Genomic DNA, 121,896 nt, shown 5'->3' with positions numbered 1-121,896 from the left:
CTTATTGCGTGCATGTTCTATCTCAATTTATGCAGCAACCGCAAGAAAGACATTGGGAGGCTGCATTGCGAGTGGTGCGCTACTTGAAAGGAAATTCTGGTCAAGGAATTCTCTTGCGGTCAGATTGTGACTTGCAATTATATGCATGGTGTGATTCAGACTGGGCGAGCTGTCCTTTGTCCCGACGTTCTCTGTCTGGATGGTTTATTCTCCTTGGAAAATCGCCGATCTCTTGGAAAACTAAGAAACAACACACTATGGCTCGTTCTTCAGCGGAAGCTGAGTATCGTTCTATGGCCACGGCCACGTGTGTTAAAATGGCTAAAGGGATTGTTATTGGCTCTTGGAGTTACACATTCAAACTCAATGCGATTATATTGTGATAGTCAGGCAGCCTTGCATATTGCGGCAAACCCAGTGTTTCATGAGCGTATGAAACAAATTGAAGTTGATTGCCATTTTGTGCGTGATGAGATTCAAAATGGTTGCATTCGTCATGCTTACGTGTCGACTACCATTCAGCTGGCTGACATTTTTACAAAGGCATTGGGTCACAGAGAATTTGAATACTTTCTCCGCAAGTTGGGCATTCACAATCTACATACTCCAACGTGAGGGGGGTGTTGGGATTAGGAGTCTGTTCATGTATATATCCTCTTTGTGTATATCTTCTTTCCTTCTTTCCTTATCATGAATTGTTAAAATAGAATAGAAAAGATTGAGTCCCTGTAAACTTAGTAGTTCTAGTTATTTGATTTTTCAATGAATAATAGACAAAAAAAAACAAACTAGAAAAGCTATGGTTTTACAAGGACATTGCAAAGAGGTGGCCGAGGTGGCTCCAGCTCCAGGAACTGGTTGATAGGTGTATAAATTGAAGATGGTTCCAGAAGGATTAGCAGCCGTCACCACCCTCCAAGTACTGGATATCTATCAACTGCCAAAATCATTCATGGATAAGTGCCGAGGAGAGGATCACCACCACAGAATCCAACACATACCCTCTTATCATTTTGGGTATCTATCCTGATGAAGATGTTTACGCTCATAGCTCGCGTAGACATGCTATTCATTCCAAAATCCAAACATGACAGGTATGTACGTTTCTTCCTCGATACAAGTGCATGCTTCAACAACTCCAAACGTCCGTTCCCAATAAAACAAGTCTGGAGGACACAAAACTGAAATTTTTATTCAAGGACTACAAGTTTCTTAGAGTGCTAGATATATCTTTTCGGTGTTGGTGCTTTCAAAACTCTACCTTCAGAAATAGTAAAGCTAATTCACTTGAAGTATTTGGGATTAGTTCGCACTGAAATAAAATAAAAGAGCTTCCATCATCATCTATAGGGAAAGCTAAAATACCCGACGTGCTATGGATGATGGAAAACCTAAGACATTTATTATTCATCGCTTCTGGCAACCACTTACGACTCCAAACCTTGAAGTATATATATCATGGCTGATAGTTGGTTGAAACAAGATTCAACCAACTTATTAACTAATCTGCGAAAGTTATCCAGGGATCACAAGTGGATGCAGTAATCCAATCCATCTGCAAATTCAACTGTCTTCGGTGCTTGAGTTTGAATTTATTGCCTAAGGGAGGCATGTTTCCGAGTCTTGCAATACAACGGCTTTCTCATTGTGATGCCAACACTTGGGAGTTTACATATTCAAGGTTTTTATAAATTGAGGATGGTTCCAGAAGGATTAACAATACTGAATATTGATGATATGCCAAAATCATTCATAGACAGGTGCCGAGGAGAGGATGATCGCCACAAAATCCAACACATAATAATTTGGGTTTTACGTGTACGTCAGAAGAAATAGAAGAACATAACAGGTAAGTCTAGCTGGCATTGGCTTAAAAACTTCCCCATACATCGTTGACATCTTTAACACTATCAAAATCTTAATGATAAATACATTTTGTAAAATGTGAAAATAGAGATTCTAAAACATGAACAAATGAAAAATGGAGTAGAATATATAATATTTTTAATGTAATTGATTGAAATCTTGATTTAATGTGTCCAATATTCATTAGTGCAATGTTGTTGGACCTGTTTTAAATTTGTGAATTCGAATTGAACTCAGCTATGCATAGGTCCAAAGTTTATGGACTCCAACCCAAAACCAATTAAGGCTGACCCAATCCTGACCAGATAGGGTCAGATCAAGATAAGGTTATTACTTAACCTGACCCACTGATCTCCTCATTTTTTTTCCCTTTTATTTAGCCCGCCATATCATTTGGCTCTTGCAATGTAGATTCCATGAAACCAGAAGTATACTCTTACAATGTCCAATATCACTCCATTAAACTATAATCATCTTTTCTTGCGTTAAAGAAATAAGGCTTATTCGGTTCTGTTATTAGATTTTCAGAAAGATGGCTTCTCCTCTTTATGTTATAGTCAGATTTTGACCTTCATTTGCGAGTACAATTTTAATTACATGCTCAGATGGCTTCTCCCCTTTTCTTGCAAATGTTGGAGGGTAACATTCTGCTCTGAGATTTTACATTTTAGAAGACATTTCCCACTAATCTATCTCTATCTTTGACACTTTGCAGGTGTAAACTGTCTCTCTTTCTTCAAGAGAAGGTAAGTTGAACTTCTTTCTTCTCTAAAGTCTATTCTGTTTTCAGGGGGAATTATCAAAACAACGTTGAAAACAGAGTACTCTTGACCAAGAACTCATATCTTGGGTATTTGTTGCTTTGAATTTGTGAAAATCTTTGTGGAGAATTCTGTTGCGTGTATATATACAATAGGAGATTCAGTTGTAGTTGTAGTGGGAAATTACCGCTGGCCAGACCAAATAAATTTAGAGACCTCCTAATTACGGCAAGAGAACTCCTAAATACATTCCTAAAACCACGCTTCCCAATACTCCCCCTCAAATCGGAGCATGAAGATTTCGAATGCCCAATTTGCTAAGGAAATATGCGAGTAACAATGTTCCCATGCCGTATCTCATCCCAAGAAAAATGACAGTCGACTTCAATATACTTCATTCTCTTGTGAAACACTGGATTTGCGGCTATATGTAGAGTTGCCTGATTATCACAATACAATTGTGCAGGTTCGTTATGCGCCACTCCCAAGGACAATAGTAGTTTCTTCATCCACTTCAACGCACAGCTTGTCGTAGCCATCGAACGATATTTTTCTTCTGTAGAGGAGCGTGACAGTGTGTTGTTTTTTCGATTTCCGAGAAACCGGTGACTGTCCCAGCAGGACAAAATACCCAATCAACAAACGTCGCGCTAACAGGCAACTTGCCCAATCAAAGTCGCAATAAGCATACAAACGTAGATCGCTATCAGAACGCAACAATATACCTTTTTCTAGGATATCCTTTCATATATCGCACTACACGCAGAGCTGTCTCCCAATGTTCTTGCCGTGGACTCTGTATGAACTGGGCCAGGATATGAACACAATAACACAGCTCAGGTCGTGTGATGGTTAAGTATATCAACCGTCCTACTAGTCTTCGATACTGATTCGGATTGTCCATTAGAGCGCCCTTGACCAGCGCAAAATGATGATTTTGTTCAATGGACACAGACGTTGGTTTGGCTCCCAATAGTCCACATTCCGAGATAATGTCCAAGGTATACTTCCGTTGAGATAAAAATATTCCCTCAGGACCACGAACTACTTCAATACGTAGAAAATATTTGGGTGGACCCAGATCTTTCATATGGAAGCATCGACTGAGATACTCTTTGAATTTCATAATGGCTATAGTATCATTTCCCCCAACAATCAAATCATCAACATTTATCAGCATGTGCAGACGAACATTGTGTTTGCAATAAGTGAACAAAGAGTAGTCAGGATATGATTGAACAAACCCAAGCTATATTAAGGCCGATGTTAATTTCGAGAACCAACATCTGGGAGCTTAACGTAATCCATAGAGAGATTTCTTCAATTTGCACACTTTTGTTCGATCCTTAGATGCGAAACTTGGCGACAACTGCATGTATACCTCCTCATCCAAATCCCCATGTAAGAATGTATTATGTACAACCATCTGATGCAACTCCCAATTCTTAGCGGTTGCCACGGCCAAGAAAGTGTGGATTGTCGTCATTTTGGCCACAGGAGCGAAAGTCTCATTGTAATCAAACCCCTCAACCTGTCTATTCCCGAGAATAACTAAGCGTGCCTTATGCCGTTCAATCGTCTCATCTGGATTATATTTGATCTTATAAACCCATTTACTCCCTATTGCCTTTTTCCCAGGAGGTAAAGTTTCCAATGTCCAAATACCATTGTCCTCCAGAGATTGGATTTCCTTCCTCATAGCTTCTCTCCATTTCTCACTTTTCATAGCTTCAGAAAAGCTGATGGGTTCGGCTCTTGCATACATCTCAAATATCAGAAGTTTGTTTGATTATCGAGCTATGTTCAAACACGAATTTGTGAATGTTGCCTGGTATTCAATCAAAGAAACTGCCTTCAAGTTAATTAAAACAATCAATTAAAAGGATAAAGCATTGAAGATATGAATCTATTTAATTACACCTTCAAATAACAATCTCAATGAAACAAGTCTTTCTTACCATCTGGAACATGGTTTTAAAAACCAGACCAGGAACGGTGGCCATCGGTTCCTGCGTCAAACAGTTCGACCATCCGATCTAAAAAACAGTCAGATGGTTTTGGGGTCCAAAATCGGACCTGTATCCATGATAGGTTCCCAGGTAAACCAATCTGATCGTCCACTCCAGTCCGTTTCTCAAAACCATGATCTGAAATATATGGACTTTGGCTCCTTATTATTTAATCACTAATATAGGAAGCTTGTTTATTTATTGTCTATGAGATTGTAGCAATAGAGAAGAAAATTACGAGATGATGGGGAATTTGGGAATCAATTCTATGATCACCCAAACCCTATCTTTGCACCTTACGTGGCTGATGTATATTTTGCATGGCTATATATGCTAATGTAATTCCAATTCTTTCAGTTTGATCAACACTTTCCAGTATTTATCAGAATTTTCTGGAATTGATCGAACCCATCTTCTTGTTTGGCAGTGCTTCAAATTAAGAAAAAGTTGTGAATTCCATGAATCGTTGAGAGCATGCATATTATGAAGAATAAATTAATAGACCTATTTGAAAAACAATGTTGGTTTTTCGGGTTCAAGATTGAAGTGTATACATGGTCTATCTCGCGATGGACATTTAAAGGGATTGATATTGTTATGTCATACATCCTTAAATTAATCCTTTCATCTATTTCATTCGCTGTTGTTCTTATCTAAATAAACTTCTGATATATTGGTTAAAATTCATTTTTCAGATATATAGGCTCAGTTTAGAAAGAGTACAAATACATATAAAAATAATACAAAATTCAAGGTTTTACACTATATATTTGCATTTGTACTCCTTTCAAACTGAGCAGTAGTTTCATTTTATACTTTTTTTTTCTGCTAATGGATTTACACAACTCGTCCAAACCCCTATGCTCCCCCAACTCGGTGGGGTGGGATTCAATCCCAGGTGACCTTACCTGTAGAAGTTGGTTATAGTTTACATTTGAAAATTGTAAGACAACAAGGCCTCATTCATTTTTGGAGTTTTTACTGTTTAGTCCATGTGCCCTTAGAAATCTTAGTTCCACCGTATAGGTGAGATGAATCCTGATCATGAATTGATGTCAAATCTATAAATGCAGTTTATAAAGAGCTACTAGTAGACTAGGAGAGAACTATAATTACAGATGTCTGAGGGGAAGTTTACATTCGAAAATTATAGGACAATAAGGCCTCATTCTTTTTTTTTTTTTTTTCTTTTTATTGATACCGGCCCGGATAAAGCGCTTACCTTACCTAGGCAAATGATTCCGGAGGCAAGACTTACCTAGGCAAATTAGGGTGCCAATGCTCGGTCGCGCCAATTCTTAGTAAAAACTTCGGAATGAGATTTTAATCTTTGCAGCAGGTGATAACATTACAGGGAAGTATCCTGTAGGCCTGTACTTTGGGGGTAGTAACATAAGAGCCTGAACTAACTTGTGACAGACAAATAGGTACCCTGTATATACTTCCACAAATCTACACGCAAACTCGGCCATTAGAATGTTATCAATCATTCAAACACATGATATCATATGCACCTTGAAACATATGAAAATCTCAAAATTACTTTTTGCATGTTTTATATCACTGTTCTCCTTTATTAAGTCTCTAAAACCCTAGTTCTTATCTTTCTCATTTTCTTTCTCACAATTAAATGAATACAGGGTTGAAACAACACAACAGTATGCACATTAATTATGTCCACTTGTATCGTTAATCAAATGATGAATGGTAAGAGTCTTCACAGGTCAAGTTGGGTCAGTTTGAGTCATTTTTTTTCAACCAACCCAACCTAGTTGGTTTACTTATTAACTAAACCGAAACCGACTGACACTGAAGCAAAACCAACCTAAACATAAAAGGTCGGTTTGGATCAGTTTATCGATTTAGCCGGTTTTTATATATTTTAAATTACAATATCTAAACCTAAATATCTATTTATATTTAAGTTTATTTCTTTTTAGTTTTTATGCAAAACCAAAATATATATTTAAATCGATTAATTTTTATGCAAAACTGATTTTTTGTCAATATATATTTAAATTTATACAAAACTAAATTAAATATTGTACCATTGTATTATATTTGTATTGGTTTTACATTTTTAATTTTTACCATAAATAACCAATTTTTTTAAAGTTCAAACAAAACACAAATAAAATATATCAACATTTAATAGATAGGGTAGGGACTAATTAATAATTACTTAAAAATATAGGATCAGTTCGATTTGGTTTCAATTTTCATAAACCAAACCGAGTTGTCGGTTTATTTTTTCATACAAACCGAAACTAACCTGTGATTTTCAAAAACTGACCAACTCGGGTTGGATCGAGCCAATTTGGTCAGTTTGACATTTAACGTGAACACCCCTAGTGAATGAACATTTTAATAAATTTATCGCTCACCAGAAAGTCAGTTAAGGGACTTGGATTTGAGTCTTGAATTGTAAAAATCCATTGAGGCCCTCAAGTGTCAAAACCAGTGCTTTAAGACTTGGCCCAAATCATAGTCAGACCGTGGAAATCGGGAACCGATGGCCTTTCTAGGTCCCAATTAAATGATGGTTTTGGCAAGTTGAACAAACAAACCACCCAGTTAGCTAGTAAAAGCAGGACTCATAGAGCATTCCAATTTTTACCCTCGTCGATGTCTTAAAACAATGGTCAAAACCCACTAAAATATTCTAAGTGCATTTGCCCATGTTCTTTTATTTCCCAGGTAAATATTTTAATGACCATTTTAGCCATAAAAATCCATTATTAAAAGGGGCATTTTTGTCCCATTCAGGTGTTTACAACTTTACCCCCAAGTGAAAAAGTTATTCGTCCACCTAAGAGATGAGAATCAAGAAAATAAAGTCTCCCCGACCCCCAATAAAGTCCACCTAAGAGATGAGAATCAATGGGACCAACTTTCCCCCTCTCAAAATCCAAAGAAAAACACCCACTAAAGATCATTTTATTGCTTTAATAGGTTACTAGGTTACTAGCTTTTGATGAAGGCCTCTGCCAACCATAGGGGGCCTCAATCAAAGGAAATCAATGAATTAATCATGAGATAAAAGAAAGAATGTTGGGCAACTTTCAAACGTGCTAAGTAGCATATATGACAAAAAGGCCAACATTCAAGCTCTTTCTAATCCCAACTGTTTGGTAAATGTTTTTTAGTGTCCCCATAATACATAGACGGGCAAAAAAGTAATTGCAGAAAAGGAAAAATAATCAAGCAAAAAGAAAATTTACTCTTATTCAAAATGAATTTAGCGTAAGCAAGAACTAATAACCTAAACAGCGGCCGACTATTATTAACTCTCCTCACCTGTTGCTACAAGATATCTACCTTTGCTGATCACAAGGGCAGAAAGAAAAATACCCGCATCAATTATGTATGACAGCATGAATGAAACGCATCAATCTCGTTTTCCAAAATCTAGGACTAAAATATAAACTCTTCCTCCTCGTCCCTAATTGGCAAATCCCTCTCATCCACCTCTCTCAGAGCAGCAGCTGTTGAGTCACTTATTCCAAGAAGATACTGCAAACGAGAGAGCTTCTCAGGTGCTGGTTCACTGTTCAGGTAGATGGTAAAAAGATCAGCAAGCTCCTCTGGCACCTCCCATGATAATGGCTCAGAAGGCACAGCTTTATCACATGCTAACATGTCATTTAGAGAGGAAACCTGCAACAAAAAATGCAATTAAACCTAGACTGAAATAAGAGAATTTAGTGCACTAGTCAAACTAGGGTAACCAAGTTTTCAAGGTTTATAGTTTATACCACTCCTGCACGATTCCTCTGCCTTAGCAGTGCCACAGCCTGAATCAATGAGTTGGACAGCCTAGTCCTGGCAAGCTCATGAACAACTCCCTTTGCCTTGTCAGCATTTATGTTGAGGTCCAAAGGGATCTTCGCATAGACTTCCTCCTCGTCAAACTCTCCAGTGCCTGATGAGAAAATCTCATCTACAGTTTTCTTGAAAAGATTCTCCCTTAAGCTTTCAGAGATCATGCTATCCAAATCTACACTTGCTTCTTTCAGTTCTCGGATCTGCTTTATACTGAGCCTTCCTTGACTGACAGCAGTTTCAATTGCAGCTGCCATCTTTGTTGTCGTTATGCTTTTGATAACTTTCTGTGCATACTCTGCTGGCAAACCTACCTGTTTCTGCACTTCATTAAGCTGCTCAATCCTAGCCTTGGTCAGCTGCCCATCTGCTAGAATCACCTCAGCTTGTTGCCTGAAAGCCTGCTCAGCCAAGCTCCTATGGACTTCCACAATTTCTTTACCAGTCAACCCTAGGATCCCACCAAGCTGGTTTAGCAACAAATATTCTGAGTTGTCCTTCTTTGTGGTGATTTGAGCCCCAAAAGGAATTTTAGTGACTTCCCCAGTAATGCAGTAAAGCAAGTATGTCCTGTAAAGGTCAGTCCTATCCCTTTCTGGAAGGTCATCCTTGAGAGTTATCTCTATCTGACCCGGCTTCTCTAGCTTTTCTACAAGCTCCTTGCTAGATCTTGTTTTCCGAAGTGTTTGAAGGGACTCCCACTCATCTTCCTCGGTTTGTTTTTCTTCCTCCTTAACAGGCTCCTGCATTGTAGTGTTGGAGGATTCCCCCTTGATGTCTGCAACTAACTCAGTGACGACCAATGTGTTAAATGCTATCATCTTCTTTAGCTCTCTTGCAGCCTCAGTACGGTTGCCAGCTGATCGTGATCGCTTTATGTAGTTCATAAACATCTTGCGCACCTGGATAGAAGTCATTTACAGCAGAAGAAAGTGTGTCAAATTGGTATGCGTTGTAAATTTTTATGCAAGGACAAGTATGTGCTTCCAGCACATAATATGTTATTACTATTATTTTTTTATCAATATACCACCTCTTGCATGGGCTATCAGCTAAAAATCATAAAGCTGACCAGATGATCCAAGTAATGAGAAACAATCCAAATCCAGAAGAATAAGTTATCTACTGTAAGTTGAAGGAGCAAGAAGGCAAGGGGTAGACCAAAAAGGCATTGGTCGAAGTAGTAAGAAATGATTTAACTGATTATAATTTAACAATGGATATGGCATTAAACAGAACAGGGTTCATGGTGATGATAATGATGATTATCACCCTTTTTGGATAGATAGACTACATGCAATTTTATGAAGACACCCCACATCTAGAGGGAAGTCATAAGTCAATACTCACTTGCATCCAACTCGCCAAATATATGTCTGATTCAATTACCATACAAATCAGGGAGATGTATTAAAAAATGCCTACTGCATCTAATCAACAAAATTACAAATCCTCATTCTAAGTTCCTCTATGCAAGATTGTCCATGTGAATGTGCTTGTTTTTCTATCTTCTATTCTTTAGCTGCATGAATTAACTTATAAGCTATGATTATTGATACATGTATACCTATACAAGGGTACCATATCAATGTCAGATACTTCAATTTTTTGTGTAAATTTCGTATCCAATACCATGTTCTTGCTGCCATATCCAGGTGACAGCTTAAAAGACATTTTTCCTTTTAAAACTCATCACCATGGGGCCCAGACAGTAGAACTCATCCTACTTTTTGTTCATGAATTCTTATGTTTTAACTTGTAACCTATGATTATTTTTTTTTTACCAATAACCACAGAATTCATTAATTAATGGAGAAAAGTTACAGGGAAGAGGAGCTAAAAACTCATTACTCCCCAGAATAGAGATACATCTGATTTAAACACTTAGAACCCTACAATTGAGCCCAAAACCCAGAATTTCTAAAAACTCCTTGCCTAGCCAATCCATCAGCAAAGGAATTAGCACTTCTTTTAACCCAAGTACATAGGACTTCCATATCCTTAATCAACCACTTGAATTTTCTTCTCATTGCTGTAGCTCCACATCTTGGAAGTGTCTTCTTTCAGCCAATCCACAACAACCGCAGAATCTCCTTCTATAATCAGTTTCTTAACTTAACTTCTTTGGCCCTTTGCACCCCTTCCAACACTGCTAACACCTCAGTCCTCAAGGAGTCTCCCACTCCAATTGGACTAGAGAAAACAAAGCTAATTACATTACCTCTCTCATCCCTTAGGATTCCCCCACTACCCAAAGGCCCTAGATTCCCCATGCTACTGCCATCAAAATTTAGTTTGAAAAAACCAAGAGGTGGAGAGTTCCACGTGAGAATCAAAGTCTTCTTCCTTATAACTGAGCTAGCAACTTCTTTCCACTTTTTCAGCAAATCATTTGTTGAAAATTCTGTAAACTCCTTCATAGTCTTCAGCCAGTGTATTACTCTTATAGGAATCAAATCTACCATATTTTCCAAGTCTCCCTCCTTTTCCGAGAACCTTTCATTTCTTTCCTCCCATAATGTCCAACAAACAGCAGCTCTCACGCATCTCCACATAATTCTTGATCTTTTCGTTGAGCATTCAAAAGGTGAAGAGGAAAACAAGCTTTGATGACTAGTTGGAGGTATCCACCTGCACCCAAATAAAGAAGCAAACCAATCCCAAATATTTTTTGCCAAAACACAAAATATTAGTAAGTGGTACCCAGACTCACCAACAGCTTTGCATAAAACACACCAGTGTGGAGATAAACATCTATTGGGTCTTTTTCTTTGAAGTAGGTCACCTGTGTTGATCCTTTCAAGGAAAACTCCCCAACAAAAGCTCCCAACCATTGGAGGTATAGGTTTACACCACACTTCCTTGACAGGGAATGATAATCCAATAGGAATTTCTGGTTGTATCAGGGCTTTAAAGAAGGATGCACAAGTAAAGGATCCAGAGGGAGACAAAGACCAGATCCTACTATCTGTCTTTGTGGGCTCCAAGAAAATCCCATCAAGAATGGATAAAAGAGATGAAACATTATCCAGTTCTGTGCCCCTGAGTGCTCTTCTCAAACCTAAGTTCCAAGCAAACCCGGAATTTGAGTTTGAGAAAACAAGGAAATTGGTAATTGGTTCATTTTTTAAGGTGGAGATTGCAAATAGAGCCAGAATTTGTTCTTTCAAAGGGGTCTCCCCAACCCAAACATATTCCCAGAACTTTATGAGATTACCCGAGTGTAAATCATACCTGATCCAAGGAGAGAAGAGAGGCAAAATATCTTGGATGGATTTCCATGGTGATGCTCTTGTAGCCATAACCAGAATCCCAGAGTCCCAACAATTCTCTGCAAGCCCGTGAATACTACAAATTATCTTTATCCATAGTTTCTCCCTCTCCAAAGAAAACCTCCACAGCCATTTCCCTAGCAAAGCCAAATTCCTCTTCCTAATATTCCCAAGGCCTAGCCCTCCATCCTACTTATTCCTACACACCATCTCCCATCTAACCCTATGATCCTTTTTTTCCTCCCTCGGCTCCCACAAGAAGTCCCTCATTAATTTTCCAACTTGCTAGCCACCCCTGCAGGTACCTTAAAGACTGAAAGGTAATAGATGGGCAGATTAGCTAGGGTAGACCTGATTAAGGTAATTCTTCCCCCAAGAGATAGGTAGTGATTCTTCCAAGAAGCAAGTCTCTTTTCAAACCTCTCCACTACAGGAGTCCAAAAACTTCCTTTTTGAGGATTATCTCCTAGAGAAAGACCAAGGTGAATCAAAGGCCAATTCGATACTCCACACCCCAAAATATTTGCACACTCAAGGATCTCACTTCCCCCCATATTCACACCTACAACACAACTTTTATCAAAATTAACTTTCAGATTGGACATTTGCTCAAATAGTTGTACTATAAGTTTCAAACTCCTAATCCAATTCATGTCCCCCCTTCACAAAACAAAATCGTATCATCTGCAAACTACAAGTATGTTAGTGGTATACTCTCCCTGCCAACTCTCCATCCCTTAATTACCCCTCTAAAATCTGCCTTAGAGATTAAACTCCCTAAAACTTCAGCAATCAAGGTGAACAAAAAAGGAGAAAGGGGGTCTCCTTGTCTTATTACCCTCAATGTTGGGAAGAAGTCTAGCACCGTTCCGTTCACCAAAATAGAGTAGTGGCAAGACCTAACATGCCCCAACACCCATCTGCACCATCTATCTCTGAACCCAAAATTAGGCATCACCTCCAACAAAAAATGACCAATCTACTAAGTCATAAGCTTGTTCCAAATCTAGCTTACAGACCACCCCCTTCTTAGATCTCTTGAAGTCCTCCACACTCTCATTTGCTATAAGAATTTGATCAGTGATTTGCCTGCCCCTCACAAAAGCTCCTTGATTATTTGAAATGATGGTATTGAGCACCTGTCAAATCCTAATGGACAACACCTTCGCAATGATCTTATATAGACTGTTCACTAGGCTAATAGGTCTAAAATCCCTTGGATGTGTTGCCTCTTTCTTCTTGGGAACCAAAGCAATAAAAGTGGAATTCAACCCCGGGTTAATCACTCCTCTTCTGTGGAACTCTTCAAAGACCATCATTAGCTCTTCCCTCAAAACCTCCTAACAATCCTGGTATAATGCCACCGTAAAACCATCTGGGCCCGGAGCCTTTGATCTATCCATGGAGAATACTGCCTCCTCAACCTCCTCCACCTCAAATTTTCTCTCTAACCACTCCCTATCTTCTGATCTCAACCTTGGCCATTCCGTCCCCTCAATCCATACCCTATTACTTAAGGGTTTCCTGTATATAGACAAAAAGTGGTTAGCAAACTCCATAGCAATCTCCCCCTGATCAGATAAGGTTATCCCCTCTATTTCCAAGTTTGAAATAAAATTCTTCCTTCTTCTCCCACTTGCCAAATAGTGAAAAAATTTTGTATTCCTATCTCCCTCCTTCAACCACCTACACCTTGACTTCTATTTCCATGTGATTTCCTCCTTAAACAATTCATCCTCCAGTTGTTTCCGCAAATTCCACCTCTGTTCTTTGTCCTCCTGTGTTAAATCCCTCCTCCCCTCCTTCCCGTCCAACTCTTCCAATTGATCAATTACCATTTGCTTTCTTTCTTCCAACCTCCCAAATTCTAATTGTTCCATTCCTTGGTTTTACCCTTCAATAGTTGTAATTTCTTATTGAACCTCATTCCTTTCCATTCTACTACCGAGTCACTCTCTAACCACCACTCCTTGATTTTATTAATAAAAACCAGGTGAAGTAGACACATATTCTCAAATCTGAACGGGGCAAGCCCTGTGCTTCCCATCTCTTCCACACCAATCATGATGGGCCAATGGTCTAAAGTTACTCTTGGAAGTGCTCTAGAGGCCAACCTACCCCAATGTTCCTCCCAATCCACCGAAAAAAGAAACGTATCTAACTTAGAGCAAATGGGATTCACTTGTAAGTTGGACCAAGTGTAACTACTACGGGCCAATGAAATCTCTTTAAGTTCAAAGCTTTCCACAAATTGATTAAACTTCCTCATGCTCGTGGTCACCCTCTGTCTAGGCTTATTTGTTTCTTCCGAAAACCTAATTACATTGAAATCGCCTACTAAGCACCATGGTCCATCCCATAATCCCCTTACATCCCCCAATTCTTCCCATAGATTCCTCCTCTCTCTATAATAATTAGGTCCAAAGACATTTGTTAACACCCATTCAAAGCCATCCTCCACCTGCTTAAATTTCAACGAAACTGAGAATTAACCTATTAATCCCTCCATTGCTATACACACCTCACTCTTCCATTAAGTTATTATTCCCCCAACAGATCCCCATGAAGGTGCAGTAGCCCAGCTAACCCCCCTAGCTCTCCAAATACTACTTGCCCACCTAGCATCGAATTCTACTCTCTTGGACTTCTGAATCATAATTATATCCGGGTTGGCCTTTTTTATTGCCTCTATAATTACTGCCCTCTTCCTAGCACTACCCAACCCTCTAACATTCCAGCTGACAATTTTCATTTTACTGACTTATTCTTTTCCCTTCAAACCCATAGCCCCATTACTTTATCCCCTTCCTTCTATACCCCTTGATACCAGCATTCTTATCCCCTCCAAAATCTCTCATCAATCTTTCAACCTCATTCAGTTTTCTCTTGAAGGTGCAGTAGCCCAGCTAACCCCCCTAGCTCTCCAAATACTCCTTGCCCACCTAGCATCAAATTCTACTCTCTTGGACTCCTGAATCATAATTATATCCAGGTTAGCCTTTTTTATTGCCTCTATAATTACTGCCCTCTTCCTAGCACTACCCACCACTCTAACATTCCAGCTGACAATTTTCATTTTACTAACTTATTCTTTTCCCTTCAAACCCATAGCCCCATTACTTTAACCCCATCCTTCTATACCCCTTGATACCAGCATTCTTATCCCCTCCAAAATCTCTCATCAATCTTTCAACCTCATTCAGTTTTCTCTTCCTTACCTTACCCCCCTCCTTTTGCAAAAAAAAAAAATTTGAGATCATTTGGGTCTTTTAATTTGCACCCCAATTTCCCCACAAAGGCTGCCACTGTTCACCTCCAAAAACTCTTGCTCTTCAGAGCCCCCATCCTCATTTATTTCTTCACTTCCTCCTACCCCCGTAATCTTAATTCTTATACTTAAATCTTCTGCCCTCTCCTTTTGTGTGTTATTTTCCCCAAACTCATCCACTAACCTCCTAAAAATTTCCCAGAGTCTTGCATCTCTATCTCTACCTCTACCTTCCTGTGCCACTTCACCTTTACCCCTACCCTCACCACTTCTATTCCTCTCCCTTGTTTCCTCTTCTCCACCACGGGCTTCATCCTCTGGAATGGGAATGGGATCTAGCACAGCAGACAAGCGACAATCATTAGTAATACAAAACGAATGGACACAGATACCTGACTTTTGCTGAAGCCGAGGAGGGTTACAGGGTCTGAGATTGGAATCCGACACTCCCTGTATTGGTTTGTAAGTGTGTCCTAAATCCTCGAGTTGGAACTGAACTGGTAAATTTCCTTTCGGTTGTAAATCACAGGGACTACTCTTTGTACCCAACTGTTTATTCCTTGCTGAAGCATTCCTGTTTTGCCACTGAGAAGCCTCAAGTCCTTCCTTACAAACCTTCTGCCTAGCAAACTAGTTTGGCAAAGGAGCTTCTATCTTTGAGAGCAGATTTCCTTCCCCTAGCATTTGTTTGCACTATACTAAATTGACCTCCTCTTCTCCAATGGTTCGGGACTTCTCACCAAAAAGGACTTCATTTCCAGCTTCCTCCGAAAATAGGCGCCCTAGGTTTAGCATGTCTTCCATTTCTTCTAGCTACCAGATCTCTCCCCTTGCATTGTCTAGACTGGTAGACCCATCCAAATCATCTACTTCATCAACCCCCTCCATGCTGCAAGCCACCCAATCAATTTCCGCTTCCTTCCCAACAATCGCACTAGATTGAGCACTCCTTAAAGCTCGCCAGCCTGAAACGGAATGCTCCGCACCTTGCAAGTCTTCCTCTGAGCGCACAGCCCACTACAACTGGTGTCTGGGGCCAAACTTCGATGCCTGGTCGAAACCAGCCCTAATAGGCTTCGACGGAGAAGAAACTAGACCATTCTTTCGGTCTAGTGTCAAACGAAACAAGCCCCTATCCATGTGATCACTTAAACAGTCATGTAGGTCAACTAATTCCTCCAACATTGAACCGTATCTCACCTGGTTTGGCTCGGAATCCCCCTTGCACCCCTTATAACTGACCGGCCCACCCCTTTTTTGGCCACGTCAGCATAGGAAGCCTGGCCCACCTTCTCACCAGTTAATTTGAAATTTTTTGGAAACTTTTCCTTGATAAGATAGTAGTCGATCAAGACTACAATCAGTCTTGAATTCAAAGAAAAGAAAGAAGAAATTTCAAAAGAGAAGAAGAGAGGGAGAAAAGAGAAGAAGCACACAAAGAGATTTTGAAAAGAGAGAGAGGGTTGATCAATAGATCTGCCGACCCACTCTTAATAGCATTCTGATTATATCACAATACAACATTAAGGGCTTCTCATAAGCAATACCCAACTCCTCAAATAATGACTTCAGCCATAGGATTTCAGCCACACCATTAGCCATAGATCTATATTCAGCTTCAACACTAGAACGAGAAAAAACACTTTGTTTCTTACTCCTCCAGGAGACAAGGTTACCTCCTACAAAGGCACAATATCTAGAGGTAGACCTTCTATCATCAACACTCCCAGCCCAATCAGCATTTGTATAAACCTCTATCTTCATGTGATCATTATTCTTGAATAATATACCTCTACCTGGACATCTCTTCAAGTATGCTAATATCCTCTCAACTGCAAGGAGTTGAGTAGTTCTAGGAGAGTGCATATATTGACTGACAACGCTAACTGCAAAACTGATGTCCGGTCGTGTGAGACAAAGATAGAGGAGTTTCCCAACTAACCATTGGAACATAGCTTTTGTCTTCAAGTGGCTCTGCACCCTCTGCACTGATCTTGTGATTCCGTTCAATAGGTGTATCTACAGGCTTAACACCCAACTTTACAGTTTCTTCCAATAGATCTAGAACATACTTCCGTTGAGAAATAAAAATCTCATGTTTAAATCTAGCAACCTCAATACCCAAGAAGTATCGTAGCTCTCCCAGATCTTTCACCTCAAACTCTTGATGGAGTTGTTAGAGACTCAATCTCACTGTTATCATTCCCTGTCACTACAATATCATCCACATATACAGCAAGCAAAGTCAATGATGAGTCCACTCTTTTAATGAACAATGTATGGTTTGACTAGGCCTGTACATAGCCGAATTTTTCAAGGGCTTGTCTGAATCTATCAAACCAAGCTCTGGGGGACTGCTTTAGTCCATACAAGGCTTTTTTCAACTGGCAAACCTTCTTTCCTATCTCTGCATCATAAAATCCAGGAGGTAACTGCATGTAGACTTCTTCCTGTAAGTCTCCATTGAGGAAGGCATTTTTAGCATCCATCTGGAACAAGGGCCAAGAGTAACTGGCTACAAGGGATAACAAAATTCTAATAGTGGTCATCTTTGCTACTAGAACAAAAGTCTCCAAGTAGTCTATACCATAAGTCTGAGTAAATCCCTTTGCAACTAACTGGGCCTTATACCTTTCAATGGAACCATCAGCATTATGTTTCACAGTAAATACCCATCTACATCCAACCGGTTTCTTTCCTTTAGGCTGGTCAACTAGCTCCCAAGTATTATTCCTCAGAAGAGCATCCATTTCAACCTTCATTGCATCTTTCCACTCAGGAACTGACAAGGCTTCCTGCACTGTTCTGGGAATAAGAATATCAGCAATGGATGTGAGAAAGGACATGTAAGAGGGGGACAAGCGATCATAGGACAGGAACTGGGAAATGCAGTGAGTTGTGGATGTGGTGCAACGCCGTTTGCCTTTACGGACTGCAATGGGGAGGTCAAGGTCATCCAAAGGAGGTAAAGTAGCAACAGTGGATGGTATTTCAGTGGGACCTGGATCTGATAAAGGGACTGTGGTACCTGGATCTGGATCCGCAGAAGGAACTGGGGCTAGCCTGGACTACTGATGACCGAAATCAACCTGCCTCCACCGCCTGTGATAGACTCGCAAATCCTGACACCTCTAACAACCCTCCCCATTACATCCCTCATCACTCAATGGAACAGGTAAAGGAACTTCTGATGAGTTAACCCCACTCTCACTACTCTCCCCCTGAGGAAAAACCCTAGGGTAATAGGGTACCTCCTCAAAGAAAGTAACATCCATCGAGACAAAACCCCTCCCAAAAGTAGGGTCATAGCAACAATAACCCTTTTGAGTTTGTGCATAACCGAGAAAAATACATGTGGAGGCCTTAGGATCAAATTTGGAACGATGAAGTCCAAGAATCTAAACAAAGCAAGTGCAACCAAAGATTTTAAGGGGAATAGTAGGCAATTCTTTATCGGGGTATAGAAGGGTAAATGGAGGCTTTATGTCAAGAACCCGTGAAGGAACTCGATTAATGAGATACACTGCTGTAAGAATAGCATCTCCCCAAAAACAAATAGGCACATTGGAGTTAAACATAATGCTTCTAGCCACCTCCAATATGTGCCTATTCTTCCTCTCAGCAACCCCATTTTGTTGCGGTGTATAAGGACAAGTACTCTAGTGAATAATTCCATGATCAAGCAAATAAGAGGCTAATGGGTTGGTAAAGTATTCTTTCGTATTATCGGATCTGAAGATTTTGATTTTGACCCCAAACTGGGTTAAAATCATCTGATGAAAGATCTGAGTCAAAGCAGGAACCTCATCTCGAGAACGCATAAGGTAAACCCAAGAAAAACAGGTATAGTCATCAACAAACAACAAGAAATATCTGCATCCCCCCAATAGAAGTGATGTGATACGGGCCCCAAACATCGGTATGCACAATGTCAAAAGAATTACTACTTTTATTACTCAAGGAATAAGATGTTCTACAATGCTTTGCAAGCTCACAACTCTCACATCTCAAATTTGACATCTGAACAGACTCAAACAAATTTGGAAACAAACTCTTCAAAGACCGAAAGGATAAATGACCCAACCGATTATGCCAAAGCATAACCTGACTAACAGACTGAGAAACAAAAGACTTCCTATCTTCACGATCTTCCCAATGAAAACTCTCTCCAAGCAGATAGGTCCCATTCGTCTCACGGCCAGTCCCAATCACCTTCCTTGTCTCCAAGTCCTGAAAAACACATCGGTCAGGGAAAAAAGTTACTGAACAATTCTGATGTTTTGTAATACTACTGATTGAAAACAAGTTAGTATCAAGCTTAGGAACATGCAGAACTGAAGATAAGGAAATGGTATTAGACAACTTGATGTCTCCCTTGCCAGAAATGGGAACAAGGAAACCATTAGCAATTGACACTTTATCTCTACCAGAAGATAAGTGATATGTAGTGAATAGTGATGGCAAGTTAGTCATATGGTCAGATGCACCTGAGTCTATTACCCAACAATGTTCAATGTTACCTGGAGCTGAAGCATGGTAAGCTGAGGCCCGAGTACCTGAATGAGCAAAGGCTGATGTGGGAGGAGCTGATGGTGGCTAAGATGATTGAGTTGAATTCCCAACTTCCTTTTCCAACTAAGTTAGAGCAGCCCGGACAGCAGCTAGGGTGTCTAGAGGCATGCCTTTTGTGCCCCGATGAGGATGCAGAATCAGTATTAACAGCCATATGAGCATTACCCCTTTTGTTCCTCAGTTTTGCTGGAACTAGATGAGGGTGCAGCTTCCAACATGTGTCTTTAGTATGCTTAGGTTTCTTGCAATGTTCACACACTAGATCCCACTTATCTTCTTTCTTTATATCCCTCTCTGTATCACCCCCAGACTTAGGTTTAATTGCTGCTAAGGATGGTGGGAAGGGCTGATGCTACATCATAACCTTTCTCCTAGTCTCTTCACTATGCACTAAGGAGTAGGCTTGAGACAAAGTCACATTGTCCCTTGTTAGTATTTGTCGTCTCACAGTATCATAGTCAGGATTTAGACCAGTTAGGAATTCAAAAACCCTATTAGTTTCAACTTGCTTTCTATGAGTCAGTGCATCCTTCTGACTTTCCCACTCAAGTGTTTCTAGGTGGTCAATTTCATGCCACAAAGATTTCAAGGTAGAGAAGTAAACCAAGACTGGTTTCTCTCCTTGCTTAAGGTTGTCAACCTCACACTTCAATTCATAAGCTCTAGCAACATTAAGGGATTGGGAGTAAGTCTCTTTCATGACATCCCAGATTTCCTTGGCTATTTTTGCCCACAAATAGTTCCGGCTGATATGTGGCTACATAAAGTTGCACAGCCATGTCATAACCAAATAGTTCTCCTGAACCCATTTGGTATAAGTTTGGTCCTCCTTAGTTGGTTCTTTCACATCTCCCAACAAGTAGCTAAGTTTTCCTCTACCCCCAATGGCCATCATGGCCGATTGAGCCCATTATAAGTAGTTTGATCCATCAAACTTCACAATTATAATCTGAAAGGCATTCTCAGACATGTTACCAGAATTGCTAGTCCCAAAAACACCTTCCCCCTGATTCTTGAACTCCATTCTTGGTCAAGAATTAATAATAAAAAACCTTTTAAACTACTGTAATAGAAAAACAGCACGCAAACAACTGATAACAGCCAGCCTAGGTCTTCCAAAGAACAAAGAAAACACTGTATGAAACCAGTTCAAAATCTGATCTGAAACCAACAACAGTTCTGAATTTTAGGATTTTCTCTCAAAACCCTAAAGGAAAAAAAAAAAAAAAAAAAAAAACAGATTTTCCAACCGAACCTCTCAGAATAGACCAAGATGATTTTTTCCAAGGTTATTCTCAAGAAAAAACTTACTTTATGAATGAAAATCTCTAGCCACCACCTTCTGTCTGATGCAAAACCCTAATCTTGAGGATTCGAAGCCTTTTCTGATTCTTCTTGACTACTGGAACTCTCCCAGCCTTCTACAATCTTCTTAGTAGCAGCCGCACACTACCAGTAACCTCCAAGAATCAGCCAATCCTCCTTTGTTGAAACACTTCTAAACCTAGGAAATTCTCATGTAGTCAATCTATATAGACTAACATAAGAGCTCCTAGGTCGGCTCTGATACCAAGTAGTCGATCAAGACTATAATCAGTCTTGAATTCAAAGAAAAGAAATAAGAAATTTCAGAAGAGAAGAAGAGAGGGAGAAAAGAGAAGAAGCACACGAAGAGATTTTGAAAAGAGAGAGAGGGTTGATCAGTAGATCTGCCGACCCACTCTTAATACTTATATATGTTCACTAATTGTAAAAGGGCTGAGTTGCCCTTATTGGTTACATGGCAAATAAACTAATAATAAAGCTGAAATAACAAGCTGTAATAACAAACTGAAATAACTACCAACTAACACTGACATAACTAATAAAAATAAACTAACAAAAAATATGCTGCCATACGAACACAGTGAGGACCACAGCAGTGGGGTCCACATCAGTGTTCTCTACAAAGATTACTTGAACCTTGGTTTTCCTTAGATAACTTTTAAGCTTCCCCAGGGGGACTTCTCTACGTGCCCCTGTTGTTCACCACCAAGTGTGCACCACGTGTATACCAGCCCGCGACATCAGCATCTTCAACCTTGGAACCTCTTCCCCAAAGAGACGCTTCCACTTCCAAGACTAGCCACACACAATACCAGTATCCTTCTGAAAACACTTCAACAAATCTGGGTATCATTTCTGGTTTCACTCCTGCAACCTTGACCTCGGCAGTGACAAGATCTTGAAGGTTAAACTCCACCACAGTTCCTCCCAGCATCGTAACCAGTTTCTCCAAGTTCAGCTCGCTCCACAAGTGAAACGGAAGGCCAAATATCTTAAGTGAAAAACTTCCTGAGTGCTGTTCCAGTTCGTTACAGAGCAGTTTCCACTTCTGGAGCTGAAGCAAACCCAGTTCAGATTCAAAGGTGGTGAAGTCCCATTCTTCTTCACCAACATCGATTAAAGCTTCCCTATCAGAGAATGGTTTCAAAGCTATATTAGCCGAAGTGCCTAAGTTACAGGCCACTGTGTCCAGCAATTTCCTCCAGTTTTTCACCTCTTTAGTAGCTGTTATTACCATTCTCCTCTCCCAAATAGTTTTCTCCGCCTCAATTAAGAATCTCCATCGAACTGCCAAATATCTCACCACCAGAGGATGATCTCTGTTTTGGAACTTCTTGCACTTCCTCACTTCTGTCCACTGCTATCTGGGTCATGGGTTTATGCTCACTGGACACCTCCATGTTTGCATCCTGCACCTTTATCAGTCCACCAGCAGTATGTAATAGATATTTGTTTTTTTGATAAATCAGTATGTAATAGATATTCCTGTAACTTATTTGCAACCTCCAACCAGCCCTGTCCCTCCTTCCCTTCCGGAAAGCACACCAACTGCCTCCTATTATCAAATAGTTCAGTGACACTTATGAACCATCCTTTTCCATTCCTTCTCAGTTCTACTTCAAATCTCTTCCTATGGATTTCCAAAGAGTTCCTCCAACCTTCTTTCCTTACGGAAAATGTAACTCCATTGAGAAAACCTTTCAACCACAGTACTGCTGCATCAGTTAAAATTACTGTCACCCTTCTACCTTCTCTAATTTTCAGCTGGTTTCTACCTCCAGCCCTTCCAAGATCAAACAAGAATCACTTAGTCTCTACCTTCAACTCAGTTTTCCACCTGTTCACCTTCTGAAACATTCCTACACTTCGGCCTCTCTCCATCTTCACCAGTTCTCTGTGAAACGACTAATTGGTTTCCCTACCAAAGCACGCTTTTGACATAAGGATTCTGCCATGTCAATGTACTCGTTTCCTCCATAGTTCTTTCTAACCTATGGTTATTGATACCTGGATACCTATAAAAGGGTACCGTGTCATGTCAGGTACTTCAATTTTTGGTGTAAATTTCATATCCAATACCATGTTCTTGCTGCCATATCCAGGTGGCATAGCTTAAAAGACATTTTTCCTTTTAAAACTCATCACCATGGGACCCAGACAGTAGAACTCATCCAACCTTTTATTCATGAATTCTCATGTTTCATGTCCAAATGCTATTTAAATTTAAGTACTAGCACTTAGTTTTTTGTCTTCTTTGTAGAGGGTTTCCAACAAAGGAAGAAAAGGCAACTGTGACTTGCCTCCATTTTACATGATAACAATAAATTAATAAAAATTTTCCCAGAGGCAATCATGATGGTATACAATAATATTCTGATCAGTTTCATGTTTTGGGGACCAAGCATTTAGTTGTCCATTAAACAATCCAATAGAGGACTAATATTTTCATTTCCCTGGATTAGACCTAACTTATAACCCATTATTTATTGGATCATTTCCAATTGATGTCAGATGTTAATTAGGAAACTAATGAAAAACAACTAGTGTGTCCATGTGGCAAATAGGTAAAGGCTGTGGGTAGAACTTGTCAATTGTAAATTGTAATTTAACCATTTAAGATGTTATTGTTTGTATAATTTTATGGATTTTAAGAATAATATTAAAATCTGATAAAATTTGGTATACAATAAAATATTATTTATGTGAGAGTGAGACATGTCCATGAATCCCCCATTATTAGGCTTACTGAGTTTGGACTCCCAAATACATGTTAGATTCCAATTACGGTGTCCAAGTCCATGCAACATTACCTCCTATGAGATGACTGATAAGAAAATCCAGTAACACGAACACAATTTTTTTCATCAGCAGTAATACAAACACAATTTGAAACAATTAATAGCAAAAAAAGAAAGTTGGACCCCTTGGAAGACTGAGAATACCTATCAACCTAAATCCCATTCAACAGATAGAGAAGTTATGGTAGCAGATACTTACTGCCATGCTAGCAATATCCATTGCAGCCTCCCTTGTTAAGCGCAAGCCATGTGCAGCCTTCCTCACAGAAGCTCTGACATCAGCATCATATCCAACAACACCTGATGCAATTGCATCTTTCACAGCCTGCAGAATGATCATCACATGTATCAGTTCCAAATTTAGACACACACACACATGGAACTAAGGCATGCAGCACATCTGGTGAAGTAATATGAGACTCCATGTTACATATCAAAAACAAGATGAAATTGCAAGTGTTACTGCATAGTTAAAGATGACATAAAGCAAACTATCTTAATGTGCAGTAATCCTGTATTCCAATTTTTCTCAACAGAGTTTGTATTTTTTTTTTTTTATCAATAACATCAGCTTCATTAAATTAAAAGAAAAGAGGGAATATGGATACAAGAGGGGAGATAAAATATCTTAGCTCTCCAATAACAGAATACAAAGAGAAAAAAATAAAAATAGCCCAAAATACAGACCCCCTATTCACTCCTTGCTTGGCCAACCCATCCGCAAATGAGTTGGCACTCCTCTTCACCCAGCTGTACTGAATCTCAATGTCCCTACACAGCCATAAGAACTGTTTCTTTTCATTGTTAAAGTTCCACAAACCACTGTCCTCTTTCTTCAATCAGCTAACCACCACCTTCAAATCACCTTCCAGGATCAAACTCAATAGAGTATGTATCACTGTCCAAGAATGCAAAATAGCCTTTCTCTTCAGCAGAAAAGGCTACAACTCAACTTAGCCTTAATCCCAACTATTTGGGGTCTGCTAAACAAAGACTAATAAAATATATAATAGCAAATTAAGACAAATATTCTATGGACATCATTTTACAAGAAAACTCCATTTTCTGAACTTTCACCATATCCAAAACATGCTTGAGAGAACCATGGCTTTATGCAGAAATAACTTAAGCCAAATGACATCATGGCTTTATGCAGAAATAACTTAAGCCAAATGACATCATGGCTTTAGAAGAAGAGGTGCAGGTAGAGATTGTCCATTAGAAGGAGTGGACTCCTGAGTGCTAAACTAGTAAGATGATGTATAGAGTCTGGCACCTACACAGCACTGGACAATCATAACAAAAAGTGCTATAATCTTTCGATGGAAACCCATTTAGAGACGGAAGGAATGATGTCCTAAATACAATGCCTAGAAATGGATACTGAGTTACGGATACAAGCAAATACAGGAAACATGATATGACTCCATTTCCTAGACTCCCATATAAATATTATGTGCATGGTATCCCATGTAATATGCTCATATCATGTGTTTATATCTGGTTTTTGAAGTTAAAATGTCATTTTTCAAAGAGGAGATACAAACTGGAGTCTTTGAAGTGTGTGATGTGTGGCTGGAGGAATGATGTCCTAAACACAATTGTTTGTTTCCTATATAATTACTTTGCAAGCTCCTCCATCTCGGTGTCAGACACAGATTTCATTTTAATGGAGATATATAACAAGTTCAAGGGAAAGAAAAGGTGTGAAGGTAATCAAGAAAGGAGTTTTCAACCTCTCCACATGTGGGCCTAAGCAAAGCTACTGTGACAACCAGGACTCTTATTTAACAAATAAAAAGTTACATAGGATTCGGAGAGACTCACCTTTTCAAACAAGCCGCCACAAATATGTGCATGGGCTGCTTCAACAGTTGACTGAGGAATGCAAAGCATAACTCGGAGCCGCAGCAAAGCAACAACATCCTCCTCACTTAGTTCTCCATTAGCTACAGATTGCTGAAGCTTTTGCCTATAAATTTCTGATATGAAAATAGGTTTGTTATAGATCTGATATGGAACAAGACAATATCATGAACAGAAACTGAACCAGGTTATATGCTATTTTCATTTCTGTGATTACTCATCTATCAAATAAGAGTAAAACTTAAAATTTTCATTATAGTTAAAAGGTATATTGGACTGCTTCAAAAACATGGCTGATGCGAGGGCGAAAATATCTCTTCATGAAAAAAAAAACATAAAAAAGGAAAATAGTAAGAAAGCATTGCAATGCATATTTTCAAATGATTGATATAGGGTAGTATTAGGATTTGTTCAGTTGGTAACTCTTAGCAGAGTATTACACCACATCATACCTTCATGAATCTCACTGGCCTTCTCTGGATGAAAGTGCAACTGATCACATAGATTTTGTAGGTAGGCTGCTTTGCTATCTGCAGCTTCTAGTTCACCACTAGAAACAGCATGTGCAAGCTGTCTTCGGTATACCCTTGAGGTAACATCCACCATGATGGCTTCTGCCTCACGTTTTCCCAGACCAAATATGTTCCTCAAATGATTCAAAGACACCAACTACATGAAGAGAAAGAAAGTGGAACTTAATGGAGACATCAAAGAAGAATGTAGGTTTGCAATTAGTTCCTGGAAAAAAAATATATATGCATATCTTTGTAGCAGGCCTGCTTCTTATAAAGATAGGTGTATATGTTTCCTAGCATTAGCATGCAAATGGAAGATGCCAGGATAAAGTCCTAGATCATAGTTACCTAAGTGGGTTGGTCGTTCCAATCAACCTACTCTGCAATTAAAATATATTCTGAGGAAACTATGGGGCAAAATGTAGTATTGCTTGATCACTTAATTGTTAATTACTTTGTGTCAGGACACTGGTAATTTATTAGACCTTACAATTGGTATCTCCACCTTAGGAATCTGTTGGGTCAAAAATCAACCTCAATAAAACAAAAAATAATAATCTTTTTTTCAATACATGGAAATAGGAAAGGTTAAGAAGCACTGTTTACAAACGTTTCTTCTCTCTCTTTTTCTGATCGGTAACAAGATAAATAAAGTTATTAACAAAAAACCAAGAAGAAAAACAGTACAAGAAGAGAATTACAAGAAAGCCCACAACCAATCAAACAAACAATACAAGAAACACCATATGAGAGAACAACCACAAGGAGTCATACTAAGCCTCCCCTTGCCTTAAATGCTCCCTAATATGGCGAAGAACATACCCAATACAGCTGAGCCCTAGTATCCCCAACTCAAACCAATGAATGAGCTATGTCATTACAAAATCTCCTAATTCCCTGTATAATGATGGGCCCAAGGACCCTTGCTTCCTCTGTAATCCAAACAACCACCAACCACTAACCAACATTTTTCTTTTTTTTTTTCTTTTTGATGAATGACCACTAACCGACATTCCCCCTCAACCTCCACCCTAATACATCTAAGAGCAAAAGGGAGATGGCATTGCAAAATATGGTTATTTTCCCCAGCGGTTGGCGCTCTCAATCAGCTAATACATCATACAGGGTAAACTTTTGAAAGGGAATGATGAAGGTTTTAAATGATTTTGAGCCTTTGACCGACTTCGAAGCAGGTGATGGTGCAAGGATTGGAATTAGGGAGTAATGGAGTGATTTTGGAAAATTCTGTGAGCTTTTTCAATTATTCTATCAATTTTATACTCAGGTGGATCAAACGATGAGAGATTCATATGCTGTTAGTGGTGTTTCTGTGCTAAGCAAGGGGTTACTACCGATCATTTTGTTCTGGGCTCAATTGTAATCAGTTTTTTTGTTAAGTGAAAGTTTGCACCTCACAGATCATCCTTTTTTTTTGGTAACACTTCTGACTTGTGTTGGGATAATATAAAACTTCTGGTTTACTTTTAACAAAATTTATTTTTATCTATCAAAGAAAAGGTATTTCTGTGATGTGATTTCAATTCAGGTGAGACATGCCAATGTGATAAATTAACAATCAAAAAAGTTGGAGGACATAACAACTGCTATTTAGTCTCATCTTTAGGAAGAACGGAACACTAAACCTTCTAAGACTTTAAAAGAAAATGAAAAAAATCAAAGAAAAGGTATTTCTGTGATGTGAATTTCAATTCAGGTGAGACATACCAATGTGATAAATTAACAATCAAAAAAGCTGGAGGACATAACAACTGCTATTAGTCTCATCTTTAGGAAGAACGGAACACTAAACCTTCTAAGACTTTAAAAAAATGAAAAAAAAAATGAGACAAAAGTAATTACAGCCTGATTACTATTACAGTAGCATATAGGATGCTAACAACAAAAAGAGAGAAGAGTTCCATGTTGTGTCAATGGATGAAATCTTTTTTCTTGTGATTAATAACACTGTAGCAGTAAGAACTTTATTGATTATTATGATGGAAAAACTTGAGTGTATATAAAGAGAGCTTCAAGCCAATCAGAGAATAGGCTAGCATTGCTAAATATCCCACAGTCCCACTTTGAATATAATGTTTACAAATGCCCCCAAAATAACTGTTCCCTTGTCACCCCTTCTTTTGCCAACAAATCAGCTAAAACATTAGCTGATCTTCCCCATGTAGAAGTAAATTATCCTTTTTTTATTATATTAATTTTTTTTGTATCTAGGCTTGTGATGTAATCAGCATATATTTTTCAGATGTTTGGCCCCTGACAGTATCTTATTGAACAGGGCTTTGAACATGTTTTTGTTCAGCTATATATAATAATACATTACCTTTTTCTCAAATATAATGCTTTTTCCATCTTCCATTTTTCCCTCATCATATTTCTGTAATGCCATGCACATTCATTTGATTTTTTTTTCAATCACGCCATTTTAGAATCTCCTTCCACTATTAAATTTCTGAAGTGGAATGGTTTACATAACCTGAGTGCCCAAAGAACAGCTGGCATTGTACAGAAAACAAATATGAGGAGACAAACACCGAATAGTCTCCTCTTTTGGAAAGTTTCACGAGTATTAATCTTTAAATGAACAACATCCAAACAGAAGGCCCTAATTTTAGAAGGAACCAGGACACACCAGATTTCTTTGACAGGAAAAAGGCTGCAAAGAGATTCTGTAAGAGATAACCTTGAAGAAGAAAGAGAAAGAAAAAGTACCTGAGATGGCAAGAGTCCAAATTCTGCTATCAGGAATGAAAGGGTCCAAGAAGACCCCTTCAAGAAGGTTAAGAAGGTCAAGAACAGAAGTTTGGACTTCGGAAGTTTCAAAATCGCTTAGGCCTCTTCAAAACCCAAAATCCCAGGCAAGCCTGTTGATGGAGAACAAAGCAAAATAGGAGATAGTTCTTGCTTTATGGGCAGACAAGGAAAAGAGGGTTTGGACTTTGGAAGTGGTCTTTAAAAGCAAGACCACCATAGTAAATATCTTCTCAAAATCTGATTTTATTGCTAGAGAAAACATCATAATTGATAAAATATAGGACAGATGGAAGAATACTATGGATCGATTTCCATGTCAAAGGTGAGCTCTACTTGATACACTTGCATCCATCCATGTGGCGGATTCCCATGTATGCTACTCACCACATTTTTTTATCAGTGTATGCTACTCACCACATTGTGCCACAATTTATTCAAGTCCAATAGAAATCATCACAATTATATCCCAAGGAGAGCTGTATTTCTATTCACCATGTTCCCCAAACATAGACCCCATCCAACCTTGGTTTGCACACTACTTTCCATTTGAATAGATGCTCCTTTTGGTGTTCCCTAGCTCCCATAAGAAAATTCTCATAATCATCTCTATTCTCTTTGCCACCGATCAAGGGATTCAAAAAGCAAGAGGAAATATGCTAGGAGTATAACAAAGGCAGCCTATCTTTGTCTGAACATCCTATCTGAACAGAATTCTATCAAGAAATGACCTGTCTAGAAGAGGCATGCCCTTAACAGACACAAGCTATGTTTTCTCATGAAGGTTCATTAGTATCAACAGATCATCTTCTTCTCCATTGTACTTTTTTTTACTTCAATCAGAAACAGAGTTTTTGCTTAATTCAGGATTTTAGATGGCTCATACCAGGAAGGTTTGGCTCGAAAAGGCAAAGGTACTTGGAGTATAATACAGGCAGCCTTGTGTTTTTTTTTTCTTTGAAGGGTAAAAAGAAAATCCATTAAAAATAAAAAAGAAGTACAGCAGAAGGTGATAAGAAATCACCAAACAGCCTGAAAACCCACTCAAGAGGCCCAATAAGACCCAATACAAACACAACTTACATAAATGAAACACGACCAAACACCAAAAGAAAAACGAAAACGCAGACCCAAACAACCCCAAAAACAAGAGTCACAAGCCCGACATTAATCATAATAAATCTCCATTTCCTGAACCCTACATTAATCTTCATCTGTGAGCATATCTTCTTGGGTTGAAAAATCCTCGTCCCATGCCCCTTTTCTTTGCAAGATAGCTTTGTTTTTCTCTTTCTCTTCCTTTCTTCTTCTTTCAAATTCCTCGAAAGCTTTCCTAGCAAATTCCTAAACAGGCCCAAGCCTTTCCCAATCGTGACTTCTCTATCAACTATATTCTGTAATGTCACGCCTCTGGAATCTTCTTCAAATACATCAGAATTCTGCTGCCGCCAGACCACAGTAGAATCAGAACTGTCGATCCTCCTCTTGTCTTCCTGATTTTCCTTCGACATAGTGGAAGCTGGAGGCTGGGCAGGCATAGTCACCCCCCTATTATCAGGGACAGTCAACTTGTTACCTCTCCATCTTTTTCTTCTGTACAACCATTTGAAAATTTTTGTAGGTCCTGCACCTTCCATGCCAAGCTTTATCCTTGAAAATATGTTTGTCACATGAACAATATTGTGATTTGTGAGATCTTGAGTTGTTCATTTTCTTGTTAATTATCCCATCAGTCTGACCCTCCTCCTCTTCAATGTTACTTCTTCAACCCAAAGCAACACCCAACCTTCTAACCTCAACCTCCTCACCTTCTTCAACCTGCCCTCCACTGTCATCATCACAGGGGATTTCTTTACCCTCCACCTCATCCCCAATCCCAACCCAGCCCCACTACCAATGCTCCTTTCCCTCCTTCCCCTTCCAGCCTCACAGACTCAACTGGGGCCACAACCTCTCGAAGCAGCAAAGCTGGGCTTTCAGAGGGGCAGCTTGCTCCTACAAACTCCGGGTAGGGTTGTCCATGAGGTATTTTTGAAAAACCGAAGGACCAGTTTGGTTTTCGGTTAACCTACAAAAAAACGGCGGTAACCGAACCGACCGGTATATATATTTATATGTATATTTTATATATATTTTTAATATATGTCAAATATTTTCTATATATTATATACAAATATACATTCATTATAATATATACATATATACATATATTATATTTATAATAATCTATTTATAAATATATTATATATTTTTATAATATTTATAATATATTATATATCATTTATTATTTATAATATAATATTATACATATATTTATATAATATATATTACAAATATAAAAAACTGAAAAACGAAGAACCAAACCGGTCAAAAACCGAAACTGACAGACCGGTTAACCGGTGGTACCAGTTCGGTTTCGGTTTGGAGAAGTGGAAAAACTGGTGGTACCGGTTCGGTTTACAAAAATTGCCCATGGTTCGGTTAACCGAACCGTGGATAGATACATGTTTTCCATCAAACTCCTTATTGACCAGAGAGAGGAGGCCAGCAATGTCAATAACAAAAGGTAGAACATTGTCGAGAAGCTTACTAGGACCATTTATGATCCTCTTCTTACCACTTTTGTCAAATCTGGCTATTAGCCAAACCCACCACTTTTCCTTTTCTTCCCTAGCCTCTACCACAAATCTCTTTGTTGCTCCGTTTCTCTTCAGCAAAGGTTTTAAAGGCCCTAAGAGTCTCCTCTTGCCGTCCTTGAAACGATTTTCCTTCCTGCCCCACACCAAGGCCGTATTAACAGCTTGGTCACCTCTTGACCTACCTAAAGACATAGAAGAACCTTTTGGATAGGATCCCTGTTTTGCTTCCGACCGAGGGTTATCAGATTCGATATAAGACTCTTGAGTATCCCTTCTAGAGGCTAACTCGTCGGGACGATCTGACAAGTTGCTAAAGTCCCTCAGCATTCCATCAGGTTCGGAGCTGACCCCCGTGGAACCCAACCAAAACTCTTCACCTACTTTCCCGACCCTTCCTCTTCCATGCTGGAGCCACCTTTCAAGTTACCCTTCTTCCATACCTGTTTTTCCATCTGGCCTCCACCCTGCCACATCAGCTTCGTCTTCCTCCTCTCAACCTACCCCCCAAAGTGACACTTCATGTTCCGTTGCAATACAAACCTTTGTCCAGGCCCCATTCAAGAAAACGTTGAGGGCACACGGAATCTCCTCCGGCTTCACTCCAGCAACGAGAGCCATTACTGAACTGAGCTTCGAGGTGTTGCAGGAGATGAGAACACCACCAATCACCGTCACCATCTTCTCCACCATTGTCGTCTCCCAGAGATTGAAAGGAAGCCCATATAATCTGATAATGAAAATCCCGTAGTGAAAATCCTTGCTGTTGCAGGAAATTGTCCAGATTTGGACCCAGATAATGCCTGAATCCGATTCGAATCTATCAAAATCTATTATTTTATCTTCGACAACCAGAACAGCAAGTCTTCTGTCAAAATGGAAGACAGAGACCCTTGAACTAATTTGCATTTTTTTCTTTAATCTACACAAGATATTACCCCAATCCTTGACGTTCCTTTCAGCTTTCAAAATCAATCCTCTCCAGTCCCCCTCTGTTTCCTTCCATCATCAATTTTTGCACTTTGATGGCGCCACCCACTATAACTTCCTGTTTGACTCTTTATTTGGTAAAGTCTTGAAATTTTTACCTCCGGCCAAACCCTCAGCCATCCTCCATAGAAAACCTTGAAGACTCTGAGCAACCAATCTCCAGCTCAACCCCTGCTTTCCTTCAGGAAGGCAAACCAGTTGTTTCTATTCTTGCCAAATACCTCTGTCACAGCCACAAACTGTCCTTTCTGATTGGATCTCAAGATCACCTGATACTTTCTGCATGGACTTTCCAAAGAGCTCTCCCACCCATTGATCTTCACTGAAAAAATCACTCCATCAATGAAACCTTTCAACCACTGCGTGGCTTCTCCAGTTAAGAAAATAGTTGCTCTTCCTTGATTTCTTAGTTTCAGAACAACTTGATCCCTACCTTTTTCTTCTTCTAGAATCAATTTCTTCGCCTCAATCGTGTTCACCGTTCTCAATGGAACCAGAGCACTATCTGCAAGCCTGCAACTCTGTCAACTATTTGCACAATGAGAAAACCAACTAAGCTATACTATCTTCACAGCCTGCCTCACAACTCTGTTGAATGGTTTCTACATGAGCGCTGCCATGTGTTGAGGAGTTGATTGTGCTTGCATGGTAATGTTTATGCCAAAAGGACATCCAGGGACCATAATTTCAGCTCTCCCTTCCCAAGCGGCACAAGATAAGGAAATTTCCTAAATTGGAAAGTATTCCTTGGGGTATGCCAGAGCCAGGCAGCCTTGTTATGGATAATTTGGCAAGAAAGAAATGGAAGAATCTTCTGCAATTGACTTTGCTTTGCAGATACAGTTTTCAGATTCAATATTTGACTGATATTCAGAAGATCTCTAAATTTAGTTAGATTTGAATGTTTTCTTTGTTAGCAATCATGCCTTGTTAGATAACACCATAGCATCATCCAGAAATGGTTACACTACATGATATAATTTGGATATATCAAATGATTCTTTCTATTTTTATCTGGATAAGTCAAACGGATTCTCTTTTAAACCATATTTACAACATTTTCCCCTTTCATCCACTTTTTATCAAAGAAATCTCAAGTGAGCTTATAAGGAGTTGAAGGTTTGAAAGAAGTCCTACATTCAAAAAGATAGATATATGAAACTTAGTTGTGCAAGGATTGAACATACTCTTATTCCTGCAGTTTTAGAATATAAAAAAATGAAGAAAAAAAAAAGAAAAGAAAAAAGTTTCTTCAGACCTTTTTGTCTTCCATGCAGCCACCCGAAAATGATTCTGTCACATATGCTCTATAGAGGAGCTTCAAGTCATCTATCTTTCTGTCACCATCATACTCACCACCTAAGACAGAGACATGCCAACTTCAACACATTCTTTATGGACATGAAAACTCTATGCTCCATGAAAACTGTAAACTTGAGGTTTCAATTTTGTAGCTATGATGCGCAGATATCAACATAATGTAAGGTGAAACAGGGATAATACTTTTCATTTACCAAATTCCTCAACTACATTAGCACCATTCTTTAACCTGCATATTGTGTTTGTTAAACAAAACAGGCTAGTTTTAGCATTTCTGTCAACTTAATTTTATCTATGCCATTATATTTTTGTTTAATAAAAGAATTAAGAGAGTTCTCAGGGACTGAGAAATAACTAAAGATACAATAGAAAATAAAACAAAATGATAAAATTATAAATTATCTATAAGGTAACAGTACTAGCATTAATGTAGTATTTTAATTTGGGTAAAATAAGCATGTTTAAGCATTTGGATACAACAGGTTTAAAATAGCAGCTATACCTAGTAAAGAAACAGGTCCAATGCCAGGGGCAAAGCAACCGGCATCAGAATGGTTACTCAAGGACATGAGCAAATTATTAAATTCCAGAATCTTGTCAAGCTCTTCCACAATTTGTGTTGCTCCCTTCCTGGAAAACAAGGTTTTGTTAGTGGAAGAAATATTAATGGAAGCCAGAGTCCAGAGAGGATAATATTAATTTGCAACTCATTTGATGCAATAATTTCATGAACAGAATTGCATAAGGCAATCTTCTCATTTTCTAGAACAAGAACATCTGCCGAATCTCATGACATGCAAGTATTTAGAAGTTGTTCTAACCAACTAATAATTATCATACACTGCTCTAGTCCTGGACTTCAAGATTTCAAGTGCCCTTGAAAGGTTTCCCTCCACAATTTTTCTTGTATGATCTCTGAACATGTCAATAGCAAGCTGAAACGAACAAAAGCCCACCAAATGAATAAAGGCTTCTAAACTATCAATTGTGTCCAATATCTGGTAATTAAGATCCTAAAAATAAAGACCCTGAGCACATACCTCATCAGAAAGACGATATAGAAACTGTGCTTCTCTCAGACTACGGAGTTGTTTCTCATCAATATCTAGCCAAAAGATTCAAATTCCATTAGCACCTAAGAATTGCAAAAAGAAACATGACTGCAAACATGAAAATGCACACACACATAAGAGTAGTTAATCAAATGCTGCTCATCAATATGAAAATAGAAAATAATATAAGCACTTATTAAGTGAGAAAACTCAACTATATCCAACATGACCAGAAAACACACACAACAATGTGCTATATTTTCTTGACATGTCCTTGAACCTGCATGCATCCTGTATGCATCGCGCTTTTGTTAATTAAATATTTTTTCTACCTCAAAAGCCTTGATACGTATACATCAGTAGATATTAAAAATATGGTTCAAAGGGTAACTTCCAAATTAAATATTAAGAAAAAAAGCATTCACCTTGTACCTAAAATTTTCAGAAAGGTATAAACAAATTGGATTGTGAAGACAATAAAGTGCACAAAGTAGTTTACTTATCACTGTCCCTGCAACCCCAAAAAACAAGTGGTTGAAATTCTCGATCAATATGAGAGTCATAGTTGTCAAGGCAATGCCTAGGCGACAAGGCACCCTTGGAGGCTCGCCTCACCCAGTTGCCAAGCAGTTTTGCATACTGTGTAATAAAGTACTTTTATATTGTTATTTTTTTGAGATTATAAATATAAAATAGACATTATTAAAGAAAAATATTCATTTTTGTGTTTATAAACTAATTTCTTTTTATTATTTTCTTATTTGTTGGGGTTTAATCAACACAAACATTGCTAACTGCTGTATTGAACCCTCAATGACTTCAAAATCAGAACCAATAAGGGAAGAACTTAAAATTTTGTCTAATCAACACATTTCTTCCACCTTTTCTTTGCTTCTTTTGCTATAACAAAAATAGGGGTTCAGCCCCTATATTTTTTTAATTTTCTTTCCTTTCTTCTTTTTCTTCTCATAAATATGTTGATTTTCTAGACTTAAACATGAAGTTTATAATTTTCATAGAAAATTATGGATAGTTATTAAAGAAAGTTGGTTATAGAACCTAGGGAACTACCCTAGGATATGTGATTATTACTTAAAAAAAATCCATCACCTAGGTGACTAGGCGACAAGGCACCCCCCTATGATGTGAGTATTCTTTTTGTGATAGGCAACAAGAGAGAATTTGAGAACTATATCTAGCTCTGACAATTATTAAGCATGTATGTTTTTCTTTTGATAATTGATTACTAAACACATGTTTGATCCAGGCTCTAAGCTTCTGAAACCCCAACTTGCAATACATTAATGTGTCATCTGAAATTCTAAATCTTCCAATAACTATAGGATTCAAATTCACTATACACAACATGTTAAACATAATCAACCATGTGATTCTGCCCAATCTTTACTCATCCATGCCCTCTGATTAGAAAATAACATCACAGCCATCTATTTACAATAAATGAAATGAGACCCCTTATTAAAAAATCTGCTTCCCAGGCTTCATACTAAATTTTCTCAGATAATACTGTAACAAGCACAAATGCACAACCTAACAAGCCCTTCTAATTCCAAGGGAATAAAGCCCTTTGTGTAGGCATCTCTCTTCCAGTAAAATCTAGGTTTTTTCTTGGTTGTGTTGGTTTTTCATCAGTGACATGATAAAAGGAAGTTGTTGAAATAACTTAGTTTATTTTAAGTTTAGTGCCACAAGGGCACCTTTGTAATTTTCTCTTCTTTTTTTCTGTATGGTCGTCCTAGTATAAATACCAATTAAACTGACGCTGCCAGTTGACTTTTTGGCCTCTTTCAATTCTGCCTCTCTTCCCTCTTTTCTCTCTTCTCCCTTCTCCTTCTTCTCTTCTCTCTGTTCTGGAATCATACCATCTCAGCACCAAGAAAAAATGGTATCGAACCAAAGAACAAGATCTGGTGGATGTGTGAGGAAGCTCACTGCAAGACTGTTCCTTTTCCTTGGTTGTGAGCCCAGAAACTATCACAAAAAAAAAAAAAAAATCAAATGCTGTGAGTTTTTTTTAGCTTTCCTTCCCCAGTTTGTGGATCGAACTGATCCTTTTTGTACCCAGATGTGTGGGTTATGTGGGTCTAATGACCTGCGGCTGGTGTGAGAGTGTTTTCTCTCATTGTATGTGGATCGAGTGATCCTTATTATGCCCAGAAAGGTGTTATTGCTTCAAGACTACGGATCTGTAACTGCTGTGATGACGGCAGTTTATTTCCTTCTTCTATTCATATTGAACCTAAGTTACTGTGTGAAAGCTGTTTTGTTGCTAGAGGGAATGGTCAGATCTGTTTTTTGATATACCTTACACATCTGAAATAGTGTGTGATCAGTCTGAAAGGGTTCAGTAGAGCCAAAATCTAAGGACAGTAATGGTGTGTGACCAGCTGTGATTTCCTTGTGTGAGAACAAGTTTTTTTTTTTTTTGTGTCCAGAAGTGTGGCTGAACTGAAAACTTGATCAGATTGCTGCAACCTGGTTTTTTTACTGTACTGTGGGTCCGAACTGAACTGGAAAACTTGTTCTCTAGCTGGTTTGTGACTGATCCGATTTAGCTTCTATGTCTTCAGAAGATTCTGGTATGTCTAGTGTTACCTCTAGTCAGAGTGGGATGAGCGGAGGTTTTGACATGAGTGAAATCCCATGGCTGTGATTCCCTTTGATGGCCTCAATTACCTAGAATGGTCAAGGGGAATCAAGCTTTACATAACTGCAAGGGGAAAAGCAGGATATATCAATGGCAGAATTAGAGAACCCCAGTCTAGTGGTGTGGAATACGATAGGTGGGACTAGGAAAACAGCATGGTGATGTCATGGCTGTTATTGTCTATGCTGCCACAAGTGAGAAAGACCTTCATGTGGGCAGAAACAGCTCATGAGATATGGGAGCAGGCACAGTTAACATACTCCGAACAACGGCATTATGCTAAAATATATCAGTTGCAGGCTGCCTCCTCAACTTGTAAACAAGGGGAGAGGAGTCTCTCCGTCTACTATTCAGACCTCACTTCTGTTTGGAAGAAACTAGATCACTATCAGAATATAGACTGGAAGTGTGATGCAGATGCCAAAGCATACAAGTCTCTGGCTTCCCAGCAACGAGTGTTTGCCTTTCTCTTAGGGCTGAATCCCATATCTGAATCTATTAGGGTTCAGATATTGGGGGGTAAAGACCTCCCATCAATACAAGAAGTATTTGCTCTAGTGCAGTCAAAAGAGAGCAGACGGAATGTAATGAATAATCCTGAGGGAGAGCATGCTATTTTAGCACCTAAAGGGAGTGTAGCTATGGGTAGTGGAAATTCCTTCAAGAAGAGTGACTTCCAGAAGAAAGTTGATGACAAAGATAAGTTATGGTGTGCACATTGTCAGAAGTCTAGGCATACTCGGGAGACATGTTGGGAGCTTCACGGGAAGCCAAAGTGAGCTCAGGAAATGAGAAAAAAGCCGGATCAAAATAAGAAGCCAGGACAGAAAGGTCAGAGAAAGTTTAATGCAACAAATTTAGCCTCTCAAGAGCCTCGATCATCTACCACCACTGAGTCCTTCCAGGACTAATCTGAGGGAAGATATCATTAATTCTTTCTGTGACCATTTAGAGTTGTATGGGAGGGCAATCCATCAGATGGATTCTGCTTCTCCACCCTCGACTTCCTTTGCATCTACATCAGGTAACGGTAATTCTGGCACAGCTTTCCATGTGTCCTCTCATCCCTCAGACTCCCCTTGGATAATAGATTCTGGAGCTTCAAACCATATGACAGGTAAGTCCAATTGTTTTCAATCTTATCATCTATTATCTGGTCGGGACAAGGTGAGACTTGCTGATGGTTCTTTCTCCACCATAGCTGGTCAAGGAACCATCTCCCTTCCTCTTGGACTCACCCTCTCTGATGTTCTACATGTTCCTAAACTGCCCATAAATTTGTTCTCTATTAGTAGTATAACAAATTCGTTGAACTACTCAGTAACTTTTTTTCCTTCCTCTTGTATGATACAAGATTTGGCCTCGGGAAAGACGATTGGTAGAAGTCGTATGGTAGATGGTCTTTACATGCTGGAGAATAAAGCTTGTCTTGCGGCTATTGAGTCTAAGAGTCTATCTAATAAGAGTCAAGTCCTTTCATGGCACAGTCGTTTGGGTCATTTATCTTTTGAGTCATTGAAAGTTTTGTTACCATATTTATTTAAATCAGTGTCAATGTCGGATTTCACATGTCAAACTTGTCAGTTGAGCAAACATTGTAGAAATTGCTTTACCTGAAGAAATAATAAATATGATTTTCCTTTCTATATTGTGTATTCTGATGTATGGGGCCTTGTTACTTTAACAACCGAGTTTGGCTATAGATATTTCATTACACTTATTGATGACTACTCCCGATACACATGGGTGTAACTATGCGGTCCAAAGATGAAGTACCAAAAATCATTAAAGATTTCCAACGCTTGATATTCACTCAGTTTCAAACGGAAATCCAAATTTTCCAATCAAACAATGTCAAAGAATATTTCCATAGTGATCTCACGGAGTTCTTTGCTTCATGTGGATCTATACACCGTAGCTCTTGCGCTAGAACCCCCCAACAAAATGGTGTTGCTGAAAGAAAGAATCGTCATTTCCTTGAAGTTGTTTGTGGGTTACTTATACATGAATGTTCCTAAATGTTTCTGGTTGGATGTTGTATTGTGTGCTACCTATCTCATCAACTGTATGTCATCTCGCTTGTTAGGGTGCAAGGCCCCCCATCAACCGTATGTCGTTCCTTGTGTCTTCTTGGGTTATCCTTCTTCCCAAAAAGGCTATTGATGTTTTGATCCTATTTCCAAGAAGTACCATGTCCCTATGGATGTGTCTTTCTTTGAAAGTGATCCTTTTTTCCCGGTTTCTCCTCGGGGGGGAGTAAGGTGGAAGAGAAATCAGTTCAAGTTCAGGTTCTTCCTCCTTTGCCTGACCCTCCTCCATTCCGTGTTTTTCATCGTTGCAAGAGCTAGCTAAATTTAAGAGTTGTGGAGCAACTTGAAACCGTACCGCCAACATCGTCAAATTCACTAGGGACAGATCATATCCAACCAGGTACTATCATTCCTATTGATACTCTTAATCCTCTTGCCATAGATATTCCATCTGGTGATGACCTTGACATTCCTATTGCAAAAAGGAAGGAAGTTAGGTCTTGTACCACCAAGTATCCTATTACCCATTTTGTTACCTATGAGAACATCTCACCCTCCTTTCGTATTTTCATTTCTTCCATTGACAATGTCCCTATCCCAAAAAATGTGATAAAAGCTCTCTTAGTACCTGAATGGACAGATGCAATGAAAGAAGAGATAAATGCCCTAAATAAAAATGGTACGTGGGAATTAGTGAATCTTCTTGAAGGTAAGGAACCGGTAGGGTGCAAGTGGGTGTTCACAGTGAAGCACAAGACTGATGGCACGATAGAAAGGTACAAGGCTAGGTTGGTGGCGAAAGGGTTTACCCAGGTATATGGTGTAGATTATGCAGAGACTTTTGCCCCAATAGCCAAGATGAACTCCATTAGAGTCCTTTTCTCCCTTGCAGCAAATCTTGATTGGGATCTTCATCAGTTAGACATTAAAAACGCCTTCCTGAATGGAGACCTTAAGGAAGAGGTGTACATGGTCCAACCTCCTGTCTTTAGTGCCCAAGGCAAAGAGAAAAAAGTGTGCAGACTAAAAAAGTCTTTCTATGGTCTGAAGCAATCTCCGAGAGCCTGGTTCAGCAAGTTTCATCTGGCTATACAGCAGATTGGCTACAAACAATATTAGACTGACCATACCCTATTTGTGAAAAGAGGGGAAGGAAAGATTGCAGCCTTGATAGTGTATGTTGATGACATAGTGATCACAGGTGATTGGAAGGCTGAAATTCAAAGACTAAAAGATTTCTTAGCCACTCAATTTGAGGTGAATGATTTAGGTCCCCTTCGATATTTCCTTGGAATTGAAGTGGCCCGCTCTCAAAAGGGGATCTTCATTTCTCAAAGGAAATACATCCTAGATCTGTTACAGGATAGAGGAAAATTAGGGGTTAAGCCAGCCGGCTCTCCCATTGATCCAAATCATAGACTGTGTGACTGTTGTGGTGAAGTTGTCAAAGATGTAAAACAATTCCAGAGACTTGTGGGAAGGCTCCTACATTTATCCATGACCAGGCCAAACATTACTTATGCAGTAAGTGTTCTTAGTCAGTTCATGCATGCTCCTAAGACCACACACTTAGAAGTAGCAAAAAGAATACTCAGATACCTAAAGAGGTTTCCTGGAGCCGGTTTGTTATACCAAAAGAATGGTCATTTGAAGATTGAAGTATATACAGATGCTGATTGAACTAGATCAGTTGATGACAGAAAGTCTACTAGTGGGTATTGTTCCTTTGTGGGAGGAAACATAGTCACATGGAGAAAGCAAGAAACAAAATGTGGTGGCTAGGTCTAGTGCTGAAGCTAAATACAGAGCAATGTCCCATGGGGTGGCTGAAGGCATGTGGATAAAGAATCTGTTGAACGAACTGGACTTTCCTGTTGATGGCCCTATGTCCTTGTATTGTGATAACAAGGCTGCCATCAATATTGCAGCCAACCCAGTTCTTCATGATAGAACTAAGCATATAGGCAAACACTTCATTAGAGAGAAAATTGTTAATGGAGAAGTGTGCACCCCATTTGTGAGTTCCAAAGTGCAACTGGCAGATATATTTACAAAAAGCTTACATCACTCGCGAACAATGATTTATGTGACAAGTTGGGCATGATTGATATCTACGCCCCAACTTGAGGGGGAGTGTTGAAATAACTTAGTTTATTTTAAGTGCCGCAAGGGCACCTTTGTAATTTTCTCTTTTCTTTTTTTCTGTATGGTCGCCCTAGTATAAATACCAATTAAACTGGCACCGCCAGTTGACTTTTTGGCCTCTTTCAATTCTGTCTCTCTTCTCCCTTCTCCTTCTTCTCTTCTCTCTATTCTGGAATCATACCATCTCAGCACCAAGAAAACAGAAGTTTTATTGTTGTATTAGAAACCCCTCTTGTCATAATAGCAAAGGTAAAGGCATTACACAGCATAATCAAGTGCACTAAAGAAACAGCAAAAACTGACAAAAGCCAGCATGTAGCTGTCCCCACAAAAAACAAAAACCAGAATCAGGTTTGGAGATGCAGCCCACAGCCAGGAACCCTCCATTCAAGTTGCAACTTCCAACCTGCCAAGACTTTCTCTGGCTAACAAATCATCCAAAGAATCAATAGATCTTTAGACCCACCCGAACAACCCACTCAGTGTAGATGCTAGTGCTTTGACTTCTCTTATGGGGAATCTGAGTTGCCAAGGGCCTTTTTCAATTGAAGACATCCAACAATGACCACTAGACAGCCACTTTCAATTATTACATAATTCCAGCCAAACAAGAATACCAGTTTAAGTACTTATAGAAGTATTATCAGCTTTGCTTCAAGGGAGTTTCCATCTCACAATGGACCTGAATAATTGAGTAGTATAGATCCTTCTTGCTTTCTGAGGATTCTGGATTGCCTAATTAGAATTTGTCAGTTTTGAGTTTCATTAGTCCTCCACTCCAAGCAAGAGGAGCACAAGTCCTGTACTGCAGAAGACCCACCACTACTTGCCATCCTCATAATATAGAATCCATAGGAACACCCCTGAATTCCTCTAACATAAAATCCATATTGACACCTTTAAAGCAATAAATTAGTTTTCTTTACTTCTGGTTCTGGTTACACTTCAACCGAAGGATTTTTGCCTCCCTGGTTTGCATTGTTGAGGTTGCTCAACTTTCCTGGCTGGATTCCTGCAGGGCCTTTGCATCTCTCCTGTCTTTCTGTTTGTCAAAGTCAATCAGTGTAATCAAATGAAGAAAAGGTGCATCGCCTTTTTAAAGCGAAAAGAATATAAATATATCAAACAGGAAACTTCTTGACAACATCCATTCTGTCTTTGACAACATATTATTTATCTTTATGTCTGTAATTGCATAAAATTCCCTGCATGAAAGTATAATGAAGCATTAAAGTGAACAGAGAAACTTAAAAGTATCACATCAACATTTTCTATACATCTCCATACTTTTAACAAGAAGTAATCCATTTTTAACAGACGTAATCTACGTGGAGAAGGTCTGATTCACTCATTGACATCTTTTCTTGATTGGTAATCAACTAATCAATAGCTTGGGCAAACATTAAAAAAGCAGAAATGGAGCAAGACCCAAATCCATGTTCACTGACAAAAACCATTGAAATAATTAGCATGATAGCATCAACCGTTATTTCATGAAAAATCCATAGGTCACCTGAGCCAACTGATTCTAGCTTGGATAAATACAATCTCTGGGCATTGTCCCGAATAGCAACCTCAACCTGGAAAATGGAAGAATTATAACCTGTTTTTTATTTATCAATATAACCTATAAGGCAATTAGCTGGCACAAAACTACAAATTAAGGGAAAAAAAAAACTTGGAATAAAAAATTAATTAATCCACATTTAGAAATTAAATCAGCATGCACTTTAAAGTCTTGATCAGCATTCCAAAAAGCAATGTGAAGCTTATGATTTGAGGCCTGCCTTAAGGTCAAACACAAGGAAAATATCAACCTTGTCGATAATGCCTTGAAGTATGAAATGTGTGCCCCAAACTGGAGATGAAGGTCAACATATCTTATGTCAGCCAAAATCAGGTTATCATCAGAAGAATGGGTTAAATATTTAGTTTTGAATATAATTGTTTACTATTGTGTCTAAACATTTTATTTATAACTTCATATCTAACAATTTCTAAAACCCTATTTTAATCAGCAATAGTAATCAGTATTTCATTTATATAGCATATAAAGAAATCCAAGCATTTCAAAGTTCTTGAAATCCAAACCAACTCTTCCTTATTGGCCCTGCCCTAGCCAGAGTATCAGCCATCCAATTTGCAGATCTTGGGCCCAATTTGAAACGAGCAATTCATGCTGACAATTTTTTTGCTTCTCTCAGCAGAAATCTAAGGGGCCATGGACCATCCATCATGGTTGTAAACCATCTTATCACCACTTCATAGGGATCTTCCATATCAAATCATAGTAGCCCATTTCATCAATGTAGTTTTTCTCCACAACTTTCATAGTCATCATTCATTACACTTGAAATCCACAGCTTCCATGGCATTCTGGTATAAAGTGGTAATTAAGTATCATCGCTTTCCAATGTCTAAGCTAACGAGTATTAAATATTAATAGAGGGGATCTTAACATCTTATCTTCCATTATAAATGAAACTATGAAGTCTTTTATACATCTATCCACATATTGAGATATCCTTCATTGAATAAAATATTTGTCTACTTAGTTCTCACTCTAAACATAGTGAAACCTTGTGAAGCTTCAACCTTAGACCTTGAGGGTTATACTCACACTTCTAGTGGTCCTAGCACTTCATTGCAAGCTTGAGCATCAGTGACCAGTTCACGTATAAAGTAGAGCAAGAATACAACTAATTACCATTAATTACCTGAGCATCAGTGACCTTAAATACACGCTTCCAAGGCAAAAGAAACGTTGAAGCTTCTCCAAACACAAGTGTTGACACATATATTAACTTCTGAAATGCCTGCACTGGAGAATCACTAAATATGGTCAAGCTTTTTATTCCACAGAGTGGATCTGTTTTTTTTTTTTTTTTTGTTTTTTGAAACAGGTAAAGTACATTTTTTCATACACAGAATGGATCTAAACATTTTGCAAACTACATCATATATCATATATTAATCCCCTAAATATTCTGCCACTAGATGCATCAAATTCATTTCAACTTGCAAAGGGACTTGTAAAAAACAATTAAAACAAAAAACAGGCACACATTTTTAGCAAGTATCCTACCCTTCGCTGTTCTATGTCAGCATCACGATCACCAGTTTCGAGCCTTTGCCTGAAAATATATCTCCCAATCTATTGGTCCAACAAGAAAATTTAAGTCAAAAGATGGTTAAAATTCAACTTTTTGCTAGAAAGATTATGACTATCATAGTTAGATTCCTTGTAAAACAAGGTGAATTGGAACTTGGCATACCTCCATATGCACAGCAGCTGCATCCGGGTCATCAATGCCAAGGGCACTTTTAAATTTGATAATTGTTTCTACTTCATTGCCTTTGAGGTTTTCACCTCCAGGTGGAAGAACAGAAGATACAAACCTGAATGAGAAGGGAATGTTTGATTTCAATGGATTGAAAGGCAGGCTTCCAAAAAGATATCCGTCAATAAATGCAAGATTACTGAGCATATACCAACAGTCATATCATTCAGGAAAGTAAAATGTAAGATTTCATTTTTGACAAGGGCATAATATAACCTGATGCATGAAGAAATGCAGATGGAAAAGAAAGAACATTAAAAACATTCTTGGACACTTCTGTGGGTTACACCAATGTTGTTGTGTTATTTTAAGAGATATTTGAAATCTTCCTAACTTTTTTTGCTTTAGAAACATAATAAATATGACAGTGCTTAGTATATTCTGGGTTTACTATTTCTAATATATTTCAGATTTACAATTTAGAGTAAACTAAGACTTGCTACTTTCCCTAACTTCTGGATTTCAAACGAGGATTTAGGTCTTGTCCACATATTAGAAGGATTGGAGATAAGAAGTCAATATTTATTATTTTCAGTATGTATAGGTGATGTGGTGCAAGTATGTATGACTTGCATAGGAAACTACTGTTAGGAACTGCCTAACCAGGGTCTTTTCGAGGAACCACCCTCCTGAACAGAGATGAAGATGATAGGAAGGGAGAACTCAGATATGTTTTTCCATGCCTTCCCTATACATAAACCCACCCTTATATACACATCATTACAATAGAACCATTTCGGTCAGGCTTGGGGATCTGCACTAACTAACTTCTGCTGTCATGGATGACATAGCCTCCTGCTAAAAACCAGCTGTCCTGTAGCTTTCTCACATGAGCTCTCTGCTCCTATGTCCTCTGGGCCTGCCTTAAGGGGTTGGGCCGAGTTGGGCCTAAATACTACACAGTAAGCATTTTTAAAGCTAGAAAATAAATGTCTAAAGGTTTATGAAGCTCATTGGGAAGGAGAAATTAGGATTATAGGAGAATCAAAGAATATTAAGTTTAGAAATATTTAAGAGAGATTTAATACAAAGGGATTCTGACAAGGTTTGACACAAAAAGGCCGACAATTCTAGTTTGTTAGAGAAATGAAGAGATTTCTTGGTAAGCAATACCAAGGTTTGATTAAAATTTTCAAAATTCATTCCTAGTGGTGATGTTTAGGAGGTCATAGGATGGGGGTGGATGGCCCCCAATGATGACTTGCTCTAGGATTTTGTGAGACCTTGGTTCTAGGAGAGTATTTAGGGATTATAAAGTTCCTTCCATACTCAAAATTGGCAAAATCCCTAAAAGGAGTTTCTTTTTCAGAACCCACCAAACCCAACTGTAGAGAGGTTGGTCCCCTAAGCATTCATGATCATTTTCTTGTGCCTCTTTCTTTTAAGCTCCCACTTCCCAACTTAATTCACATGTCTTTTCTGGCTAAAGAGATCTTGAGTAGACTAATGCCTCCAAAAGTGAAGACCTTTTTTTGGGAGGTTAAGCACCTAAAAATCAATATTTGTGAATTACTTTGGAGCAAAAGCCCAAAGTGATGCTTCCCCACATACATCTGTTTCCTTTATAACATTAGCAAAGAAGCTACATATCATCTACTATTCTCCTGTCCATTTGTGAGTTGTGACGTAATTTAGTAGTGGTTCTTTGCTCTTTTGGTTGCAGCCAGTGGCCTGCTTTGGACTTGGAAAATCTCTTCAAAACCTCCTTCTTCAACTCATTCAAGAAAAGAGGCAAATTTATGTTAAGAAGCACAAGAGTAGCAATACTTTTGTCAAATATGAAGAAAGAAATCAATGAATTTTCAATCGAAAAGCTCATAAGTGAAATGCTTTAATTGAAGGATCACAATGAAGTATTTCATTACTTAAAATCATGAGTATCTATAACCTTGTCTATGTGAAAGACATCATGGGTTGACATGGTTCACAAAATAGGCAATACTTAGTGAAATTTCCCCAAAATATCCCCATTTTTCTAGGTAGTGATAAGAAATTGCTGAAAAATTATATGGTCTCTGATAAGGGGTGATTTGGCCCGACCTCATAATTGGGTGACACGTGTACGTGACTCGACATAAACGACAACTCGACATGAGCAAATCGGCACGTGGACATGACTCGACGCAGGTGACAACTCAGCAAGTATTAGCTCGCTACAGAACAAGCTCGAGTACACTAATGTCCCAAGCTGAAGGTACTTCGGGTTGAGTCCATCCCAGTTCACGAACTAAAACAACAGCACCAAGTTCTCAGCAGTCCGAACCCAAGCAAGTGGGCCACCTCGAAGACGACTTGCCTCGGGCAGAATCACCTCGGCACGCCACCAGCAGCTCGTCACAGATAGCTCGCCACCAAGTAGCTCGCTACAAGGCCGCTCATTGTTAGGTAGCCCGACGTCTCGCGAGAAGCTTCCTGCCTGACAGAACCGTACTTGCCAACCCTGAAGACTACACCCACATCCCTTGTCTGGTGGCGCAATATCTGCTGACTCTGAGGACTGCACTCATGTCTCTCGCCTGGCGGTGTCGTGCCTGCCAACCCCGGAGGTTGTCTCCTGCCTGGCGAGACCATACTCTACAACGGTCGCATTAACCCACCTGCTCCCCAGTCCTGACGATAACAGCCAATCACTCTGAAACGTTACCTGACAACAGATCGCCGCGGCAGAGATTCGGGATCAATCCCACCAAACCTGTCAAGATGCCAGTATATAAAGACTTCAACCCCCCAGGGGCCAAGGTATCGCATATTCACCGCTCTCTAGCTTTCTCATCTTCTTGCAAACTCATTCTCTTCCAGCTCGCAACCGAGTACTAACTTAAGCATCGGAGTGCTCCCGCCGAGTTAGCAACCCCGGGTTCCTTCATCTCTCTTCACGCAGGTACCTCTTGCCCATTGCCAGCTAGGAGCTCAGTCACTTCCAGCTAGGAGTGGCCGGATTGCGCATCATCAGTCTCCATATTTCAGATTTCATTGATAATTACATATTTAAGGTTTAAAGTTTTAGAACATTATTGAAAATTCTTTGATATTTTATGAAACTCATCATAATTTTTTAAAGATGTTTTTATAAAAGAACCAATGGGGAATTGGTGATTGGATAGTTAGCTTACTATTTTAATATGGATCACTTACTAAGTCACTATAATCCAAAAGAAAAGAAAAAGGAAAGCATACAACTACATGCAGCGAACAGGAAATGACTATGCAACAGGATATACATCTTAACAACGATGATGAAAAATGGTGATAACAATATATGACAATAATAATAATAATTAATTTTAGATATTAACCAAATTAACTTTTTCACTCACCGGCTATACAGATAACAAAGCTCTGCATTGAATGCCTCATCTTGTTTACTAACACCATATCTGGAATGTCAAACCAGCAGGAAAGCACAAAAAATATGATCAACTAGGACATACCGGTAACTTAACCAGACAAAATAACGTTAAAAACCTGAAAAGCCAAGTAATGCATATAAACGGAAGCAATCTAGTCACAGGCATGCATTTATCATGACCAGGCAAATATATCTCCAAGTTCTTAAAAGTCCACTGTTCAAAACATAATATCCATCAAATCAAGATCTTGAAACAGATAATCGTCGTTAAAGCAAATATAACCCATAAAGTCCAACTTAGGGAATTGCCTATCTACACTAAAATAGACCAAATATGGCCGATTGCAAAACGGACGCTGCAATCATAAGTTCATTACAACAACCGAACACGCCACATTAACCGGTCAATCAAAATTCTATCAGGAATGAACTGACATTAATACACGCTCAACCAAGAAAAATAAATAAAAAAAGAATTTCATTATAGCCAGCAAAAAGGAAATAGGTTACTTCTATCGTAAACCATGATTGATATCAAGTAAATCCAACACAAGAAAGGTCCGAATTCATCAATGCAAACCGAGTAACCTGTAAACAGTACATGAAACAGGAAATGAACTAACTTTTTAGCGATTCCTTCAATGTCTTCCTTCTTCAAGGCTCCGGGGTCATCATGGCCCGCCACAAAAGTATGTAAGTTCACTGCCGCAACCTCCGGAATGCAAGAATTCAACGCGTAAGCCGCAGTGCCACCAGCCGCACCAAGCGCAATAGCACCACCTAAACCAGTATTCCGGGTCCCTCCAATTCGATTCCCCAGCCCATAGCCAGCAGCAAGCGCACCAGCAACAATAACAACCGAGCTCGCTAGCCTAACCGAGGGCGACAAGCCATCCACAAGTAATTGCACGCCAGAGAGCTCCTTCTTTCCCCCAAAGACAGACGAACTTATCGACTGGCTCACTTCTGCCGGGTCAGCAGCAGAGCTCCGAACAAGAGAGGCCCGGTAACGGCGTTTTCTGTACAGAGAACTTGAGGTTTTACTGGGTAATGAATAAGGGTTTATAAAATGAGAGAAAAGTACGTGACGAGAGGTTAAAGAAGAAGAAGAAGAAGAAAAAGAAGAAGAAGAAGGAGAGGGAGAAGGGAGGAGAAGAGAGAAATTCATTTCTCCTTATCTTTTTTGAAGAGAAGAAAAAGTTTTGGAATTTTGATTCTCTTTTTCTTCTTCTTGCGGGAGAAGTAGGGTTTTAGGGTTTTGAGAGAAATAGACTCATAGACATCGGAGTTACAGACAAGAAGTGGAGAAGGAGAAGAAGATAATATAGAAAGCAGGGAAAATGGCAGCTTATCTTGAAATTGGAAAAACTTTGGCTGTTCGGTTAACTCGAAATATTGGGCCCGTTTGAGAGGGCTTTGCGTTATCGAACTGCTTTGGTTAAGTTGAGCAGCTTGAGCTGCTACGGTCTACGGACAAGGTGTGTGGGTTATGCATACGAATTCCGGATTCGGATACCAAAAATCCGTGGCAGTCCTATCAATGATACTAGACCTGTCATGGGCCGGGTAGCCCGATGGCCCAGCGCGCACCCCGGTCGGGCTTGGTCATGTAATTAGGCCCGCGTGCCTGACCTCAGGCCTAACACAGTAAGTCTGACTGTGTTACGGCCAGGCTCAAGATTTGTCAAAAAAGTTCGGCCCGAGTCTGGCCTTCAGCATTATATATTTTATAAAATACATATTATAATTTACAATTATATATAATTATAATTTAATATAATTATTGAAATATATATATTTATTGAAATATTATATATAAATTTAATAAAGATTATATATAAATATTTATTGAAATATTTATATATAAATATTTATATTTATTCAGCAATATTATATATAAATAATATAATATTTATTGAAATATATATTTATAAATTAATATATACATTTTTTATTTTTTCTTTATAATTTATCTCTCACTCTCTCTCTCTCTATTTAGCTGCTTCAGCAGTAGTAACAACATGGGCTAAATTTCGAGCTCTAGCCTAGGCCTGGGCTTCAGGCTTTTTATGAGGGCCAGGCTCGGGCCCAAGTTTTAGGCCCAATGGTCAGGTCGGGCTCAGGCTCGAACCTTAGAAAAATTTGTTAATATAGAGTGAAAGCCCAGCCCGACCCGACCCATGAACAGGTCTAAATGATACCAAAAATCCGTGGCCATGTATGTAAATGGTTCGGATTCAGATTTTGCAATTTGGTTGGATTTGACTCTATCTGGTTCGATTAAAATCAGAATCTGATTATATTATAATATTTATTGATTTTAATATATAAATTATATATATATGATAGGGGTGCTCTCTCCAGGAAATGGAATTTACTCGTGCGAGTAGATTCCCACATGAGAAAAACCCAGTAATCACAGTAATTAATTATTGTAATTTAATAATTACTGATTATTAAAGTAATTTAATAAATATATCTATTTATCTTAATAATTATTGATTATTATAAATATATAATTAGTGATTATAATTAATAATTATTGTTATTATAAATATTGTTAATAACTAGACATTTACTTTAAAATTATAATATTGTTAATAAATTACTGGTTATTACAGTAACTATCGTTATCATAAATATTGTTAATAAATAGATATTTATTTTAATTTTACTTTAAATTAAAATTATAAATATTGTTATTAATAAATACCGTTAATAAATTTAGTAATTATTGTTATATTAAAAATAATTAAAAATGTTGTTAAAAGTATTCTTATTGATTATTTAATAAAATATTATAACTACTAACTATTATTGATAAATACTACTAAGTTAATTTAATTTTGGTAATTATTAATTTAATGAATATTGTTAATAAATCCTATTCATAAATTTAATATTTACTATTATATTAAAAATAACTAAATAATATTATTAAAACTATCATTAATGATTATTTAATTAAATAGTATAATTACTTATTATTATTGATAAATGTTGTTAATAACATTCTGACAACCGATGATTCGAACGGATGGCCCGCTCTGACAACAAAAATTACAAGCACAAAATTACAGAACCATTTTGGCCACTGATTTTCGGGTCGACAGTTTGATCATCCGGTTCGAACGGATGGTCTGTTTTGACAACAAAAACTATAAGCAAAAAATTGAGTTTGTGAGGTCCATTAAGTAATATCATACGTGTTATGTCATTCGAGCGTATGACTCATACGACTCGAAAACGGAATCGTTCTGGCCACCAGTTTTTGGGTCGAGGGTTTGACCATTTGATTTGAACGGACGGCTCGTTTTGACAACAAAAAATTACAAGCAAAAAATTATGGAACCATTCTGGCCACCGATTTTTGGGTCAATGGTTCGATCATCCGGTTCAAACGGATGACCCATTCTAACAACAAAAATTATAGGCAAAAAATTGAGCGTGTGAGGTCCATTGAGCAGTATCATACGTGTTATGTCATTCGAGTGTGTGACTCGTACGAAAATGGAATTGTTTGGGCCACCGGTTTTTCGAATTGACAGTTCGACTATCCGATTCGAATGGACGACCCATTCTAACAACAAAAATAAAAAATAAAAATGGCCAAAAACCAATAAACATGTCAATGGGTTAACAGTTTGACCACTCGGGTCAATGGGTCGTTGACCGATTCAAACGGTTTTTGGCCAAGGGCTGGGATTGGGGTAAAACGGAACTGGTTGTCTGGACGGCTCCCAATTAAAAAAATAAAAAAATGGAAAACCCGTTTTGACAAAAAAAAATACAGGCAAAAAATTGAGTGTGTGGGCTCCATTATGCACTACCATATGTGTTATGTCATTCGAGCGCATGACACATACAACCTAAAAACGGAACCGTTATGGCCACTGGTTTTTGGGCCAACGATTCGACTGTTCAGTTTGAACGGATGGCCCGTTCTAACAACAAAAATTTTAAAAATAAAAAAATGACCAAAAACCATTGAATGAGTCAACGGTTTGATTGCTTGGGTCAATGGGTCATTGACCGATTCAACGATTTTTGGCCAGGGACCAAGATTAGGATAAAACGGAACTGGTTGCTTGGATGGTTCCCAATTAAAAATAAATAAATAAATGGCCAAAAACCATTGAATGGGTCAATAGGTCAACAGTTTGACCGCTCAAGTCAATGGGTCGTTAACCGATTCAACGGTTTTTAGCCAGGGATTGGGTCAACAGGTCGACGGTTCCATTCCAACCCCTACGAAGCAGGGCCCCTCCACTAGTATTTCTATTAATTTATTATATATAAAAGTTGAAAAGTAATTAAGTTTTTAATGTTTTGTATTTTAAAAAATTAAAGTGGTGTCGAATTAAATCTGAATCAGATCCTAGTCCATTAGGATTTGAATTCAAATCCACGATCTTCAAATCTAATTAGATTTTGGACCAAATTTGGATGCAAGTTTTCAATAATTGGATCGGGTTCTAGTTTTGTTGAATTCGATCCGATTATAACCCTATTTGGGATGGATTATGCATTTGGGGCAAGTTGCATTAGGAAAATTGGCCCATATGCTTTAAATAAACTATTCAAAGAAATACCCAAAAATAATAATAAGCTTATATACTCATGTTATAGATACAAATTTGGTGTTATAAGAAATGTTGTGATGAAATTAACAAAATAAATAAATAAGTAGAGTAAATCAATTTGCAATAAAGTAAAGCACATAGGAATTTATAGAGGTGCCAAACTAGGCCTATGTCCTCTCCTCAAACAACCTTCAATTTTCAATAAATTAGATGGACTTTCAAATGCTAGTAAAATCTTATAATAGTTTAACTTCTAGGTGCCAACAAGACCTTACACAATTGGACTTACAGGTGCCAAGAAAACCTGAACGGTTGTCAACCAAACCTAAACAATTAAGCTTATGGGTGCCAACCAAACCTTTAATGATGTTATAACTTGAGCACTCTATTATAACAAGATGATCAACAATGAAAAGCACAATAATACAAATGCCTCTTGATAGGCTGATAAAACTAATACAAATAAACTATTCAAATGCAAGAGTATGCACAAATGATATAAGTTCAATCTCTTGAACTCTTGAACAAATGTGGGGAAATCTCAATGAGAAACAAATACGTCCAAAGGCTACACAGGCTTTTCTCACTTGTGTGAAATGATTAAGCTTAGAAACCTCTTCTATTCTAAAACACTGATTTAAGCTACACAGGCTTTTCTCACTATGATAATCTTCATACTTTAAGCTCTTAAGTTTTTTTTTTTTTTTTTGTGTTCAAAACCACTGATTTATAATGCTTGAGAGCATATGATCATTATAAATCTATTGGTAATGGATTAAACTAAACTTATAAATGTTCAGAGCATGTTTCCAACAAGATTGAAGGCTTGCCAAAAGAGAAAAGAGTTATTATGCCTTCAAACAGTCAAATTTCATTGCCAAGTAATTGATTATCACAACCTAGTAGTTGACTATTATGCATAGAGAGCATATCTTTTCTCTGGTAGTCAACTACCTCTTGATAGTCAACTATGAAGTACTGCCAAAGTAACTCTAGCCTTGGCTGTTATTGGTACTCAACTATACCTTCATGGATAGTCAACTACTAGGTAACACTAATCTCTACAGTCATGGATAGTCGATTATTGACAATTCTCAATCTTAGAAATTCTAAGTTTATGACTTCAGAGATTTACAAATCTAACTCCTTAGGTTTCCAAAATTATATTTTTCACTTTTTACGTCCACACAAGAGTTTGGAAAAAACCTAAGAGTCATTGGTTTCTAAGGTTAGATCAATTGAGTTTGGTTAGCAAATAACTCATAGAGTACATTTTTTGCAAATGATTACATCAAATCCTAAGAAATGAGACACAATATAAAGCACTAGAGCTTGATGTTTTTTCCTTCTAGCTCTTGATAGCATTCATCTTCCTTGGAAAATGACAAGATGATAGTCAGTTGCCCAAATGCATTTCATCCCGATTTGATTCTTCATGGTGAATTGTCAACATTTTACCTCAATAAAAATTACTTAGCACAATGCACACATAACATCATTCCATTAGTACTCTTAATGAATTTGTTATCATCAAAACACATAGGGTCAATACTTCAAATTTGTTATTTGATGAGAATCAATCTTATGAGGGATTTTGTACAAAATTTTCTCATATAAAACCAATTATAAGAAAGAAGTTTAGTACAAACAAACAAGTTTTTCCTCTATAGAGAGGGGAGGGGTCCATAGTACAAAAGCAAAGTAAATAAAGCCCAAAGGTTCATCCCTCATCATCCCTTATGTGTTGCTGCAAGTAGGAGGAGATGAGGGTGCCCGCTCTCCTTATTCCTTTTGTCCTTCCTCTTCTTCTTCCCCCTTAGGGACAACTCTACTAATAGAAACCTGGGGCATTCAATGACAAGAGTGAGACTCAACCTTCTATAAACAAATAGAAAGTGTCATCAATGATTGTATAGTGCATGAAGATCCAATAACAGACTTACCAACATGTCAATACGTTGGCATAATACGATGACCATTATAGTGTCCTCTTGATGAATGGTCTCCATATGCAAAGAAGAAGCAATTAGATGCCTGGAGATCCTAAATCTAATGCAAGAAACTTTTGAAAAGTACTTACTTGGAATTACATCCCCGAGCTCTTCCTTTGTCGAAGCTACAAGTCAAAGAGCATTTGTGTATTGCTTTAGAAGGTTCAACTAGTCCTATTCACGGGTCAAGTTGGGTTTTCACTCTTTATTAATAGAATATGGTAAAGCTTGAGCCTAAGCCTAGTCCAACCATCAGGCCTACAACTTGGGCCCAAGCTTAGCCCTCATAAAGCCCAAAGCCCAACCTAGGAATTGAAATTTGCAAGAAGATCTCAGTATGCCTTAATCTCCCTGATGTTTCTATATCAAAAAACAAATCTTCTTGTTTATCCTATATGAAAAAATTTTATGATGTTTATTCAAAAGAAATCCCGATAATAAATAAGAAAATAAATAAAAAACTAAGCAGATATATTAGAAAAGACTAAGCTTGAAGTTCCTTGTTGTTTATAACATTCTTTCGAAACAAGGAAATCCCAAAAACACATAGAAGCTATGTCCTACAAAAAAGCATGACACAATAAATCTTGAATCCACGTAACATCATGTTCCTCCAAAAGCATATAAAAGTATCTAAATAAAACAAAAAAAAAGCCACAACATATTATGAATATCAATATTGTTCCAAGAAAAAGATGTTCTTAGCCATTCATCTATTCTTAAATTCATCAACAAGCTTAAGTATCCCAAGTCCCAACTCCCAAGCCATCAAAATCTAAAAAAAAGACAAACTCACTGCTCATATCATATATGTGATTTATTATCATGTCAAATAACAAGCAAATAAATGAAAGATATGCTTGTTGGCCCTATATGTTTTGATGATAACAAACTCATTGAGAGTACTAACGAAATTTGTGCTAAGTGTTCAACGGCTTCCATTAAGCTAAAAATGATTAACAAATGATAGATGGAAAAAATCATAAATGAAAGTATTTGGCAGTTGTAAATCATGATGGATCCCTCTAAAGAAGACATTGGCTACCATTAGCTAAAAGAAGAAGCTTCAAGTATGAGAAGTCTATATTGTGTTATATGTCTAGGACTTGATGTAAATCATAAGCTTTGGATGCATATTATGAGCTCAATGAAGACCAACCTCAGCTAACCTAAACTTTAGAGAATATATAATGGTTTGACTAGGTTTGTTTCTTAAGTGGTCCTAGACTTTGTTAAATCTTGCTTTGGAAGCCTAAGGCAACAATATGTGCACCTTTGGAATAAAATTATGTAAGGTTTTAAGGTCATGCATAGTGAGGAGTTGACTACTCAAAAATGAATAGTTGATTACCCTTAGGGGTGGCCACGAGCCAAGCCTTTAACGAGCTATTCGAGCTTGGCTCGTGAAAAGCTTGTCTTGGCTCAGTTTAAACTGAGCTTCGGACCGAATTTGAGCTTGATATATAGGCTTGTTTTCTAGTCGAGCTGAGCTCGAGCCCAATGAAGCTCGGATCATGGGGCTTGTGAGCCTAGTATTAAATAAATAATTTTTATTATATATATACATATATATAATAAATAATTTTATTATATATAATAATATTTTATAATTCTTAATTTTTTGTTTGGAAATAAAAAAATAAGTTTTGTACATATAATTTTTATTTTTCTAAAAAACTTGGCTTATAGTAATCTTATGATTATTATCGTAACCAATGTTATGTTTATCATTTCTTTGTTAACTTGAGTCGTGATTTTGATTTTCAAGAATCATTACCTAGAGGTGGTGGTATTTCGTAGTTTAATTTTGTTTGTGGTCTTGGTAATTTGTCTAGGGTTTTTGTTTCCCTAACTTGGCTATCTATTTTTTTTCAAATGTGTCAATGGAGTTGGGACCTAGCTGGGGCTCAGATCATCACTTAATTGTTGTTGATTTTAATTCCTCTATTATATCTAAGTTAACGTCTTTTCGTTTTTAGAATATGTGGCTTCAAGCAAAGGGTGGTGACTTTATGATTAATAATGCTTGGAATTTTCATATTAATGGTTATGTGCTTATAGAGTTGTAATAAAATTGGATCAAATCAAGGAATATATTAGATGGAATTGGCAAAATTTGATGGATGTTAATGATCAATTGCAATAGGTTAAACAGAAAATTCAAGAGGTGGAGACCTAACTAGTGGCCTGGACTCTAGGTGTTTGCTTTATTCTTTGGAGGCTAGAAGGAATACTCTCTTGTTATATCAAGAATCTTAATTCTAGGCAGCTTTGGTTGGAAGAAGGGGATTGAAATGCCCAACTTTTTCATTGGGTTGCCACAATCAGACAAAATAGGAATCAAATAGACTGGCTTAAGTTGGAGGATGGTAGATGGATCAAAGATTAGGAGCTGAATGTGGAGAATATTATTGATTATTTTAAGGAGTTGTATTCCTCAAGGGAAGTACAAAACTTAGATTCTATATCTAAGTTATTTACCCCTATTATCTTGAAGAAGAGAATGCTGACCTTGTTAGGATTCTGGATGGGAGATTAAATAGGCCTTGTATAGTATCGGTAATCTTAAGGCTCATGGCCCTGATGGTATTTCTATTACGGTTTTCAAATACTTTTAGGATCAAATGAAAGGTGATATTGTAGAGTATGTTAAATATTTTTTATTGTTAACAGAAAATTTGTGAAATGTTTTAACCATAATTTTATTACTCTAGTTCCTAAAAAGGATGATGTGGCTTTAATGAAGGATTTCCAACCCAATAGCCTTTGTAATGTTACTTTGAAAACTATGGGTGTTGGAAGAGTTATAAATCAGATCTGACATGGCCAAATTTTCAAAAAATTTTTAACCCAATCTAGGAACTGATTTTTCGGTGATTTTAAAATATGAAATTTCGAGATCAATGTTGCACTAAATTGGACCAGATTTAAAACCCAAATTAAAACTGATCGTACCTGATATGGAGACCACAGTATGCAACTTCCATAGTTGTAGTTCACGCCCAACATCAGCCCTAAAATCGGCCTCCCACTGAAGATGGCACAATGTGTATGTGAAGTTGATTCAACAACACCACTTCAACAAAAACCGATCTCCAACTTTCTTGGATCAAAGAGGGTGTATGAACTTGATATTTTTCTTGCAAAAACATAGTGGATGACTGATAAAAATCATCCCTTATCGAAGCTAGGTCAAATTAGGGTTTCTGGGAGACAAGGGAGAAGAGAAAAGAGCAAGAGAGTAGAGAGAATTGGTTCAGTTAGATTCTCCCCTCTTTCTACTTTATATAGAGCACTCTCCTAATCTAATTAGGAGTTGATCCAAATCAAATTCAGATTAGGAGTTTCTCTTTAATTGACAATCATTATCTTCTTAAGAGGATATGTGCTCCATAATTAGATCCATGCCCATTTTTAATTTAAGTTGTCATGTGATCACTTAATTAATCATATTAGTAGTGGGCCTTAGGCCCATTTTCTCTAATGGTTCACGTCCCAAAGTGTTTCATGGCCACTTTGGGCCTGAATATTGTATGGCATGAGACCCACAAAGGTTCCATACAAGTCCATAAGCATTTGGCCTACCTCTAGAAGAGGTTAAGTCGAATTCACTACTCAGGGCAGTGAACCCTGAGCCAATCAACTTGGGCTCAGTTTAGGCCTAACATTTACACATAAGTTTTCTTTGGATTCAACCACCTTATGAAGGACTTCTTACACTTAACCCCTAGGCCCATAATCATCAGAACATTGCCCACAAGGAATGACCTCTTTCTTGACTATAAAATGCAATGTCACACTCTATGCTCAGATGGATCTCGAGATTAAAACCTTTTGCAAACCCTTTTCCATAAAATAGCAATATAACATATAAATATATTTTGCAAATCAGATTTCAAATTTAGTTGAAATCCATTGCCGACAGTTTAAGTTTCCATTAGAAAGAGTGTAGAGCTTGATATTCACTTTATATGACAAAGGGATCGATCCTATCACTATGATCACCCACTCAAGTAATTTTCCAAACTGCTCCAACATGCCTAGGCATTTGACCCTTGATGATTCTCACGGGTTGGCACATCAAAGCCAGCTCAGACCAATACCTAGTGTAGTATCATAACCAAGTCTTGGGCTAAGTGCAACTTTCCAATTTTCCCATATATCTCCAAGGTCCTGGGCATAACTGGAAATTGGTATGGGTTTAGTGTTTCTTCTAAACACCCATCGGATGTTCTTGGGGTCTAACTCTAACAGTTGAGATAATCTGCTCCACTAGTTCAACAACACACCAGTGTCAACATTGTCAAGATAAACTCCCTAAGTCTATCCAATGGATGAGAATATTCTAAACTAACACAAGTCTCGTAAGTGTCCAATTTAAGAGTAATTTATAGAAAACATACCGATTAGAACATGAAACAATAACATACTTTATTCATTCACTAATAATGTTTTATGTACATCAATCTAATTGGAGTTAGGGACATACATTGTATAACAATTTGTTTCTCTGAATCTTGGTGTGGAAGGATTTGTTTTTGTATTTCCATTGTCTCTTATTCAGTTCTGATCAAATATTTTTGTTGAGGGGCACATTAATTCATCCTGAGGTTTGAGGCAAAGATACCTTCTTTCTCCTTATTTGTTTATTTTAGGTATGAAAGTCTTTTCTAGGATTTTGGGGAGAGAGAGAGAGGTTGTATGTTGGATTCATGGTGTAAAATAGCCAGGAATGCCCCTTTTATCTCCCATTTACATTTTGTTAATGATGTTTTTATATTTTTTAAAGCTTTTAAAGAAGAGCCTACCAACCTTATGGATATGATTAACTGTTTCCAGCCCATGTCTGACCAGGTCATTAATTGCAGTAAGTGAGGGGTTTATTTTAGTCACAATGTTCATCGTTGTTGTAGGAAGTTACTTTGTAGGTAGTTAAATATGGGGAATATTGAGCTTTAGGTTAAATATTTAGGTATTCCTTTAAACGGGAAAAGAACACGCAATCCTATCTATTTCTCCTTTTGGATAAATTTAAAGCTAAATTAAATGGGTGGAGATTTGGCAATCTTTCTCAAGCTAGCAAGCTAGTTCTTTTAAAGTCCATGTTCAATCTTTCCCCAATCACATCATGTTTATGATGCAACTTCCTAAGAAGATGAATGAGAAAATTGATTAGATATAAAAGAAATCTTGGTGGAATTTTGGGAAAAAAACAATATGAGGTTTGTTTGGGATAATTGGGATCTTCTGTGCTCGTTACGTTCTCAAGGTGGTCTAGGCATTTGTAAGGCCTTTGATTTGAATTATGCTTTTCAGTTCAATTTTTCTTGGCTTTTGCTAAATTAGGATCATAGGTCATGGGTTAGACTCTTGAGAGTCAAGTATTTTAGTGCCTAGAATCTTTTCCCTAGTAGATTAAAGTCAACATGTTCTAAAATTTGGAAATCTATTTATAATTGTTTGTCTTATTTCAAATCCTAGCTTGCATGTAAGGTTGTAGCTAATGCTGATATTAATATTTGTAATGTTCCTTGGATTAAAATCATTTCTAAGTTGAAGGCCTTGACTAGTCCCCCAGCTAATAGGTTTATAAATATGGGTTTTTTTGACCTTATGAATTCTCAGAATGGGTGGGATAATGATAAAGTAACTCGGGTGCTTAGTCCTAATTGGTTGAGGTATTTGCTAGATACTCACATTTTTGTTAATCTTCAACATAATCATTTTATTTGGACTAGAACTAAACTTGGTGAGCTAACTATTAAATTAGCTTATATTTTCATTTTGGAAAACCATGCTTTTATTATTGATTGGATTCAGATTTGAATCAATATTTATGAGATCCAATAAGATCTTCGGATCAAATTGAATTCAAATATACCTTGATTCAAATCCGATCCGATCTATTTGCATCCCTACCAAACCACTTGTATAAAATGACCTAGCTAATTAAATCTTTGAACCATTTGACTTGGTTAGTGGGGTCATGTGTTTGACATTAATACTCTTTATTTTTTATCATAATTTTTATCCCATTTTTATCATTAATGAAAATAATTCTCATTAATCACACTTCTTTTATATGATGAATATATAATATTATAGAATGTACCCAAAATTATCTACAAATTTCTATATTTTCTAGAATTTTATATATCTTATTATTTAATAATAACATCATGTGTTGATCATTTGACATGGATAGTTGAACAAGTAGCCCACTACTTGGAAGGAAAAACCATTTTTTCTTTTTCAATTGATTTTAAATCATGTTTTACATTTTCATCATCAATAAAAGTAATTCTTATTTCCACATTTATTTTTGCATGTGGCAGTATCAAATGATGATGATGATAATAATCAGTAACCAAAGGAACTTACTAGTTGAATCATTAACCTATTTAACTAGGAATATGGACTATGATTAAGACATTAATTCATTTTTTCTTTGTATTTTAACCATTTCTATCTTTACTAACAATAATTCTCATTTTTTCAAATATATTTTTGTTTAATATGAAGAACATATAATATTAATGTATGTTTAAATTTTTTATAAATTTATATATTTTATTTTTTATTATTTAATATATAAGATAATAAAAATTACTTATTTGCCAAGAGGAAATGCAATTTCAATATATTGTTTGAACCTTGGTTTTTAATATTGTGATAAAATCAATTATTTATATTATAGTATATATATTATTTATATAATATATATTTTATTTATATATAATATATACTCCCACTCCATTCTGTATTGTTTTATGACTTCAGAAGCAAGTAAAACTTTACTACTACTTCTTTCCTTTGTCATTAGGGTTTCCTTTCTTAGAGATATTTCTTTTTTCTTCTACATAAATGGCTCCCTGTAAGCAAAAGCAGGTCGTGCATGTTGTTTTTCCCTTTATTACATATACTTAGATGTTGGATATTGTGCAGTTCTTATTGTAGTTTGAAGAAGTGAAGGAGAGCGACCATGGCGAAGGTTTCTAGCCTCCAATTCCGGTATCACTGGGTGAAGGCAATACTAATGACCAAATTGAAGGTTAGGAGCTTCTCTACTTCTACGAGCGCCAGAAGAGGTCTGTTATATATTATTGTCACAAGCGAAGATACAACGACAAGGAGACATCAAATTTCACTGATTGGGCATAGTTCATTTTGGAAAACCCTATGTTCTATCATTTACTCCATTCACCCTGTTTTTTAGGGTTAGTAGATCGCTTCATGCATCTACCCAGACGTGATGGGGATGAGTTCATGGAGTTGTTATTGGCTCATTAGTGTTGTCGAACACATACCTTCATTCGGGTGTTTGGTGAGTTTGGGATTTTTGTGGAGGACATCATGGCCTTATTAACACATCTAGTTAGGGTTATTGTCTCTCCATTGGTAGAGGATGGTCACATTGAAAGACAAAGGATAACTAGAAGTTTGTGTGGATTGTGGATGTAGGGGATCATAGTGTAGGAGAAAGCTTGATATGGCAAAGGGAGGGGGTAAGAAGGCAGAAAGCAAGGGCTCTCTTAAAGACTCTCGAGACTGATTTTGTGTGGAGACCTTCGAGTCTTTCCCTTTTATGGAGAGATGAGCGAAATTATGATGAGAAACATACAAATAAACACTTTCTATTGTAAGGAAAGTGGAATACAATTCTCTAGGTATATAGCAGGTAAGCCTTGTCAGGGTTTGCCCCATGTCCAATGAGGATCTTTTGGGATTAGGATTCCCCTTCCCATAGAACCCTCATGTGGTATGTATCTGATTACAACCCCCTTTATGCCTACTCGTAGTCATGTGCTGAGAATAAGGCTCTTGGGACGATGACATGTCTTGGTGACATAGCCCATCATGACAAGGCTAATCCCCACTATTCATTGCAATTGAGCGTGAGGAGGGTCTGCTCACTAGATCTTCAAATGGTTGTGAGTGGACGATGAATGAGGAGTACCACAGGTGTAAAAGATCACATTTGTCTCTTTGGAGCGATTCTCAAACACCGCACAAGTTTGCAATTGTGTTTGCTTGTTAAATTTGTTGATAAGCATTACGCTCATTGCAAGTACTATGGTGAGGACTTCTGTATCATCATGATCCTTACTACGATCCCTGCAATGCTGATCTAACTAACATTTTGAATCTTGTGTCTAAGGGAACACTCTAAATGATAATTAAGTGAGTATTTTTCGTATTTGATTTAGTTTGTGTTTAAGGCTCTAAATCATGCTTTGTCTAAAATAACTTTTTTCATTTTCTTCCCACACCTTAGATGTTAATCTTTTATTGTTGGACATTTGGACATACTCTTGATAGTTATCGTCTATGACATCCACTCCTATAGTCGTACTTTGACTTGATATTGGCATTAGAATTATCAAATATGCAATAACCTACCTGAAACATTCCAATTTTTCAAAAAGACAAGCATATATTGTTATAAAATAACTACAAAAAGTGGTCACAAATAAATCTTGATTCTAAATTTAGAATAAACAAGCATATGTTATTCCAATGGTGAGTCATTTAGTTGGTGACATGGCAAAAATTATCTATAAATAATACTAGAAGTAGTGATTATTGAATAGGGTCAATTGTTAAAGCATTGGATCCTAGGCCTATTTTGTTAGGACCCACTAGAAAAGAATGAAACAAGACAAGATTTGTTGAATCAAGTTGGCACAGATCCATAAACATTTGCATAAAAACCATCTTGATAATACATGGACTAGTGGGTTCTACTCCAAATCAAATTTGAATCTCAAAGGATGATTGAACAAGAAGAGAGAGAGAGAGAGAGAGAGAGAGAGCACTTAGTGGTGGTTGTTAGAACCTAATTTTTGCTTGTTCCCTTTGCCCAACCTCCTTAAACCATCCTTTTTAGATGCAAAATTTTAAAACAAAATCAAACTAAATTGAGATCTATCAAACCCAAAAATTCTCCTTTTACGTGTAAACTCCACAACTACATCTCGGTCCATGCAAAGTTCAAACCATGACTCTATTATCCAAATCCCACACATTCATTGCCTCTAGGATTCTAAGACACGATTAGCCCCCCCAAATCCCTCCTCAAATATAAAATGATCAAGATCAACAAATTCTTTTTTAGATCTAAACCATTCATCCAACTTTTTGTTTCAAATTTGTCTCAAGATTTTCTTGTTTAATAGTATGATTAATGAAGATTACAATTTGACATTTACGATTAAGCCACAAAAAAGTGATACCCCAAGATCAAAATCCTCAAAATAAACCATCCATCAAATTTGGCCTTAAATTCCTTCATTTCCTTCCAATACAAGCAAGATTCCATTTTAGATCTTCTCATTGGTTGGTGAGTCATAAGCAAAAACCTTGATTTGAACCAAATCATTTAATCCACACCATTGATCAAAGATCCATTATTTTCTTCAAATTCAAGACGCCAAAAAATGCCTACCCACTCAATTTCATCCCAAAATTCCCTTATTTAACTCTTCATCATGTCATGATTCAGTTTCAACAAATTTTGTTAATTAGAGTTCATCATCCATGGATCTCCACTATCTAAGCTTTATTTGACCAATCAAACCTCACTGTTGTGTTTAAAAACCCAAAAAAACCTATTATGCCAAATTTTGTGACCAAATTCCTCCATTTAACCATTAAAAAAGTAAGATTCAATTTCAAAACTCTTCATTGATTGATAAACCACAGGCTAAAATGTACACCCAAACCAAATCTTTCAATCCATACATCTGATCAAAGATCCATCACTTTCATTAGATTCCTGATGTCCAAAATAACCTACCGCTAAATTTATTCCCAAAATCCCCTTGTTAGACCCTTCATCAAGCTATGATTCCATTTCAATAAATCACATTGATTAGAACATACCGACCACAAATCTCCATCATTTGGGCCTTATTTGACTGGTCAAACCATGTCACTTTGTATAGAGATCCAATAAACCATTGTACACCAAATTTCATGACCTAATTCACTCGTTTAATCGTTAAATTAGAAAGATACCATTCCAATGTGCCAGATTAAATCGCCACTTCATTTGTTTCAACCTAAAATCTCAAAAGGGTGATGGTTGATGCCAAACCCATGCTTGACCTATTCAAACACCTGGACCAATGAAATTTATGACCAATAGACTTAAAATACCCAAAAACCCAAAGATACACCACTTAAAGATAAGAAAAGACAAAATAACAATTTTAAGTGGGGTCAAATTTACACTTTATGCCACTAACAGCCCCAAATAGGAGACTGCAATGACAGGCACGCCCCAAGCCCTCATTGGACACACAAAACCCATCAAAATCAACCTTAAATTAAGGAGAATCATTTCACCAAATAGGACGGCTTAATTGAACACCTTTCTCTGCTAAAATCTTTGCCCATTTTAGTGAAAAAGCTCTATTAAAAGATAATGCTTTCTACTTTGGGGAATTTTAGACATATTCCTATCCTTTTCTCTATAAATAGAGACTCAAGTCAAGCTCTAGGGGGATGGGGAGAGAAGAAAGAAGTAGAGGGGAGGCCATAAGAGCATTATCAGTTTCTAAAAAGCTTCTATCCATGAGAAATCCACAAGTATTCGGGCTTGAAGCTTCAGTTCCACCCATTGTGTTATGGATCCGAGATGTGCACGAAATCTCTGAGCATCTGACTACTCCCTACCTTTCTTAAGATCATTTAAGCACTCTATCATTCAGTTAGACTACTAGAATTCCATTAACAAGGCTATATACGAGAGGTAAGCCTATCATTCAATATTTAGCTCGAGTTTGTAAATTCTGGGTTACTTGAAGTTTTGAGACCTTGGGAACTATTGTTCTCAGCTTCTTCTAGACTTAGAAAAAGGTAGAAAGACGAGGGTCTTAGGGGAATTAGTACATAAGGCCCAATAACATCATCTCGAAATTGGTCTGAGGAGAAGTTAGGAACATTTTTCTCTAGAATTCAGAAACTCTAGTAGTCATTTTTGTTAGTTCTTAACTATGAATTAAGCCTAAATAATTTTCATATTGGGCTGCTATAATAGTTTGGAGAGAGGGGTGCCTAACACTTTCCCTCTCCCATCAATGCTTGGGATTCAAAACCTCTTGGTTGTGTATCATTCCCCTAGAGAATAGAAACACAATCAAAGACTGTAAAATCAATTTTCAAAACTGAAAACGATGGCTCATTTCCTCAAAAAAATGGGTAATGACTCCTTTTATTTGAGCCGCTCATGAGCTTCGTGGAGCTCATAGATGGTGACTCGATGTTTGATCCAGTCCATTTTCGTTTGGAATTACATCTTATGTTTCAAATCATAGCAAACATCTCCCAATGATTTGAAATTGTGTCTTTGCATTACTCAACACACCCAAAAGTACAAAGTGACATCTTTTTAGCTCTGTTGCAATCTAGAAGTTCAAAATTGCACATTCTTTCAACTCCACCACAACCTAGAAGTTCAGGAGTGCACATTTTTAAAGCTTCATCGCAACCCAAAAGTTCGAAGGTACATTCTTTCAACTTCATCACAACCTTGTAGTTTAAAATCACACCTTCTTAGAGCTTTATCGCAGCCTAAAAGTTCAAAATTACACCTTCTTAGAACTTCATCACAGCCGAAAATTTCAAAATCACACCTTCTTAGAGTGCCATAACAACCGAGAAGTTATAAATCATACAGTATTTTAGCCTTATCGCACCTCAGTTAGCCAAATTGTAACATATTTCAGCCTCATCACATCTTAATTAGCCAAATTCTACCTTATTTTAGCCTCATCGCACCTTAGTTAGCTAGGTTGCACCTTATTTTAGCCTCATCACACCTTATTTCAGCATCATCGCACCTTAGTTACCCAGATCACACCTTATTTCAACCTTGTTGCACCTCAATTTATCAAAATCGCACATTAGATTGTCAAAATCACACCTTAGTTTGCCAAAATCTTACCTCAAAATGTTGTTGCCACACCTCATAACACCATCATCGCACCTAAAATCACATCCTTTTAGCATCATTGCAGATGAAATCACATCCTTCTACTTGAAATTGCACTCATCTACCTTCCCTACACCCTATTATCGTACATGGCATTGCATCACACCTCATCACAATGCACTTGGCCTCTATCGTACCTAGCTTGTAGTACCATTTTTTTTTTGGTTTTTTAGTTCCCTCCTCATTTTCTTTGGTGTCGTCTTAAAGTTTTTTTTTTTTAATTTTCTCTTTTTTCTATTTAAATGGTTGTGTTTAGCCTTATCTTTAAATAATTTTAAATTGTAGTTTTTTGCTTTGCTTAGTTTCTTGTTTTGTTTTTTTTCTTCCATCTATAATTTCCTTTAATAAGCATTAAAAGAACTTAGTTTCTATTAGTTTCCTAAATGTGGCCACCTATAAACTTGTAGGATTGTTTGTAAACTTGAACATATGGTTGAATTCTCCCCTTGTTTTTTGTTTTTTATCTTTGTATCTCTCTTGCATACTTGAATATTCATACCTACACACACTCTAATGGAAATTGAATTATAATCTTGTCTTACCTATTAGAGGAAGGATAATAAGTGTATGCCCTTGGACTTCAGTCCTTAAATACTTATTGAGACCCTTCGAACTAGCCACCAACCAAAGAAACCCATTTATACATGGGTAGAGGTTTGAAGGATAATAACCTTGTTGGAACTTTTGAGTCTAGAACTTTCCTAACAGCCTCATGCATTGCATTTAGAATACCCATACAAAGCAACTTTAGATGGAATTAGGATAGAAGAACCTTAGTGTAACTTGGACTTGGAGATTGAGAATGTTGTACCATTTGGTTGTCATATCTAAAAATAGGATAAAAAATAAATCCCAAAACTCTTTTAATCCATTAAAGAAAAGATTTGATCTTCCATTGAAAGACATTAAAACACCTTAAAAAGTTATCAAAAGATACACATAAGCTTAAGTTTCCAAATATTAATACTAATCCACATCTAAGCTAGGTTTTCCAAGTAAGCTTCAACATATGTAAGGTAAGAAAAGACTTCCAATCAAATTTAAAATCAAAATCAAATAGACAACCTTCATCTAAAATCAAAATAAAGAAAATTCAATCTAGGGATTGAGACTAGAATTAAGCTTAGAACTCTTAAAATCCAAAACTCTTAAAGAGCTTATCTTTCTACCCAAGGTTGTTACACCTTACCTAAGCTAAGTAGATGCATGACTCTATGAGTTCAACTCTTAAGAAGTAGCATTAAAAGGCCATCTTGATCCTTTCTATGCTTGACTCTCTAGTAGGTACATGTATGGAAAGTATCTAATCCTCCCTTGATCAATATCAAAAGGTATTTCATCCGTTGACCTTTTAGTTAGACCCAAGGCCAAGTAGATGCATGATTCTATGAATTAGCTCTTGCGAAACAACATCAAAGGGCCATCTTGACCCACTCTAAGTTTGTAAACTCCTATGGTAAATGGTCCAACCCTTTTTTGACTAGTATCAAAGGATACTTTGTTCCTTTAGTTGAACATAGGCTAAGTAGATGCTTGACTCCATGAATTCACTTTCGATAAGTGGCATCAAAAGAACCCTTTGACCTTAATACCTTCAAAACTTTGGAATGTCCAATAGATAAACATAAGGTGTAGGAATCAATACTCCCTTGGCCAGTATAACAAAGACAATCTTAAATTCCTCCATAAACTCTCAAACTTAGATACACTTCTTGTTGTTCTCCAATCCACATTAAGTAGATGCTTGACCAATGAGTTACTCTTGGGAAGCAACGTCAAAAGGTTGTTATTCCATCAATCTAAAGGTGTCCAGGACATGGTGAAGGGACTAATCACCCTTGACCAATATTAAAAGACACTCCCTTTCATTATTAACCTAGAACCACTATCCTCTTGGAGTCAAAAGTCTTTTTCTCAAAGGCACTCCACCTTTCCTAAAGCAGAATTTGATCTTAATTATACCACTAGCTCTTTGGATTCTAAAACTTATAAAAAAGAGAACAACATCAAACCTTAACCAGTAAAAACAAAAATCTATTTCTAAAATGGTCCAATATCAAAATCTATCAAATTAATAAAAACACAACAAAGAAAATATTGATCAATAAGTAAATAAAATCATAGAAAATATCAATATGTGATGAAACCATCAAACTCCGTTGTAAGAAATTATTAGTTTAGGATAGCAAAAATCTTAAAACATGTATAATCACTTGTAACCTTTATAAAAAAAACATCAAGATCTCTGAGTACTTTTTCAATCTTATCAAAATAAACAAAGTTAATCAAGTTTAATCAAATCAAAGTTTCTTTAAGAAATATATTTGTTTTCAAAAGCTTCAACTTCAAGTTCAACCTTGGTTTCCAATTTCTAAATGTTTTGCTCGATTTATGACAAGGGTCCACTAATTTATGGCATTCTCCTTTCATAAATTGGTCTAGTCACCATTAGATCATTCTCATCCTTGCTAAGTTATCTTAACCCATCCCAAGGAAGCTATCTTATTTTAATCACTTACATAACCAATCTTTTTAGTACCTCTCCAATCAATAGCTACACCCACTATATAAGCAACACCTCCCTTCTAGCCAACACACATATGGAATCACTTCAACTTTAGCACTTTATACCAAGTCCATTACCTTAGCCTTGTCCAAAGTGTTCTATATCCTTGCCAATTTAACCTCGTCCCATTCTTGCCTACGATCCAAGTTTAGTTAACCAATCCATAATAACCTCAATATCTCTAGGAATATACTAGGGGCAAACCAGTTTTATCATGAATTTTTTTTTTCATTGTTTTTGTTTGCACTTCACCATTTGCTTGAGCATACATGTCATTGCACTTACATCACTAGATCCAATCCCTAGTCTTCCCTCATAAAGCCAACAATGTATGCCCTTGAAACAACCAACCAACCCATCTTCAATAGAATAAAAGAAAGCAACACAACACAAATTCGTCATGTAAAATGATGGTTCAAACTTCTTTTAACCCGAAAAGACTCCTTTTAGGATCATAATGGAACAAGTCTCTTGTCAACCTCAATTGGGCATGGTTTGTCAATAGTACTTTACCAAGAATACTTAGCCAAGATAAAGGAAGACATAAGGATATACGAAAATTCCAACCATAAGAGATAATTAAGTTCAACACTTTGTGCTCTCACCCCAACCTTGGGCTTCCTAAAAAGTTAAAATCCCAAAATTTTACAAGTATGGTGGATCAAACTATCCTAGAGCACACACCCTCCTTTATTACACAAATATGTTTCAACTTGATTATGATGAAAGATTATTAACCCAATTATTCTCCAGGAACTTAAAAAGAGGCACTTTGGATTGATATACCTAGCTTAATCTAGTCACCTGAAAGACATGGAGCAAGTTAGCATAACAATTTATCAAGAGCTTTGATTTTTACCCATTCTCAACATTGATTGATCTAAAACACCTTAATCAAGGACTGGATGAAAGCTTTACCGAATATTTCAAACAATGAAAGATTATGTATATCAAGATGAAGGAACTATTGCTAGATGATAATGCAATTAGGATTTTTATCAAGTCACTCCAAGAACTCTTCTATTCATTAATAGTAGGACAAACTTTTTGAGACTTTGATCAATTCCTAGAGGTTGATACTCACATTGAATGGGAAATTAAAAATGAGACGATCAACCTATTACCCATAAGTCTACTTGACAAGATCAAAGAACCTACTATAGTTGCCACCATACATCAGTCTTCCTCTTCAACATGGAAATGTCAAACTCTAACTAATCCATTCAAAAGAAAAGTCAAGAGACGATTCACTCCCTTCGCTCCACAATCTCAATTGCTTCCTCAACTGATCGAAAATGATTATTTAACACCTTTGTCACCAAAACTAATTCCTGATTCTTTACTGAAGAACATCAATTTAGATGAGTATTGTGCATATCATCAAGGACCAGGGCATTCAACAGATGACTACACTCTACACAGTTCTCAAAGTCAACATCCAAGACCTCATCAACGTCAGACATATTCCTTAAAGCATCATTGAAATATGTAGTCAAATTTATCACCTTTTCAAGAACCACGACCAATCCGATCTCTCAAGAATAGTACATATACAGTCTGGGTAGTGGTGCTTGGGTGCGACTTGGATAATAAAGTAAAAATAAAACCCTAAGGCTCTCAAATAAACATTATTTAGTATCCTCTCCAAAAACCTTAGGCTTTCTACCTAGATACCTTTTAGGTACTAACCTATATAGTCTAGGCATTATTTGCATCATCTTTGTACTATATGCACACACATTATGCACCGCTTTATATGCATGTTTCATGTCTTTTAAAGTTTAATGCTCCCAATAGGAAAGATGACTACACCTACTAGAAATCAACTCAAAATCCAATAAAAGATTGAAGAACTTCAAAAGGCAGTGAACCTATTAACCTTCAAAGTTGATTGTCTAATCTCTTACATAGGAACATCACATTCACCTCTTGTTGTCTAAAGTCCTACACCATCTTCTTAGCCATCCAAGAATGAAGTGAAGAAGTTTACCCCGTTACCTTTCCAGCCTTCCCAGCTTTTGCCCATCTTGGTCGAAAAAGGGGACCATAATGAAAGTTGGCTTTTTGTGTCTTTGATAGTTAATCTCTATTTTTGTCTCATTGCTTACTCTTGACAAAACAACAAATTCAATTGGGGTCCATTCGTCCTTCTAGTATATCTAAATTTGGTGATCGAAACTTAACTTGACTAAGAACTTACGACGAGTCCCATGGATATGTTTTTGAGAAAAGTTAGTTGTTGATTAGAAATTCAAAGAAAGAAATATTTGAAGAAGGGGACAACAGAGTTAGCAAAAACACTAAAGACACATTCCAATGGCAATAGAGTAATGCAAAACAAAGCCTACTTGCAACAACTCGTCATGAGTTAGCATAGAATAAAGGCATCTTTACAATACTAGTGTCAATTTCTAACCAATAAAAGAAAGGACTGGAGGCCATTTTTGGTTGATCATTTCCCCTTGGTCTCTCATCACTAATTCAAACGATAGTCAATCCATTTAAGCCTTCCATCAAAGCTTTCATTTGATAAAACCTACAAATTCCCAATGATGCATAAATCAAAGGACAAAAAAAAAAGAAAAAATTTGAAAAAGAGTGTGAAGAAAGAAAAAGGTGAATGAAACTAGAGGCAAGCTCACTAAAGAACTACAACATTTTTTTCATAGGTAATAATTCCCTCATGAATAGTTGATTAGGGACAAGAATAATAAGTATTTTGATTCATGAATCATGCGTACAATCAAGAGATGAAGGGAGACCATCTATCGGTCATTTGTTTTACCTTGTTCACTCTAGCTCCTTTTATTTAACCAACCCTTAGAGCCTTTATACTAACCATTTTCTTTAAATAAACCCTTTTTCAAAGAGATGGATGTCAAATTATTAAATGCTCTTACACAAAAACAAAAGAAATAAAAGAATGAAATCAAAAGATGAGAACTAGGGCAATAATGTGCGATTTTGAAAGCAAAAAAGGGAAAAAATTGGGCAGTTAAGCTAGTAAGGCTTTCTCCAGATGACATCAATTCTCTTACTTCACTTTATCCCCACCTCATTCACACTTAATCCCAACATAAAGTCCTCATTGATCAAGAAAGATGTATGACTCATGGCATTGAAAGATATGGAAAGCATTTCTCAATCCTTACAATTAAAGAAAAGCAAAAAAAAAAAAAAAGGAGAGAAAAATAAGAATATGTTGAATGCCCTATATGTTAACTCAAACATCCAAAACCTATATCAAAAGGTATGTTGAGCCTCTTATCCTTCAGTTCCAAGTCTTATCCTGAACCACGTTTTGTCTTATCTAATAAGACCTCATCGATATTTGAAAGATTAGCAAGCGGGCCTTGGATAGACCTTATTTCGCTGAAAATGATGGAGTCAAGGATAATAGCGAAAGGTCACAACGACATCCTAGAGGTTAAAAAGAAAAAAAGGAAAGCGAAGATTGGACCTGGAAACACTAAACCAGGGGAAAAAGATGCACAAAATAAGATATATTCCAAACTTGGGGCAAGCATATCAATGCACAAGAAGTTTAATTTAATGTTCAAATTGATCACTCCATTACAAAAGGGCAATATATATTTTTTAGCAAGTCATGAGGATTCAATTTCAATAATAAAGGGGCAGCTGCGTCTCACTTGAACATTTTCCTAAATGAGTTTTCAGTTAACAATCTAACATTTTCAAGATACATATCTTTGAAGCCACTAGAGTTTCATTTGTCAAATCTCACACTCCATCAATTTCAATAATAAAAGGGCAGCTGCATCTCACTTGAATGTTTTCCTAAATGAGTTTTCAGTTAACAATCTAACATTTCCAAAACACATATCTTTGAAGCCACTAAAGTTTCAATTGTCAAATCTCACACTCCATCAAGGGTAGGCATACCCCTTTTAATTGCCATTGTTTTGACGGGAGTCAATTTCGACCATCCAACTAACCCTTGTCTCTTGCATCAAGTTTTCTATTATAAAAAAAATCTAGCATTCAAATTTATCCATCCAAAAATTGCTTTTATCTAAATGTGGATCATCTAAAATTCTTTAATACAGATTACTTTTATCCAAGTCTAAAATTATCCAAAATTTTCTTTCATCCAAAATTCTTTCATCTAAATCATTCAAAAATTATTCTATATCATCATCTAAAATTCTTCTAATGAACATACAAAATCACTTAAGTACAAAAGAAAAAAAACCTTCAAAATCTTTCTCTTTGTGTGACTCGTCTTCAGGCATAATGTTAAAATCTATCAAAATCTTTTGCTTCACGTGACACGCCTTCAAACATAGTGCTAAATCCATCAAATCTTTTGAATCACCTTCGAGCATAACACAAAATTCATCAAAATATTTTGAATTGTGCAAATTACCTTTGGGTATATTGCAAAATCCATTAAAATCTTTCACTTTATGCGAGTTGACTTTAGGCATAATGCAAAATCCATCGAAATATTTCACTTCATGTGAACTTCCTTCAGACATAATGCTAAAATCAATCAAAATCTTTCACCTCATGCAACTTGCTATTGGGCATCGACATAATGGAAAATTGTAAAAAATCTTTTGCTCCATGCAACTTGCATTCATGCATAATGCAAAATCCTTCCAAATCTTTTGCTTTGTACGAATTACCTTTGGGCATAATGCTAAATCCATCAAAACCCTTTACTTTGTGTAATTCACCTTCAGGCATAATGCAAAATCCATCAACATCCTCTGCTTCATGCGACATGCCTTTGTGCATAATCGTAAAATCAATCAAAAGTGTTTTTTACTTCATGTGAAAACATAAATGCAAAATCCTAATCTAGAGAAATGCAAAAATCGTTCACTTCATGTGAACTACCTTCAAGCAACTCGATAAAAAGATTTTCCACTCATTCGTAATCATAAATGCAAAATTCTTTTACTTCAACCACATTCCTATTTGCTCCAATATTAAATTTGTTCTCAGTGCATTGTAGTATGTGTAGAAGTGCAAAAAGCGTGATAACTTGTCAATAGACCGCCCTATCTTCAAACCATCCTCATGGAGTCCAAACCATTACTAGGGGCATTAGACTTACTTCAACACCATGACACTTTGCACCATACAGTTTTCGTCATCTAGTTTGTCAAAGTTTTGATGCACAAATTATTCCCTTCTAAAGGATTCTTGTTACCTATCAAGATAGCAACATGCACTATAGTAATAATAGGACTTCTACCAAGTTTTCAAAATGGTTTTCTGAAATATTTTCAAAACAAACACCCATCAAGTTTATTCAACATCAACTATTAAAAATCAAAATCCATAAAAACTTAATAAGCTTTCATCAAATAACAAATTTGAACTTCAACATTAACTATTGAAAGCCAAAATCTTAACTCAATAAACTTTCATCAAATATCAAAATCAAAATCCATAAGCTTTCATTAAATAACAAATTTGAACTTCATAATATCAACCTCCAAAAGTCAAAACCTATAAAAACTTAACAAGCTTCATCAAATAACAAATTTCTAAACTCTATCAATACCTTCAAATTAACCCGTCTATTAATAATTCAAGCATCAAATTAACACATCAACCAATACTAGCTTTTTCTGGGATGGCACCATTGTGTTTTTCGCACATTTGCTTGATAGTTGCATTTGCCTTCTAGGGTTTGGGATGGTACTACACCTTCCAAGAAAAGGCATTCCACTACATTAATTTTAACCTTGATTACAATTCTAGCATAAAAAATTTCCCTTCCATTCTCTTATCCCTCGCAAAAATCTCTATGTGCCTCTTTTTCATTGTTATTCAATAGTTTGCTACCTACAACAAAGAGGGTAAGCTGTTAGCACCCAATTTCCGATTGGTCCCTTGATTCTACCTCTTTAAACCCTCATTTTAGATCCAAAACTTTAAAATAAAACCAAACTAAATTGAAACCTGTCAACCCCCGCCCCCCCCCCCCCCCGCCAAAAAAAAAAATCCCTTTTTACGTGAAAACTCCATAATTACGTTTCAATCCACACAAAGGTCAAACCATGACTATATTGATCCAAATTTTATACATTCATTGCCTAGTATGCTAAAATATTATTAATCCTCAAGTCTCACCTCAAATCTATGACAATCATGATCAATAAATTCTTTCCAAATCTGAACCGTTCACCCAACTTTTCATTTCAAATTTCAACTTAATATTTCCTTATTTAACCATTTGATCAATAAAGATTTCAATTTGACATTTCCGACTAAATGACACAAAAAGTCATATCCTAAGACCAAAATCCTCAAAATAAACTACCCCTCAGATCCAACCTTAAATTCTTTTTTTTCCTCCCAATACAAGCAAGATTTCATTTTAGATTTTTTTTATTAGTGATCCATAAGCCAAAACCTTGATATGGACCAAATCTTTCAATCCACACCTTTGATCAAAGTTCATCAGTTTCATGAGATTTCAGAAATCCAAAAATGCCTACCCTCCAATTTTCATCCCAAAATTTCCTCGTTTAACCCTTCATCAAGCCATGATTATGTTTTAGTAAATTTCGTTGATTAGAGCTCGTCATCCATAGATCTTCACCATCGAAGCCTTATTTGACCAATCAGACCTCACCATTGTGCCCCCCAAAAAAAACCCCAGTATGTCAAATTTTGTGACCAAACTCTTTCATTTGACTGTTAAAAAAGTGATATTCCATTTTAAGCCTTCTTATTGATTGATAAACCCTAGGCTGAAACCTGGACCCAAACCAAATCTTTCAATCCACACCTCTGATCAAAGATTCATTACTTTCATTAGATTCAAGGCATCCAAAAATGCCTAGCCACTAAATTTCATTCCAAAATCCCCTTGTTTAACCTTTTATCAAGTCTTGATTCTATTTTCAAAAAGCTCACTAATTAGAGCACACCGACCATAGATCTCCATCATCCAAGCCTTATTAGACCAATCAAATCACGCCATTATGTTCAAAGACACAAAAAACCCTTGTACATAAATTTTCATGACCTAGTTTACCTATTTAACTATTAAACTAAAAGGATATAATTAAGATGTTCTTAATTAAATCACCACTTCATATATTCCAACCTAAGACTTTAAGAGGGTGATGGCTGATGTCAAGCCCATTCTTGACCTATTCAAACACCTGGACCAATGAAATTAAACCCAATAGAATTAAAGAAACCCAAATTCAAAGATACCCCACTTAAATATAAGAAAAGATAAAAATAAAATTTACATTTCATGCCATTAACTGCCCCTAATACAAGACCGCAATGATAGGTACACCCCAAGCTCCTATTGGACACGCAAAACCCCTGAAAATCAACCTCAAATAAGGGAGAATCATTTTACGAAAGAGGAAAGCTTGATTGTGCACCTTTTTCTACAAAAATCTTTGCCCATTTTTATGAAAAAACTCTATTGACGTTTGAGCTCCCTGATTGGGCGAATTTTAGACCTATTCCCCTCATTTTTTCTTTAAATAGAGACCTAACTCAAGCTCTAGGGGGATAGGGAGAGAAGAGAGAAGCAGAGGGGAAACCCCAGTAGCATTATTAGTCTCTATAAAGCTTTCTTCCATGAAAAATCCAAAAGCATTCAAGCTTTAAGCTTTAGATCCACCCATTGTGTTCTAGGTTCGAGATTTGAATGAAATCTCCTAGCCTTTGATTATTGCCTACCTTTTTTGAGCTCATTCAAACACTATGTCATTCAATTCGACTGTTGAAATTCCATCAACAAGGCTATATACAAGAGGTAAGCCTATCACTCTTTCTTTAGCTCAAGTTTGTAATTTATGGGTTGCTTGAAGTTCTGTAAGTCTGGAGAACCATTGTTCTCAGCTTCTTCTACACTAAGAAAAAGAGGCAGAAATCCACGGGTCATAGGGAAATTAGTACCTGAGGCCTGATAACATCACCTCAAAATTGGTTTTAGGAGAAGTTGGGAGCATTTTTCTCTAAATTTCAAAAATTTCAATAATCACTTTTGTTCAAAAATTTCAATAATCACTTTTGTTGGTTCATCACTGCAAATTGAACCTATATAACTTCCGTATTGGGCTGCTATAGTAACTTGGAGAGAGGGGTGCCTAACACCTTCCCTCTCCCAATATTTGGGATCCAAAATCTCTCGATTGTATGCCTTTCTCCTTGGAGAATAGAGCCACTATCAAAGACTATAAAATCAATTTTCAAAGCTAAAAATGATGGTCCATTTCCTTTGAAAAATGGGTGGTGACTCCTTTTATTTGAGTTGGCCATGTGCTTCCTAGAGCTCACAATAGTGTTAGTGAGGTGCCAGTATTGCTACTAAATAGAGAAGGGATTAGGGAAGGGGATGGAACTGCCAGACTAGTCTAGTGGAGATAGGGTTAAGAACTTATGGTTGTATGTGAAGGATGATGTCTTCAAAGGGTTAAGAACTTATAGTGATGCCATTATAGCTTGTGTGAGGAAGGAAGCCTTCCAAGTTCTATTGAAGCTCAAAATTTAAGATATTAAGGAGAAAAGTAAATGTTGGGCTAGGGTTAGGTTAGTAAAAATATTTAAAAATATATAATATATTATATAAAATAAAGTTAGTTGGGCTTTTTTGAAAAATCTCAAATCTAGGCGGAAAAAAAAATTGGGCTTGAGCTTGAGCACATAGGTCTAAAATCATGTCTATGCCTGATTAGGAATGGGTAGTCCCATAAGTAGATTTAGGTGTATATAATATATTATATAAAATAAAGTTAGTTGGGCTTTTTTGAAAAATCTCAAATCTAGGCGGAAAAAAAAATTGGGCTTGAGCTTGAGCACATAGGTCTAAAATCATGTCTATGCCTGATTAGGAATGGGTAGTCCCATAAATAGATTTAGGTGTAACATGTTTAGAGTAAGGATCAAAGTATCGAAAACACAAGAAGTATTGGTAAGACAACTTTAAGAGACGTATTGGGATACTCTTTGGATACACTTGGATATGGAAAAAAAAAGATATGCATGGATATGCTAGTAAACTCTAATATAGATTAAAAATATATATTAATAACAATATATATAAGCTTTATATAATTATAAATGAGTTATTGAAACATAGAAAACTATACTTTAATAGTTCATATAAATTGTGAGATATTGGGACACAATTGGTAACCATTGAAGAGTGATGAAAGAACTAATATTTATATTTATATATCTTAGTTTTCACAAATCAACATAATTTGTGTTAATATTTATTAGTATATAAATTTTAATAATTAAATTTAGTATGTATTTCCAAAAAAATCCCATAAGAATAAATAATTACTTAAGAATCAAAATGCATATGTTATGACAAGTAACCATACTATGGCTTAATGGTGGATTTGTTGTTATTATAGGCTAATAACTAGGGTTCAAATCCTCTTATTTTTAATTTGGGTAAATTGCTAAATCCTCCCTTGAAGTTTCTAGTTGTTGCTAAGCCCTCCCCTAAAGTTTGGTAGTTGCAATCACTTCCCTTGAACTTTCTAACATAGTTTCAAGTAGACCCCCTATGGTAAAATCTTCTATAAAAGGCATAAAATGTCCAAAATGCCCATGTAGTTACTTTTAACAAAAATGTTTATTTTTTAAAATTTTCATTCATATAAATCACTCAAAGGTAAAGCTGCAACTTTAAATTCTCTTTGTTTTTGTTGTTCACGAAATTCGTATTGTTTTTGTTTTTCGTAGAAACCAACCTCAATAGTAACTATATGGGTATTTTGGACATTTTCATGTCTGTTTTTAGATGATTCTACACGAGGGATTCTACTTGCAACTGTATGAGAAAGTTCAAGGGAGGTGTTGCAATTTCTAAACTTTAGGGGAGGTTTCAGCAATGGTCAGAAACTTTAGGGAAGCTTCAACAATCCCTTTCAATTTTTATAGTTGGTTTAAGGCTTTAAGGCATAATTAATGGCATAAAAGAATGGGATTGGAGTTATTAGAGAGAGAGTAATTATAGGAGTAATTATAGGAGTTATTACAAAGAGAAAGGATGGCATTAAATAATATTAATTTTGAATGTATCGGTTGATATATACATAGTATCGGTTTGTTTAGGGCTTATATTGGATGATACAAACCTGAAATGACCCAATACAGGCCTTACCGGTCCAATACAAATGAAAACCTTGATTTGGAGCAAGGGGCAACCCCTCAACCATGCCTTCAGAGGATCCAAAGGGTATAAATGAGTAATGCCAATAAGGTTCGACAAGATGTATGACCAAGAAGGATGATGAGGGAAGTTTCTATTGATTTTCCGTGCTCGCTCCCTAGGCTAAAAGCAATGGAAGGCAAGGTTAAGCTCGCCAAGATCGACAAAGACCTCCTCAACAAGGGAGACAGGAAGACTAGAACTAGAATGTGACTAATTATGGGCCTCTACTACAAATGTAGCAGCATGTTAGTGAAACTAAAAAGTTAGGTCCTGACAAGTGCTAGAACAAAAATTGGTAGTAGAAGAGGTACATTTATAGAAAGGGGTTCATAGGCAAGGTGTGTCCCCATGAACTCTACATAATCGCCCTCCTGAAAATGCCCCTCCACTAGATCTCCCTCTAGGTGAAGATTGTATCTGATCCTATGATGCAATGTTTGGTTGGCACATCCACTCTGGCAACCAAGAGGGAACTCGTGGCTGCTTGCCACATGCTCGACTAGATAAAAGGCCGATCCTGTAGGACTTGAAAGAAGAAGGTGCCGTCGAGCTGATAGCCTTGATGATCTTGTCACACCCCGCTAGTTGTAGTGACTCCAACTCTAAGGGAGATAGGTGACCTAAGCAAAAAAAAAAGTCAAAATTCGATAAAAACAGGTGAAAGAGTATGAAAAAAATAAAGAAATGTTGCAAAAAAAAAAGTTGGACACATTTCTAATGTTTTATATAAATCATATTAAGAAATGAGTGTGATAAATAAGAATTGTTTTTTATTGATGATGGAGATGAAATAGAAAATTCAAAACTAAATCAAAAGTGAAATTATTTTCTTGTTTGGTGGCAAGCCAATAAATAGTTCAGCCTTAATTTGGTACAAATGTGTCAACTCTAAATATCATAATTAAATACTAAGAATTAAAAAAAAAAAGATAAAGCACAACAAAAAGTATAACAAATGCATAAACTTTGTAGAAAACATTTGGGTACATCTCTGATAAAATATATTAATCATATGAAGGAAAAATAAGCATAACAAAGAAGAATTGTTTTCTATTGGTGATGAAAATAAAATACAAAATTTAAAAGTGACCCAAAATGGAATTATCTTTCTATTTGGTGGTGGGTCAATGGTTCAACCTTTTTGGGTCAAATATGCCAACTATCAACCCTTGATATAATAATTAAATAATAAAAATGAAAAAAGATAAAAATTACAAAAATACAAAAATTTGAGGAAACATTTGGGCATATTGTTAATAAGTGTGATAAACAAGAATTATTTTTACACACATAAAAATAAAAAAAAAGTAAAAAATTTTGGAGACATTTGATTACTACTAGCATTATCTAAAATTGCCATGTGCAAAATACATAAGCATTTGCTACTACAACTATTAAAAGTGTAAATGAAATCTAGATTTTGGACTTTTTTGGACTAAAATATCCTTATTAAATGGGAATATTGTAATTTAAACTAACACTTTTATTAAATTCATTATATTCTCTTTCAGTAAGTCCTATCTAAGGTATTAACTCCCATTCCTTCTCATTTACATTGAAGGTACATTAAATAAATGAGCTTTGTAGACTTTTTTTTTACTAAAACGCCATTGTTTTTGAATTTAATCCCTATCTAACTCTATGGGTGAAAAAAGTAATTTAAAATATTATTGCTTTTCACTTCATTCAATTCTCTCTTATGAAGGTCTTGACTTCCATTCTCTCTCCTTAGATACATTATTTGAAGTATTTTTTTTTTGTTTCTCACCAATGAATCCTACTAAGGCTATGTTTGGCAAATAAATGGTTTGAGAAATAAGTACTTATTTGAATATGTATTTATTGTTGTTTGACAGGATGACGACCCCTTTCCCAAACCATTTATACTTATTTGAAGTGTTTATTGGGGTTGGGATGTTTGGTGAGCCACTTCTTGAATAAGTACTTAATTTGCAGAAATGACATTTTTAGCCCCTACTTTACAAATGCATATAAACGTTGGTTTTTGAATACTATATTATTTATTTCCATAGAATTTTTCTACCCTTCCCCTCTAAGACACACATGGGTCCACATGTAATGCATGTGGAACTACATGTGGGCCCACATGACACACATAGCATTATTACCATAAAAATAATGCTAGTAATAATAATAATAATAATAATAATAATGAATAAATAAATAAATACATAAATGGTATGTGATAAATTAAAATACTGACATTAAAATAATAATATATTTATAAATAATAAAAAATAATATCATTAATAATAAATACTAGTAATAATGATATATAATGTGGAAAAATAAAAAATATATACTATAAAAAATAAGTTTATGAAAAGTACTTTTAAAAATTACTTTCAAGAAGAAATTTTATGAAAGTGTTTCCAAAAAAAGCAAGTTCACAGAAATATTTTTTTTACATATAAGTACTTTTAGGAAGTGATTTTCAAAAGTATTTTTATGGAGTATTTTCCTGACTTTCAAGAAATAATATCCAATATTATACAAATATATACTATTATTAATAGTGCGAATGAGGGTGTGGAACTTTTCTTGACTAAAATACCCATATTTGTGAATTTAATGCATTTCTAATTGTGAGGATTGAAAATGTAATTTCAGCTATTACTTTTTACTTTTCACCAAATTTATTCTCCTCTCATTAAGCCTTATATTTAAGGTATTAACTCCCACTTTCTCTTATTAAATCCTATATTTAAATTATTTTTCACTATTAAATGCTACTAACTAGATCTATGTTCGATACTTTTAACAATAGAAACCCATGTATTTTAAAATTGATTCAAAAACAAAACCGTTCTTTCAAATAAGTGGTGACTAAGTAATTCAACCATCCGAATTAAATTAGTCAACCCATGAAATTAGTTAGATAATAAAATTTTTAAAATAAAAATTAATAGAAAAAATATAGAAAAATTGGACACATTTATGATATATATTTTTATTAATCAAAATAAAAAATAAGTGTAATAAACAAGAATTGCTTTTATTGATGATGAAAATGAAATACATAATCTAAAACTGACCAACAATGAAATTATTTTCTTGTTTCGTGGAGATCAATAGCTCAACTTTTGGGGTGTCAACCTCTAATATAATAATTAAATAATAAAAATTAAAAAAAGGTAAAAACACAAAAAATGAAAAAATACATAGATTTTGCAAAAAACAAAAGACATGTATAATATCATATATTTATCATATTAAACAAAAAAAAAATAAGGGTAACATATCAAAATTACTTTTACACATAGAAATATAAAAAAATATAGGAAATTTGAACACATCTATAATACTATACTCACACTACTATTAAAAATTTATACAAGATTGTGGAAATTTCTTTTAGCTAAAATAGCCATTTTTTAAATGTAGTCACTATTTAATTATGAGGTTAAAAATGTAATTTGATCTACTACATTTCACCTCATTCAATTCCCTCCCTTTACATCTTACATTTTTTTTTCCTAAATGAACACAAAAAGATACACTAAGAATACAAAACATTATAAAAAGAAGAGTCCAACTGAGTAGGTAGGCCTATCAATGATACCTGGAACTCTATGGTCTTATCCAATTGTCCTAGATTTAGATGATGTATTTATATAATCGGATCAGATTTGAATTTAATTCCATCAAGTCCAATTAAAATTTGAATCCGATTATAAAAAATAAAATATATTTTTATATATTATGATTTATATGAATTTATATATAATAAGTTCAGTATATTATATTTACATTAATTTATTATATATAAAAGTTGAAAAGTAATTAACTTTTTTGTATTTTAAAAATTAAAGTGGAGTTAGATTAAATTCGAATCTGATCCGAGTCCATTAGGATTCAAATTCCAATTCAAGGTCTTCAAATATAATCAGATTCAGATGCAAGTTTTCAATAATCAGATTGGGTTCAGATTTTGTTGAATCCAATCCTTTTATACCCCTACAGTCTACGAGGTTCTTTCAAAAACAACATTCGTTCGAAAGTTTAGCCTTCTTGCCATAATGTGAGAAGGTTTAGTGAAAGATCGAGAGTATGTAAACAAAAGTGATAAAATAAAATTGTTTGGAAAACTTCCTGATGTAGCACAATCCGGTCACTCCTAGCTGGCGCTCGTGTGGCTCTTGAGAGGTACCTGAGACAAGAGGAAAGAGTAAGAACTCCCGGGGGGTTTTCCGACGGGAACACTCTGATGCTTAAGTTAGTATTGTGTGCGAGAAGCAAAAGGAAAATGAAGGCTAAGAGTGTCAGTCACCCAGATGATTCCCAGATACCTTGTTCCTTGAGAATGAGCTCCTTATAACTGAATTCCGTTGCTTCAGGCCCTCTGACTTCTGACAGGGCAGGTATAACCGCCACTGTCAGTCTGCTACAGCCGTTACAGGCAGGGCTGAGGTGGCACGCGCGGGGCCGTCGTTGCAGGGTACATGTCTGTCAGGTGCGGGACACCTTTCTAAAGGTGGTAGGCGCGGCATGGGGGACATGCTTGCTGTCCACAGATTTGTCGGGTACGACGGTCGAGCAGGAAGCCCTCTTGTGGTATACCGAACTGCTCTCCCGCAAATTACCCTGAGCCGGGCTATCCTTTGAGTGATGGGTCGCCTGTAGCTGGTTATGCCGAGCTAGCTGACCCGAGGTGTTTGTGCCTCGGGGTGTTCGGAGAAGGATCGATGCGTTCTTGCCTGGGAGTGGCCCGAGGTCCATTGGGAGGAGCTCGGGTCTTAAAAGGGGTCAGGGCGTCTCGAACTCGGGACCCCCCGAAGTGCCTTAACCCCAGGGAGGAAGTGCGGGTAAGGCAGCTTTTGACAAGTAATTTACCTGCCGAGTTGCCGTGTTGAACTCGGTGGGACTTTCCCTCCGAGTTGTGCTCACGCTCGTTGCGCTGTCATGCTGAGTCACTATTTGAGCAAGGTCATGCCCATGTGTACCTGTGCTACGAGGTCGGGCCAAATCACCCTCCATCAATTGCCCCCCACTCCCTACGCTGGCGACGGCGACCCAGTGCGGGGAGGTCATGACGTGCCGGGTGGATTTGGTGTCGGTGTTCATGCCGCTTCGTCGCGCGCTCCGTCCAGCTGGGCCGGTCTAGTGCTCGGTTTAATCAGAAAAGACTTGAGTCGCGTCTGGGTTACGCACGGATCTCACACGATTTGGACTTCGCGGATGTCAAAAACGCGCTCAACCGTTTTCGCCTCGAGGAACCCGCAGCCTTGGCTATAAATAGGGGACCCTTGGCCATTTTCTTCGCCACCAAGCTCTCGTCATTGTCGTTTGAGCTCGCGTCAGAGGTCTCTAAGCTCGGGTCTTCTGGTTTGCCCTGTTCTCCCAGTTCAGTCGCGTTTCCTTTGGTGAGTCTCCCGAGCTTCCTTGCCCTTTTCAATTTGTTTCTTCCTTTTAGTTCGGTATGTCATCTAGTGTAGACAGTCTCATCGACGAGCCCGAGGTAGGTACCTTGGCTCAGGGTGTCTCCTCTGCTGCCCAGCCATCCGAAGTACGGGTGGCTTGGGTCATCTGGCGTTCACCTCCCACCGAGGTCGGGAACCAGATCAGTTCGGGCCTTCCATGTTGAATTCGGAGTGGCTTTAGGGCCTCATACAGAGGTTCCGCCTCCCTAAGGAATACTCATATAGTCTTCCCACCGGCAACTTCCCATAGGAGCACGGTCCCAACGAGATCGTGATCTTCAGGGAACAATTGGTAGCCAGGCTCCGACTCCTCTTCACCCTCTGATCGTTGAGGTGTTGGTGCACTTCAACATCACCCTGGACCAACTCCACCCAAACTCCATACGGAATGTGGTGGGGTCCATCTCTCTTTGCTTTGATCGCTCCCTTTCTATAGATTTAGATGTTCTCAGTACAATTTTGGCTAAAAAGAAGAGCGCTTCGGGTGCTCTCCCCGGGCATAGGCGGTCCTATTACTTGTCCAAACGCCCGGGTTTCAAACTCATGCACAAGCTCCCGAGCAAAGTCCCAGCTTGGAAGCGGGACTACTTCGTCGTCCCTTCCCCACCGATTGGAGGATAGCCGTTCAAGACCCTTGTGTCATCCTAGACGGGAAGACCAAGAAGGAGCTCCAGTCATTGGCTCAGCTCGGGTTGAATTATAAAGACTTCCCTTCTGAGGAGGAGCTCGTTCGAGCGAGCTTGAGCCCGGGTAGGTTTTCCCTATTTCGGCTATCCGTTTATATATTTGCTTCGGGTTGCTGGTGCCGTGTTTCACTGTAGGTCCCATGGAGGCGGAGAAAATAGACAACCAGAAGCTCTTCCACCAGATGAAGAGGAAGAAACGCGTGGCCAAGAAGGCGCACATTGGGTCCCCGCAAGCTTCAGCTGAGCCGCAACCTCTGTAGACTTCTGCCTCGGGGCTCGAGGTGGTAGCCGCGCCCGTTGTTGACTTGGAAGAAAGGGCTGTGCCTAAGGGGCCCGAGGTGATGGCGGAACCTGCCGTTAAGCCCACCGATCCTACTGCCAAGCCCACCAGACTTGCTAGAGAAAGCGTTGCCGAGGCCAACGGTGCTGCTGCCGGGGCTCATCCTGCCGAAGCTGCCGCCGAGGCCTCTGAGAGTTCCACTCATGATGTGGAGATGACGGCTTCCAGCTCAGAGGGTCAGGGGAGCCAAACCGTCCTGAACCCCCAGTGTAGCCAGAAGAAGAGTAAGCTGGCTGCATACTCGGGGGAGGTCAGCGAGTGGGCCAAACTCACTCCTGGTCTGCTCGGCGCTCGAGCTGCCACTCATACTATGGTGGTGAGTCCCCCTTCTTTTTTCTTCTTTTTCTTCTTCTTTTTTTTTTTGCTGATCTCCCTCTTAACCGGTTCTCCCTTTTGTAGGTGAACTCCACCATTCGCGCCTTGACCCTTCAATCAAATCGACATCTGAGGCGGGCTCTAGAGGCTGAGAAATCATCTCGCGCAGCCCATACTGAGTTGAGGGCAGCTCGTTGTCAGGTTCACCGCCTGGAGAGTGACGCCTCGACTCAAAAGAGCTTCATTGAGGTGTTATTGTCAGAGAAGGGGGAGCTGGCTCGAGACAAAGACAAGTTGAGGGCCGAGGTGAACGACCTCAAGGTCGGTCAGGAGGCCTTAGGGCTCGAGGTGAGCAGCCTCAAGGCTGAGCGGGATGCCCTGAAGCTCGAGGTACAAGGCCTCAAGGAGGCGAAGGGGAAGCTGGAGCATGAGGTGGAGTACCTCTAGGAGGACATAAGGGAGAAGACTGCAATCTTCGAGGGTGCTCTCGAGGAGGCCAAGACTCAGGCCGTCATTGACTACGTCAAATCTTCGAGATTCGACGACGTGATGACGGAGGCCTACTGTAAGGGCTTCAAGCTCAGTCGGTGGCTGATCAGGCACCTCTACCCCGAGCTGGACATAAGCGCCATCACTACTTCACGGATTACTGACGACATCGTACATCAGTCAAAAGATGACCCCGATTTCAAGGATGAGGGTGCCGAAGATGGAGCAGAGAATGCCGGTCCAGATACTGTCCCCGAGGGGGTCCCTGATAGAGGCGGTGAGCCCCCGAAGTAGTTTGCTCTTTATATTTGTAACTTAATCTTTTCCCTTTCTGAACTGTGAATGTACTATCCTGAGCCTTTGAGCTCGGGTAAAAATTCTCGTATCTGAACTTTCTTTTTAATGAAATATAGTTTCTTTCGAGTATCTCTGAGTGCAAAAATACTTCTGAGTGTGAGTGGACTCCGAGCTGGTCAATTTAATGTATAGGTTACCCTAGTTGTCGAGCCACCGAGTTGGTGGTAAGGGTAACTTAGTGAAGTTGTGTTACTTTGGGTTGCGCGGGTTACCCCGGACTATCAGGCTACCGAGCTGAGTAAGAGCAGCAAGGACGTAGATGTCGTAGGGTTCATACCCGAGCTGTCTTTCCCTTAAGGGTTAGAGATAACCAGGTTTTTGTCAGTTTGGTGTTTTGTGGCCGTTAGGCTTTGGGAGGGATTCGCAGTCTGTTCCTGAATTTCCCCCATGCCAAAGCGGCACTTGGCTTTTCTTGTGCACTCTTTATCTTTGCTAAGGATGGTGTAATGAAAGTTCTTCTTTTTCTCCTAAGTATGGTGTGCACTCTTTATCTTTTCTAAGGTGATCTCAACACCCGAGCTATTAGAGTTGCATACTCGAAGTGAGTGACATAGTAGGGTACATGCCTGACCTGTCTGCACTCGGGTTAAGTTGACATCGGTTGTCCTTAACGGGTTCAACTTGTTGCATGCCAGGGTGGGCTATTCATTACAAGGTTCGTGCCCGAACCGCCTACACCTTGGGTGTTGTAAGTACTTAGTTCATGCTGATGAGGTGACTAAGTCTTGTACGCTGCTGAGGTTTTTTCATTAGCTCGGCGTTTCATCCCTTAGGCTGGAGGAGTGGCTCATGGCCCACTCTCGGAGTCTGCCCATGCCATAGAGGTGACTGGGTCCTGTTGTGCCGAGGTCATGTTAGCTCGGTATTCTGGCCCTTAGGCTTTGGGAGTGGCTCGTGGCCTACTCTTGGATTTCACCCAGGCCAAAGTGGTGACTGGGGTCTTCTTGTGGCCCTTAGGCTTAGGGAGTGGCTCGTGGCCTACTCGATTCTTACAGATAATATTGTCTTAGGTTGACAATATTCCATGCTCGAGGTACTTGTTTCCCTACGAGGGTCTCGAGCTCATATGTTCCTTCCCCGAGCACTCGTTTCACTTGGTAAGGACCTTCCCAATTGGACCCGAGCTTCCCAGCGCCGAGCTCAGGTACCATAACTTTACGAAGGACCAGGTCGCCAATGTGAAGGTTCCACTTCTTGACCCTCGCGTTATAGTACCGAGCTATTCTCTGCTGGTAGGCTGCGGTCCTAATGTACGCGAGGTCCCTTACTTCATCGAGTAGATCGAGGTTGGTATGTAGCTCATCTTCGTTTGTCTGATCACTGTATGCTTCTAGTCGCAGCGTAGGTACTTCGATCTCTGCGGGGATCACTGCTTCGGTGTCGTAGGTGAGATTGAAGGGTGTTTCTCCTATGGCGGTCTTCTCCATGGTCCGGTAGGCCCATAGGACACTAGGTAGTTCATCTGCCCACAATCCTTTAGCTCGGTCCAGCCATGCCTTTAGTCCATGGGGGATGACTCTGTTCGTGACTTCTGCCTAACCTTTTGCTTGAGGGTGCGCGACTGAAGTAAAATTCTATTGGATTCCCATGTCTCGGCACTAGTCTTGAAATTTGATGTCCTCGAACTGCTTGCCGTTGTCAGAGATCAATACCCGAGGTAATCCGAAGCGACACACAATGTTCTTCCAAAAGAAGTTTTGAACATTTTGAGCTATGATCGTCACGAGGGGTTCGGCTTCTACCCACTTGGTAAAATAGTCCATTGCTACTACTAAGAACTTCCTTCCACCTGTTGCTGGTGGGAATGGCCCGAGTAGATCGATGCCCCACTGTGCAAAGGGCCACGGGCTGGTGAGATACTTGAGGGCAGCAGTGGGTTGGTGGTGAATATTGACATGTCTCTGGCATTTGTCACATTTTCTGATGAGCTCAATTGCGTTTGCCTTCATAGTTGGCCAATAATACCCTTGTCGAAGTGCCTTTTGGGCGAGGGCCCTGCCCCCCAAGTGCCCGTCGCACAGACTCTCATGGGTGTCGTGGAGTACGAGATCGGCTTCGGTAGGTCGCAAGTAACACAGGTAGGGGAAAGTGTAAGATCTCCGGTATAGTCGGACATATTTGGCTGCTTGGCGCTGCACCCTTCTAGATTCATTGCGGTCTGCAGGGAGGGTCCTGTGTAGCAAGAAGCTCGCGAGCGAGTCAATCCAGCTCGGCTCTGCTTGAACGACGGGAGCGACTTCCTCTGCCCCCTTGAGAATGATAGGCCGAGACAGGTCCTCTATGTACACGGTTCTCATGGTGATGTTGCTGGTGCTGGCTAACCTGGACAGGATGTCGGCCTCAGCGTTCTCTGACCTAGGGATTTGTCTGATAAAGTGTGACTGGAAGTTGAGCAGGGCCTCTCTGACTTAGCTAAGTAGGCGATCATGGTTGGCTCGCGAGCTTTGTACTCGTCGGTGACCTGGTTGACCACAAGTTGGGAGTCGCTGCAGATAACGATGTGCTTGGCTTTTACTTCTCTGGCTAGAGCTAGTCCAGCTATCAACGCCTTGTACTCCGCTTCATTGTTAGATGTCACGTAGTCGAAGTGTAGCGCGTACTCCAGTTTCGTGCCACTTGGGCCGTGTAGAACTATTCCGGCTCCGCTGCCATGCTGGTTCGAGGAGCCATCTACATGAAGGATCCAGGGCTCCTCATCCCAGCTCAGGCTTGACCGAATTTGGAGAGATGCCACACTGGTTGCTACGTCACGGGGCTCAGACTCGACCGGCCTGGGAGCTTCGGTTTCACCTGAGTTGGGAGCCTTGTGCTCAACCGACCTAGGGGCTTCAGAGCTGAATGTGCACTCGGCGATGAAATCTGCTAAGGCTTGGGCCTTAATGGCAGTTCGTGGCTTGTACTGGAGATCGTACTCACTGAGCTCAACGACCCACTTTGTCAGCCGACCAGAGACCTCGGGCTTAAGTAAGACTTGCCTTAGAGGTTTGTCGGTGAGAACGATAACAGTGTGAGCCTGGAAGTACGGGTGGAGCTTCCAAGCTGCAATTACCAGTGCGTATGCTAGCTTTTCTATTTCTGGGTATCTCGTCTCTGCTCCCTACAATACCTTACTATCATAATAAATTGGTCGTTGAACCTGATCTACCTCTTTTATTAGTACCGAACTGACCAATTCGTCGCTTGCTGAGAGGTACAGTCCTAAAACATCGCCCTCCTCGAGCCGGGTTAAGAACGGCACACTAGCGAGGTATTTCTTGATTTCGTCAAATGCGAGCTGACAGTCTTGGGTCCACTCAAACCCTTTGCTCTTGATTGCCTTAAAGAACGATAGGCAACAGTCCGCGGATTTGGACATGAAGCGGCTCTGGGCGTTATGCGGCCATTCAACCTCTGGACCTCCTTCAACTTACGAGGTAGTCTCATATCTAAAATGGCCTTAATCTTATCCGGGTTGGCTTCAATGTCGCGCCGGTTAACGATATATCCCAGGAATTTGCCCGAGGTCACACCGAACACACACTTGTTTGGGTTCAATCTCATATTAAACTTACGCAAAATTTCAAAAACAAAATGCAAGTCTTGTATTAATTCATGTGAGAATTGAGTTTTGACGACCATGTCATCTACATAGCATTCTACTTTTTTGCCGTTTATCTGCGCAAACAATTTATTTACAAGCCTTTGAAAGGTTGCCCCTGCGTTTTCCAAACCGAAGGGCATAACCTTGTAACAGTACAGGCCGAATTTCATGATGAAGGCAGTCTTTTCTTCGTTCGCCGGGTTCATCTTGATTTGGTTATAGCCCGACTAGGCTTCCTTGAAACTTAGCAACTCATGTCCTGAGGTCGCGTCCACCAAACGGTCAATTCTGGGGAGCGGGAAGCAGTCTTTTGGGCAAGCCCGGTTCAGGTCAGTGTAGTCGACGCACATGCGCCACTTGCCGTTGGCCTTCTTTACCAGGACGGGGTTGGCTACCCAGCTCGGGTAGTGGACTTCTCTTATGAAGTCAGCTGCGAGGAGCTTCTCGACCTCCTCATCGACTGCTTTCCACCGCTCCGGGGCTAGGTTGCATTTCTTCTGTCTAACGGGCCTAACTACAGGGTCAGTATTCAGCTTGTGAGTTATAAGGTCGGGGTCTATACCGGGCATCTCTGCCGCAGACCATGCAAAAATATCTAAATTTTGAAGTTAGAAGCTTACCAGTTCGGATCGTAGGGGCTCCTAGACGGAAGCGCCGATCTGAAGCGTCCGAGCTGGGTCTGTTGCCATGGTCGGGACCGCGACTGTTTCTTCTGTGGGCGCGGCTTGCTCTTCGCCTTGCTCCGTGGGCCACTCTAGTTCGAGATCGTCGGCCACCTTGGTTTTCCCCTTCAGGGCGGCAACATAGCACTTGCGGGACTTGAGCTGGTCGTCCCGCGCTACTCCCACACCGAAGTCTGTTGGGAACTTCATAGCGAAATGGTAAGTAGAAACCACCGCCCGTAGGACATGGGTAATCGGTTGACCTATTATGGCATTGTAGGGGGAGGGGGTCGCGACCACCAGGAAGTTGTGTTCGAATATGACCACACAAGGCCATGTGCCGACCTCTATAGGTACTGTTACTTTCCCAAGGTTCTTCGCCCTTGAAGCCCACCAAAGGGGTGTCTGTAGGCTTCAGGTTGCTTCTCTGCAACTGAAGCTGGTCGAATGCAGCTTTGAAAAGGATGTCGACTGAGCTGCCTGAGTCAACGAGTACGCGCCTAACCTCGAAGTCATTGATTCTTAGCTTTATTACGAGCGCATCATCGTCGGGGTAGTGGACCCCTCGCGCATCATCTTCTGTGAAGAAAATTGGGTCTCCCGTCTTCGGCCTCTTTGGGGGGTTCTGCCCTTCCCAGGTGGCCTCACGAACTGACATCCGAGCTGCTACTGAGGTGTAACCCACAACAATCGAACCTCTCACTATCATGTGGATGGTCCCCCAACTGGCCTCTCCTCCGGAGGCTGCCTCTATGGTTGTTCGGCCGGCCTGCTGCTGGACTCGGGAGCATCCTTACCATGCTCCCCTTGCCGACCCGCTCTATTACTATTGTTATTATTATTTTGTACAAATTTTCTCAAATATCCGCGACGGATGAGCTCCTCTATCTCGTCGCGGAGATTTTTACAACTCTCGGTACTGTGACCGTAATCTTTGTGAAAACTGCAATACAGACTCTTATTTCTTTCATTGGGATTCCCCCTCAGACGGGGTGGTCACTTCACGTACGGGGCATCCTTGATCGCCATCAGGATTTCGGCCCGCTTTGCGTTTAGTGGGGTGTAATCAGCTCGGTCCGCTACAGAAGCTCGAAACAATTGACCCGGCTTTGCCCCCCGAATTGTTTCCTTTTTCTTTCAGCTGTCCCCTTGATTGGAAGGCTCTCATTCTCTCTTTCTTTTTTCGGGCGCGCCCTCGCCCTTCTAGTTGATCTCCTCTTCGGTGGCTATGAACTTGTCCGCAAGCTTCAGAAACTCGGTTATGGTCGCGGGATGGTTGACGACCATGTGCCATTTGAACTCTTTGTGTGTCACGCCCTTCTTGGCTGTTGCAAGGCGTACGGTGGCGTCCAGGCACAGTATTTGCATACAGGCATCGTTGAACTACTTGATATAGCTCTGGATGGACTCTCCCTCTCTCTGCACTATGCTGAGGAGGCTTTCTTCAGTTCATGGGCACCGTTTGCTAGTGACAAAGTGGGATGTGAAGGTTTGTGCAAACTGCGCCCAATTTCTTATCGACCCAGGTGCCAAATTCCGGTACCATGTGCAGGCGGCTCCTCTAAAAGTGGTGGAGAAGGCCACGCACATGCACGACTCACTGGCTCTCGCCAGGTGCATCTATGACTGAAAGACATCTACATGGTCATTTGGGTCAAACGACCTGTCATACTTGTTAAGAGGGGGGAGCTTGAAGTCTTTGGGCATTGGGACTGCCAGGAGTTCAGAAGACATGGGGGATGGAACCGAGAGGAGGGGAGCTTTGACCTCGGCCGAGCTTACCTCTTCTTTGCCCATGAGCTCGGGCAAATCGCGGGTGACGGATCGACGAGCTCAACGGCGGCGTCTCTGCCTCTTGGTGGGCTCGGCGTTCGTGTTGCTCACCTCTGCGCTGTCTGGAATGGTTTGTGCATGAAGTAGCCCGATCTGCTGGTGATGGTTGCGGACAGAGGGGTCCTGTTTGGAGTCTGTTGCTAGGATCTCAAACCGGTTTTCAAGGATCGGGGTTCCAAACTTCGACTGCCGAGGTGATGTAGACCTGGCGAGCTGGGGTCCTCCCGCCTGTCCGCCCGCGACGAGATCGGGGTAGCCGGTCTCTCCCGTCTGGCGGCGAGACAGCTTGTTGCGAGGTTGGGTGCTGAAGCTGAGGTTGAGGCAGCTGGGGGAACTGCTGCTGATACTGATACTGGGAGACCTGGTGTAGTACGTGTTGTTGATAGAGCTGAAGTTGTTGGAACTGTTGCATTTGAGCCTGCATGGCTCGCATGCACTGCATCAAGTCCTCCAGTTGGTTCGAGCTGGCCGCTGGGGGCACGACCGAAGGTTCGATTAACGTCATTCCGAGTGTAGTAGGGAGTGAGGTGATGACATGTGCCACTATGAGAGGCACATTCAAGCTGGGGATTCCGTCCGCCGAGAGGGGGACGGTGAACTGTCCGATACAGACAGTAGGAAGCTGGGGTTGTTCCCTGGAGTTATCCATTTTCGTGCTTCGTTCGATGTTGTTAGAGGAAGCCATGAGCGTTGGATTGTTTCAAGAAGGAAAAAGAACTGAAAGAGTTTAGGGAGAAAGGCCTTTTGAAGCGTTTCCCACAGACGGCGCAAATGATGTAGCACAATCCGGTCACTCCTATCTAGCGCTCGTGTGGCTCTTGAGAGGTACCTGAGACAAGAGGAAAGAGGAAGAACTCCTGGGGGGTTTCCCAGCGGGAACGCTCCGATGCTTAAGTTAGTATTGTGTGCGAGAAGCAAAAGGAAAATGAAGGCTAAGAGTGTCGGTCACCCAGATGATTCCCAGATACCTTGTTCCTTGAGAATAAGCTCCTTATAACTGAATTCTGTTGCTTCAGGCCCTCTGACTTCTGACAAGGCAGGTATAACCGCTACTGTCAGTCTGCCACAGCCGTTACAGGCAGGACTGATGTGGCACGCGCGGGGTCGTTGTTGCTGGGTACGTGTCCGTCAGGTGCGAGACACCTTTCTAAAGGTGGCAGGCGCGGCGAGGGGGACATGCTTGCTGTCCACAGATTTGCCGGGTACAGTGGTTGAGCAGGAAGCCCTCCTGTGGTATACCGAACTGCTCTCCCGCGAATTACCCTGAGCCAGGCTGTCCTTTGAGTGACGAGTTGCCTGTAGCCCGTTATGCCGAGCTAGCTGACCCAAGATGTCTGAGCCTCGGGGTTTCTGGAGAAGGATCGGTGCGTTCTTGCCTGGGAGTGGCCCGAGGTCCATTGGGAGGAGCTCGGGTCTTAAAAGGGGTCAGGGCATCCCGAACTCAGGACCCCCCGAAGTGCGTTATCCCAGGGGAGGAGGTGCGGGTAAGGCAGCTTTCGGCGAGTAGTTTACCTACTGAGTTGCCGTGCTGAACTCGGTGAGACTTTCCCTCCGAGTTGTGCTCATGCTCGTTGCGCTGTTATGCTGAGTCACTGTTTGAACAAGGTCACACCCACGTGTACCTGTGCTACGAGGTCGGGCCAAATCACCCTCCATCACTTCCTAATTTTATCTATGTAATGACCTAAACACCAAAATATCAATGACTTGTTGCCATTTAATGCCTTCACCATCAATTTTTCATTAGAAATAAAGTTTCAAAAGTTGTTATAAGCTCTGCCTCTATTCGTTCTTTAACCAAACCCACTTTACCACCTCTAACAACAACAAAATTAAACAAGCTATTATATACAAACAAAAGTTCCTCTATTGTCATTCATAATATCCCCATCACATAAAATACAAAAACACTATGATGTGGCAACAATAAAAGGTTTACCTATTATACACAACTATGTTAACATTGAATTAATATTAGGATTCCATATATTTGTTGTTCCATTAATTTTTTGTAGAACCCAATGATGTTTGTTTCAATATTTTTAAAATCAATGTCATTCCTAGATTGCCATATATTAAATCTTGTTCTTTCTATGTAAAGTAGTTTTATCATAAATAAATTCTATTAATTAGATCTATATAGAATACTTTTAATAATATAAAACCCATTTAAAAAAAAAGACTCAAAAACAAAACCTTCTTTCATCCATGTAGCAAGTAAACAATTCAACCACCCTGGTCAAATTGGACAACCCATGATGTTGTAATTAAGTAATAGAAAACAAAAAAAACATAAATTTTATAAAAATTGTGAATACATTATTACTATCATTATCATCATCTAAAATTACACACTTATTAGTAAATCACTAAAAATCTGGTTATATAATGGGATATTACATAGAGGTACTTTCAAAAAAATAGATAATGCATTCTATACAAGAACGTCAAAAACTAACTCGGGTATTGCATATTATTCATAATATTATACAAATAAATCACTAAAAAATCTGGTTATATAATGGGATATTACATAGAGGTACTTTCAAAAAAATAGATAATGCATTCTATTCATTGTATTATACAAGAACATCAAAAAATAACTCGGGTATTGCATATTATTCATAATATTATACAAATAAATCACTAAAAAAGCTGGTTAATGGTATATTATTTAGATACATATGCAAAAAAATAAAAAAACTAAACGATCAATCACTAGCGATTTGCTGTGGTTTTCGCTTTAAAAACTAGATTTGCACAAAAATGCTGTAGATCTAATTTTAGACATCAAAAACTTCAAAAAAAGTCTAAATCAAACTGTGAATGAGTGGGGAAGAAAAGAAATTGCAAGAAACACCGCATACCTAAGAGCCTAGTTAGAAACCAATCCTTGGTTCTATTGGACACCACTTGTTATTGCCTCTAGGTACCTACGCGAATGAAGAAGATGATACACTTATCTCCATTTGCAGAGTTATTATCAACATATTGAAAATTTTAGGGACAATTTTGTCCCACGAAAATGAAATAAGCACTTAAATTTTAAGTACCTAAAATTGATCAACCCATTAAGCACTTATTTTTGAAACAAACACTTATTCTTGGCTTTTTTGCCAGGCAAGAATAAGTGCTTATTTGCCACTTATTGTGTGGTCCCACAACATATTTTAAGTACTTATTTGAATAAGTGCTTAAAATAAATGATACCAAATAGCGGTTAAATCTATTTATGGTATTTTTAATATATAATATAAAACCTTTTTTCAAATCAACATGAAAAATAAACCATTATTTTGTCTAAGTGGCATGTAAGTAGTTCAACCATTCACGTCAAATGGTCTCACAGTTAGATCAGGAAAATTTAAAAATAAATAAAAAACATAAACATTATAAATTACACTTTTTTCTAAAATATTTGGAACACCTCTAATATTATATATTTACCATATTAAACACAAATAAACACTATTTTCAGAACTGGACCAAACTGGATGGTCGAACCAAAAAAATTAGGAATCGTGATGGTCATACTGGTTCCGTTTTCCTCCAAAATCGTTGATTTTGGTCAGCAAACCGCTTAACCGACCGGTTAACCGTTCGAACGTTTGAATCGTTTTGACCGTTTTCCAATTTTTATTTATTATTTATTTTTTTGTCAGAATGGGTTGGCCATTCGGGTCGAACGGTCAGACCGTTTGAATAGGTAAGTGGACCCCTGACCGGCTCGTTTTTAAAAACCATGCAAATAAGTATTTTGAATAAGAAGTATTTGTATTCATGATGCAAATGAAATGAAACCATTTTCCTATTCAAGTGGTGGTTTAATGGTTGAACCTTTTAGGTCAAATGTCAACCCATGATGTTAATAATCAAATAATACAAAATTTAAAAAAGATAGAGACAAATTTGCATACAATATTTAAAAAAGCCCTTTGGTAACCCAAGTCAAGTGCATTTTACATGCATACATACATAAATACATGCATACATACATATATAGACACATTTACATACATGCATGCATATACAATTTTACACATATACATTTATATCAAATTTTGTTGTGGAGCTGATTGACAAGCCAAACTCTGAGCCCAATCCAAGTGCATCAAATTTCAGTTAAGATTGGGCCCAGGTTGGACAAATTTGACTTTGGTCTTGAGCCTTATGCCCAATGCATAGGGTTGGGCCTAGGTCTAACTTAAATTTAACCCAACATACTTGATTTGCACCATAATGGTCTAATCATTTGGATAAATGGGTCAATCAATGATGTCATAAATAAATAATAAAAAATTCAAAATAGATAAAAATTACAAAATACATAAAATTTATAAAAAAATTTGACATATGTAAGATATTACAAATTTATCATATCAAACAAAGATAAGTGTGACAAACAACAATTATTTTTAGAATTAATAATGGAAATAGAATAAAAAATTTAAATTTGTCCAAAAATGAGATCAGTTTTTCTTTTAAGTCAAATTACCAACACATGATGTCATAATTATATAATAAAAATTATAAAAAACACAAAACTTAGTCTATTAAATATATGCACATCTCTAATATTATATTAAATAAAAGTAAAAATGATAAATAAGAAACACTTTTATTAAAATTTAAATCCATCAATACACAAGGTTTAATTACTTATCTTTTTAATGGAAGCGGATCAATTGCTGCAGTTTGCCAAAAAAAAAAAAAGAAAAAACTTCCAGATTAGCTTACCGAAAGCCTCTGGATGGCTGTTGGGTGCTTGTAGAGGCCCACTGGACTTTTATATAAGAAGGAAATGCCCATTGGACTTTGTGGTTTCCACATTGACTCCCAGTTGGCCCACGATTTTTGGATTCACGGAGTATAATATTTTCTGAAATCTTTCAGCGATCGAACTCGTTCATAACGTACATTCTTTTTGGCGTTATTCCGATCTGTTGTGGAAAACGCGACACGTGTTGAAAAACCTGCGATCCATCGTCTTCTCTTTTTGTTTTTGGTGTTAGAATCCATCGTCTTCTTGATTTCTTCTCTTGTCATCGTCTGAGTCAACCAGATTCATTACTTAGCTTAGTATTGCTCGCTCAGGTCATCAACAGCAAAGCTATACGTAGAACAAATCGTATCATACTCGTATAGGTTTCCTATCCGTATGGGTGTCGTCCCCTCTTGACTCTCTGAGATTCTTCTATCTATTTTTATATTGGAGTCTCCTAGGGTAGATCCTTCTCTCTCTTCCTCCCACAGGTTCAAACGGTTACTGAGCAGTGAGGTTAGTTTTCAGATCCTCGTCTCCTCTGTCTCTGTTTCCGTCTCTCGAGATTGATTGATTCAATATATTATTTAATGTTGCTTAATTTTTGTACGAGTGCACATAATTCATTGATCGTTAGTGCAATTTTTTGGTTACTGGTATTGAATTTGATTGTGGGTTATCTGGCTCTACTGAGATCTGTTGTACCCACAACGTTTTTGTTATGAATTGGTAGAAGTTTGTTTAAATTTTGATTGCTTCTTGATTTTTTCATTGTTTTTGTTTGGTGATGAATAGATTCTATTATGAAGTGGGTGTCCTCTAATTTTCCGGAGGAGAATAGGAAGATATTATTTTGAATAGTTTAAGGCTTCTCTAGGGTTTTTGATGATGGGAGTTCACATTCTAAGATTTAGATGATAAATATATCATAAGTAACGGTTGTATTTTCTTAAATTGTAATGTAATGTAATTTCCAAGGAGATTTCCTCTGACAACTTCGTATTTTATATCAGTATGACTATAATTTATTGATTTTAGTTTTTTTTCATGTCAAGCAAATAAAATCGGGCTGTGGTAGATCTGCAATGGAGACTGATTACAGGGAAGATTTCAATGAATTGGCAATGTCGGAAGCATTACATCTATTATGACATTAAGATGTGGCTGTTTCTTGCTTAGATTATAGTGCATGATAAAACCCTTTGAGCAAAGATTAGATTAGAGAACTGGTTCATGTCAGTGCAGGAGGGTCATAGGTGGATGAATCCAGTTTGCTAGATATTGGACTATAACAAATATTCCTGATACCCTCTTATTGAATAGAATTTAAGGATATGTATTTTTTTTTCTGATAGAGATTGTGAGACATATTTGGTGCATTTTTCTTCATAATACATTAGTTCCTTCCACTAACTTGCATTGAAGTATTTGACAGCTTTAACATTCTTTTCATTCCTTTTCTTTTCCGTTATGTTCAAGAAAAGGCTTAATAATGGAATAGAAGTGTTGATGCACATGACTGGTGTAAATATGAATGGAATTTAAGGAACACGGAGTTGATAAATTTGTGAAGAAGGTTAGGCAGCTATACAAAATGTTGGCTTTTATTCAGATGTTCAATCTGGAAGTCTTCTTAAACTATCCTGAATGGTGTTTTTTGGTGCCTACTGCCTACTACTCAAGAATTGGTTTGTTTAATTTTCTTAGAAGCAAGAATGTGATTGCAGCTGAGTAAATGGCCCCAAGTTTGAATTTATGCAGCAGAGGCATATTTATCTTTGGAATACCAAACTTATTGGCTAAAGTGCCTCAAACTTGTATTGAAATGCAAGAAAAAGCTTGAGCAAGTTAAGTGGCATGGTGATTTTTTTTTTGCAGTTTGAGAATGTCTAGCAACGAGTCTTGGTAGCTTTTACTCCTTTCTGATATACCTTTCACTCTTCATTTATAGAGGTAATAGGGTGGTAACTGTTCCATTTCAGGCACAAAACATTTAATTCATTTATTGCTTTTTTATTAGTATATACTATAGCTGTTTTTGTATGATATTTTATGAAACTGGAAATAACTGAAAAGAACACTCCCCCTCCTCTTTCCCTCACCCCCAAATGAAATGATGCTTTATTTCTGAACTGTCAGAGAAGATAATTGAAGCAGCTTCAGCCTAATGTCCTTACCTTATCAATTTAGAAATGCAGGTTGAAGTTGACAACAAGCAGTTATAGGGGTTAGGTTGGTCTCATATTACCCAGTCTTAATTTATAAGAAATGGATGGAAATCAAATCAGGAGCTTATTTTAAGAGGGACACTTAGATTAGATTCTGCTATTTATTTATTTTATTTGCGAATTACTTTGGAATATCTTTGCTGTTTACTTTTTTGTTTCAGTGGAAGAACTATAACAGCAGTTTCTATGGCTATATTTACCAAGGCCTCCTTAGAAATGGAGCATTTAAGCTAACAAAATAGGATAAAAATGATACCAAAGCCTTTCTTTCCCCTATTTCTGTACTCCTTCACTTTCCTACTATTCACTTCCACCAAGATCATGCTTGTTATTGGTGTTTTCTTATCCCTCATTTTGAATTGTTGATGATTTTACCACCCTGCCTCTCTTCTCTCACAGACATTTCTTTCTTTTCCTATTCTTTTCTAAATATTTATCATTTTATTTCCTTTGCTGAGCTTTTGTACTGTGCAATTCTGAAACAAATTTATAAGCCACACCACTAAGAAAATAAATCTCAGTTCTAGAAGCAATGTAACTAATAACAGCATTAGTTCTTACCTGACCAATCTTGGAGGATTCATCATCAAATTTATATGAAGCTTTTCTTTTTTCTTTTGGAAGAAAAGATAAATTTATATGAAGCTGTTGCCTTTTTGACATGGGACATTGTTTGGTGTAATGGTAAAATCTTGGGCTGACAAGTTGAGAATGTAGGTCTATGCTGGAGAGCAGTGACTTTGTGCAAGTAAAATCCAAAAGTTGGGTCCATATCCAATCTACCCTTTGAAAACCCCAGATAGACGGGACAAGTATTGGGTAATAGCTCTTTTTGTTGCCTCCCTGGCTCAGAAACACATGTTACTACGTTAGGAGCCTGGAAAATTCATTGAGATGCCCTTGAGAAAGCTAAGGAATTGGGCCTGAAAAGGCTAATTATTGAAGGTGATACCAAAACAGTTGTGGACTGGTTATGGAAAGGGGAAGGAGTCTCTTGGCACCTAAGGAGATTCAAAAGGCTATCCAGGGATATGCTGATTCAAATTAATTGGGTTTGAAGACCGGCCAACAGTTTGACTAAACAAGGGGTACAAAGACAGTCTATGTTTTGGGCCTATTTGTAATATTTGGGGGTTTGGACTTCTGGCGTCCTTTTTGTATTCTTCACAACTTCTGGTTGTTCTGCTTTATTTAATTTTAATGAAATCGATTTTCTGAGTTATTGATAAAAAAAAAGAATTCATTGAGATGTCTTGGATTGAGATTGATTTTGATTCAGAACTAAATCCACTGGAATTTCCATTTTTTTTTCTTCTTAGCACCAATCTAGTTCTTTTAAAACATAAAATATTATTAATTTCAGAAGGGAGAAACAAGAAATGTGACTTTAAAAAGTGAAATTTACTTACCATAAGGTTCACCATGATCTTTAAGGCCAAACTACTTTGAGATTCAGTTACACTAGCATGGACCAAAAGGGGTTGCTGGGTAAAGAAACTATTATCTATACCAGTAGAGGTAAATTAGATATTTCCAGTTGTTTGTAGTAAGCTGTTCTGGTAATTATGTGCTCCTTACAAGTTTGAGGATGGAATTCTCATCTTTTCTAGGTAGAAGCCAAAATCTTCCTGTTCTTTTTGGCTTTTATTAATAGGCTTTAACTTTATACTTTTGCATTCCTTTGGCTTTTACACGTCATTATGCTGGATTTTCTGCACTATAGCTTTCCTTTTTGCATTGCAATTTCAGTTGCATTGCGGCAAATGTATGGGAGTGCAAATTCTGAGTTATTTTAGTTTCAGATTTTGTCTTATTTTGTTTGTTTGCATTGCATGTGGAGTAACATAAAACCTTAAAGAAAACTTGAACAAAAATTTGCATTCTTCTCATTTGCAGTCTCATGAATTTGTACTAGTGCAAATAAAATTGCACTGCAGAGAAATGGAGTATCATTCTTTGACATTTTTTTTTGATCAGTAAACATGTATTTTATTTAAAGTTAAGATTGAAACAATTTGTATAACTTGGTGGTGGGAATGTTATTCCCAGTTTAGCATACTTTTCTGTCCCAAATTACAATGCAGCCCAAAATAATTGCTGCCTCAGTGCCCCTTGTTTGGCAAGAGAACCATTCTTTAACAAAATATTCACATGCAAACAACCCCTATCTGTAGTATAACTTGGTTAAACAACATTTGTAACCTAATTTAGGTCTATGATTCTCAACTTTTCTGACTTTCTCCTGTACAACCACCCTAGAATTTGACAGTGGACTTGATTTTCCATGTCTGTTTGGACTTTTTAAATGCATATTATTTTAAATATTTGTACTGAATATTAATACGATAGTTTGTGCACCTTGTATTTTTCAATATTTTGTTTTCTTTTTCAATGTTCATTTCATTTCCAAACCAATCAATTTTGATGTTGTATTGGCTAGTTTCTGATACACCTGTGAGTGTTACCATGTCTCCATTAAACCATGTCAAATTCCAATTTAATCCTCTTTTAGATCTTTTATCAGATTATTAGAAAGCTCAGTTTAGATTTGTAAATCCTATGATTTGGAGAAAAATAGGCAGAAGATCCTTTTTCTTGAATGAGCTTGATGTGCTGTGCTATCATTTGCAGTTAATGAAGGTGCACTTTTTAGAATTTTATGTGAGTTCATTAAAATACCAATTCAATGTCCTCAGGATTTATAGAAATGAAAGAAGGTGATCTTTTTATTGTCCTCTTGGATGATTTATAATCCCGTATTCTCATGTTGTCTTTCAATTCATTCTACTTAAAGTTGGAAATTGAAAGACCTACAAAATAATTTATACATTCTCTTAGATAAAACATACCTTTCTGTGAAAGAGGCATTATTAATTTATTTTTGATAGTCAACAGAAATGAGTTTTATTCATTATAAGGAAAAGAGAAAGGATCACACTATCACATTACAGACAGTGTGGGCAATACAAGACAGCTTTCAGCTGACATACAAGTATATAATTTAATTGGACTGTAATTTAGATCATTCCCTGCCCTGGTAAGCCCCATTCAAGTTCTTGCCTCGATATTCCTACTTTTTTTCTAAGGAGTCAGTCAACCCATTTTCACTCCTACTCATCCACATGAATGAACAATCTGTATGTATTTGGTTTTTCTTACTAAGAATTGGAACATTCATGTAGGTTCTTCTGTTGTTAGCCATGAAATGAACACCTGAAAGAGGTATTATTTTAGTGCCAATAAATTACTTCTGTTAATTAATAAACTCTCTTTGTCAAACTTCTTTCATTATTATCTATGAGATTCAAAGTAGCATTGTGCTGAGATGGATGAGTGAAAAAACTAGAAAGGATAGGATAAAAAATGAAGTCATTCAGAGGAACCCAGGAGTAGCTCCAATAGGTGATACAATGAGAGAAAATAGACTAAAGATGGTTTGGTCATGTGCAAAGAAGACCATCAACAAAACTCGTAAGAAGTGATCTGTTGCAAGGCAAAGGGGCTAAATGGCTAGGGGTAGACCAAAAAGGGCATGGGTTGAAGTAGTAAGAAATGATTTAAGTGCCCATAATTTAACATTGTTATCCTCCTTAGCTATTCACTGTACAGTCTCCAAGTCATCAATCTCCTGCCAAAAAGACTGTGGAATAGAGAAATACAAGGCTAAGGACATGTCTTCCTGTTTAGTGTAATTATTTGCATTCTCAACTGATAATCCCTGGCAATATCCAAGGGTTGAGAGTCTCTGCAAGACCATCCCAAACTTCTTTAGCAGTTTTCCTCCATTGGTAATTCCTGTTGATGTGGGGCTGCACATAGGTATTAGTCATGATATCAACATGTAATTGATAAAAAAATGATATCAACATGTAGCTTTCATGAACCCATTGTGCATGCTGAGGATTTGAGGAATTGGGTTCTACTACATCTACTGTAATATAACCCAGTTTTCCTTTACCACCAATGCCAATCCTCATCAATGGGTCCATTCTAAGTAATTTGAACCAATTCAGCTTAACTGAAGATTTCAGTGTTTTGGACTTACCTCCCAGCAAGGTCCTAGACTCCAATAACTGCTTCTGATCACTTCCAGCCACTTCCATCATTCCAAAACACAACTAAACATTTCAAATTATGGCAAGAGATACTGTAGAGAACAGATCTTGACTTAATGTTAAGAAGTAAGACTATCTCTTCTTTGGCAGCAGCACTAGGAAAGAATCAACCACTCTTGAAATGAAAACTTTTGTGAAGGAATTAACAAACACGAATCTGATTGGCTAACAATTGTCCAACTTTATTTGATTCTAAACCAAGAATCAACCACTCCAATTTTTTCCTATTTGATTGGATCTGAAGATTTGTAGAAAGACCCATCTCTGTATCTTTTTCTAGTCTCAATGTCTTAAGTTTATTTATTTTGATTTCTTTGTAGTTAGGCATTTGGTTATATATAACGCAAAGCTCATTATTTTGTTAAGTTATTTTCCAGGATATCTTTTGCTTAAATAGTTCTGATTATATGTCACTTAGAAATACTAAAAAAATTACATCACTATGAAGATTGATAATAATAGATACATCTAGGATCTATGACGAATATCATTATTAATGTTTTCAAAGGTATTTGAGGCATATGCCTGGAGGCATGCCTCCTGGAGAGGTGCACTCAATGCCTTGAGGTGTACACTGGAGGCAGCCTCTAACTCATCGAATAGTCCATGTTTCAAAAGTGTTTGCAAAGACTGAAAGGGGGTATGTATGGAATTGGCACTGCTAAGAAGGTGAAATCGTCAAAGAAAGTTATTAGGGGAAGCAAAGAGGCTTCTAATTAAGCTTTTGGAGAGAGGTATTTTTTGTTCTTTATGTCTTGTATTTGTTTAGTGGGGTTGGCTTTTCTTTGGGTTTGGTTTATTTGTTGTATGGTGGGTTGTTTTGATTTTTGGTGGATGGGGTTGGTATTTTTGGAGATGTAGTTCTTTTCTCTTGGGTGACTGTTGGTCACCTTCCTCTGTATTCTCTATTTTTTATTTCAATAAAAGTTTCTTTTTACTACCAATAAAGAAATTATGCTTAGAGGCATGGAGTGTACACTTCTACTATGCGTCATGTGCCTCATGCACACCTCTTGATAGAAAATGAAGAGGAACCTAACTGTTGTGCCAAGGCCCATCCTCAAAACATTGATCATTATGTATGCCTATTACAAAATATGTATACTGTGGTTTTAGAAAATATAACATCATTAATGTCTAATTAAATAATTAATAATTTTTAATTAATATGTTTAATTAGGATAATATATGAGGTGAAATATTTATTCAATTTGACATGTTTGGTTGTGTCAATTGCTGGTTGAAAACTTTTCCAAAAATATTAATATATCTTTGAATTTAATCCTAAGATCTTTGGACTTTAGAGGATTGTTGAATGCTAATGTCCAATAATCAGAACCCAACCTTTTGCAATAATTTCATAGTTTTTTTAATCTTGTCTAAAAATAAAAAACTAATGTCCAAGAGATACTCGAAAGTAACCTATTTCAATACTTTGATTGATTGCCCATATGGATGAACAAATCGAATATGTGGTCTATAATATTAGAGTAGGGGGGTGAACTAGGATCTTGGACAGTAGCCTTGGGATGTGTTTGTGGTGAGTGGCCATTGAATTACTCAGGGCTCCCCTTAGGTGCAAACCCTAAAAGTGTAGCTTCTGGAACCCAATAGTGGAGAAGAGATTGGTAGTTTGGAAAATGAACTATATTTCTCTTGGGGGTAGGTTAACATTGATTAAGTCCAATCGGCTAATCTACTTGTGTATTATCTTTGTGTTCAAGATGCCTTAAGTGTTTGTTCAAAGAATACATAAATTGATGAGAGATTTCCTTTGAGAAGTTGGGGAGGGGAAGAGGGTTCATTTGGTTAGGTGGGATGTAGTGAATAGAACAAAAGAGGATGGAAGCTTGGGAATAGGGAACATTGGTAACAAGAATCTAGCTCTGCTTGGGAAGCGACTGTGGAGATTTCCAATTGTGGTTGAAAGATCGTGGCATAAGGTTGTGGCTAGCATTTATGGGCTCTAAGAAAATGGATGGGATGTTGGATTACAACACAAAACTACCCTTCCTTCATCTTGGAAGGCCATCTTTGATACTCTTCCTTTGTTTCTTACCCACATCAGGTAGCAAGATTAAATTTTGGAAGATCTTTGGCTTGGGGAGTCTCCTTTGGAAGATTTGTTTCCTCGATTGTTCGGTTAAAATCGAAAAGCCGAACCAAAATTTTTGGTTTCGGTTTGTTTGGTTCGGTTAATTCGGTTTTAAAAAAATTCCATTTTAGGATTAGAAATTCGGTTAGGCGCATTTTAGGGTATGCACCTTGCCTAGTCCTAGGCGGAGTATTTTCAAAAGGCGCTCACCTAGTGCACCTTGCGCTTTAGCCCAGGCGTGCACATTTTGAAAGTCTATGCATTTTTTTCTATGTGTGTGTGTGTGGCGTCTGGGTCGGGGGCTCTTCCCCCCAGACCCCTGACCAAGCCCCTCGAGGCAAGCCCAAACACGTCCATATTAGGGTACTGAAGCAGACATAACCCACCATATTTGCTAATGTTGCTCATTCATTCATCCTAATAAAAGACATTTTTAAAAGACACTTAACGTTATAAAATCTTTCTTTTTTATAGGGATTAAGAATTTTAGACCCTAATATGGACTTGTCTGGGCTTGCCTTGAGGGGCTTGGTACAAAGGCGACTCCTAGAATCAAGAATGCACAATGTTTAACATCATATTAGCTATTTGGAGTAATGCAATTGGGAAAAAATAAAGAGATTTACAGTTTACATGCTTGAATATGTTTTATATGTTATGCTTGATTTTATATTTAGATTTTCATTTTAAATATTTTTTACATGCTATGTTTATGTATTTTAATTTGAGATAATAGGTTTTTTAAAGCATTTATTTTAAAATTAAAGTTTATATTTTTAATTAAAAATTTGTTTAGTATTTTGATAATTTGCATTTTTTTTGAAAATTTTGCCTTTTTTTTAGATTTTTCTTGCATTTTTGTGCCTTGCTTCAAAAAGGTGCACACCTTGCCTTGGGTGCAAAATGGCCCTTGTGCTTTTTTTGTGCCTTTCTCTTTTAAAAAACTGTTACTATCTCTAGCCTTAAAGGTAAACCCATCTTTGACCTTGTCATCCCTTCTACCTCACCCTTGGGTTTGATTGGAATTTGGGTTTTAGGAGAAATATAAGAGAGTCGGAATCCTTTTTAATTCTTGCCTTATGAAAGTATTAGATGCACTATTCTTGAAAGATCTAATGGGGGCAAATGTCCATGGGCTCAAAATCTTGATAGAAGTAGTCTGGTGTGCTCCTATTCCACCTAAAGTTAGTTCCTTTTGTTATGAAGTTTTCCATGGAATCATCAATACTAGTGATTTATTGCGAAAAACGATACTCAATTAGCCTCTTACCAAAGGTAGAGGTTGGTGGAAGTTAAACTTTGATGAGAGCAGTATGGGAAACCCTGGGACATCTAGTGTTTGGGGAGTAATAAGGGATTAGAATGGAGGTATTCTTGCAATGTATTCAGGTTCAATAGAAGGAGTTTTACTGAGGGTAGAGATGAAGGCAGCAACCATTGGAAAGCCAAGGAGATGGGAGCACAAAGAGTGATTGTTGAGTGAAGACAGCTTGGTGCTTCAGAAATGAAATCAGGTGTTTTAAATGGTTTTCAAAGGATATGCAGATTGAGGTTCAGCGGGTACAAAGATAAGCCAACAGCTTGGCGGATGGCCTGGCAAAATAGGGAGTCAATAGTCAACTGTTTTTTGGGATGTGCTGTAAAATGCAAGGGTTGGGTGGGATAGCAGAAGCTATTTTGATTTCCAATTAATTGTAGTCACAACCTTTTGTTCTACCTTTTCTATTTTCTAATTATTGAATGAAATTTCTTTTCTTGTCGCTGTTCAAAAAGAAAAAAAAATATTAGAGTAGGGGGATGGAATTGAGATTTCTATGTGGAGTGTTTTGGTCGTTGTGTATTCATCTTACTGAAGGAAATATTTCATAAGACAACTAATGAAGATCACCAATTGTATGAAATGGAAAGTTGTGCATTTAGAAATATGGAACAAGTATAGACAAGATGAGAATTTTGAGATCATGAGTGTCAATTCCAGGCAATATGGATTATAAGATAATTGGTTCATGGGAACATAGGGATATCCTAGTTATTGAAAAAATGAAGGAATATTTATTGAGTTGATTTTTAAATGTACATCCAAGTGAAATAACTTTATCACCTAATGGAGTTATTTGGCTCATGTTGAAGGATTTGGAAGAGCAAGAATTATTTCTCATTTTCCTAGGGTAAGAAAATCCTTACCTAAAATTAACTACAATAGAAAAAATTTATAGTCATATTTCTTCAGACATGGGAGGATATATGTGAATAATCTATGTAGGATTAGTCAGAATTGAGGTATAGTCTCTTAAAATAAGGGAACATAAATTTGAAACTTTTGAACACAGTTTGTGTCTTTCTAGTTGTGGTCACTTGTTTCTTTCTTATTTTTTTTCCTTTTAAGTGATTTTTATATTGTTCACCAAATCCAAACAAACCATTACATTTTAGATGCCCAAGATTGAGCTAAGTTGGTTAATGACATGACTTTATTTTCTAGGAATTTACTATTCTTAGCAAAAATTAAATTTACTATTTATAGTAGTTTCCAGGCTTACAATTTATAGAAATTCCTGTAATTGTTATGGTAAAATAATTCATTTAGTAATTTCTGACCATTTTCAGGTCTTTTCTCTTTCCTCCTGATTTTTCTCTTCTAAGTAATCTATCTCTTTTCTGTTTACTCTAATAGCAAGAGTTCCTTTAATTCTTTCTGATCTTCATCTCATTCTATGGTCAACATCAAGTGTCTACTTGCTTTTCCATCTATATTCTTCATCATCAATCATCCAAGCTACAAATTTCACCACAAGATCTGAAAATCGTAGGACCCCCTACCTATCCTACATCAAGTTTGCTCTTGTTTTGGTTCCTAATGGTAAACCTTTGTAATGGTTCCTAGAACAATTCTAGCCATATTGGCGTATGATAATATGATATCTGTCATCACTGTGCACAAGGAACACTGTGTAGGGCGTAATTCCTCTGATGTTGATGGCAGTACCTATATTACCTAAAACTTTATAGCTTGCAGTGGTCAAATTTTTTCTTCAGGGGTGCTATAATATAAAACTTAGAGCAAACTTTTAGGCCACTTGATTGTATTGTCCTTATTCTACAATAAATCAACTTAATCCTTTGCATCTCATTATCTTGGTATAGATAGGGTGCTTTTCTGAGTGGTTTTACACTTTTACTGGTTTCCCACACACCAGATGGAAGGCCACATAGTTATTCCATCTGGAATACCATATCCTGACTTAGGGTCCTGGTTTCAGGAGAGCAAAGTCAGTAGCCAAAGTGAAGTAGAGTGGTACATGAACAAATTGGGTTTCTTTGTCATTATGGTAGGGACTAGGGATGAGACTGTTTCTTTTTTTGTTCTGATGAGATGAGACTGTCCAAAATGAATGGTGTTAAAGACATTTATTCACCTAAGATTTGAAAGCTGCAGAAGTAAGATCACATCCTTGCCTACCTTTCACAATATTAATTTCCATTGTGATCACTTACATGGAATAGTTTTTGTCATATGAGATGTTTATATATAGAATGTAGTGCAGAAGATGCTGATATTCTTATCTTTGATACTGTGCTTAGCTGGAGAAGGATATTTTAGTTTAGATATTTCGAGCTAATAAATAACTTTGCCTTGAATTATTACTCTAGTTATTGGATCATTGAGATGATCGCTTATTACCTCCCTTTTCATTAGGATGAATTTTAGTTGTTGAGTATTTGTTTCTCTTGCACCGAGTGTAATAGAATGTGATATGCGGAGAAAAGTGGGAATTCATACTAATGATAATACATTTCCTTGCATTTTTTGGAATGTAGCTTGCAGAAAGCTCTTTACCTGTATTTCAAGGAACTTCAGGATCTACAATGAGTTTAGCATGTCTTGTGTGCCATAGTGTAGATAGTCCATCTCAATCTTTTAGGAGTTACTCTGTTTCAAGTTCAGACAATGAAGGCCGCTGCTCTGGGATTGTTAACTGTTTGGCAAGGAAAGCATCTCTCCACTCAGAGACTCCAAACGGCATGATCACATCATCCAAGGTGACCCCACATCCAATTATGGCCAATGGTCAAGTAATCACAGGGTCACCACGCCTGGTCCGGAGCTGTGCTGTTAGAAGAGACCTTGTGAGGGACTGGAATTTTGATGAAGTAGTGATGGAGCGCTAGCATACAACATTGACAATATAGAAGAGCTGAGAGCTCCTTTTGTTAGAGACTGGTTAAATATTGCTAAAGCTCTGAATTCACTCTCTTTGAGTTCACTCTGTATTTGTACATATTACATTTCACCCAATCAACCTTGCCTTAGATTTGTCTTTATTTTGCTTGGACACAGTGCGTTATCCTTGATGAAACTGTACAGACACTGATGACTGGAACGGTTCCCATTAGGTTTTTCTTCCTTGTGTTTTTGCCAGTGAAAATTTTCTTTGTTTCGGATTCATGGCAGCTGTCTGACCTCTAACAATTCAGGTCCACCACAAATTACGACCTCTAACATCCTAATTGTGGCGCACCAAAAGGTACATGCGAATTGTATCTCAGTTAATTCTACTGCATTTCGGCGCTCAAATGCTTTTTTTTGGATGGGCAAAATTGCACCCATAGTCTGACTCCAGGGAAAAGGCATCGACTAGAAAAAGCCTTCTCAATCAATAATTTAGAAAAGCCTTCTCCATCAATAATTTAAGGCCCCGTTTGTTTTTGGGATTTTGAAGGGGGGATGTTGGCCACTGGGATTGTAGTTGCCATTGATCAATTTACCCATGATCTTATTTTGGAGACATGTGGGATTCATGGAAAAATTGATTTTCTAAATTTGAGTAAGTTGAATTTCCCAAGTAAAGGGTAAATGGAAAATTAAAATGGTTAAAATTGATTTTCTCAATTTGAGTAAGTTGAATTTCCCAAGTAAAGGGTAAATGAAAAAGTTAAAATGGTTAAAATTGATTTTCTCAATTTGAATAAGTTGAATTTCCCAAGTAAAGGGTAAATGAAAAAAATTAAAATGGTTAAAACTGTTTTCAAAACCAGACCGGACCGGGCAGTCGAACCGAGAAAACTGGCCTGACTGGTTCCGCTGCTTTTTCCCCTAAAACTGTTGATTTTGGTCAACAAACTGCTGAACCAGCCAATTAACCATTCGAATCGTTCGAACGGTTTTGACCGTTTTTTAATTTTTTTTGTCAGAACAGGCCGACCGTTCAGGTCGAATGATCAGACCGTTCAAACCGATAACCGGACCCCTGACCGGTTTGGTCACCGATTCATTTTTAAAAACCATGAACATTTACCTGGGTAAATTAAACAAAAGAGAATGGATAAGTGCATTGACCCACCGACCCGGGAAAGTAGGTTCCTGTAAAAAGAACAGGGCCTAAGTTAATTTTGTATTGCTTAATAGCATATGATCCCCATCCAAAAGAGCCCTAAATTTATAATGATCGACACGGGATTCAGACTGGAAATCACAATCTTTTCTGCTAGGAAACCTAGGTCTAATTTTTTTTTATACACTAACGTTGGTCTAATATGGATAAAGAGTAGGTAAAGACTTAGAAACTTTGGTAATACCCTTCCCTAACCAGATTAGATAGATAATTGAATGCGTACAATCTTCAAAATGCCCTTATGGAATAGACTTCTAGTTTTAGTGCAATGAATGAAGCCTGCGAGGCACTGTAATAAGGACTTGCAAAAAGATAGAAGCGGTGCAAAATACGTTCCAACAGATCTAACACTGCACATCTCACCATGAAATTGGAACCCATCATAGAAGTGGGACCTGCCATATATTAGATGTGCGGTGTGAGATTTTGTTGGTAGAGGTTTGGTACATGTTTTTTGTTGACGCAATATAGTCCAATTCAAGGGGTGATCTGATTCGTTAGATAAACCAATCCATTTTTTTATAACGAATCTCAAACAATTGTTGGTTCTTTTTTCTTGGGCTAATTATTTATATATACCCTGAACTTTCAAAAACAATTATTACATGTCTTATTGACCGGCCCCACAGTAAGAGAGCTTCCCCTCTTTCAACCATTACAACAAGAACTATTAATCAATTCATTTGATAAAAAATATATAAAAGGAAGAACACATTGGGTTCCCCTACCTGTTTGGTTCAGAATCGGAATCGAATTTCGATTGATGCTACTTGGTTCATGAGGAGGCTGGAATTGGAATCAACCATCATGGAGGAGTCTCTGTTCGGACATTTTGAGCAGTGGCTGACAAAATGGGCTATTTGGATAATAAGAAATTAGACAAACAAGGATCAAATATTTCATGTATGTTCTGTTCTCTACCTTTTTTTTTTCCCTTTTTCTTTCATCTTGTTGATGACAATTTTCTGGTTAGCTCATTTTAACTGATTTATTCTGATTTTGGGATTTCCAGTTACTCCTGGGTTCAAGCTTGGAGACGGTTCGGTCATAAAGGAAGGCTGAGGTGCATTCAAAGCCCAAAAGCACAAAGCAAGTTTTGTTTTGCCTGGCTCAAAACGATAAGAAATCTGCCGTTGCAAGGGTAGTATGAGGCTTAAAATATATGGCAACGAAGGTTTTGGACGGAAGGCTAATGGAAAGGGGGTCTTTGTCTCATGGTCATAGTACAGGGGGTCTTTATTGCAAAACAAAGTACAGGGGGTCTTTGTCATAGACCCCATATTACAGGGGGGTCATTGTAATTTATCCTAAAAATAAAAAAAGCAGAAAATGCATGAAAATACCAAAATATGTAGAAATTGCAGAAATTTTGCAAGAAAATGCAGAAATTACAATAATTTTGTAGAAAATTTAGAAAAATGCATGGAAATACTCAAAATTTGCAAAAAAATGTAGAAATTTTGCAGGAAAAATGCAGAAATTACAAAAATTTTGAAGAAAATTCATGGAAATACTAGAAATTTTGCAAGAAAATGCATGAAATACCTGAAATTTTGCAGAAATTTGCAAAAAATTGCAGAAAAATGCATGAAAATCGGGAATTTTGCAGAAATTGTAAAAGTTGAAGGAAAACACAGAAATTACAACAATTTTGCAGAATAATATAGAAATTACAGAAAATTTGCAGGAAATTGCAGAAAATTGCATGAAAATATTAGGAATTTTGTAGAAATTGAAAGAGCAAGAAAATGCAGAAATTACAACAATTTTGCAGAAAACTATAGAAATTACAGAAAAATGCATGAGAATACCTGAAATTTTGTAGAAATTGCAGAAAATTGCAAGAAAATCAGAAAATTTCAGAAATTATAATAACTTTGTAGAAAAAGTCCAGAAAATGCATGAAAATATCAAGGATTTTGCAGAAATTGCAAAAGTTGCATGAAAATGCAGAAATTACAACAATTTTGCATAAAATTATAGAGATGACAGAGAATTTGCAGGAAATTGTAGGAAATTGCAGAAATTACAATAATTTTGCAGAAAAATACATGAAAATATCAGGAATTTTACAATAAATTGCAGAAAAATGCATGAAAATACCTAAAATTTTGCAGAAATTGCAAGAAAATCAGAAAGTTGCAGAAATTACAATACTTTTGCAGAAAAATTCATAAAAATGCATGAAAATAAAAGGAATTTTGCAGTAAATTGCAGAAACTGCAGAAGTTACTTGAAAATTGTAGAAATTAAAGAAAATATCATTTACTTTGCAGGAAAATGCAGAAATTACAACAATTTGCAGAAAATTATAGAAATTACAGAAAATTTGCAGGAAGTTGCAGAAAAATGCTTGAAAATACCTAAAAATTTGCAAAAATTGCAGAAAATTGCAAGAAAATCAGAAAATTTCAGAAATTACAATTATTTTGCAGAAAAAATCAGAAAATGCATGAAAATATGAGGAATTTTGTAGTAAATTGCAAAAATTACAGAAAAATGCAGAAATTACCTGAAAATTCTAGAAAATATCATTTACTTTGTTGGAAAATGCAGAAATTACAACAATTTTGCAAACAATTATAGAAATTACAGAAAACTTGCAGGAAATTGCAGAAATTGCATAAAAATGCTTGAAAATACCTGAAATTTTGCGGATAGAATTCTGATAGAACATGCTATTAGTAAACTTTTGATGTTTATAGGCTCTTTATTAGGGATGTGAATGGGTTGGGTGTGGTATAGGTTTACCTCACCCTAAACCCAAAGTGAAGCAACTCCAATTTTGAACCTGACTACTAAATGGGTGGGTGGGGGGTATTGAACCCGCCCTGTTCCATACCATAATGCCAATTGACTGGCTTTAGGATGGGCTCACCTCAACATGAACCCAGCCAAAAACTCAATTAAGGATGACAAAGTAGAATTTTCATCAAGAAACATGGGTTTTCATCATATCAACTAAACTAAATGGAAGAAGAAAACCTTCAAATTTTCTTCTGCTTATGCTTTGAAGGGCCCATTAACATGTTTTGAGGTAATCTCTTACTCTCTTAATACAATTACACTTTTACTTGTTAAAAAACAAAGTATCTCTTCCAGTTATCAAGAATTTTGTGCAGTAAAGTCTTTTTAAATAGTCTTGGTTCATCTCCCAAAAGAAAAAAAAAAAAAAGAAAGAGCCTTGGTTCTCAGTTTCATACTTTTAACATTCTTTGGAAACATTTCAAGTTTTGGGTTGATTATATGACAAAACTCTTTTGGATGGATGTGGGCTTCACCAAAACTTAATTTTGAGCAATTGGGCTTCACTTTGGATAAGCATGCATTTAAAAATGAAAAACAAAGTTGATAAATGATATCTTTTGTTTAAATCTAATTTCAAGGACAGTTTTGATTAAAAAAAGCAGTCATGTTGATTGTTTTATTCTTATGTTTTTTCCTCTATTTTATTTACCTTTCCTTTTTCTGTTTGATACAGCATAAGACTATTGATAGTGTGCTTGCATGAGGTGAGAAATGGGATAGTTTATTGGTCTTAGGCTACACATTCATAGTCATGCATCTACCACTGTATCATAGATACTGCTGTATCATCTATCTATCTATCTATCTATCTATTTATCTATCTATATGTGTGTGTGTGTGTGTGTGTGTATGTATGTATGTATGTATGTATGTATGTATGTATGTATAAATATAATACATGTATGCATGTTAAGCCTATGCCCGTCCATATTTACATTATATGCTTTTTATATTTTGAGGCTTCGTTATTTTATTGTTTCCTTTCCACTAGTCTGTTTGTTTGGTGTTATATTCTGAAACTGAAAGCATGTTATAGACCAGAAATGTATTAATATCCACCTTCACGTTAATGGGTTATTGGGTCATATTTCTATTAAAGGCTTCTTTATTAGGACTCTCTCACCTCCAATGTTCTGCTGTTATTTTTGTTCATTTGCAAACCTTTAACGTGAAACCCCATCTTTCCACATGCTCCCTGTTTGCAGTTGTGTATGTAATCATGAGTTTTAGTTTCACCACAGTTGATTAAACTTTTGAGGAAGCTAGAATTGTGGAACTTGTATTTATGCATGCATTATATCAACAGTTCCACATGGACATCAGCAATGTAGATAAACATGTACTAGCCAACATCTTATATTTTGACTGAGTTCATACCAGTGTTTGTACATCTTAGAGTAAAGATCATTTCAATGTATGTAAAAGAAAGCTGCAATGCTGATTTGAAGTTCTGGGTGTTGAATGTTGGAACAGATGTTTTACAAGCAAGCCAAGAAGACCAATCAATGTTGTACCATATTATAGGCTTATGAAATCTGGAAAGGAAACAATTATTCGATCCTTGGAAAAGGATCTCTTGATAAGGAGTTCATCATCCAGCTATGATCAGAAGATGGCAACCAAATGGGATTTGTATTCTTATTTTATATATCATTTTCTTAAGGGATTTGTATTCTTATGAAATCAGAACTTATTGACTGAATGGTCTCACAGAGCTGACTGTGTGACCACAAATCTAGTTTTAGGGGCTGGTGCTTGACTTAGTAAATATATAACCTGAACCCTACCTCGCCATCTAGGCTGATCCATGCCTACCTGAATCCACAAAGGAGCAGGAGGGTTGAGCCTCTAAGATGATCAGGTGATTCAGGTCAATGATTGCCACACATTCTGAAGAATGAAGGAATTCCTTAGGCTACATTTGGTTTATCAGGAAACTAGTGAGAAAGGGGCAATTATAAGACATTTCATGGAATTCCTAAGAATTTTTTGTTTTCAACTTTTCCTTCACACTTGCTATTCAAGGAACCAGACAAGAATTTATAACTATATAAATGCTTTATGAATTGGGTGTTGTGTGTAATGTCATATGAACCAGCTGAGCAAGATGGCATGATCAACAACTGCACAAGGCTGGTTCAGTCTAAAGGAATGTTCAGCAACATGATTGGTTTTGTTTTTAAAACAAAAACAACCGCCACATCAGCAAAATCAATATATTTTTGATGGAAAGGCAACTGTATTTGTCTTGAAAAAACATACACATCGGTGAGCATCCCCTAAAAGGGTAAGGCACCTAGAATGGATTGACAATAGCTTCTTCAACTTAGAGGTTGATTAGCAAGGTGGTATGGTTGTTGGTATGAACAAGAATGGATCTAAGTCTGTGGTGTATCTCTACTCTGTGGCTTTACAGTCTCTGCTAGCTGGCATATTCAAATATTCAAGAACAGTTCAATGTAGTCTTCTTTACCTTGTACAGGCTTCCCTACCTTTTCTTTCAAACCAAACACAGCTTTAAGGGACTACAGTCTCTTCACTAGAAGAAGAAATCTAAGATTGGATAAATAAATTGTAGAACTCATGCAATTGTCAAAGGGTAGGGATCTGCTACCAACAAAATATTCTGAACACTGCCCCAACAAACCGCTGCAGCCACACATTAAGAACATCTTGGCAATAAGAAAACATCCTTAGTAGGATCTTCTCCAAAAAATCATATGCACCAAATGACTTACTAATTATGACTTTGACAGTGAATATTATAGTTATCGGCTTAATTATAAGAAAAAATGAAGTGAAATGTAAAGACACTGACATTGGCAATCCAACTGAATGCAAAAGTCTGTTAATCTGAACTGAAGAAAACAATCTGTATTACTTTTTGACAAGTTTTAAGAACATGGATGTAGCCCCAACCATATGCTCAATAACACTTGTCTTTTCTTGTATGTGAATAGGAAAAACAATAGTAAGGCTCACTACATGGCAAACCTGGCCAGAAATCAAAACAGCTTTTATCTCGTTTATAAATTACCGTCCACCTTGGCCAAACGTGTAATATTTGGTGGAGCTTCTCTTGTTTCCTTGGTTTAATGAAAGCCCACTTACAAATAAATAAATAAAAATGACTGAGCTTTCAAACAGCAAGTTTGGCGTACAAACTACATACAAAACTGCGAAAATCTGTGAGTTTCAACTATGAACTGTACTCACCGATTGCTTGGATTGACTGGTGTGAAAAACTTGTTAATGGTAGCAGTGAAGAAGTAGATCGATCCCAAATAGAGTAGGAGCGGATTTGCAGAAGAAGAAGAGGAAAGGAGAGAGAGATCCATGATGACCTGGCCGGAGTAATACAGGTCGGATATTCAGAGTTCAACCGCCGAACTGCAGAAGGTTTGAAGGGTGTCCGGATTTCCCACTAACCCCATTCTGCTGCCTTTCCTACTAACCCAATCACTTGGTGACAGTTGTCCCATTTTCATGTGACCTCAATTTTACGTGCAACAATTTACACGTAAGATATCTTCCCTTCCCTCCCCCTTCTAGCGCTGGTTCAACTCCGGCTGGTAGGAAATCCCCCTCCTCCCCCTCTGGATCAACAGTGTTCCAATCGCAAAAGTTGATAGGTCAGCTCCGTATTAGCCCAGATTGGATAGAGTCTGTCATGAACAAAATCAGCGTAACCTATCCTTGGTCCAGGATCCAGGACCGTCGGGCAGGCCAAAAAGAACTGAAACATCATATATTGGCAATTGAATGAATAAATGCATACCATAAGCTCGTTTGGATTCAAACGCCTTTATATCCTCTACATGCAGCGTCAACGGAAAATACGCACAGCAATGGTAACAGATGTACCTGAAAATTCATGCAAATTACACCATAAAATTAAGAAAAAAGTTATTTGGTAAACTATAATTGAAGAAAATTAGGGAAAAAACGATTTTACCATGCCAATGTTCGACCTAATTTACTTTCATCGTTAATAGGAAGCACCGTAAAAAACAAGAGCAGAACAAATCCTGAAAAAAAAAGTGTCAGAATTCAGAAAGACGAAAGCAGAGAGAGAGAGGGAAAAGGCTAAGCAGAGTTGACGGAGAAAAGGAGAACAAGTTTACTACGCACGAGAAAGCTAGGTAATTTGGAAGGAAGCACGCCATGGGAATCAATGCCGCGACCAAATGTAAGGGACCGAGCAGAAGGGCGAGAGCCGTTACCATCTGCCACAGCGAAGATTCTTTTCTCTGGATTACTGTAGGCTCATCGGCGGAGTTAACGGAGTTTTCACGGTCACCGATAGTCTCCGGCATGGATACAGGCATATAGCTATCAGAGAGAGAATTAGGAGGAGGTTCCCGTGAAGGTTGGTTAAAACGAACCTGGGCTTGCCTCGGGAAGGTATGTCTTAATGAAAATTGAAACACTGTTGAACCAGAGGGGGATTTCCTACCGGCCGGAGTTGAACCAGCATTAGAAGGGGGTGGGAGCCTGGGAGGGGAAGATATCTCACGTGTAAATTATTGCACGTAGGATTGAGGTCATATGAAAATGGGACAACTGTCACCAAATGATTGGGTTAGTAGGAAATCCGGATTGATTTGAACGAGGGAGTGACGACTGACAAGAGGGTTGGAAAACTTGAATCAGGGGTTTGAAGGGTTTTTCCGTCATTTTATTTTTATTGTTTTAACCGGCTGGAATGGAAATCCGATTCCGATTCCGATTCCAAGGGAATGGGTCGGAATGGCCATTTCCTCAAATGGGGGAATGCCATTCCGCCCCAAAAGAGAATCGGATTCTGATTCCATCCAATTAAATGACTGGAATAGGAATGGACCATTCTGATTCCGATTCCTCCAGACCCCTATTCCTGCGAACCAAACATATCCAAATTATTTTTTTTGACAAGTATCAGCTCTGCCAGAATGCCAAGTTTAATCTTATATTTGGAATTTTTCTTACCCTATTTGTTTTGTTCTGGTTTCCATTTATTTTTGACAAATCATTATTTGTTATGTATTCTTTGCATCTATGTTTCAGGCTTTAGAGCTCTCATTAGATTTTAATGGTCTTAGATTCTTTTGAACGATATTGATTTGCTCAATTTCGACTGAGCTTGAGAAAATGATGCACAAACTCAAGCGTCTTGTGCACTCACCAAATTCATTCTTCATGGTTATTATCCATATCGAAATTCATAGTTTACCTGAAATTAATCACTAATTTTTCTATATCTTCATTTATTTAATATCCATTAGAACGTTGGAAACTGAATTCTAAGATCAAATGGACATTTGCCATGTAACTCAAGTACAAGAGACACCTCTATGCCTCTATGTGTTGTCTCTTGGATTTGACAAATTGTCCAATCTTTAATCCTACTGGCCAAATTAATCAAAAGGATGTCCCACCTATACCAATTTTAGTTATTTTACCATTTTAATGCAATGGGTCTGAGCTCCTATAATAAACCACCTAAGGTCCAATTTAGAAAAGAAAGTAAGCCTAAATAAGACACGACTCTTTTGACTTGACCTGGCCCTCATCAACTTGCTTATTTCTTGATTCTTTTAAATTAATTCTTGATTCTTCCTTATTTCCTTTAATCTCTTGCAGTCATATCCAAATTAATCAATACTTATAAATTAATGCAAGACTTGAAACAAGGGTTAGAACATTCATAGCTTTACCTATATTGCTATTATCAAAATATATTCTAACACATTCTAGTGCAAATGCAAGCAAGTTCTGTTCTTCCTTGAGTTGATTACATAACAAGCCTAAGGACAAGATATTTGACTTTAACTTACTCTTGCTTTAGGCTTGATCATCTTATTCCCTTTGGATGTCTCCAATTGATCCTTTTGAAGCCAAGTTAAATATTTCAATTTCTTGCAAGGAACACATAGTTTTATACCTATACAATTCACTACAAGACTTGAAACATAGGGTTAGAGCATTCATAGCTTTAGTAGAAATTGCTATCATCAAAACACATTCTAACAAACCAAAGCTTGGCAACTTGTTAAGGAATTTAGTTAGAGAGTACTCAATTGAATCAATGAGATCTTATCCTACCATGCACAAGCTGAGTTTGCCTTCAATGATTTACTTAATGGTTCTATAGGGAAGACTCTTTTTGAGGTTGTATACTTGATAACCAAAATCTCAAGCAGACAGAAAGAGCGAAAGATAGGTATGGTCTCAACAAAAATAACTCTTGGGTGGCATGGAGATCAAGACACCCCTCCTAAAGACATGAGATGAGAAGAACCCGATTCATCAATGCGAGGCATGCCACTATCGAACCACCTCTGCCATCCCCTCCCAATAAACATTGGGTTCCTAAGAAAAATGATTTTAGGAAAAGGGATGAAGGTGAGCTGGACAGACCAAAAAAGTGGTGGTTTGGAAGACAACTCCATCAACTCCGGTTATGTGCCGCTATGTCATGAAGGAAAGGATGTTGTGATGCAACAAGATTTTGATGTGGATAGGGAAATTGCCCTTCTTGAAATGCACAATATAAGTCCGAACACCAATTCTGTTGTCAATGAGGATAATTAGCTGGAATGTTAGAGGTGCAGGGAGAGACAAGTTAGGGATTTCAGTAGAATCCATAAGCCTAGTGTATGTTTTTTGATGGAGACTAGAACAAATCCAGAAAGATCTATCAAAATACCCAAGTCCTTTCTTTTTGATGAATTTATGACGGTGATTCTGTTGGATTTTCTGGAGGTTTGTGGCTCTTTTGGAACAAAAATTTATGTAATCTCCAAGTTGTCTTTTCTAATGATCGTATGATCCATACCCTTGTGACTGATCTTAATTCCAACAAATCATGTTTGTGCACTTTTATTTATGCCCCCCTAGTAAATTTGATGAAAGAATTGTTTGGAGTTGGTTAAGAGATATTTCAAACAACATTAATGAAGCTTGGTGTGTCATTGGTGATTTTAATTCATATAGAAAAAGAGAGGATAAGAGAGGGGGAAGAGAAGTTCGTTTTAGCCAATTCAAAAATTTAATGACCTTATTGGTGATTGTAACCTTATGGACTTAGAAATGAAAGGGCTGCAATATACATGGAAAAATAAGACTG

General features: G+C 37.7%; 2 protein-coding genes and 1 long non-coding RNA gene across 5 annotated transcripts; 1 reads left to right on the top strand and 2 right to left on the bottom strand.

Annotated features, from left to right (window-relative positions):
* Positions 1-7,833: 7,833 nt before the first annotated feature.
* LOC104612083 (protein TIC110, chloroplastic-like) lies at positions 7,834-49,795 on the bottom strand. The gene is made up of 15 exons (XM_010279399.2): positions 48,996-49,795; positions 48,341-48,400; positions 44,958-45,081; positions 44,768-44,836; positions 44,400-44,498; positions 43,196-43,262; positions 34,828-34,892; positions 34,628-34,722; positions 34,290-34,417; positions 33,726-33,826; positions 26,013-26,229; positions 25,522-25,676; positions 23,894-24,019; positions 8,392-9,360; positions 7,834-8,293 (listed from the first exon to the last, which is right to left on the bottom strand). Exons 1-15 carry the CDS (start codon positions 49,538-49,540, stop codon positions 8,051-8,053), a joined length of 3,063 nt encoding a protein of 1,020 aa, XP_010277701.2. The 5' UTR covers positions 49,541-49,795; the 3' UTR covers positions 7,834-8,050.
* A 48,628-nt stretch (positions 49,796-98,423) lies between these two features.
* On the top strand, positions 98,424-111,034 carry LOC104612044 (PyrD). 2 transcript variants are annotated; one of them, XM_088899456.1, is made up of 3 exons: positions 98,424-98,665; positions 100,028-100,102; positions 110,407-111,034. In XM_088899456.1, exon 3 carries the CDS (start codon positions 110,455-110,457, stop codon positions 110,755-110,757), a length of 303 nt encoding a protein of 100 aa, XP_088755582.1. In that variant the 5' UTR covers positions 98,424-98,665; positions 100,028-100,102; positions 110,407-110,454; the 3' UTR covers positions 110,758-111,034. The 2 variants fall into 2 exon arrangements, with proteins under 2 accessions (XP_088755582.1, XP_010277654.1); XM_010279352.3 differs by lacking the exon at positions 100,028-100,102 and having other exon boundaries at positions 98,427-98,665.
* A 6,755-nt stretch (positions 111,035-117,789) lies between these two features.
* Positions 117,790-119,587, bottom strand: LOC104612045 (uncharacterized). 2 transcript variants are annotated; one of them, XR_737757.3, is made up of 4 exons: positions 118,920-119,587; positions 118,744-118,816; positions 118,567-118,652; positions 117,790-118,453 (listed from the first exon to the last, which is right to left on the bottom strand). It is a non-coding gene; the product is annotated as an uncharacterized LOC104612045 (long non-coding RNA). The 2 variants fall into 2 exon arrangements; XR_002023491.2 differs by having other exon boundaries at positions 117,790-118,652; positions 118,920-119,573.
* Positions 119,588-121,896: the final 2,309 nt, after the last annotated feature.

This window comes from Nelumbo nucifera, chromosome 1, assembly GCF_055504915.1.
Source record: "Nelumbo nucifera cultivar China Antique chromosome 1, China Antique-T2T, whole genome shotgun sequence".
Taxonomy (NCBI): domain Eukaryota; kingdom Viridiplantae; phylum Streptophyta; class Magnoliopsida; order Proteales; family Nelumbonaceae; genus Nelumbo; species Nelumbo nucifera.
The sequence above is the reverse complement of the archived record's forward strand: the minus strand, read 5'-3'. Positions and strand labels throughout refer to the sequence as shown.

What these genes read in the sequence shown, in the direction of transcription:
- LOC104612083 (XM_010279399.2), bottom strand. Translation starts at nt 49,540, where the DNA reads ATGAATTTCTCTCTTCTCCTCCCTTCTCCCTCTCCTTCTTCTTCTTCT. An exon ending in TTAAGGTCACTGATGCTCAG is followed by an intron (nt 43,263 to 44,399) that starts GTAATTAATGGT and finishes TCCATTTTCCAG; the next exon opens with GTTGAGGTTGCTATTCGGGA. An exon ending in TGGACCTGTTTCTTTACTAG is followed by an intron (nt 33,827 to 34,289) that starts GTATAGCTGCTA and finishes TCTCTGTCTTAG; the next exon opens with GTGGTGAGTATGATGGTGAC.
- LOC104612044 (XM_088899456.1), top strand. Translation starts at nt 110,455, where the DNA reads ATGAGTTTAGCATGTCTTGTGTGCCATAGTGTAGATAGTCCATCTCAA.